The sequence below is a fragment of the Glandiceps talaboti genome, chromosome 4 (genome assembly GCF_964340395.1).
Source record: "Glandiceps talaboti chromosome 4, keGlaTala1.1, whole genome shotgun sequence".
Classification (NCBI taxonomy): domain Eukaryota; kingdom Metazoa; phylum Hemichordata; class Enteropneusta; family Spengelidae; genus Glandiceps; species Glandiceps talaboti.
Genome location: NC_135552.1, coordinates 24108813 through 24252991, shown reverse-complemented (window position 1 = coordinate 24252991; position 144179 = coordinate 24108813). Strand labels below are relative to the sequence as shown.

At 35.6% G+C, this 144179-nt stretch overlaps 9 protein-coding genes across 14 annotated transcripts; 5 read left to right on the top strand and 4 right to left on the bottom strand.

The window, feature by feature from the left end:
• Window positions 1–2323: 2323 nt before the first annotated feature.
• LOC144434594 (inositol polyphosphate 1-phosphatase-like) lies at window positions 2324–9611 on the bottom strand. Its single transcript, XM_078123065.1, has 5 exons — window positions 9490–9611; window positions 6787–6994; window positions 6101–6365; window positions 3996–4170; window positions 2324–3423 (listed from the first exon to the last, which is right to left on the bottom strand). Exons 2-5 carry the CDS (start codon window positions 6988–6990, stop codon window positions 2916–2918), a joined length of 1152 nt encoding a protein of 383 aa, XP_077979191.1. The 5' UTR covers window positions 6991–6994; window positions 9490–9611; the 3' UTR covers window positions 2324–2915.
• A 155-nt stretch (window positions 9612–9766) lies between these two features.
• LOC144433829 (uncharacterized) lies at window positions 9767–15374 on the top strand. 2 transcript variants are annotated; one of them, XM_078122204.1, is made up of 3 exons: window positions 9767–9953; window positions 11144–11363; window positions 12209–15374. In XM_078122204.1, the coding sequence occupies exons 1-3, from the start codon at window positions 9883–9885 to the stop codon at window positions 12326–12328; spliced, it is 411 nt and encodes a 136-aa protein (XP_077978330.1). In that variant the 5' UTR covers window positions 9767–9882; the 3' UTR covers window positions 12329–15374. The 2 variants fall into 2 exon arrangements, with proteins under 2 accessions (XP_077978330.1, XP_077978329.1); XM_078122203.1 differs by having other exon boundaries at window positions 12206–15374.
• Window positions 15375–23357: 7983 nt separating this feature from the next.
• Window positions 23358–40664, bottom strand: LOC144433756 (uncharacterized). Its single transcript, XM_078122117.1, has 9 exons — window positions 40040–40664; window positions 38971–39894; window positions 36301–37127; window positions 35352–35522; window positions 31788–31978; window positions 30909–31069; window positions 29935–30129; window positions 28438–28569; window positions 23358–27996 (listed from the first exon to the last, which is right to left on the bottom strand). The coding sequence occupies exons 2-9, from the start codon at window positions 39888–39890 to the stop codon at window positions 26493–26495; spliced, it is 4101 nt and encodes a 1366-aa protein (XP_077978243.1). The 5' UTR covers window positions 39891–39894; window positions 40040–40664; the 3' UTR covers window positions 23358–26492.
• An 80-nt stretch (window positions 40665–40744) lies between these two features.
• LOC144433879 (GATOR2 complex protein WDR24-like) lies at window positions 40745–55493 on the top strand. Of its 2 annotated transcripts, none has more exons than XM_078122272.1 (18): window positions 40745–40884; window positions 42323–42427; window positions 42986–43099; window positions 43773–43957; window positions 45446–45568; window positions 46077–46208; window positions 47074–47278; window positions 48028–48131; window positions 48566–48775; window positions 49442–49552; window positions 50242–50359; window positions 50959–51265; window positions 51570–51617; window positions 52440–52599; window positions 53150–53252; window positions 53688–53773; window positions 54184–54290; window positions 54726–55493. In XM_078122272.1, exons 1-18 carry the CDS (start codon window positions 40842–40844, stop codon window positions 54859–54861), a joined length of 2397 nt encoding a protein of 798 aa, XP_077978398.1. In that variant the 5' UTR covers window positions 40745–40841; the 3' UTR covers window positions 54862–55493. The 2 variants fall into 2 exon arrangements, with proteins under 2 accessions (XP_077978398.1, XP_077978397.1); XM_078122271.1 differs by lacking the exon at window positions 40745–40884 and adding an exon at window positions 41496–41576.
• An 8560-nt stretch (window positions 55494–64053) lies between these two features.
• On the bottom strand, window positions 64054–87386 carry LOC144433812 (recombining binding protein suppressor of hairless-like). Of its 3 annotated transcripts, none has more exons than XM_078122178.1 (13): window positions 86938–87386; window positions 85678–85801; window positions 81198–81507; window positions 74162–74372; window positions 73285–73407; window positions 72805–72970; window positions 70424–70598; window positions 69702–69839; window positions 68239–68351; window positions 66998–67138; window positions 66456–66715; window positions 66076–66275; window positions 64054–65450 (listed from the first exon to the last, which is right to left on the bottom strand). In XM_078122178.1, the coding sequence occupies exons 2-13, from the start codon at window positions 85705–85707 to the stop codon at window positions 65425–65427; spliced, it is 1893 nt and encodes a 630-aa protein (XP_077978304.1). In that variant the 5' UTR covers window positions 85708–85801; window positions 86938–87386; the 3' UTR covers window positions 64054–65424. The 3 variants fall into 3 exon arrangements, with proteins under 3 accessions (XP_077978304.1, XP_077978305.1, XP_077978306.1); XM_078122179.1 differs by having other exon boundaries at window positions 66088–66275; XM_078122180.1 differs by lacking the exons at window positions 81198–81507; window positions 85678–85801; window positions 86938–87386 and adding an exon at window positions 78744–78789.
• A 346-nt stretch (window positions 87387–87732) lies between these two features.
• LOC144433556 (ubiquitin carboxyl-terminal hydrolase MINDY-2-like) lies at window positions 87733–98478 on the top strand. Its single transcript, XM_078121876.1, has 9 exons — window positions 87733–88248; window positions 90690–90994; window positions 91891–91997; window positions 92296–92486; window positions 93555–93697; window positions 94130–94311; window positions 94860–94961; window positions 95243–95441; window positions 95778–98478. Exons 1-9 carry the CDS (start codon window positions 87903–87905, stop codon window positions 95799–95801), a joined length of 1599 nt encoding a protein of 532 aa, XP_077978002.1. The 5' UTR covers window positions 87733–87902; the 3' UTR covers window positions 95802–98478.
• A 3152-nt stretch (window positions 98479–101630) lies between these two features.
• On the bottom strand, window positions 101631–110077 carry LOC144433934 (serine/threonine-protein kinase PLK1-like). The gene is made up of 12 exons (XM_078122344.1): window positions 109970–110077; window positions 108670–108777; window positions 108183–108299; window positions 107274–107491; window positions 106315–106410; window positions 105410–105723; window positions 104527–104649; window positions 104100–104195; window positions 103494–103647; window positions 103035–103164; window positions 102422–102538; window positions 101631–101852 (listed from the first exon to the last, which is right to left on the bottom strand). The coding sequence occupies exons 1-12, from the start codon at window positions 110075–110077 to the stop codon at window positions 101631–101633; spliced, it is 1803 nt and encodes a 600-aa protein (XP_077978470.1).
• Window positions 110078–110409: 332 nt separating this feature from the next.
• On the top strand, window positions 110410–113882 carry LOC144434473 (uncharacterized). The gene is made up of 5 exons (XM_078122926.1): window positions 110410–110501; window positions 111043–111165; window positions 111440–111632; window positions 112158–112299; window positions 113138–113882. Exons 1-5 carry the CDS (start codon window positions 110429–110431, stop codon window positions 113822–113824), a joined length of 1218 nt encoding a protein of 405 aa, XP_077979052.1. The 5' UTR covers window positions 110410–110428; the 3' UTR covers window positions 113825–113882.
• A 5734-nt stretch (window positions 113883–119616) lies between these two features.
• Window positions 119617–141556, top strand: LOC144433784 (transcriptional repressor NF-X1-like). 2 transcript variants are annotated; one of them, XM_078122148.1, is made up of 21 exons: window positions 119617–119737; window positions 127407–128528; window positions 129330–129491; window positions 129881–130067; window positions 130399–130470; window positions 130981–131120; window positions 131871–131979; window positions 132627–132841; window positions 133213–133427; window positions 133691–133799; window positions 134276–134475; window positions 135143–135247; window positions 135916–136035; window positions 136422–136513; window positions 137058–137162; window positions 137611–137652; window positions 138224–138313; window positions 138930–138996; window positions 139438–139583; window positions 139753–139863; window positions 140677–141556. In XM_078122148.1, exons 2-21 carry the CDS (start codon window positions 127421–127423, stop codon window positions 140768–140770), a joined length of 3489 nt encoding a protein of 1162 aa, XP_077978274.1. In that variant the 5' UTR covers window positions 119617–119737; window positions 127407–127420; the 3' UTR covers window positions 140771–141556. The 2 variants fall into 2 exon arrangements, with proteins under 2 accessions (XP_077978274.1, XP_077978273.1); XM_078122147.1 differs by lacking the exon at window positions 119617–119737 and adding an exon at window positions 119854–119997.
• Window positions 141557–144179: the final 2623 nt, after the last annotated feature.

Here is a 144179-nt window from a genome sequence, read left to right as displayed (position 1 = left end):
TATTGTACATAGTATAAGTAGTCATAGCAACAGTAGCCATAGCAACAACTGTGCTTTACTATATTGTGCTTTAGTATATAGCTAATGAGAGGTATAAAATGTAGATTTTTTTCAGATGGTTTGTAAATGTAAAGGTTTATTTCAAGTACAGAAAGTGATAAAATCACTATCACCTTGACAAGTTTATTGATAAGAAGTGAAATTATAACATATTTAGTGTGTTGGTGTTTCTATAGTCCATGGTATATATGATATAAATAAATTATAACTTACTAGTATTGCTGTCTCTGATGTATTCAACCCCCCCCCCCTCCCCCCAATATAATACTTGGTTGCACCTGGTATGTATTGACATAATTGTACACCTGGACACACTTCCACATACTTGGGGGGGGGGGGAGGGGTTCTGGTCTTTTTGGATGTTCCTGATGTTTTATACACCTGGTAAATTTGGGAAACCTAGTATGTTTATAGCATCTGGATGGTTGATACACTCTGTATGTGTGTTGTACCTATTTTACAATTTTACATTTAGCACACCTGGCAAGTTTGATGCACCTGTATCCTGCATGATGTGATGTGAGGACAATGGTTTACCCCTTACTAATTAGTACTATAAGCTACATTGACAAGCTTTATAGGACAAGTGCGATCTGTTAACATAGATTTATGTACAAAATTAAAAGAAAATATAAAACATGCACTATTAAAATGTGGCCTAATTACCAAAAATCGTTATTTATGCAAATAGTCATTAATATTCACAGGATGTTTACCTAAGAACCTAATCAGATCATACCCCAAAGAATCATCCATGTGTACCAAATTTTGTTACAATTTAGCCATCTGTTTGTGAGTAAACAGTGACAGACACACACATGCACACACACACACACATCACTAAACCTTAACCTTTGGTTAAAAGGTTCAAAACAAAGCACATAAACTGTACAGTTGTGCGATTGCCATTTTTTTTATTTTCAAGCATTCTGGTTTTCAGGAGATTGTATAAAACTGTTTACATACATTTTCATACAATGATATTCTGTGTCATTCTCGCACACCAAAGCGGTTATTTCTTCTGCGATACTGCGAAATCACCTACTGACGGCACATTTTGGACAGTGGAGTAAAAGAGGCGGTGGTTTACGACGATGTTCTGTATATTCCCCAGAGGATGGTAGGCAAGGTTTTATTATTCCGGGTTTGCACTATTTTGCTTTACACAAGACTATTCAATTTATAAGTTAATTTTTGGGGGATGAATATATAATGTATTTCACAACCACACACACCCTTTACTAATACTCATAGGCTACTATAGACCCTACAGTGTACACATGACAACATATTTCTTTGAGATAGATATGGTATTTTCTGCAACCTGTCAATATGAAAAGTGAAACCTGTCATGCCAGAAATACTGTAAATCTAGAAATGTTCACTGAAGACTTATGTTCGCTAATTTTGCTCGAAAACAAAAACGCAAAAATAAGAAGTGGTGACTAAAATGCCTTCTTGTACACAATGTACCAGTTTATTAATTAGTAAAAATTAGTCTTTGAGAACTAGCTGAAGACTAAAATCGCAAAATTTTGTAGCAATGAAAATATCTAGGTTTACAGTAGTTAGCCTTTAGCATTACATAATATTAAAAACAAAACACACACCATAAGTACACAGTATAATCTATACAGGATTTATTAACTATACTTTAATACACAGTACATATTAATATATTTATACATTTACACATATATTTATGTATATTTTTACAAGATAAAATACTAAAGGAACATGCTCCATTACATTGTCATAGATTCTATGTGTGTGTCTGTGTGTGTGTATGTGTGTGTGTGTGTCATTGTCTGTGTGTGTGTGTATTAGACTTAGTGTGTGTGTCATTGTCTGTGTGTAGAAGTTACACATCAACAAAGACTAAAATACATGTACATATATATGTAATTCACTTAAATCTTTCTTTTTATTACTTGGATGAATCAATTTTGTTGATGTTATGGATTACACGATACATAATAATTAACACTAAAAGAACAATGACTTTAAAATGCAAGGTTTTATAAATGTGTAAATCTTGGAATCTGTAAATTGTTATTTTTGTTATTGTTTATTTTGTATATTGACTTTAGCCATATAAGGGTATATTTTGTATATTGACTTTAGCCAAATATGGGTATATTTTGTATATTGACTTTAGCCTAATAAGGGTATATTTTGTATATTGACTTTAGCCATATATGGGTATATTTTGTATATTGACTTTAGCCAAATATGGGTATGTTTTGTATATTGACTTTAGCCAAATATGGGTATATTTTGTATATTGACTTTAGCCAAACATGGGTATATTATATATTGACTAGCCTAAAATGGGTATATTTTGTATATTGACTTTAGCAAACATGGGTATATTATATATTGACTAGCCTAATATGGGTATATTTTGTATATTGACTTTAGCCAAACATGGGTATATTATATATTGACTAGCCTAATATGGCTATATTTTGTATATTGACTTTAGCGTAATAAGGGTATATTTTGTGTATTGACTTCAGCCAAATATGGATATATTTTGTATATTGACCTCCTGTTATCAGATACCACATTTGGCATTGATTGTTTGAATTGAACTTTTCAAAGAGTGTAATTGTTTATATACAGAGGTCTTATCAATTGAGTTTATCTTGAAAATCACAGTTATGTCTATTCCTTTCATGCTGGTCATGTGAATTTCATTGTAGATATTACATACATAAACTGTTATCAAACTGTTAGATTGGAATAACACAAGCATACATAATAAATACATAAAAATATAGATATCAATTTCAAAAATGAATCCAACTTGAACTCAATACACAGCTGTTATGAATCAGCTGTCCGATGTTGTCTTACTTTTGTATTTGATCAGTTTCAGCTTTCAGAAATGTGTTGAGAGAGTCCAAAGTCCAGTAAGCAATAACACCACCACTATTGGACCACTGCTGGCCAGGTTCCCACACGCTATTATCTGGCTTGTCATACAATATCTCTGCAGTGCCAATATCCTCTCCCTCTGCAACCTTCAAAGCTTTCTGTAGGTCTAACATACCACCACCCATAGAGTTCAAAATCGCATGAGGGGCACAGCAATCCCATTTGAAAGTGCTACCCCTTGATAAGACGTAGACATCGGCTAGTTTGTCACAAACACATAATGCTTTGTAGCCGGCACCACTGCCATATTGGTATTTACTCTGATTTATTGATGATATTGTTGACTTGATATGCTCTTTCTCACTTGGACTTAACACAGCAAGAAAGTTATTAGCTTTGGCCTGTGTTTCACTCTGACACTCGGAGTATGAGTTGGCCCTTACCCCATTACATGCAACTCCCCAGATATATCGCCCTGACCACCTTAAAAAGAAGACAAAGAAACAGTCAGTAAGTTTAACAGTTACTTTTCTATCGATGTTTTAAAAATCACACAGATATAACTACTCCATTTATTTGATATCAATGATATCAGAGTTTGTGTTTTAAAATATATTTTACTGAGTTCTGCAGTATTTATTCAAAAGTATAATTTAATAGATATTCACAAAATGTAACATAAATCTTTTAAGCTCACGTTAAAATATTTGTCAGATCTGACAACAATTAAAGTGCCTGTGATTCTGCTATTCTGGACTGAGAACATGCCTTCTTGGCAATTAGAAGGCAGGCAGTAATGTCCTGTATGAGTGGTTATTCCTTTACCAACTAAAATCACTGATTAACATCATCAGTCTATTGAACCAATCGTCACCCAGGCTTTAGTATCATCATCATTGCAAACCTAAGTACAAACTTACAGAAGTAACAATTTGATAACTTTTGAAAGCTGAAACCATCAAAATAAAAAAATAATGATATATGATTTAAACATCAGCATAATCTTCACCAACATCTTGTAAGTTAGACAAGATTTAGAAAAGTGTGTAACTTACTTTGAGGTAGCTGGGTCAAGATGTTGAAATGGTTGATTAACAACACCAATAACAGATTTACCAGATTGTCTATCATAAGCACCAATAAGGACAGTTGCACATTGTAAGCCTACTGAATAGATACCCCCATCTGGCTTGGCATCAGATATACCTTTGATATACTCAGCAGTAGAATCTATAACAAAATAGATGAGATATTCAAATGTGACAGTGACCAACACTAGGGTACTACTCAGTGCACGGCGACCATTCATCAATGAATTTCTGAATTCCTTTAGATGAATTAAGATTACAGTGACTTATATACAAGCAACGCAACATGGTTCATTATCATACAATTTTTCTGGTACTGTAATTCCTGACATATCATCTGATTGGTGGTCACTGCCACTAGATGGTGCTACATTCATACAACCTCAGGTCCAGTCTGTGCATACATCTCCGTCACTTCCCCAAATATTAAAAAATCACTGTGCAGAAATAGTCTGATTACTTGTTTACAGTAAACCTAGATATTTTCACAACAAGAAAGTATTGCAATTCTAAGTAGTTCACAGAGACTAATTTTTTCACAGTATCGAGTCCAATACATTATATTACTGTACAGACGACATTTTATAGCCATTATATATTTTTACATTTTTCATTCTTAGAGAAATAACTGTTATGAAAATTTGCTGTGTGTGTGTTGTATCTCTCTCTGTGTTACATGTTATTGTTAGTCTAGAGTTGAACTGTATGTATCTTTGTATTAAAACCATAATGTCCCATGAGTATAACACCAAGGCAACGTCATTTCTCTGTAAATAAATCCCAAATGACCTAATAATGGAGATAGCAAATTAATAGGATTTTACACAGTTATATCATCTAATGCAGTACAAGCAATGTCACCATGGTGATGGTAAATCAATTAGAAATTAACATGTATTATAAAACCTACTATGTTGCCATGGAGACCATTTTACCTACTCTGTTGTGAGAAGATACATTTTCTATAAATGATTATATCATTAATGAAAGATGTTATAAACTGAGAGATATTCCATGATGAAATTGCTAGTACACGATTTACGTCAATTTCCACAAAATAATTTATGGTTAACATATGACTTACATAGAGAAGATAGAATGGCATGACTTTTGATAAATTTGGATAGTCATCACTTTTTTATGAGAAAATTGTGTTGGGAATGAAAACAACAGTTGAAATTTGAGATATACTTTGAATTTGAAACACAGGTTATACACAAGGTGCTGTTAAGAAAAATAAACTCACATTGTTGTTGACATGACTACTTACTAGTGTGTCATGTGATCTCTACCGCATGGCATAGTTATTTGTAGCACAGAATCTATACTGTCCTATTCTACAAAGCAGTGTGTCTGTTTCAGCTATGGCATAGAACTGATACTATAAAAAAATACAGCTCTGAATAGTGGAATCCACACTGTCCTATTCTACAGTATAGCATGGCTATTTGTAGCTTGGAATCCATACTGTCCTGTTCTACAGTATAGCATGGCTATTTGTAGCCTGGAATCCATACTGTCCTGTTCTACAGTATAGCATGGCTATTTGTAGCCTGGAATCCATACTGTCCTGTTCTACAGTATAGCATGGTTATTTGTAGCCTGGAATCCACACTGTCCTGTTCTCCAGTATAGCATGGCTATTTGTAGCCTGGAATCCATACTGTCCTGTTCTACAGTATAGCATGGTTATTTGTAGCCTGGAATCCACACTGTCCTGTTCTCCAGTATAGCATGGCTATTTGTAGCCTGGAATCCATACTGTCCTGTTCTACAGTATAGCATGGCTATTTGTAGCCTAGAATCCATACTGTCCTGTTCTACAGTATAGCATGGCTATTTGTAGCCTGGAATCCATACTGTCCTGTTCTACAGTATAGCATGGCTATTTGTAGCCTGGAATCCATACTGTCCTGTTCTACAGTATAGCATGGCTATTTGTAGCATGGATGTCTCAATGCTCTACAGTATCACATGGCTATTTGTAACAAGACTGTCCTGTTCTACAGAAATCAGAAATGTCCTGTACCGGGTAGTAATATTGGCAATGGTACTAGTCTATTTAATCTCACCTATTGGGTCAATCCACACAGCCAGTGAGTTGATATCAACTTCCAATGTTAGCTGTGATAGTGCCTCATCTTGCGGTATGTCTACTTCTTGATGTAGAACCTTGGCTAGTATATCGGCAGCTATGTCATTACCATCCAATACTCTACTAAGTAACTGTGATGTATCAGTAACTGTAGACTGCACTGCTACTGTAATGCTATCACCTAATGTGTTAGTGAACTCATTACTTTCTTCACCAAAAATGTGATCTTTCATTTCTGGAAACTGAAACAAAAATTACTATATTTTAATTATTGTTTTAAAAATTAAGCTTTAGTCATTTGTTAAAGGTGTACAGTCTGTAACTGTGTGACTTTTGGTAGCTACTTTGATTAGTTTTCAAATACTCCCAGCTATTTTCAATACCTTGAGCAATGTCTCATAACTTGAATAGCTCTTACTAGGTATTCACATATATTTATGACATAAATTTTTGATACCAAAAAATTTTCAAATACCCCAGTTTGGTTACCAAAATGCATTTGTGCATACTTAAGCAAGCCCCTTTCTTATACTATAGTGACCCTGATCTAATCCTGTATCATTCATTTTATGTATGTGACAGAATGTTGGAAATAGTAACCTCAGTTACAGACTATGCCACAACCAAAATATCAAACTAAACTGTGAATTTTACAAATGATACCTGGGCTAAGAGATCATGTTTAACCATTTCTTGTATCAGGACATCCCCCAGAGTCTTGAAGTCTTGTACAAATCTCTTGTTCTTGGCATCACCAGTTTTCTCTTGTACCAGTAATTCAAACAGAGCATGCTCAGATCGTATTGCCCTGGCTAGGTTAGCTGCCTTGTTAGACACACCAATCAGTGATTTCAGAAATTGTGCCATTTCCCTTAGACAAATTAGAGATGGACAGACAATCATTAGTTTTATTATACAGATATTCATTGTACATGTACAATGTTTTTGCTATGGACGCCCCTGGTAATGTTCTCCCCCAGAAATTAATGAGAGACTCATAGGAAATTTACATGTCAAAAGAATACATTGTTATGTAAATTATGCAAAATTATTTTCCACTGTTCTCAAAAAATAACAGAGTGGAATCAGCTACTCTATAAAGGCCTAGGGAAAACCCAGGGTGACTATCAGTAACCTGAGTAAGTAAAAATTACAGGAGTTCCATCGAGCTCACCACAGGTTTCCCACAAATATTACACTGGTACTAAGGTTAGAAATCTAGGGAATTTTTTTCAAAAATTACCCTTGTCTACTGAGGTTCTCTGTAAGGTTCACTGTGATGGGGCACCCTCACACATTGGTCAGCTGACAGTGAGGGTGGAACGACATGACATACCTTACAGTTTACTGAGGTTCCTAATCCTTAGAATATATACCAATGTACATGTATGCAGCAACCTATGTAAACAAGTACTACTAACGTATCCACTCTGAGTGACTGTAACAGTACTTTCTGATTCACCAACATAAGATTTATTCTAAAAATAAATCACAGAATATAACAACATGAATGAAGCTAATTTTTCAAGTGTGTGGAAAACCACTTTGGCAAAGAGCAGGTAGATATACAATGTATATACATGTACTGTACAAATCAAAGTAAAATTAACACATAAGTTTAATACTGATAAAATGTTAAAAGGTGGAAAAAAGTAGGTGGCCAAATTTGCCAGCTATCATATCTTATCGACAGCCAGTAAAATTTAATATTTTACAAACACGTAACTATGACGATTGTAATTAGTAGTCCATCATATTATGTCTTCACTTTTATGCAATTTTTTGATGTCAATTAATCCAAATGAATTGATCGACTATACATTTTAAAAGGAACTTTACAACAGCATAATTATATCTTTTCACCTAGTCTGGCAATCTCACTGATTAAATTTTAAGTGTGTCTAAATTTAGCAAATCCTCATACAACTGTACCATACATACAATTCTAGATCTGCTTGCTACTTACTTATCAAAGAAGACTATCCCTTTACAAATATGTTTCCTAATTTCATCTCATAACAAAGACTTAGAAAATTTTCAGAATCAAACACCCTAAACGAACAAAGGTCATTTATTGAGCTTGTGTAACATAATTTGATCATCCCTTATGCAGACATTCTTATTATATTTCCGAGATGAAAACTTTTGAAACGTTCAGAATGATGAATCATGCTATATGTATGCTACAAAGACACTTATTTGTCCATGTTGGTACATACAGTATGTATAGTCTAGATTGGTTATAAATATTATTTGAAATGTATTCTGACAACTTCCATTACCGGTATATGTTTCAATGGGAAATGTACAGATATGAATTTTTTTCAATGTACACATGTACATTTTAATGAGAATTTTCTACATTTGGGCTGTAAATTTATGTTTCATCAACTTAAACTCTAGAATGGAATTTTGTGATCAATCATTGTTAAAGTCCTACAGATATCAAGAAATGTATCTGGCGTTGAAAGATGTGACAGTCACATTTCATTGCCTCAAGTGACGCAAGTTCTCCCATTACCAAACAACATTGTAGAAGATTCCACACGATGAACAATAGATTAATAATTTACATAACAACACATTAATATTTCCCATGACTGTACCATTATTTTCTAGGGGTGACACCACAGCTAACACTGAATAAATTAAAAGGGCTGTTGCAAAATATGGAAGCAATAAAGCGAATGCTAAAATTGCTGAAAATGGCTGCATAAATGTGGATCGCGGGAAAGTAAACTTGTGAACCGTATCACTAGCAAATATTGTGAGGGTGTACGATAAAAATAAATAAAGACTACATGGTAAAATAATAATAATAATAATAATAATAATAATAATAATAATTTATTGTTTAAAGACCACTACACAAACATGTCTCAGCGGTCTGAACATTACAAAATGAGAAAGACTAGCAAAAGAGCAACAACAATAAAAATCAAGCATAAGAACACAATGAATAGTTTAAAAGCGTCTCTGCTGAAAAAAAAGATAATTATTGCGAAAAAGTCACAGTTCCAAGTATTGCAGGTTGATGCATGGATACATCACAGTCCCTCCCTCTTTCGTATCACGACTGTGAATATTCATAACGATAACATTTACAAACATAGTCTCATTGCAGTTATGATTTGGACTTTCGATATGTTTGGTTATGGTCCCGCTGTGATAGAGATTAGAGTGACTGACAGTGGTCTTCCGGGTAGGATTTTACAACAAACCGTGATGTCAGACTTGTTGGTTGCAGATTGACGCACCCTTGACAGAGGAGTTAGTGCCCATGGATGTATTACTGAGACGTTACGTAAAAGTATGTGATTGTAACAAGCTGTGTGTGTTTACAAATTACATTCAGTGCACAATTACCTGTGATTTGGTGGGATTGTCTCTTCCCGAACGCTGGCTGTATACGTTTTTTTACCTTTTTTCGTTGGAACTTCGACGATCTGTGCCGAGATCTCTATCTTGACTGGTCTGCTATCTTGAAGTCATTGGATTATCACTTGTGTAATGATGGGCTTTCGATGACACCGGTAATGAATGAACGCATGAATATTTAAATTATGGCACGAAAGACCTCAATGCACCTGCGTACTACGTCATCGAAATATGCTTTGAATATGTAACCGGAAGTTGATGCTTTTGCTAGCTGATTGCGGGTTGTTTGAGTGTGTTCTTTGTAGTAGTGTACATGTTTTAACCACGAACGTTGCGTTTGGTTTGAATATCTACGGTACTCTATAACACCACTGCATAAATATGTACCATGGAAACCAATATCAACACCCTGACAGGTTTCAGAGACCCCCATCATCGACATCGTTCTACGAGTAAGTAGTGCTTGTGTGTTGTAATATAACTCTGGATGTGTATACACTACGAGGCGAAGTTCGATACGGCGTCTTCCGTGTCGAACATCGTAGCATATACATCCAGAGCTAGCTTTGATTGTACGTTGTAGTGTACTTGTGTGTAAGTGATATTACAATGTAAATTTTTTCTGAATCAAAGACGATTCGATTTACGATTACAAATAATTACATACGAGTACTGGCATGACCGACCACATGTGTTTTGCAATAAAATGGTGAGATGAACTTGTCATGATCCCTCTAAACAGCTACACATGTAAAGATCTTCGCACTAAACGAATGCCAGGTAAACTGACGATTCGTCAACTTATCGATTTCTTTAGGGTCTATGATTTAATGATATATCTAGTTTGTAAATGTCTCCCATGTTCACATCCAAATTATGAAAATGCCATTCAGCACTTGGCTGAGTGTGAGCAGTTGTTAGTAGAACTTAAGGCTACACATTACGTGACAGTACCATACAATGATCCATGTCACAAGCGTCGTTTGTATAGCTACATATTCATCAAGTCATTTACATTAATAGACCCTCCACCATAGACTCACCGCTGAGGGTCTATGTCGGTGAAGGGTCTACTCTGTGTCTTTTTAGTGGTCTTAGTCTGTGTTTACACTAACCATGGATCTATTAGTGAGATGATAGATCCATGCACTAAACCCAATGCAATCTGCTAAGTTCATGGCCATGATGGGGTGTTATGAAATCAAGTGAAATGTACTGGTAGCTAGATGATAAAATGGCAGTCTTATTAAAAACTCCGGGAAGACAATGAAATGTAGCAAAGTTAGAAGGATTTTTGTAGAGTCAGATCATGGCTGTAATTGTGTTACATGTAAGGGAGATGCTCTGCTGTGGGGTTTACAAAAGTTTGTAATTTGGGTCCCGGTGGATGACCTTAAAGGGCCAAGAGTTCTTCAGAATCCCATCTTGTGAACTTTGGTAGATTGTTTCCATTCTTTCAGAAATATCAGAAGATACAAACACACACAGCCCAAAAACTTGGCTTCACAATGCTGTTTGGCCCAGAATATTCTCAATTTCTGGGCAGAATTGTCAAATCTGATAGCCAAGTTCCTAGGCTAAAAATTAATGAAATGCATCGTATTATTGATTCAGGAAAATTTAATATTGTCTTTCATTCTAGTCAATTTCATCAGCATCACCAACGAGGTGGGGCTGGACCACCACCCAGGGGCTTTCCACCACATATGCACCGACAACAGCTACCACATCCACAGTTTTCTATGGGTATGAGAGGAGGTCCTGGTCAATCACATTCCAACAGATTTCATTCTCCCAACTACAGAGGGCAGCATTCTAGACCATACAGAGGTGGGCACAGAGGAGGAAGATCACAACCATGGGTAAGAATGACGTATTTGACGAACCTATATAAGAAATGATCAAACTGTCATCAAGTTACTGGTACAATGTCAAATAACAACTCATAGGAGATAGATCTATTGTTATATTCATGGTATAACACACATAGATTAAGACAGTGATGTACTACATGTATACCTAGTAAAAGTGACTCAAAACAGGGTTATTTTTATTATTTCCAAATGATACTTCTTCTACATGACGTCACATGCAGTTAGAACTGCACAATATGCTTCACAAAACAATGCCAGCAGAGCTGTCTTTATCATGTGTCAAATCCAGTAGTTGAGTGAGTATTTGCATAGCTTTTGATAGGTCTAAAATGAAAAGAGTATAGTGTTTTGAAGTAGTTAGCCTATGATGGCGCCACCATGAACAAAGAATAGTACATATTTTGTTAATATTTCAATGTATTGTTATACATGTAATTATGAACTATTTCATTGGACTTCTAGGTAAGTTTGAGTTTCCATCAGTGATCACTGTGACAAAGAGCAGGCTCAATTAGTTGCCAAGCAACTAATTTTCATCGCCCTTTTCCACAAAGAGTCATTTATCAGAATATCTTCAAATGTTGGAATGAAGTATTTTATTTAATTAAAGGTGATATGTATCGTATAAATACTAGTATACCACTTTTAAAGACAGTAACTGTATTCTACAAGTCCACTAATTACCCCATGGGTGAATTCACAGTTCAAGTTTGCTACAAGTGCTTCAACTACACTTATATAAAATCTCCTATAACGTATGCTGAACTGTCTGTACCTTCCTCAATAATTTCCCAGACTGCTAATTGTAATGTCTAATTCTTGACTTTTAGCAGGGCAAGGGCAGAGATCAGCCTCACACAGAAAATGACATTGCAAGACTGTACTACAAACATTCTATGGTGGAAGATCCATGGGCTGGGATGGAAGCTGTCAGTACTGAAAGTCACAGGTAGCATTGTGTTAGATTTTCATACAGACTTGTTGGACAGTGGATCGGTATCGTAGCAGTGCAGTCAAAGATGAGAGTGTAGCACTGATGGAATTGCACCATCCACAGCCAGTATGAAGCCGTGTCTCTAGAAGTGCTAGTATCACTCAAAAGTCAGTCAGTCTGTCTGGCAGATGCCAATTTTCTAATGGAACAAGGAATCCCATCTACATGTATTATGGTATTATTAGATGACTTACCATACTGGCAGATGCCAATTTTCTAATGGAACAAGGAACCACATCTACATGTATTATGGTATTATTAGATGACTTACCATACTGGCAGATGCCAATTTCCTAATGGAACAAGGAACCCCATCTACTTGAATATGGTATTATTAGATGAGTTACCATACTGGCAGATGCCAATTTTCTAATGGAACAAGGAATACTATCTACATGTATTATGGTATTATTAGACGACTTACCATACTGCTTGATTCCAGTATTTGTAATGGAACCTCATGGTAAACATCATCTACATATATGTAATGGTATTATGGATAACTTACCATACTTCCTGATGGCAGTATTTTCAAATGAACGAGAAACCTTGTCTGTTAGAAACCAAGAATAGAAAACGAGATTTCAAGTTTATTCATAAAACATTGTAAATGTGCATCATGTCTTTGTCTAACACAAGTATACATGTACAAGACAAGTCAATGTGCACAATGTCTCATATTGGGTAATATCATTGGCAACATAGAATTATTGCACCATCATTTCATTTTTATTTGAATATTTTATCATTACGAAATTATCAGTGTCATAATTTATGTTTCATTTTAATATTTCAACATTATTTTAGCATTATTTGCATTTTTAATCATTGTGACAACATTTTTTACCATACTTCAGCAGATCTGTAAAGTTTAACCAACAATGTATTCAGTAACTGGTATGGGGGGGGGACACATACATAAATGTACATCTGATGTAGTACCACATGTTATGAGAATAATGTATATTGATACACTATCAGGTTAACTTGGTTGTTATCAACCATCATTATTGTAATTATTTCCAGCTTCAACCTTATGAACTTAGTTACTCACACATGCAACAGATTTGCATTATGTTTTGTATCAAATTGTTTAATACGGTCTAGGTCTACTATTACAACCTTTATAGAACTTACAACTCTGGTAATCGAGCCTTCGGTTTACTAAGATAGATGCAAACTAAATCTATTGTTCTTCAATGTGGTAGATTACACAAGTGGGTGATAAAGATCAAGATAGTATTAACATTGGCAGTACTAAAACAGTACACTGCAAGTTCATGTAAATCTGTCAATAAAACTCTGGACACCTCCCTACTGAGACTATAATTAAACCAACTTACATTCAATAGCTTATCACTGTTGTGTCAACAACAGTGTTAGTTTGTGTCTATCTTAGAAAACTGAAGGCTCAATCAAAAGAGTAATATCTAGCATTTGCTTTTATCTAGACCACTGTTTTACAGTGCTGGACATTTTGAAATATTCTATGATGGTGCCAACAAGTCTACATGATATCATTCAAGAAATATCTGCTTTGTTGTGATGACACATTGTATCACTTTTTTCACAGAGGCAACTACATTGCAGCAAACATGACACCATGTATTAGTACTTGATTTTTTGTGTGTACTGGTAATTTATTTTATGCTGTGGACTTGTCGGCACCAAAATCTATGTCACCTGAAACAGTTGTCTAGCACAACAAAGAGCTTACTATATTGTTACATTTTCTTTGTATGATATACTATTGTCTTAACACATTGTCATCAATCATTCACAGTGCAACCTGCTAAGATAATGATACCACCTGCAAAGAAAATGTAGCAACATCAGTTTGTCAAACAAGACAATGTAGCCATGTTAGACTTCTGTTGATCTAGATGTTTCAGGCACCGTGGTTTTAATTGTATTTTTAAAATTCCCATCACAGTTATCATCTAGACAAGGTAATGCCAGATACAATGGCTGCATTTTGCTTAACCTAATTAACTTCATGTTGCTTATTCAATACATGAATTTCAATCATGCTGTAAACTTTGTTAGAGCTATTTGACTTGTCAACTAGGGAAACATATCATATACTAATACTAAGACTCATTGTGGGTAGAAAGAACTATTTTTATATTTCATCAATTACAATTTTCATAATTTTGTACTCATCAACTGGAATTGAAAATTAATGCGGCCATCTTGAATATCAGGTGAAAGGTCAAATTTTGAAAAGGGTGTTGTCATGGAAATGGCACACTCCTTTGAAGTTTTTTTTAATTGCAATATTTGCATTAATGTTTTTTTTTTGTAAATTGTGCCACTTTTTATCTTTTGACTTGAAAAGGGATATCTAAGATGGCTGACAACATTTTAACTTTACTTAAATTCAACTTTTTTTAATGAATTTTAAAATTTTAGATGTACATGTATCGGATATTCACGAATTGACACATTTTGTTGTCACACTCGTAATATGAAATGAATTTCATAAAACCATTTCAATACTCCTCTGTATTCAATTTTCAATGTGTGGTGAATGTATGCACATGCAAGTTTTCATGTAGAAAGAAAGTAATACTGCTCACTTTTCATTTATAACTGTATCATAATAAGAATGACTGGTCCTAAACTGGTCAGTTTAATTGTCTGTGTTTCTATCATATATTACAATAAATTGGCCACATTCTAAGTCTTTAATAGATATTAGAATGCAAGGCATAGCCATTTTGCACACCAAACGGGGACTGATTTTTTTTTATTTTTTTTTTGCCACAATTGCAGGCCAATATCTTATTGAGTTAATCCATCCCACCCAGCATCATAAGAACAGAATGTAGAAAACAACCATTATAAAAATAGACCAGCCAATTTATTGTATGGATTATATACCCTGGTCATTCTTTGTCATGACAAAACATGTCTACATCACTAGTTCTGTGGTGTTTGAAATTTGAGTCAGAGTATTCCAAATTGCCATCATTTTTCAAGATTTTTCATAGATTATGCATCCTGGAGAAGTATTATTATATATTCCCCCAATATTTTTCTTCATTGTCAGAAAATACTTGTGACATAAGGGTTTGTTGCTACTCTTCTAGCAACTCTGAGTGACAAGGCCCCTGAGGTCACTTGTATTTTCCATGTCTGAATGAACAAAGATTTGTGAGAATAATATCCAAGTATTATAAATTATGAAAATGTTTACTTTCAGTCATTCATCATGACCCCTCTATAGTAGAAGCAGCATCGTTCAGACACGCCACACAAAACATACATCAATAGTGCACTGAAATGTATGACACACGTTGTATTGGCCAAATTCCTTTTTATGTATATCTGTAGTAAAATTGACACTTTGGCAGTGTAATTGACAGAGTATAGTTTGTTTGACCATGTATAGAATTGTAGTTGTGTGGTGTGGTGTGGTGTAAGTAAACTGATTTATTGGGGGCAAAGAAGGGATATGTATGGTGTTTTATATTTTGTATCTTGTATTTATTAAAGGGGCACAAGCTGCGTTTATACAGTTTTGTTTGTGTTGTAAAAAAAATTGTTGTTGTTGTTATTGGGGGGGGGGGGGTGTTACTTTTTGAGGCATATTAAAATTTTTCTGTAGAACTCCCATCACTGAAGTATATTATTTAGCCATGACTTGCTATTGGCAGAACTCAAATCGTTGTATTTAGGTGTAATGCATATTCAGTGATGTAATTTAGTACACAACCCTTGTCATTACCTAAACTAAGAACGACAGAAGGCCATGCTTGCATTAATATCATTACAGTAGACTAGTTTATTCAAGGTTTTATGCAAGTATTTTCACCCAAGTTACAGATGAGTATCCTCAGCTTATGCCACTTTAATGTTTGTTGTTTTTAAGTCCAAAGTCCTTGACAATTTTCTGTAGATGTCTTTTCAAAATGTAAGACTTTCTCTAAAGCCAGGCTGAAAAACAGCCATTAGATGTTTCATTGTCATTTTATTTTTATTGTCATTTACACGAATACCCTATTAAGAATCAAAAGGACAACCATAAATAAAGACAAAGAACTTAAATTATGTCAGTTCATCTGATAACTATTATGGGACAGAATCTTTTGAACATTATGTGTGCTGGGGTGTAGAAATGCAATTGTTACAAGCATCACAGTGATCTCCCTAAACAAGGTAATGGTGACCAGGCCTTCTTTTGCTTTGTTGTGGGATTAATGTTGGTCTGATTTATAGAGGTATACCAGTAGATAGATGACCTCTGACCTCAAATTGTCTGATTTAAACTTAAAGGCAAAATACATTGTAGACAACATTGTGTGTTCAAAATGGTAAGATTATTGCAAAGTTTACTTTGTTAATAATTTAATTGACTTAATGACAATTAAATTCACTGATATAGAGAAATTCTTCTAAGTTTACACTACACTTTAGAGGTGTTTCTTCATTGTCTCTGGTCAAAGAGTTAACTTGTTCATGTAATTATAAACTGTGCAAGTAGATTCTGCTTTACTGGTATAGTACTTTACGGTTTACCAAGTGCTAGGGAGTCATATCATACAATAGGACCCTAATATTTGACCTAGTGCTAGGGAGTCAAATCATAGAATATGACCCTAACATTTGACTTGGAGCTAGGGAGTCAAATCATAGAATACAACCCTATCACACCAGACCGAGTGCTAGGTAGTCAAATAGAATATTTGATGTAGTGCTAGGGAGTCAAATCATAGCATATGACCTTAATATTTGACCTAGTGCTAGGGAGTCAAATCATAGAATATGACCCTAGTAGTTGGGACTTAAATCATAGAACGAACCCTGTCTAATATTTGACCTAGTACTAAGGTGTCAAATCATAGAAATCCTATCTAATAACTGACCTAGTGCTAGGGAGTCAACTCATAGGAAAAGAGTGCACTGTGGGTAAAAAATTAACAATTTCCACTGTACTACATAAGGGATTATGATTTACTGTTGGTGCTAATGTCAACTATTCTACATTAACTATACCATGCCTTCTACATGATTATTGTCCAAAGTTTCCTCTTATCATCCTGTATATTGTCAAAGTGCAGTTGGGGACCTGTTCTTTTGGCACCCTCAAAAACTTTTCTAATCACTTTAACAAACTACACTCAACAAACTACGAGACTGACAGCACACACATCCACACACGCACACACACATGCACGCACGCACGCACGCACACACACACACACACACACACACACACACACACACACACAGTGTCAGTGTTGCCCCAAAGATTTCTCATTACATATCGGCTAATTTGCATGTACATACAGAACATTTTATTATATTACTTTCCATTGCTTTGCTGAATTAATGAAGGATAGGCTCGTACCCTATAAATTGGGAGGGGGAGGGGGGTACTGCATATACATATAAAGTGAAACATTGAGTTTTGCTATGAACTTTTGAAACCATTTTATAATTGGTAAAGGGCAGATATGATGTGTTGACGGGGAGATGTAGTGTATAGTTAAATTTGTTTTATCTTCATGTAGTCAGTGTCTGTACTTTGTGATGGGAATTGTACTGACCTGTTCTACAGTATATACCAGACGTCCTTTATTACTATTATTATTGACTTTATTTATCCTCAATAAATTGTTGAGCCATAGGTTTATCTTACACAATGTCTAGAAATACAGTAACTTCCTGTGTAAGAGTTTAAAACATAGACTAGCATAGACTAGGTGAAACAAGGGACTATATTATTTGTATAACTGAGACTAGAATGCAAACAATACACCATCACATTTTTATTGAACATATTGATTTCAACACAAAACTTTACCCTGAGGTACAAAATCATGAGGAATTCCATTAGATGTCTTTATGCCTGTATATACAATAATTATTTTGTATTCTGGACCAGGGCTTATGATTGGTTTATTGCAATTCATAGATGGACTCATGTATATAGCATTTAGAAGAAGAGTTAGACTTGGCTGATAAGCAAGTCCTAGAAATCTACATTAGTGGCTTACCCATCATGCAGTGCTCTCTCAAGTACTTGTCATGGAACTCTCTACAAGACTCATTGCTACTTGTGTCCAGTAAGGCTTATTTCTGCCATTACTACATGCTATCAATTCAAAGATTGTGGTAAATGTAATGTCATTTCCTTCAAGTCCCACCAACCATCTGACCCACAATGCATTGCATACTACCATTTGTTATTTGATCAGGAACTCCCACCAACAATGCAGTGCATACTACCATTCAATTTTTTTTATCAGGAAGTTCCACCAACTATTTGACCCATAATGCAGTGCATACTATCATTCACTTTTTATCAGGAAGTCCCAATATCTGACCCATAATGCACTTTATATTACCATTCAATTTTTATCAGGATGTCCAACCAACTGTTTGACCCATAATGCATTGCATACTACCATTCAATTTTTAATCAGGAAGTCCCACCAACCATCTGACCATAATGCATTGCATACCACCATTCATTTTTTTATCAGGAAGTCCCACCAACTATTTGACCCATAATGCACTGCATAGTACCATTCCCACCATCCAATTCATAGGAAGTCCAACCACACTAGTGAGCTACAAGTTAATCCTAATCTGTTAAATGGCATGAAATAATGCCTATCTGAGGTTATCAGAGGTTCTACAATTAACTTTCAACAACTATTCCCAAACCACCTTCATTTAATGATGCATCCCATGGTGCACTGCTTTACGAACTCCTAGTCTCTTCATTAGTGAGGACCCACAATTCATTGTAAATAATGGTACTTGTTGATGTCTGGCCAACATTCACATACTGTCCAGATCCCTACCACTTAGCAGCAGAACCCATAATGCAATGGGGCCCAAGCCAAACCTTATCCCAATACAGCGTGTTATAGGTTAGCGTTCACTGGTTCTGTTTGATACAACCACATAGAAACCACTCAGAAACTGTATATTCTACACCAAGATAGCAAGATTGAATGAACACAGTTTCTAGCAACATTTTGTCTAATAAAGGAAATGAACTAACATACCACCATACAGACATCAATACGTTGGCATCTATGAGTCTGCATCTAGCTGCAGTATGTTTATATAGAATATTTCATTAAATAGACAAAATTTGGCAAGAAATAAAAATCTTGCCATCTTTGTGTAGAACATGCAGTTTCTTATTGGTTTTTGCATGGTTGTATCAAACAGAGCCAGTGAATTGGAACCTACAACACACTGTGTACCGGTATCTATTGTAACGTGGATCACCTCAACTACCCCATATATAATTTGCTTATCAGTTTATTGTACAAGTTGCCACAAGTAAATATTAGTGCAAGCCTGGAGAGGGCTCTGGTAGAACCGCAGATAGTAGATTATTGAGAATGAATGTTCATGGATTCTGGGTTCATAATATAGATTGAAAATTTCTACTCGAAAATAACAATTTTCAGGAAGTGATTCCCAGATTTTCACTAACATGCTGTCAACATCATCAGGGGTATACTTCAATGGGCTGTTATTAATTACAAAGAGTTTAGTGACAGCCTGGAGAGGGCTCTGGCTGAAGATGAATCCCATTTAATGACTTTTCGACAATCTGAAACAGTGACCATGCCATTCCATCATTGCAAGCACTTTCACTAACACCTATTCCAGTCCCTCACCAAAAATGTGAGAATAATTCAAACTTCTAAATCCAGTGTAATTTCCCCCCTTTAACTCATGACTTGATTATAGTATGCATGAATACATAAATACATGTACATTTTAATTACTGCAGGACTGTTAAAAGTATATGCCCCCAACTACTACCATGTTTCTGACTAGTGTAATTTTCAAAATGGTCTCAAGAGGGCGCCCTTCACACAGCTGGCTTTCTCATTCACCATGTACTACAGCAGCCTAGGGCAGACTAATCACACTTTATTTCCAACCAGATATTTTCATAAAAGTACTAAATCAATCTATTATCCTAGACAACTATTCTACATGAATACTGAGATTGATTGGAAAGTCTACTTAAAAATGCTATTTATTAGACCAACTTATGAGGATCTTCCCTACAGGTCATGTCTTCTTTGAGACAATTTTTGAAGATTTTTTAAAAATCAAATCAGACGTCAATCGTTTCCCTAAAATTTTGGTTTGGCATATTTATTGCAATGATTAATAGTTTAAGTGCTCTAAATTTAAACATTTACTATGAACAACTGTAGAAGCTGATTCAAACTATGGGGCACACATACACCTGTAATGCAATGGCAGTAGTGTTCAAGGTCAGGAATTATTTACTCAATAATAAACTGATGTCAAGGATATATCACTATGATTAATAGCTTATATGTTTGTAGTAGCCTCACTTGTTTGTTAATTTAGCCATGGCAACATATGACTAAAGAAAGGGCTTTCAAATAGTCTCCTGGTCAATTGTTCATTTTGTAATCTTCATACTGAGCAAAAGTCTCCCTCCCTCCCTCACTGGTTCAATATACCAATTATTGGTTTCCTCAGCCGTAAACTTAGAACTTGACCTTGCTGTATGTTTGATCTCTGACCTCATCATCGATGTACCTTTCTCAGTCTATCTCAGGTACCAGTATACTCTCAACTGTAGGGTAACCATGACAAGGTTTATAGGAGTATATTTGTACATTAACTTCAGCAGCCTGGTTAGTATTCAATATTTTGCTTCACAACATTCTTTATTTTTCTTTGCAAGTCAACCTGGCATTTATTTCATTCATACTATTAGCCTACTCACTGAAGACTAGAATACCTGTAATCTGATAACTGTTTAAAGTATCTATTCAAGATAAATTCCATCAAGTTAGGTGGTTTGTCCAAACTTAACCCCCTAGCTTTTTCACAATGACTTAGATCTGTGTATTCAGATAACAGTAGTTTCCATTCAGGATTGCTACAATTACATCTAAGTTAGGTGGTCTTGCCCAAACTTAACCCCCTAGCATGATTAAATATATGTATGCATAATGCAACCAATGCACTTTTCCCTTCATGGTGATATGTTACACTTATATTAGCGATGAAACCAGGTTATCACAGCTAAAACTGTCACCAATGGCTACAGCCTAGTTTAGAATAAGATAACCAGTTATTGTTCAGTCAGTCATAATGCTAGCCAAAATGGTCAAATAGTGTACTTTCTCTATATTGTAATCCTATTCCAGTTTCTTCATGACATAAAATATTGTGATTGTTATTTCTGTGGGTCGTATTTGTAAGCAATACCACTGGGGTAATCTAGTAACACTACACTAATTCTTCCATGAGAGCTTATGTTTGTTTTAATCTTCCACTGTAGAGAGGTTAGACTCAATAGATGTATGTACAGAGGTAAGGTTTTAGGTCTACCCCTATTTACCACCCTATATATAAATATATGGTCACAGGCTATATCACAAACAATCTAGGAGAGATTTTGTCTTTGTATGGGGTGGGTCAATATACTCATGTAGGTATATCTCAAATTAGTCAACAATTTGGCCAGTTTCACACAAAAATGGGATCTGATTGGTCGACGCACAGAGATTCTAAAGGTTTTCGGTGTGTTCAGATTAATTGAAAGATTTGATGGTATAATCAAATCATAACTACAAATTCAGGGAATGCAGCTACTCTGATGTGAACTAAAATTTGCAATGTTGTCTAACATCATTTCTGAGAACCCAAAAATAGAAATGGTGCTATGAATTTGATTGAAATCTTGTAGAGCATTTTCGTCACTGCAGTAGTATCAGTAATCACGTATACATGTGACCTAATTCCTCTGTTGATATGCAACTGTAATCAAACTAATCCCCACACCATAACTCCACTATCTGGTATGGCTTCAGTATTAATGTCATCTCCCCTACCCTAACCCCCCCCCCCCCCCCCCCCAACATAGCAATATCAGAAAGACTACCTAGCTACATCTGAAATTCATACAGGCCCACGGAGTATTGATGTGACATTTTTCAACTAGTATATCCAAGTAAGTGGTTTGGGCATATTTTGCCTTTAAGGACCGTTAAGAAATTGATGAGATATTCATGCTTACTGGGTCAAAGAAAGATCATGATAATCCAAGCAAAAAATCAAGAATTCTCTCCTCTCCAGAAAGGTAAGGTACTTGAGTGAATGAATGAATGCATGAATGACAATGCTTATGCCTTTATGCTATTTAAGTATATTTTTGATAAATTGTGTTTCTTAACAAATTTGCTTTTTACATGTATTGTTTGAAATCTGTTTAAAACAATACATATTTGGAAGATCTAATTGTTACCAGTAAATTTTGACAGAATTATGTAATAAAATCGGAAACTCAGTTTAGGAGAATTTAAGAATTTCAGCCTTGGCTTATACACGTTTTTCTTTAGACCACTTCACCATTTGTGTGACAAATGTGATTATATATTACTTTAATGATTTGAGGTGGGGGATGGTTAGACTTGTTATCTTAGGACTTTTGAGGTCTCCTGCTCATAACAGAAAATCAACCAGAGTGTGGGGAATATGTGATGTTGTGTTTCATTTCATGACAATGTAGCTTACATTGTAGCATCACTTACCGTGTTTTCACCCCACATATAACAGCTGTAAAAGTCTGGTCAACTACTGCATACAAATGATCTGCACACCGGCACTCAAATCTTTTTATTTCACCTTTCCTTCAACTGCAAAATCCTCGGCAAATACATTTTTATTTCTCCTCAGAACTGACGATGTAATCCTGCAAGCTGCACACAATATTGAAATTCCAGCTGATAACTGAACCCCGTGTGTACACAAGAACAGATAGGTGAAGGGGGACACTGTGCAGGTATTTTCTCTTTTTTTCTGCTGGCTCCTCACACGGGGGGATGAGTATTTGAGAGACGTGCGCTCCACTAGAAGGATATAAATGACACTCTCATCATGCATGCCACAAGGTGTTTGACAAAACACACCAATTTCAGAGATACAATGGTTTACTTTAAAAGCAAGATTAACAATAGCAGAAGCAATTAAATGAGGGAAAAAAACAGTCACTCCATTATCTTTGAAAATGTATGGAAAGTTGACAGTAGAAAGTACGGTGCCATGTCAAAGGTTAAACATCACATATCAAACGTCTCTATACATTACAAATCTCTGACAGTTCGGTATTGAGTCTTCAACACATACACAATGGCTATATGAAATATCTATATATTCCCCAATCACAAACCTACATGTCAAACTCAAAACATCAATTTACATCAAAGTCAAGAAATAAAACATTGTGATATTCACCAATTTATGGAGTCTTAAAACAAAAAATTTCTTGGACTCTGAGCTCAGAGAAAGCTAAGGATGATATTAGCACTATTTGCTTGTAAGACCAAACTGTGCATGAAGCTCTACGGACAAGGAGAATTTTCAAAGAAAATACGATGGCACAAACGTTTTTATTTTATTTCTGGTATACACGAAAAGAATTTAATTTTGTAAATTTATATAATGATGGTAGTAATTTCTTTTCAGGCATCCTTCATGTATATACTGCCGAGTTGCTTCATTTTATTCAGAATTTCACATTTTGTGAGATATTATGTCATATTCAACAGCATCTCAGATCTTGACATATTGCAGATGTGGTGAAGACTCAAAACCATTTCTCTGTAGTAACATGTCCTTGTCATGGCTTCGTCATCAGATCGTCACCAAGTTTTACTGATTCTTGCACTTTTATGTTTTCATTGTCATGAATCATGAATTTCATTTTTATCCTTTTCTTTAACGGAACCTGTCCAGTCACACTTGTTTCTGTCTTTAGTACACTTGTATTGATTACCACTATCAACCTACACATGATTTGCGCTTGGTAAATAGCACCTCGGTAACTTACCAACCTTTGGAATTTTGGAAAGAAACCCTACTGTACTTGACATGTGTTTAACCATTTTTTGGATTTCCTGCAAGGGTTTATGGGAAAAACCTGCCGTGTTCACCCATGGGGGTGGAGTGGGGATTTCCTGCAAGGGTTTATGGGAAAGCCTCTGGTAATGACACCACATTTACCACAATCACTTTGTCTTGACAAATACGATGAGCATCACGACAGATATTGTAGAAATGTGATGTCATCAACAAAGGTTTTCCCATAAACCCTTGATGGATATCCCCAAAATGAGCAAAAATATGCAAAGTGCAGTATGGCTTCTTTACAAGATTTCAAAGTTGAATAAGTTACCAAGGTACTATTTTTGTCACTCAATATGAATGCAGGTTGGTCGCAACAATCAATAACAGTGTGCGCTAAAGGCAGAAATAAGTCTGACTGGACTTTTCCTTTAACAGACAACTAACTCTGAGATGAGTGTCTGTCAGCTCACTTCTGTTACAAAGATAAAAAACTTAAAATACATCTTGAAACGACTGGTCAAACACAAGCAACGAGGATACTGGTAACTGTAAATGGTGGACTTTGCAAACTGAGGATATCACCACTTCAAAATAGTTGGATATGTTTTTATCAAAATAATTTTTTTTTTAAAAAGGTACTTTCCTTGTCATAGTAGCACACAAGAAATACACTGAAAACAAAAGTGCAACAACCATCAACAATTTCTCTCATTTTGGCAGCAATATTTACAAAGAAAGATCACAAATGCAGTTCAAATTTTTTACATTGCAGAAATTTTGGAATCACAATATCTGAACAATAAAAAGAAACATGACAACATTAGATATTCCCGATACAGTATTTCATTTTTATGCAGTAGCAAAATAATCTTGATGCACTTCTATTACATAACTAAACATAACACTTGGACTAGTTTTAATGACACCTCTTCCCTAAGACAGCAAAAGAACTCTTTCCGTCCGAATCATTAATCAAGAGTAATCTAAAGGACTGATCTGTTTATTACAAGGTTTCAGTTTGCAGATGATAGCATTTCAATGTGTATGTTTGGCTATCTTATTATATTCTTGTTATTCATTGTTAATTATTCTACCACTAAACCTAAATATTGTATATCTTTCATTTTAATATTTCCATATCTGATCATTCTATTTATTATTTTTATTATGCACATCTTGGTTCAAATAGCAAATGTGGCGAAAATGGAGACTCCCGTTGTTCAAAAAATCTCCTTATGACCGATTTGCTCCTATCTACAATTTTATTTATCAGTTTGAAATGATCGCCATCCAGCTGTTCAAATATTCACTGAAAATAGATTTTGTTTCAATGCCCGTCACTCCATTAATGTATATAAAAACAAGAGTGACTTTCTTGTTGTCTTCTACTGGCAGGCTGTCCTATATATGCACAGTGGTCTCCCCTAGAATTGTTTTCGAAAGAACCAGTGATCACCTAAAGCTGATACTGGTTAGAGGCCTGGAATGGTGTGTCACCTTCCTGAGTGTGGAGAACTTGATGTATACAAATCATATTGCTAAATCTGGTGACTCTTGTGATATTTTGTTGTGAAATAAAGTGGTCTAAAAATCACTTCATAAAATAAGGCCCTCAAGTAACAAATCTACATTCATATTGCCTTGTAGTGAGAGACAACCGTGTACTTCTTCAAAAAGTGCATCTGTTAAACAAACAATACCAAAATACCAATGTTGGACGACATCTTTCAGTTTCTATTTTTTGCCTGATACAGGTTATCGATACAATCCATTGACATCATCAACAAAGCAGTACTTCTAATGCTGAACATTTCAAAAAATAGTTTCAACTTTGACCTCCTACTACAAAGTGGCCTGGTTACATGCGAGTCACTAATGCCCTTAATAAAATAAACGTTATGCAAAACAAGTGGCTTCTTTCATTATTTACAATATCTGTAGCAATAAAAAACTGACTTCTACTGTTTAAGCACCAATGGTGTACATATGTGGGCACTTTTAAGATTATTCACTAAGTTTGTGTTTAAAACTAGTTAATGGATTTTAGGCAAAGTATAATATTCAATAAGCCGGCCATTGGTCAGATTCGGAAACACAATGTTTTGATAATCAAAATGATAACTTTTATCAAGCAGTCCATTTGGATAATAATGGTTTTGTAATGAAGTGAGATATTAAAGTCACTTGGTCCTTTCATCAAAAAAAAAATACTTTGCCGGGCTCAATTCAGTAATTTAAGTTTTGGATTCTCAAAAATGCCCACGACCCCCTTGAAAACCATACCCTCTACCTCCATGTCTGCCACCCCTGGGCATATGCTGACCCCTCCCACCCCTTCCTCTTCCGTGAAAGCCTTGTCCCCTTCCTCGATGTGGGTTATGTGCAACCGGGTGTTGGGCGTCTGGTTTGTACTGGTTAAAGTAATTTTGTACTTTACTTCTTAAAGACACTGGTGTTGATCTATCAGCTGATGGGTCACCACCATTTAAGCTGTTGTCTGAACCTCCACCATCTTGTGTATCTTCACATGGGTAGTTGATATGACTGAAATTTTCCTCTTTCTGTGCAACCTCACCACTCACACTGGAATCTTTGATCACTTCATCACCACCACTACCAGGCTGTTCTTTGTTGCTGACACTAGCATCTTGAACATTTTGTGGGTCGTATGTTGGCTCAGGTGGATTGTCTATTTTCACTGCCTGCTCTGGTAAGTTTTGGTGAGTGTATGCCGTTGGCTCTGGTGGTGTGTTGATGGTTGATTGACGGGCTTGTTGCGCTATCATTTGTGCCAGAGCTGCTTTTACCCCTTCCCTGCTGTACAAATGCTGTTCCTGGTCAACACTCCCACTGTGTTGAGAGTCTGGGGTAGGATCTAACTCTAAGCTACTCTGTTGAGAAAAACTTCTAGCATAACTAATATCAGTAGCCTGTGTGTCTGACATGACTGTGGTGATAGTAGGAGGGGTGCTGATCTGTTGTGACGGTACATTACCTGAGTGCACTCCCTCAAGACTAGTGGATGATGCAGATGTGTAAGTACTTGCATTAGCACTAGGAAACAAGGCAGAACTTACTACAGCAGTGTTATAGGAAGGCATGTTTGAACCACTAGCTACAACATTACCATCACCTGTCTGATTTAACTCAGCACTTCCCTGGGAATCTTTAGACACGACTTGTTCCTGACCCTTACTTTCACTTTGACTTTGACTTTGACTCTGACTCTGGACCAATGCTGATGCTGATAAAGCAGTGGTCTTTGTTAAAACTGCTAACAATGCTGCATTAAGTGCAGTCTGGGTGGTCACAAAATCAATGTTACCCTCCCCCTCTTTTTGAGCCTGCGCCTGGGCAGCTGCTGCAGCTAACAACAACTGCATATTGAGATTCTCCAACAACTTAGTTGTGGAGGCATCTTCTTTGACATTTAAGAGTTGGGCCAACTGATTAGTATTCAAACCTGGCTGAGACTGCAACAGTGCAATCAGATTATGCAACTGTGTCGCCTCAGTTTTGGAACTTGAAGCTCCTGTCTTGCGATCTTTACCACTCCTGCCAGCACTTCCCCCATCAGACTGCCCTGATTGGTCACCTACAGCAACAGCTCCCTCTGTTGGTGGCTTGGACACAACACCACTTCCATCTGTGGTATGGATTTTAGCTGGGGCTCGTACTGCATCCTCGTTGACTCCCTGTTTTCGTCTTCTCTTCTTGCTCCACAGCTCATGGCAGTCTTGCCACGTTGGAAGACTACAATTGAGGAAAAAACTGTTGATGAAACTGATGCAAAATGACAAGTCCTGAAACTAGTCCACTTCATACATATCACTTTGATGCTGTTACAAGCTTAGTTGTGCTTGTTTGTGAGTTTTGTTGAAAGCATAGTTAATTACCTTAATACATTGATCTAGTTTGTCATTTTTCATACTATCAACTGTTGTTTGTCACTCCTACAACAAGTAGAATATATTCAGTAGCAAGATGCTGTTGCAAAGGTTAACTACAGTGCATATATATGTTTGCCCAATTTCAAACCCAATTTTTTTACTCCTGAGAATGGTCAGATGATCACACATATATGATCAGATCAGTCTGTTACAACAAAATCTCATGAAATTCAATTCTTAAGATTTCAGCAAACTACCCTAGTAATGATAATTATATCTGACTTGACGTTTTGACCAAACTTACCTTGGGGTAGGCATTCTGTTGTGGTCAAACTCTCTAAGCCATGGACAGTCTAGTGCTTTATCTGCAGAGATTCTCTTGGATGGATCTAGAGTTAACATCTCATCCATCAAGTCCAAGGCTGACCCTGGTAAACTGAGATACAAAACATAAACAGAATGGTTACTACGGTAACATCACATTGGATATACAGACTGAGCTAAGTCATGTCTCTCTGCCTTCAACAGCCCTGCTGTCTATGACTGTGCTGATCTGAGGTACTGGGACGGCTAGATCAGAAGATTTAGGCCCTGCCCTGAGCTGGTTATTAGAAGTTCAACTAGAGGTCATTATGTCCATTAGAAACCAAATAAACATAACACTAGTAATCAGACCCATTGTGGTCATGGTGAAAATTCATGTTTATACTTGATATAATACCAGATTAGGTGGACACTTATGTCTGTCTGTCATGTAATGTTATAGTACACTGCCTTAAATTAGACTTACAAAAGTCTGACATCATTGCAATACCTTATATCATATAACTATATTTGATTGGCTGAAATCAGAATTGGTTACAGACACCTAGGAAAGGCTCCATTTGATGTAGATGTGAATGGGGTTGGTCAATGTGTAAGGGCACTGTGACATGGCATACCTAAAAGACTTTATGATATATAGAGATGTGTCCTTGTATGTTAACAGAAAGACTGGCTGACACCAAATGTTACATCTTGTTAGGAGGTAAATTGTAAAATCTTTTGTCCTATTGTCTCTTCTGTTTGATTACCCAGGCTATCAAATATCAGAAATCTGGTTGCAGAAAGCTAAATTTTAATGACAGTTCAGATGTGTTTTTAATATTTTGAAGGCAAAGCTAAGCTTTCTAAATCTTTATAAGGGTTCTGCAAAGTTTGCCTTTTCAAAAAAAAGCGGTAAGTTTTGTTGTGGGTCAAAATGATAAAAGGGTAGTTTCCATATGAGTCATCATATTGTAATGGACAGTGGATCATCAAATTTTGGCACACCAACTGTACATCAGTGGTGAGTCAAATTTGCTTAGAGGTTACATTGGTTCTCTATCAATGGTACCATGTAGGGGTACGCAGTACAAATTTATCAGGTTCCTCTCTCCAACATCTGTAAACATTTCAGTCATTATTACTTGGTTAGTCAGTGAGGTACATGTCGTGACACCCTATCAGCTAGCATTCACTGTTGAGGATGAAATGACACTATGTACCTGTTTAGTCTATGAGGCAAATGTCCTGACACTCTATCAGCCAGCACTCACTGTTAAGAGCGGAATGACAATGTAACTGGTTAGTCTGTGAGGTAGATGTCATGCCACCCTGTCAGCCAGCACTAACTGTTTAGAGTGAAACGACGATGTAACTGGTTAGTCTGTGAGGTAGATAGCATGCCATCCTGTCAGCCAGCACTCACTGTTGAGGACAGAATGACATAATATACCTTACTGTACTGTCTACTGTTTGGTGTGAACAAGATTGTACTCACAAGTGGAATTCTTCACGTAATCTTCTCCTGTATTGTTTCTTAGGTTTGATGGTATGGAAGTAAGGTAACTTGATAACATCAGGCCAAACTGCTGGACATGGAGTACCACATGTACGACTAATAAGCTCCAACTGGGCAGCTTCTTGATTAGCTTGGAATATTGGTTTCTTGGTGAAAAGTTCACCTAGGATACACCTACAATACAATGGGAGAAATACATTTATATTACAGTCTGTTCAATATACAATAATTATTTTAATGCTGAGACAATATTTAAGTCACAACCCCCATCCTCACCTATTCATTTGGGAATACTTTAGACAAAACTGCCATCTCTCACAGAGAAAACGCTAAATTTCAACAGTTGACAAAACTAGTGAAATAACAGAAAACAATATGTGCATCATTGATTAATTGCCACTGTGTAATGTGTTTCTGTACTTCAATTTTGGATACATTTTTTATCTGCAATATTTAGGGCCTTATTTGTATCAATACACACACAGCCACATAAGATGTATCTGATTTTCATACAATGTATTCATTCATTCATTCATTCATTCATTCATTCATTCATTCATTCATTACTCTTCAGTTCAGAATGCTGGTTGATACAACATTTCAGATCTTACAGAATACAACTGATAACGTCAAAGTGAAGTGTTTTCTGTTTGTACCACAATCATTTACCATCATCCATATCAAGTGTAAAAGTATACCGTTTCATTTGAAAGGCCACATGCTAGGCTTGTAAATAAACCAATTGAAACAATATACTTTTACTTTTGTTATGAATGCTGTAAACGAGTGTAGCAAATACAGAAAGTCCTTTACTTACTCGTTGTCACATTCCTGTGGTCTACTGTCTACAGTATTGACTACCAGACACAATCTGTATCTGTAGAATACTGTGAACACATCCCGAAACGGGTTATTACATACAGTTATAAATACACTATGCCAGTATCACTTACCCAAAGCTCCATATATCTATAGCAGGGCCATATCTCTCCTCTCCAAGTAGTAACTCTGGTGGTCTGTACCACAGAGTTATCACCTTGTTGGTGTAAGGCCTACTCTTGTCTTCAGCATGGTAAAGACGAGCTAGACCAAAGTCAGCCAGCTTTATTTGACCCTATCATTCAAAGTACAAACAAGGACCTATCAGTATTGTAATGATTATTATATCTGGTGCAAGCCAAGTTGAATGTGACATGCCGCCACGAACAAGGACGAAAACATTCAGTCCACTGAAGAAGTCAATCAAGTCTAGACGAAATGTTTGGACAAGGTAACATTTCCTGCTTGTGATAAAATAACCTTTATATATATATATATATATATATATATATATATATATATATATATATATATATATATATATATATATATATATATATATATATATATATATATATATATATATATATATATACATATATATATATATATATATATATATATATATGTATATATATATATATATATATATATATATATACATATATATATATATATATATATATATATATATATATATATATATATATGTATATATATATATATATATATATATATATATATATATATATATATACATATATATATATCATGAAACCAAGCTGATGCATCTCTGGATCCAAGTTGAATGTATTTGAACAAGAAATATGGAATTTACAACTGGTTAATCTACATTAAGAGAATGTATATTGTCATAATTTGTTCTGCAGTGCTAAAACTTTGAGTCATAACTTTCCAAGTCGCCATTTCTCTTCAATCTCTGTCAGGATCTAGTACTCTTTTACTTTTCTACTGCCTTTCACTAAAGCATAGGAGTAGTCCACACATCTTACCTTGTTATTCAAGAGAATATTTGAACACTTGATGTCCCTATGGAGGAAGTCTTTCTTATGGCAGTAGGCAAGGCCGTCAAGTAATTGTTTCATAAAGCACCGTATATCATCTTCACTAAAGTTAACTAATCCTGACTCTAGCAAACCCATCAAGTCATGGTCCATGTATTCAAATACCAAGTAAAAAGCACCTGAAAAAAACAGTTATGAGATTTTGTCATTACTTACACATGGACACGTAGCATAAAGTGACCAATCTTAAGAAATTCCAAGATAGATTTTTGGGTTTTTTGGAGGTTTTTGTTATGGAATATTCAAAAGTAAACAAGTGACAATCTTCAGAATTACTGAGATTTTTTCATGTGGAATATTCAAAGGTGTTTCTTTTCAGCAAACTGTCCATAGACACAAAGATGTATCACACTATGGCAAAACTAAATGAAATTTAAGATACAATAAACATGACTCATTGTGTAAACAATGTTTGTTTCCATCATTATAAACAACCTCTCTCGTCAATTTTTGTGGTGTTTTCTAAATTGATGTGGGATGAAGTGAAAAGATTTTACAATTTAGAAGCCAGTTGACCTGAACAGACAAAGTGTTACTCATAATCACAACCTTTGGTTATGTAAAGAACTATTTATTACATGTGTTATTGACTCGATGAACATATCTATGAATTTTAGAATGTTTTTTGTGTTATTGCATCTCAAAGTTGAGGCTATTATACAGTAACCACGAACACTGAATACAATTTTATATTGCATCGGATTCAGAGAGTAGATACATGTGTGGTCAATGAATGCACAACTGCAAAACTCCCTTCTCTAACCCATTCCCATGATGTTTGGTCAATGAATGCACAATTTGTTTATTTACAATAACTCAACATGTCTCAGTAACATGAAAATAAAATATCAAAGCAATATGAACAGGTGCCAGCATTTGCAATAGCAACTGCAGTAAAGTCAAAATACTTGTATGTCTACAGAGTGCATGCTTTATGGTATCAAATGACACACTAAGTGCTCACTACTATCAGGCATACATTTCATGCAATTCATTCAATCTGTTCCATCTCCCATGATACATGTACAGTATTTTCTTGTATACTTAGATTATCCAAGCAACAGTCCCATTGAAATCAGTCTGTCTACACTGCTTGATCTGTGACTATGCTAGTTCTCGTCAGCTATCCAATGTGCTAGTATCAGTGTCAACCCATTAAGTTAGCCACGTCCCAATGGCCATTATCAGCATCATTATGTTTGTAGAAATTTACATAATTTTAGCCTGTATGATAATTATGTCAATGTTAACCCTTGGTTCATCTGAGTAACAAGTGTACATTTACATAATTACTATTTATTTGCATAATCAAGTTGTCTGACATAGTGTTATCCCTCCCCACTGCATCCAATCACCTTCAGTGCATATTTTCTACTTTCAATAATGGGTTTACACTGATACTTGTACAAGCAGATAATAGACAGTCAGTATAGTAATAGATAGGATACAGTGAAGTGGTAGACCCAAAACTCGATAGCTAAACCAACGCTTGGAAACATTTTCACATCTAATTCATTTCTCAAGAAAGGATGGAAACTAACACCTTGTACAAATACTAAACTTATCAAAAATACTGTCTTCTGAAGAATGTTATATGTGGCTGCATCAAATGTTCATGACAGTAGTCATTGTTTAGGAAAGACTTACTTTATGTAATGAACATGTTCTACTGAAACATTTTAATAAAACAATTGTACATTGTACACACCCATATTTATCTAGGATAATAGTGTAATTAGAGGCTGGATCTTTCTACCAGCAAGTAACAAAAATAAGATGCTAATGACCACCACCACCACCACCACCACCACTACCCCCAATACCCTATTTCAAGTCTCTGACCACCCTTATCTAACACTGTACAGGAAAAGCCTGATAGGCTGCCATCAAAACCTTAGAAGAACTTTCCATACCGGAGGACAGGCTAGCTGATTTATATCGTCAATGTTAATTATTTTTGCCTTTCAACATAAATACTACTAGTGGTATGTCACCTTGAGAGTATCCACATTATCATGTTGCTTTCACAATCATTTTCATGATTAGTCAAACAGACCGTAGACTAAAAAATACAGTGATAACCTAGTGTGTGTTGCACCACACAGGACTGTATGTATTGTAAAGTGTACACTGACCACTGCAATATAGAAGTGTGTGTGTTGCACCACACAGAACTGTATTTTAAAGTGTAAACTGACCACTGCAATATAGAAGTGTGTGTGCTGCACAACACAGGACTGTATTGTCAAGTGTAAAATGACCACTGCAATATAGAAGTGTGTGTGTTGCACCACACAGAACTGTATTTTAAAGTGTAAACTGACCACTGCAATATAGAAGTGTGTGTGTTGCACCACACAGGACTGTATTGTCAAGTGTAAACTGACCACTGCAATATAGAAGTGTGTGTGCTGCACCACACAGGACTGTATTGTAAAGTGTAAACTGACCACTGCAATATAGAAGTGTGTGTGTTGCACCACACAGGACTGTATTTTAAAGTGTAAACTGACCACTGCAATATAGAAGTGTGTGTGTTGCACCACACAGGACTGTATTGTAAAGTGTAAACTGACCACTGCAATATAGAAGTGTGTGTGTTGCACCACACAGGACTGTATTGTAAAGTGTAAACTGACCACTGCAATATAGAAGTGTGTGTGCTGCACCACACAGGACTGTATTGTCAAGTGTAAACTGACCACTGCAATATAGAAGTGTGTGTGCTGCACAACACAGGACTGTATTGTAGAGTGTAAAATGACCACTGCAATATAGAAGTGTGTGTGTTGCACCACACAGGACTGTATTGTAAAGTGTACACTGACCACTGCAATATAGAAGTGTGTGTGTTGCACCACACAGGACTGTATTGTAAAGTGTAAACTGACCACTGCAATATAGAAGTGTGTGTGCTGCACCACACAGGACTGTATTGTAAAGTGTAAACTGACCACTGCAATATAGAAGTGTGTGTGTTGCACCACACAGAACTGTATTGTAAAGTGTACACTGACCACTGCAATATAGAAGAGTGTGTGTTGCACCACACAGGACTGTATTGTAAAGTGTAAACTGACCACTGCAATATAGAATTGCGTGTGTTGCACCACACAGGACTGTATTGTAAAGTGTAAACTGACCACTGCAATATAGAAGTGTGTGTGTTGCACCACACAGGACTAAATTTGTACAATCTAAACTGACCAAAATACTTTGCGAATTAGTGCCAATATCAGAATGTACTGCACCATCCAGCACTTGGATGTAAAAATGTTAGAAAATGCAATGTAGCAAAGAATGAGTGAATCTCAGCCCACTATTGCAAAACAGATATGTGACACAGTGTGTCCCCTTGGTTCATAACCAACTTACTGGTGGACTCCTGAATAAGCCAGGATACATCGTAAGTCATATATCTGGGTTCTTTCTTAATGGTCTGAGACCCAACACTGATCCTTTATACTACAGTTTTGAATGTACAATACCTACCTTTATCTTTCCTGAAATCCATAGCATCCTGCTTATCAGTCACAATTTCCTTCAAGCAGACAATGTTGGCATGATCCAATTGCCGGAGAATTTTGATCTCTCGAACAGCTGTAATCGGGAATCCTTCTTTCTCATTGTCTGTACGGACTTTCTTTAATGCCACAAGCTCTCCTGAATTAAAAAAAAAAAAAAAAAAAAAACCACTTGTAAGCATTCAACGACTCTATTGTTTTGTGACATAGTGGCCTGTAACATTTATATATACATATATAACACAGAATTTAAACTTATACTGACAAATATTGTTTTGTATTATTCCTATTTTATCTGATGAACACCATATAAATGGTTGTGTCACTGATATATACTATATGAAGGAAGTTAGGTCACGCTTTTCAACTCAAGTGGTAGTAAGTAAATCAACAAATTTCAAATGAAATATAAACTAATGATTAACATTTTTGTTTTAAACTATGGTACAATGGAATTTGAGATTTTACTTTTCCAGAGAAATAGAAGAGTACAGATAAATTGTGAACTACATCTTTGTGGTACAGGCTTTAACCCCTCTAGTTGCTAACACATGCTGGTGAGTGTTTGTGCAAGCCCTGTGTTAGCAGGAAACTATATAGCCTGGTGTTAACATATGGCTGGTACACTTCAGTGGCCAACACATGCTTGCAAGGTCTTAGATGTTAGTACCAGCCTTGCATTAGCGCCAAGCTAGCTAGCCCAGTTGGAGGGTGATTCTTAAGGAACTACTAATTAAAGTTTATCTACCATGTACTATGTAGTCATTTTTATTGTGTCATGGATAAGATTATATCTCAAGTGCTTGACAGTTTCTTGTTGACCAACTGTAGCTGTTATGATATGCAGATTTCCCAGTACATTACATTCATGTTATCCAATACCATTTGCTTTGTTATTAGTTCAGAACACTACCTACCTGTCAGTTTATCTTTTGCCTTGTACACTTGTCCATATGTTCCCTCTCCTATCTGACTCAAGATATCAAAGACATCAACACATCGTTCTCCCCATGGTGATTCATTTGACGTAGCCCATGGGAGTCTTGGCCTTTTCTTTTTGGTCAGTTTAGGAGTTGAGTGTGGAGTTGTTATTGTTGGTGTCAGACCTCCTCCAGGTAAGGGTGGCATTGGTAAATCTTGGAGACTCCTGTACTCTTCCTTGACTGTTGGTGTTGGAGTAGTTTTCTTCTTCTTGCGTGGTGGAGTGTAAATGTCTTCTTCTTCTTCATCATCATCATCATCATCATCTGTCGGTCCGAGGGGTGGCAATGGTAGGGGTGGCAATGTTGGAATAGGTGGTAGAGGGGGCTTCTCTGGTGGTGGTGGCAATGGAGGTGCAGGTGCAGGTGCTGGAACAGGTGCTGGAACTGGAGGTTCTGATTTGATCACTGGAATTTTTTCACCTATTTGTTGAGGTGGCAGTGGCGGGGGTGCTGGAACTTCTTTACGTTTCTGTTCTACTTTTACAGGCACTTTCTCTTCTTTCACTGTTTTCACTACTGGCTTACTAGGACTACTGGTACTGGTTGGTTTTTGCTTCAACTTTGATCTTTTGACATCTTTCGGACTATCCACTTTCCTCTTGGCACGTTTACTAATTTCAGCAGCTAGACTTGTTGTAAGTAGTGTTGTTTTACGTGGTGACATGTTCGGACTGCGCTGCATTGGACTCTCTGAAGGTGATCTCCTGGGACGCCCATAAGGACTTCGGCTACGACTACGTGAATATCTTGATCTCCGATGCCTAGAAAGTAAGAGATACAAAAGGTTATCTTATTTTTACAAGCATGACAAAACTGGTTCATTGCTGATTGTCACCGAATTTGCCAAATGTGAAATTTACACCCTGGTCATTCTCTGTTATGACAACCCACATATATCATATGTTCTGCTGTGCTCAAAATACGAGTCAAAACATACAAAGTTGTCAGTACTATTCTCAACTTTTCATAAAGCATGCTTGTATAGTTGTTATTCACAACATTTGTATTGATTTAGCCAGAAATTACTCATAAACTAAGGGTTTGTCATAGCTCGACTTCGACTCATAATGACATGATCCCTTAGGTCACTCATATTAATTTGGCTGCACAAAGAAAAATATGTGGAATAATATGTGAGTGTACATATGTTAGGTAAATCAGTCATCATTTCTTTATATGGTAAACACGTATGCATATGTAGGATGGTCACTGATAATCAATGTGCCCCTCTATGCCAATTTAACACACTACTTATACCGGGGGTACACCGAAATTTCAAACTTTGCTGTTCCATAATTGTTTACTATAGGAGAATTATATAAAGCAAACCACGTTTAGGCTAAGGAAATTAATTTGTTCATTAGAAGGCACACTACTGACAATTCCTTTTTGTTGGTGCTAAATCACAACACATTTCCTGGACAGATAAAAATATCACACTTCCTGTTTCAAATCTGTAAATAATTCATCTTATACATGTGACTAGAATATTGAATGAAAAGTGTTGGGCATCCCGTAAAAAAACAATGAAAGTGATGGCAATTGTGTAAACTTTGTAATTTATCACGCAATATCCTGTAGCCCATACTATTACCAGCATATTTTCAAAGGTTTTTAAAATATCATATTCCATATCCTTTGTTGGCTCAACATTTTCTCTTTGAGTTGTATACATGTAGTGAAACAGAACACCAAGTATTACTTAACTTATATGCTGCACTAACAATGGTGGCCTTGCCTGGGGTACTATACTTAATTTTTACCAGAGAAAAACTTGTACTTTTACAGTCATATTAGTACACAGCAAATAAATTTAGAATCTTAGCAGTACAAACTAACAATGAATATCATATAATAGACACTAGTACCATACTGTTTTTTAAGCTTTCTGAATTTGTGTACTTAATATCATTTTCTTTATTTGATATATTTAAACCTGAAAAAAAATTACCCTGATGTAAAATTTGTCATTTTTCAAGTCTGGGTTGTTGTTTTTTAAATCAATGCATGTCCTACATTTTGTACCTTTCCTACAACCCTAGTCATTAAATTTGCACATCATGAATATTCAGTAATTACTACTTGAAAACACTACCGGTCACATTTTTCACGAGGAAGTACATGTATTCTGAAATTTCCAAATAAACCAAACTGATTTTTCAGAAATTTATTAATGGACAGATGGTACACAGCAGTCTCCTACTTTTTGTATAATTTGGGGCAATTTTTTTCTTCTATTTTTAGGTAACAGCAGTTATCTATGCTATTTACTTACTATTATTTATCTATTTTTTATTTATTTATTTGTTTATTTATTTATGCATTTATTGGAGCCAGTTATTTGGGGGTATCCAAGCAAAAGACATGGAAACCCTAGTACTAGGTTTCACAGTCCACCAATGACAAGGGGATTTCATATAGATCGAACATTTTTTTTTCTGAATCTACCTTTAGGTAATATTGGCCAGATGGTATCCTTTCTATATGGAACCCTGATAGATTTTACCCAAAATAACAATATTTGGTAGATTTTATCTGAGACAACAAGGGTTTTTCTGTTGTCTTAGATTTTACCTCCCAAACAAAATTACCACATGCTCTCACCTGTAATTAGGACTTCTGCTAGGTGATCTACCCCTTCTGTATGGGCTGTGTGATCGTCCATATGGTGATGGTGACCGGCTACGTCGATACCTTGGTGGAGTTGGAGATCTCATATAGTGTGGACTTGGACTCCGCCTGTACCTTGGACTTGGGCTTCTCCTATACCTTGGACTTGGTGAATGCCTGTATCTTGGACTAGGAGTTCGTCTGTAAATTGGTGACCTTCGCTTTGGACTCGGTGACCGACGTCTTCGTGGTGGTGCTGGAGCTTGTTGCCTTGAAGGTGGAGACCTTTGTCGATATGCTTTTGGAGGTTCTGGTGTTGAACTTCTGTTCTTTCCTGATCTGCTTGTTCTCACTTGTGGAGAGGGTTCTTGTTTTAGTTTGATTTGAGGAGAATTTCTCCTTGTTTCAATCAATTTCTCTTTGCGGTAAATTTGAATGGCAGTTGCAGGAGACACATCACGACTACTGTGTCTTTTATCAGATTCTGGAGTCACTCTACTTGCTATTGGAGATGAACTGCTATCATCAATCGGTGAATAAACTTCTGACTCGCTACTAATACTTTCATAATCGTACTCAACTAAAGGTTTAGCAAGTTTTGGTTCCTTCTTTTTCTCCTCCTGTTCTTTTGAACGTTTATGTTTTTGACCTCGTTTATGCCTAGCTGCTTTCTTGTGTTTTCTGTGACTACGTTCATGCTTGCTGCGTTCTTTACTTTTCTGTTCATGCTTGGCTCTCTGTTCATGTTTTGAGCTTGTACTTGCTTGTGATTGTCCTGATGCACGTTCTTTTCGTTCTCTATGTTCTCGCTTTTCTTTTTGTTCTTTACCATGTTTGTTGTGGCTGCTGCTACTACTACGCCTTGAGCCCCCTGGACTCCTGCTTCTTCTCCTCTTAGAACCTGAACTTGGCATCTTGCTAGAATATCCAACATTCAGATTTAACTATAAAACATTACTCTACAGCGCTGCAAACAAACACTACACAATGTACAAACACAAAATATATATTATATGCACCAAATCATAAAATATAGAAGTCTCTCAAAAGCAGCATTACTCACGTATTCGATGCAGAGCTATGATGTATTCAGTTGCATGCATATAACTTGAAGACGACGATTGCCAGGTGCAAATCAATTTGGTTTTGAATGTTTCCAGCTACTGGCGGAACATAGCAACACCAGTCCTTCTCACTTTACTGTCTGCCCGAGATTGTGCTTTTCGTATCACTGACGTTGCAGAGTTTCGCATCTCTTTTGCCGTCCACCTCAAAGCATTCACCTAGTAATAATGTTGTACTTTACGCAAGACTGGTGGAGTGAACTAGAGAGAATAGTATCGTGGTGAAACTTTACTTGCAAACTCGGGGCCCTGACACGTGTTGCACGTAGAATGATAGACACGGAAGGCAGTGGTTATGGGCTCCACAAATAATGCCGGACCTACGTCAGCACACTTGCTAACTCTACGGCCATTTTGTTCAAAAGGAAAAGGTGTCCACGAAAATTATACAATTTCACACTTTTCTATGCCCAATGAACAAAAGAAGAACCACTTATTGAAAATTTAAGATTTCTGTCCTAAAGATAAGGTAAATTTTAGTACTGATTTTAAGTTTTGAACGTTGATGTTCGTGGATAAATGTTTCAAATGAGTGAGCCTAGCATTCGACCTCAATCGACATTTATGCGATGTGCATTGTGGGATATCTACACAAAAACTGGTGACGTTTAGGGTCACTCCACAAGGTCACTTTAGTTCACATGTATGTTATCATAATGAGCTGGACTTTGAATTGTAAGACGTGACCGAACTTTCACCGCTTTGCCTTTCGTGAAAGAAAATCTGTAATCGAATACACAAATGCAACCTCCAGCACTATCAAAAGCGGCTCATGCCGAATGGGGTGAGCCTACTTTCATTTCTCTATTCCTAAATTACATCAGTTTCAAGGCGTGATTGAAATGAGAGTTGAGACTTTTGCATATTTTGAATAGCACATTTTCTTTTAACAGCTATATTATTATAGTTTTATGTGAAGGTAGGTGCATATGTTCTAGCCCGTGAATCGTAAACAGTGAACAAGGCGTGCTTGAGTAGAAACATGACAAACGTCGCCCGCCCTTGACAACAGTAGCTGTCGGTTTACTGTATTGCACACGAGGAGAAAAATTCCAACCAATGGAAATGCAGAAACCTGCATATGGTTGACACCATTTTTGTTGCGTTTAATTGGAGGATGGTAAAACATCCTGAAACCTAGATACAAGGAAATTAAATAAAACGATTGTGATCACAGTGATGAGCTGAAAGATTCATTCTAGCACGTCCGAATTTTACAAGTACGGGTAAACAGAGGTGGGCACCGAGGTAATATGACAAAGGTTACAGCATTTGAAATCCAGTAATATAACTGTATCATTAAGTACACTGTAGACAGTCGTTTGTATGCAAGGAGGCATGTCAACCTCTGACTTTTCACTGGAAAATCTCCACCATTTCCTGTATAACTGTGATCTGTAGAAACAGAAACCATGTTTTCATCGGATTGGGATCCTAATGTTAGTCCCATCGACAACAAAAAGATATATATGCGCTGTGAGTTTGTCAATTAATTATTTGGGTGTGTTTGGGATAGGAATTGTATGTTTATGATTTTGTGTACAGTTTAACTGTCATTTTTTCTATTTATTTTGACCTGATATGTCTATGCATATATTTTCATAGCCCAAAGACTTATCTTGGTGTTGGTGTATCGATATAGTACCACCCAGATAAGTCTCTTGATTCTCTATATGCCCACAAAATTTCAGGTTGATCGGAATGTGACTTGCTTTCACGTAGAAGGTTTGTGGCAAACATTACCTTTGATAATGAGTTTATGGTTTAGAGAATATGTATATATTAAATAGCATTGTTCAGTTTGTTGAGTCAGCCATGGTACAGTTTTAAATATTGTAATCATTATTCAGTTCTGATCACATTACTGTGAAGTTGATTCATTGTTGTATTTGCAAATCTAAATGTGATACAAAAATAATGTGAAACTGAAACTATGGGTGTGATTTTCCGAAAAATAAATATTTGCATGAAACTTCAACCCTCACTAGTATTTGTAAGGTTTAGGACCCTAGTAATTAGAAAGTAAAAAGCTGGTAAAAATGTATATAGTTTTACTGGCCAGGAGTTCATGGATGTATGTATGAATGGATTGGAAACCCTGGTACATAAATCTCTGGAATTCAGCCAGATTAGAGCTACATTGTACAATCCGTGACAGCTGACACTGTTTTGTTAGTTTCAAATCCTCACTTGATAATTTAATACTTTTCTTTGTGCTTCAGTCACCAGCAGCATGGGTCGTACTATGCATGCAACAGTGGATGCCACTATCACAGCACTAAGTATACGTAGAGATGCCTCACAGGTAGTGGTAGTAGGACGAAATTGTAAGTATCCATATAATGTCCATATCTCTATTTACCCTTTCTTTATTTTTTCCAGACTGACAAGCATATTTAGATACGAGTTTTCAATTAGTTCTTGTACCATGACCATGGGCTCTCATTACTTACAAGTAACATTTCACCTGTCAATCCAACAGGCTGAATGTTACTTGTAGGTAATTAGAATAGAACCCTTGTTTATGGTACAAAATTAATGTGTTTTACAGACCTGATGAATATATTTAATGCGTTGAAATTATTTGTATTATTTGATCAAATGACCTTGATTAGATGTGTCAAAACCCAAAAATTCTCTGAGTCTGAATATGTACAGGATAGGGAATTTTGAAGCATTTGACCAACATTTGAAAGGACATGGCTACCACATATGCTGTGTCTGTATTTATGGAAGTGAGCATTCTACAATGATCAATAATTGATCCTGGCAGAGACAATTTTGAAATGTGAAAACATTCTCACTTGGATATCTAAAAAAAAAAAAAACTTCACAAAACTACTACATGAGAATTAAGTTGGTAATATGTGTTCTTTCATTTCCAGTATTCAAAATCTATTCCATTGAAGATGAAGAATTTGTTGAGAAAGCTAATCTGAGGGTTGGAAGAATTAATCTCAACTATAGCAGTGCTGATGTTGTATGGCATCCTGTGGATGGTATGTACACCATACATACATGCATCAGTTTACTTGTATGTATCACACATACATCAGCAAACACATACATGCATACTCAACTATAGTAGCGTGGCATAATTCCTGTAGATGGTATATACACTTTACTTACATGTATATACACATGCACAAATGCACATTCATGCACACACACACACACACACACACACACACACACACACACACACACACACACACACACACACACACACACACACACACGCACTGTCACAGACACACACACACACACACAGAAACATACACATACACACACACACACACACACACACACACACACACACACACACACACACACACACACACACACACACACACACACACACATGCCAATTACAGACTTTTTTGTATCCTGTGGATGGCATGTACACCTACATACATGTACATTGACATACTCAGCATAGACATAATACAGCAACATACACTGGAACATGTATGTACAAATCTTCAGTGATAGCAATTATATAATAGAGAATATCAGGTTCTCCTCTTTGCTTGAGTTTAAAACAGGTCGCAGGTTGCAGTAATCAACAGAATATATTGGACCTTGTGTTCTTCAACCTTGCCAAATATTGAATACTTTTATAATTATATATACAGATATGTTATTGTTTGTTTGACATGTTTTTCAATTCAGATAACCTACTGGCTACTGCAGCTACAAATGGTGCTGTCATTACATGGGATCTAGCCAAGGAATCACGGTCCAAACAAGATATGATATTCCATGATCACAAAAGAACTGTCAATAAAGTGTGCTTTCATCCTTCTGAAACTAATGTACTTCTCAGTGGATCCCAAGATGGCTCCATGAAATCATTTGTAAGTTAAGATGAAAAGTTACTGATACAGAAGTTATGATGGATGTTAAGATAGAAATGTATTTGATGAATAAATAAATAAATAAATAAATAAATAAATAAATAGATAAATAAATAAACTATACAGCATTAGACTTGATCAACTTAGATGCATTTTTTACACAGATATTACGGTAGCCAAAAAATGGGTCCTAAGTTACAGATTGTGCCACTTTATAAAGTAGAATTGCACCTCAAGGACCAATTTCCCTCAAACATGGGGGGGGGGGGGGGCATTCACTGTCTTTTTTCAAAGAAATTGGCAACCTTTTATTTTCCCTTGGACTTAACACAGTAGTTGGCGGCCATATTGGATTCTACTTAATTTTGATACCATTTTGGCCTCTATTTAAAAAATTGTGTGTGATCCCTGATTTTTTCCCTTGATTTGAACTGAGAATAGGGTTGTGTTTTTGTGACTTAAGTAAAAGAAAAAGTTTAAACAGTTTATTTCCGAGGTGCGTTCTAAGTATGGTCTGTTTGCTAGTTTGATGAACTCCTATAAACACTACAGTGAAATCAGTAAGATAGATCCAAAGTTTAATGTACTTCATAATATGTGAATTAAAACATGATATTTCATATTTCATAAAAATGTCAATAAGTATATGTATTTTACAAACATAGACTATAATGAGAATTACAAATATGTAATGAGGAAGTAATTTGATCCATAAATAGTAGTGAGTGTGATTTATTGCAGACATTTGAAATTTAATACTGAGAGTTAAAGCATCTTCTATGACAGTTAGATTGGTTGGGTAAATATATATATTGCTACACAATCTGATTACAAGACAACTGTATTCCATTTATACTTTATAGACCACATTTTACATCTTCTGTATTTGCACTTTGCTCCGAGGGACAGGTAAATACAGATGTAAACTTTCAAATAGGATTATCCTAGGCTGTCATGTTCCTAAATAATGCAATGATCAGCTGTGTGCAATTGTAATTCAGTATTTACATTTTGGAGTCTGTAACTTTATCATTTTTACTGGCTGCTTTTGTTTCATATATAAATATTCTATAATTATATTATTCCATTGAATCATCTCAAACAGCTTGTAGGGAACCGTCTCTAGGTATTCAGGTTCAATAAACCTTCATAACATACTAGTGATTTTTTGGTCACCAAAAAATACAAAACTCACCTTAATCAAAGTTAACCATCCTTGATGTGCATTTTTAACTTTTTTGTGTTGATGTAACTTGTACCATGCATTATATATATATATATATATATCATATCATAAAGAGAAAAGATTATAATGTTTGGCCACTGAGGGCAGCATTCAAGAGCAGACTTTAGCAGTATCTAGAATATAGACTATTACAGGCAGTGCCACTTTAATTCTTTTCTTTTACTGTCAGATTTGAACATCATAACCAAAAAAATTGCAGGAACGCAAACCAATAACCTTTTTATTTCATTTACTCTTTGCAGGATTTACGAAAGAAAGAATTGGCTAGTACATTCTATGGGAAATCTGAGAGTGTCCGAGATATCCAATTCTCTCCCGTCCAGTACTTTGTGTTTGCAGCAGCATTTGAAAATGGTAGTGTACAGGTATGTTTTAAAAAAGTCATAACTAATGTATGACACACTTTAGAATTAACAACAAGCTAAGGCTAACACCATAAAAATGATGGATCGGTTGGTCCAGTGGTCAGTTAATTAAAAGGGAAAAAAATGTGTACATTTTGCTGAATCTGCATTTTCGGTGCATAATCATAAATTTAATAGCCTGTTCAATAAATTTGGCCTTCACAGTCAGTGCAGTGCACCCTGAAGGATTCGTGTATATTTCTTGTCATTGTATTAATGTAGAAGTTACTATCCAATTTGAATCATTAGGTGTTGCCATGGTGATATTTGAATTATATATGGTAATTGCATTTGATCAACCTTTGACACAGACATATCCACGTCATGACCTTCAGTATAGTGTTTTGATAAATTTCAGTTTGTGAAAATTCCTATCAAATGAGACAAATATTAAGAAGAAGTGAAGTCAACAACTATTGAATTCTGAAACCCCATTATCTGATGGCTGTGTGTTAATTTGTCTTTGCAGCTTTGGGATATTAGGAGAACTGATAAATACTACCAACAATTTACAGCCCATAGTGGTCCTACATTTAGCTTAGATTGGCACACCGAGGAAAGGAACTGGTTAGCTACTGCAGGAAGAGATAAGACAATCAAAGTAAGTATAGGCCAACCTAGACTATTACTCCATATCCTACACCAACACCCCCCCCCCCCCACACTCCTCCCACCCCCATCTTACTGGCATTTTGAAGCCCATAATAGTCCTATGTTTAGTTTAGATTGGTATACCGAGGAAAGGAACTGTTTAGCTACTACAGGAGGAGATATAACACAGCATATTAGCTATTGACTATAATCCAATTTCCAACCCTACACCCCCATTTTACCCCTAATAGTAACAGAAAATTATAGCCCATAGGAATAAGGTACTATATTTAGTCACAGTCTAGACTGGTATACTCGGGAAAGGAAGTGTTCAGCTACTGCAGGAAGAGATAAGACAATCAAAGTATTAGCTGTTGGTTCAATGAAATGCCATTTCCTCCTCCACCCCCCACCCTCCATACCACACCTCATACTACCAGAAATTTGTAACCCACAGGGGTCCTATATTTAGTCAGGCTAGATTGCTACTCTGAGAAAAAGAATTGGTCAGCTACTGCCAGAAGAGATAGAACACAAAGTAAGTATGAGATGAACCAGCCTTGACAAAAATCCCAATACATCCATAACCACAGTCTAACATAGCCGGCCTGTCTTAAATACATACTGTAAAAAGGAACTAGATTATTACTGCAGGAAGAGATAAGATAGACATTGTGCAAATGAAATTTTCTGAGTGGTTTATTTGAGAGCAGTAAAGTAGGGTATCTGTATGTATAGGCCTTGCATCACTCTCGACGATATCTTTTTATGCATCATTTTAAAACCCTGTATTGCTATATATATATTATGGTGTGTAGACAGACATAAAATTTCACAACTTTCATTTGAATTTTTGTTGGTTTTTTTTGTCACAGATTTGGACAGATCTTGCCTTAAAACCAACTTTGCAGAACACAGTCCAGACTATTGCATCGGTTGCTAGGATAAAATGGCGCCCTCAACGGCGGTATCACATAGCCAGCTGTTCATTACTAGTAGATCATAGTGTCAACATCTGGGACATTAGAAGACCTTATATTCCATTTGCAACTTTTGAAGAACACAAAGATGTAGCCACAGGTATGAAGAAGATAAAAATTGATAGAATTAAAATTAGATTGAAACTTGTGGTTCAACAAAATGGTCAAAATTTAAAATGAAATTAATAATTGATATATCTATGTGATTGCATTTATCCATGTTTATCCAGTGTTCCCCCTCAACCTATAGGGAATAGATTCCACCCTATGTAGAAATTATAGGCCTTGATTGTGATGATAATATGTTCCAGTGTTGTGCAAGTTTTCTGTGTCTTTAACAGATCAAATTAAAGGCACTCAGTAGAGTTCATTCTGTTTCTGTTTCTGTTTCTGTTGTTATATGAAAACATAACCTCTGGTCATACCTACAAAAGCCAAAGCAGGGTGCCCTCAATGGTTGGCACTCGGCTATAGATGCTAATAATGTCATTGCTTGACTAAAATCAGATCCAGAATTAGAACTCCACCAAACTGTAATAAATTAATGTGTGTGTTGTTGACAATTTTCCTCTAACTTTAAACGCCAAAACAAAACATTCTCGTTAATAAACAGACAGGTGAAAATATAATTTCCACCACAATAACAACATGAGGCATACAAACAAGTGTATGTTCATAAAGTTGAATATTTGTTCAATGCATGTGTACTGACACTCTAATCACTACAGACACTAGGTTGTTGTTGTTGTTGTTGTTGTTGTTGTTGTTGTTGTTGTTGTTGTTATTCTTATTATTATTATACAACATATGATGTAGGTATAGTAACAGTAAATATTGTTGTCTTTTCAGGTATTGTATGGAGACATGATCCACACATTTTTCTCTCAGGATCTAAAGATTTAACGTTATATCAACATGTCTTCAGAGATGCCAAGAGACCAGCAGAAACAGCTGTAAGTTTCAGCTGTACTATGTTAATGTAAAGAATGTATGATAATGTCACCAAAGGTAGACTAAGTCAGTTTTACTTTAAGAACATCAATTGATACATGCAAGTAAAATCCACTTTTGACTTTATATATAATGTCTTTAGAGTGACTCAAAGAAGTTTAGAAATCTCTTTAGCCTATGTAAAAGAAAAGTCCAGTTTATATGCTTATTTCTGCCTTTAGTGCATTTGTATTGATTACTTCTATCAACTTACATATGATTTTGTGTATAGTATCTCCATATCTTGTTCAACATTGAAGGAAAGCATTAGCTAAGAAACTCTACTGCACTTGACATGTATTCAGCCATTGGGAAATTTCCTGCAAGGGATTATGGGAAAAAACTTATTTACTCTAATTTCTTGTTGAGACAAATGCTTATATTTATTGCTGTTCAGAATCCAGTTGGTGTGGACATCAACATCTTTGGTGACGTTTGCCATGCGGCTAGTGATATTTTAGGTGGTGGTAATAATAACAGAGGTACTTCCACTGCCAGCTACTCATCAACCAAGTTACCTGCATTCTTTAGAAAGAACCCCGAACCAGAGGAACAAACCAGGGCAGTGTGTAGTACAGTTAATATGTTCAAGAATCAAGACTTAAAGGTATGTTTTCATGTTAGAAAGTTTTAAGTACTTGAAATGGTCTGACTAGTAGAACAGAAATGATACAAGACTTACACTACTGTAAGGAAATGTAAACTGACATTATTAAAGATAAAACTGAAAAAGAGCTTTTGTGTAGATGATAACAAGTGAAAGGTATTTTCAGCTACTTGTATTAGTTTTGTTGTTCATCATTTTCCATGTGCATGAAAAGAAACCTTTGTGTCATACCAGTTATATATGCATGAATATGTGATCTGTGTGTGTCTGTTTCTGTCTGTCTGTCTGTCTGTTTCTGTGCCTCTCTCTCTCTCTCTCTCTCTCTCTCTCTCTCTCTCTCTCTCTCTCTCTCTCTCTCTCTCTCTCTCTCTCTCTCTCTCTCTCTCTCTCTCTCTCTCTCTCTCTCTCTCTCTCTCTCTCTCTCTCTCTCTCTCTCTCTCTCTCTCTCTCTCTCTCTCTCTCTCTCTCTCTCTCTCTGTCATGTCTAGACAGCAAGATCTGTTCCATTAATATCAGACAGTAAGCTACAAAACCAAATTTTAATTTGATTTCATAGTTAAGTATTAAACTATAGAAAGATCTAAACATTGATGTGGTTAGGTTGGTTTTGATTACATAAAAAAAATATATACGCTTGATAATAAACACCACATGGACTTGCTTCAGTTTTCAGATGGATTTTGTAAAAGTGCATTGAACTATCAGCTTACAGGCAGACCATTCACTGAACTGTGTGATCACAATGCCAAGATAGCTCAGGACTTAGACAGACATCAGGTATGTATATGTGTGACCTAGCCTCACAGCAATACAGATACAAATGTATCAGTTTGCATATAGCACTTAACCGAACTGTGCTCAAACTGTATTTTACAATTATTACCCCTCATACAGACCTGTGGCAGCATGACAAAATGTACTTTCATGCAATCCATTGCAGCCTCGGTGACCATATAGGATCGAAGCATTCTCATAACAACAACCGCTATCCTACCAGGTCCCAGCAGTGAGGCTCAAACCTGCAACCTGCAACCTGCAGATTCTAAGCTGGCAACTCAAACATAAACATTCGACTATCATGACTGCACACGTGTACATATCTAGTTTAGAATACTAAGTATAAGTTTTAGGCATTGAACGTCACAAAGACATGATATGGTACTGTAATCTCATCAAATAAACAATAAATCATCTAAACTCAGTAGTAGATGGTATACAAGGAAGCTGAAGGAATCCAAATCAACTTGCAGTCATCATCTTGAAAGTTTACAATTACTGTAAGTAGTCAAATATGATAAAAAAAAAGGAATTTTCAGAAAATTCTGTGGTCAATGGTATACTCTATTACAAGAGGAAGATGTTCAGTAATATCATAGTTTCCAGCTTGCTAGCCCTCATACGCTCCTTATGGACAGTTCTGGAAAAGTTCACTCATTTTGTGAATTCATGTGTGTTTTTGTTTGTAGATTGCTCAGAGCTGGAAGATGTTAAAGTTACTATACAGAGAAACGGTACCATCTACAGCAGCTAGTTTTAGTAGAACTGTGTCTAATACATCAGACAAACAAGATAAAGATGACAAAGGTAATTACAATCAGTGTGTAAGACTTGTAAGACTTCATCACAATTATCAGAAATCATTTTAACATCATATCTGTAGAGATATAAGTGTGTTCTTAAAACACTGCAGCTGTTATCACAAGCAGTCAAGGTGATCACCTAATGTGGCTGATAACCTTTCTCTCTTCTTTTCATCCATACACTCATTTTAGTAGTAGTTCTGTATTTGTTTATTTATTCATTCATTCATTCATTCATTCACCCACCCATGGTTTCCTTCATTGATTCATTCATATATTCTTGAAGTAGAAGGATCTTCTTTGAAAATGAAACATTACCAACAGAAAGGCTTTCTTGAGGAGAGAAAATGGCAGACCTCAATACACATGCACGCGCATCCACACACACACGCGTGTACACACACACACACACACATACATACACACACATATATATATACACACACACACACACACATATACACACACATACACACTTGCATAGTACAGTGTAGACTGATACACAAGCAGACACAAACACACTATCATACCACAATCACAGAAAGCGCCACATAGGAAATGTTATACAAAGTATAAAAACAATTTGTTTATTTTGTTGATAAGGTCGAGGTGAGTCCATCAACCCAAACACTGACATACCAAAGAAAAGTGAGTCCAGGATGGAAGCAAACATTCCTCTAGGTGATTCAACTGGTGTCACTAGTGAAAATGATGAATCAGAGAGTGACTTAGAACATGACAGAGCTCTGACAACATTAGCCAGTGGCTTAACTCAGATGCATGGAGACTTCTTCTTTGGAGATGGTGAAGTAGAAGTATTTGATTATGATAACTATTCTGGAACCGAACCAGGAGATGACTGGACGCTGCCAACTGAAGCCTTCCAGCCAAGGCATGAAATCACTGATAGGTATGTCATTGAGTGTCATAGAGCAAAACAATGTTTTTGGATTTTGGCACTATATAAACTTTGCTGATTGATTGATTGATTGATTGATGTCAAATCCATCTTTACATACATAGCTCAATGCCATCTACCAGCTAGTAAATATCTCACCTCAAGTGTTTACTTTACTCAATCATATGCCATCACCATAAATCTTGACAAGAAAGGAGTGAACCATAGAAAGTGAAAAGGCGTTGATTCATTTTCTGTCAAATTTAGTAAATTTTTAGTTGTTATTCATGCACAATATGGTTTCTCACTTTGTTAGGGCGCCCTCACCTGGTGACCTTCAAGAACGACCAGAATCACCATCAAGGTATGTGCATAATATTGTCTCTCATAAATACAGAATATGTTCCCTTTGTAAATGCCTTCTGTTACTTAATTGCTATGTATGATTGTTACCATAGTAATAAAAATCTTAATTTTTTGCTGTGCCTATATTTTAGAAAACTTAAACCAATTTTCAGTTAAAATTAAGGAAAAAATGGTCACTGAATATAGTGTTAACTCTCTTACATGTAATATGATTGATTTGTACCTGCCCAAACATAGGGGAAAATGGCAATTCTCACATGTGTAACATTTTAGTCATATTTAATAATAATGTTGGGTTCTTATATAGCGCTTTCCCACACCGTGCTCAAAGCGCTTTACAATTTATTACCCCTGGCTCGGATCAGAACGGCACAACGGCCCTTTAGTCTTCCTCAACTCCCCAGGGAGCATACAATCCATTGCAGCCATTTCAGCGCATAGGATTAAAGCCTTCACATTGCAACCTACATCCTACCAGGTCCCCAATTATACAGCTGGGTTAACTGAGGCACAGTCGTGGTTCAAACCTTGCCCAAGGACTTTAGCCACTCAGAAACAAACAGCAGGCATCGACAGGGCTCGAACCTGCAACCTGTAGATTCCAAGCCGGTCACGCTACCCATTCACCCATCATGACTCCACACTCCATTTGGATCATTGCAGGACATATGTAGACGTGCATTGTCATGGCATAGAACAGCTAGAGTCTATGATCTATATTTTCTGTTCAAATGCTTACAACTTGACTTGTGCGTGGTATAACACAGTGTGATTATCAGAAGAGGCTAAATTAGGAAATCTTTGTCCATTTTTCTTACAGTGCCAATGAGTCAGAAACTCTTAGTATAAGTAATCAGTTCCTGTCAGTACCATCAGCTGATCTCAATCCTATAGCTATATCAGCAGTGTTATCTACATCACTACCACCTTGGCAGTTCACACCAAGTGTTGTTGACATGCTGCATTTCTATGCTGAACAGGTGAGGGCAGATAAAGTCTAGGCTCTTTTGGATATGTATTTGAGAAAGAAAAGATGCTACACACTCTTCATGTATATCTTTGCTTCCTAGATGATAGTATGATCAAGGTTTTCATGCAGCTTGAAAGTCCTTGAGTGTTCTGGGATATCAATTTCCTGAAATAAACTTATGTTACCACTCATATTGATACAACCATTTATTTACGATAATAGCATTGTTAGTGGCCAAATATTGAATAGCAGATTGATTGATTGACATGTGATAAGAATATTGATTGACTAATTGATTGATTCATAGGTTTGTTGATTAGTTGGTGGATGGGTGGGCTGGTTAGGGGTTGGTTTGTTGGGCGCGTTGGTGGTAAGATTGGTTGGTTTGGTGGGCAGGGTGCGGGTATGGTGAATGGCTGGCTGGGGGAGTGGTTAGTTGGCTGGTCGATTGGGTTGGTTAAACTGACTCTAGCTGACAATGCAATCTTGTGAATCCATACATCGTAAGTTTATTTCATTTACTCTAATTCTGTACAATTGATATGATTTTCTGTTGCCAGGGTGATGTACAAACAACAGTAACAGCATTAGTAGTTCTCGGAGATCGTATTCGTAGTCATGTCGATGAAACAACGCAAGAAGTTTGGTTTATGGCCTATATTGGTAAGTCACTTGACATGTTTACATCTAGTGCACAATGCAAGACTTCATTTGTATTCATTTATGCTAATTAAATGTGTACTGTATAGATTCTATGACAGTGCTCCATGTGGGTGCAAATATAACATCCTGGGTATTTGGATGATTTCACCATGTTCTCTGCACTGAATGCAATGCAATGGAATGGTTATTATTTGAATTGGTGCACACACATACTACACAGTGTATGGATTTTACAATGAGCACAGAAATGTTCCATGTACACAAAATTATGTGAACACGCTTATATTTGTACAAAAATTGATATTTTGGATAACCATGCATAACTTTATGGAATAGTGATTCTGCATGAGCCAATATTGCAGAGAACATATCTCAACCTGTCGGATGTCTATCCTATCAAAAATAGTAATTGCAATATATATTTTCCCTTTTCAGAATTACTGTGCAGGTTTCAGTTGTGGACAGTGGCAAATGAAATAATTAAACTAAGTAATCATCACACTGTTGGTGCACTGAATCAGGTAAGACACACATATATTACTTTCCATCATGCCAGCAAGCTAGGGAGTCTTCTGTACCATACGCCTACAAAAGATTCCTTTACAATGGAAATATGAGACTAAGCACACAAAGATTCACACAAAGATTCCCTATGTCAGTGTACAAATGCAAAGAGCCTGATCAATGCTGACAGATATGAAACTTATTTATTGGGCCAATATTTTCAGACTTTGGCATTATAAGCATGTAATTTTCTACCCTTTCTATACGAATAACTTGAGAGCAATGCATCAGATAAAAGAAATGGACAACAGATTTGGAAAGAGCAAAAAAAAAAGCCAGATATCTCTCCTGACAAGACATTGCATGGGTAATTTTAACAATCCAAACACATATTTACTGATTGTGTGTTGATTCTTACTTCTTCTAGGCTTCCACTACAATCCATACAAATTGTAATAAGTGTTGTAAAGCATTACCAAGCAGTGGATGGATGTGTAGACGATGTCGTAGTATAACTAATACTTGCACCATATGGTAAGTAAAATCGCTAATACGTCTTTGTATGGTAAGTAGACCCACCAACATTTGTTCTATTTGGTAAGTAAAATCACAAAAAACTTGTGCTACTTAATAAGTTAAATCACAACCATCTGTCTGTGTCTGCGTGTGTGTGTGTGTGTGTGTGTGTGTGTGTGTATTCAAAAACACAAGTTTTACTCTGTCTCAAAACAAATTTACAAAATGTGGAAATGATGATAGGGTTTAGAAGTATCCAGTCATTTGAATCTCCTGTGTGAATGTGTAACCCACAAAATTTAGATTAATGGGCATGATGCTAGGGTCCTTATTGTGTCATGTAATCTTTGTGTTCTCTTCCAGCCACCACATAGTCAAAAGCTTGTATGTATGGTACCAGGGCTGTAGCCATGGTGGGCATTTTTATAACATAAACTTTATGTTCTCTTCCAGCCACCACGTAGTGAAAGGCTTGTATGTATGGTGCCAGGGCTGTAGTCATGGTGGACACTTAAACCACATAGAAGAATGGTTAAAGGTCAGTCCATGGTGTCCAGCTGGATGTGGTCATCGTTGTGAATACAGCTAATGGAGAAACCTAAATGATATTAGACAATGTAAATACTTGTAAATACTGTACAGAGAATAGACTATTGAGTGCTGGGTGTTATTTTTATAGTCAATCTGAAAGATGATGGAGGATGGAAAGTTTTATTCAAAATCTTGGATCAGATATTTAAAATATAAATATGAGTATCATGAGAATCCAAAGTACTTAGTTTGGACAAAATGATACAAAGTTGAGGACAGTACATGTAGCTGAAATATGTGGCACAAATGTAGATATATTGCTTACAGAATAAATCGTGATTGTCTTTATGTAGAAAAAAATACATGTTGGTTTGTAGAAAAAAGGAGGAGAAAAGTTGGTCAGGTCTAGGACTTGAACCCAAGACCCTCCAATTACATTGTACAACTACTCAACCAGCTTTCACCATCAAATATTTTCAAGTTAGTTAATTCTTGAAATTTTAAGAAAACTTGTTCTTATTTTTATCAGCATTTACACTAAACATGATAATAAAACTTAATTTTCTCGACAAACAAGCAATTATAATACAAGTTGTTAGACCAATATGGCACAGTCTGCTTGGATTTTTGTACATAAAGAATGTACTAGTCGATAACAGGTGCTAGAGAAGAGTTTCTGATTTTTTCATAACTGCCATATTCTGCTTTGTATATTTGAAATATTGCTGTTTCGTTCATAAATGTATCCTTTTTTTGAAACAATACAAAGTGTATTTGAAACTAATAAAAGATTTCACATGTATACAAATGTTGTAAAGATGAGTTTGTAATACTACAGTATATCACAATATATATGTGCACTTAGCCAAACCAAATATTCCCTCCATGTATTTTTGCAGCAACTAACACCAAACACATAGTATAGGACAAAAAGGAAGCTTTTAATACAAATACCATGCATTCCATACTAGCAGTGAAAATAAGATGAGAACAACAGTTTAATATCATGTGATCTTTATTGCAGATGTTGATCATGACAATATGAGAAAACAGACGATCGTTGCCTCGATGAGAATTGTCCGAAAACTGAGACCGTTATTGTGTGGATAATCAAATACTTGGCGGGGCCATGGGGGTGGGGGTATATGGAAGCTGAATACTAGTAAATGAGCCATGTTTACGCATGTGTCCCATACTAAGTATGAAACATATTAAATCATAATATTTTAGCGAATCTTGGTATGCTCCATCACACCATAACACAGAATGTTAGACCATATATATATATATATATATTACGCTCTGCCACTGCGGTATAGAGCACTGTCTTAGCAGATTGATACTCACCGAGTTATTTATATATATATATATATATATATATATATATATATATATATATATATATATATATATAGTAAATAGTATCAAACTCGTAGAATAGAGTGCTCGATGCTTGGGTAAGCAGGGCGGGAATAATCAAAGTAGGTTGGTTGGAACTTGAGGTGCTTGGTTGTAACTCCGAGTTTCACGCTCAATGCGTTCATCAGACAACAGTTGATAGACAGTTGTCTGATGAACGCATTGAGCGTGAAACTCGGAGTTACAACCAAGCACCTCAAGTTCCAACCAACCAAGTTCCAACCAACCTACTTTGATTATATATATATATATATATATATATATATATATATATATATATATATATATATATATATATATATATATATATATATATATATATATATATATATATATATATATATATATATATATATATATATATACAAAAATGTATATATATTTTAGAAGCACTTCATCAGATACTGATGTCCCCTCAATTCGGTCAGAATTGTATCCTGAATATTAATCTTTATATATATGCATAAGTCTGATCGTTCTTTACATATCTTCTGGCTATTAATTCTGGATAATGCAAACTAGCTACTGCCAGATGGTTACCAAACATATCCTCGCTCTTGTGCACTTGACAGACTATGCTAATAGTTTGACATCATTGTTGAACATGTCGGTGACAACAACAGTTGTTTTGTTGTTGTTTTCAGAGATAGCAATACAGCAGGGATTCACAACTCCAAGCTCATGGTCACCAATTTGACAGATAAATCTCCCCCACTTATCAAATTTCTGAATGCGACTGTTCCCAGAATCACACACGTAAATGCTATCATCTCTGTCTGTGGCAATCCCATAGGGGCAATATAACTGTCCTTCTTTCTGTCCCATGCTTCCAAAACTGAATTTGAACCCGCCATCCCATGTGAACACCTGAATTCGGTGATTACCATATTCTGAAACAATTACATCACCCTTGCTGTTGATAGTTACATATCCCGGATAACTAAACTGACCAATCCCGTTCCCCCTTGTGCCAAAGGATTTTACATGCTTTAAACTATCCATATCAAGTATATGGATACATCCTGCTTGGAAATCAGTAACATATAACAATGACCTCACACTATTACGACCAATTCCACATGGTGCCTGAAATAAATCTTTCCCAACAATGTCAAGAAAATTTCCCATGGTGTCACATTTTACAACTCTGTTGTTGCCACCTTTCAAAAGGGTGTCTGTTGCTGTATCCCATAGTCCCCCATCTGTAAAGTAAAATATGCCGTCCTGATCATGAGACATGGTAATATCTATGGGAAATATGGGTCTCCGAAGGAATGGCGCTCGGATCGATTTCTTATGTTGGCCCTTTGTGCTAACGATTTGTAGGCGACAGTTATCAAAATCTGCCACTATTAGGTCATTGTCTTTGTTAACAATTATCCCGAATGGACTCTTGAAGTACCCTGGCTTAGTACCCGGTCCCCCAAATGATCTGGATAATTTCAATGACGCACGGACATGAAGAGGGCATGGTGAACCCTGGACATGAAGACCATTAGTCGTCACAGATAAACTATGTCGACCTTCTACGCAAGGTTCAAGTTTTACTACATAACATTCGTGTTGTAATTTGTCTGTGGACACGGTCTTTATAACATCAAGTATTTGTGTGTGATCATTTGGAAGTCTAAGTTCTGCCTTTAGCCCATTGCAGAAACATAATGCCCCAGTATTTGTACTATTGGTATGTAGTGGGATGAGGAGCCTTTCACCAAGTCGAACCGACGATGGTATGTCCTCCCTAATCACAGATGGTTCATTATGACATCTTGCAGCCGCAGCTGAAAATAAATTCAAAGAATCATTTCAATATCTTATAAAATGATAAAATAGTTTAATGTTACTTGTAAAGAATAGTATAAGTTGAGTGACAAGACATCGACAAGGACGACCCTTTGTGAATTGTGGAACTGAGATATCACGTGATTTTAGTTCACATGATCTCTAGTTTTACAACGTAAGAGGTTCTTTGCGATTATATAAAAAAAATGGTATGTAAAAGCTTTTTTTATACACGAATGTACCGAGTGGGAAATACTCTATTTTACTCACTGATTGGATTTGACTTGATACATAAGACCAATATTCCCGCCCACACATGTAATGTTCAAAATATAACAAACATTGAAAACTAATCTGATATATAACCAAAAGATTATCTCAAAGGAACAGTGACCTTCGTAAACGTCTCAATTAGCAGTAATAACTCATGGTGTTTTGAAATTGGGATATATATCGAGGCATACACGTCTTATGGACGTACTTTGTCAGGAACCAAACATTACTTACAAGCAAGGTTGCGGATCATATATTGATGTTGTGTTACTATCCCCATCACGGTATCCATTTTAGTAACGAGATGGGACATCTTTTCATCAATGTAATCTCTAAGGCTCGTTGTATTTTCCTCTGTCATCTTTTGCATTTCCTGCATCATCTCCATTTTTGTTGTTTCTATGGTGACAGCACTACTTGCAACCAAATCACCCACTTCTCCGAGAGTTCCATCAACGTCAGCAAGTTTCTGATTATAATTATCGAGTTTAGCATCAACCCCTTCAAGTAGTGTTTTGAGTTCAATATCAGCTTGTGCCCACTCTTTCAATTCCAGAACACATCTTTGTTCCAAGTCACTGTCAGTGGTGTCTTGTTTGAATTTCTCGATATCATCCCTGTCAGCGCCGAGACGAACTAACACCTCGCTGATCGCCTTCCAGTAGTTTTCGTATTTACCGTCTTCAATATTTAGGTTATGACTATGATAAAGTTTATTTCGATACCACTTTATCCTTACAATGTCAGCTTCTACAGAATAGTCATTCTGGTGAGGTAAAGTATCCCAACCAGCAGCTGGGCGGTTTAAACTGCAAATATTTCGTAAGAGAATAACTAGCAATGTAATGTCGAAATTCATACATGACACTAAGTTGGTTGGTATCGGATAGATCATATTCCAGCATTTATGAGTTATTGTTTTCTTTGTCAAGAGGTTTTGCAATTTTTGTTTAATAACTGGTTGTGCCAGGATATTTGGCAGGACATAAGGTGGATGAATATTGTTGAAAACATATCGTAGTGCCCTCGTACCCCCTCCTACAAGAAGTCGACAAAGACGGACATAGTTTGTTCTTCCATGCGTTGTTTGAAGTTCAGCCGACAGTCCAAAATTTGATGCCATCTTGAAGACTGCGAAAAAAGGGGAAAAGGGAGAAATGTTATATTTTTGTACTGTTATTTTGGGTACGTACTCACGTGATACACAAAGATATGTTTAATTGTGATGTTCGAAGGAATATCTAACTTAATAATTACATCAATTATGACAAACAGACAGACACAGACAGTGTTGTCTTCATTATTCATGTCTCCATTGTTACAACATATTTACATACAACTGATCCGTGTACTTTGCCTAAACACACAAACGTATACGACCATAAAACCACCTGTTGACGTACGAAGAAACTTTGCTGTTATGGGAACAAATGTATTGTTATCATATTTGGTCTAATGAAGTACATATAATACAAAAATCAACTAAATTATCAACAGTAAAAAAATAGGGCTGGCCGCCGAAGAGAGTAAACGCCCTGATTTTATACGTATTCTATTCTCTACAGTATACAGTATACAAAGCCTGCAAGGGGAATCCCCTCCAACGTCTGTTAGACTGGTACTGTTTCCCCTACAGTACCAGCAGTCTCTTATCTCGACAAAGTGACTGTTAAGAAAAAAAAACCCGACAGATTTAACATCCAAAAAGTAATCAGTAACTAGTTCGACAACCAAAGTTTAAGTACTTGAGGATAATATTGAAATGTTACCTGGTAAATTGTAGTCACCAGTGGATACCCATAGACCATTACCACTGCAGTGAATGTGTATTTAGTCTGTGATTAAAGCCTTGGAATAAAGGTGACATCATACTTCTTTGTTGTAAAAATGCATCATGGGATACTTGCTGATAAGCGCCTGAGTGACAAACAGCTATCACGCGGTCTTAAACTATTGTACATGCATGTATAGACACACACTTTCATATATCAAAAAAAAAAAAAACGTGTGTGTGTGTGTGTGCGTGCGTGTGTCTGTTGCGTGTGTACGTACACAAACACGTCATTCTTGTGAATGGCATCATACATTACTTTCACAATTTCATAATTACTGAATTCATAGTTACCAATATGTAGTTTCTGTAACTCGGTCACACACACACACACACACACACACACACACACACACACACACACACACACACACACACACTTCTCGATTATAGCACTACTGACCTCAGTTCAGTTGAGCTAAAAAATCATTTTGGATAGCAGAATAGTGTAGTACTAGTAGCGTTAGTCCTTCAAGTCTACAGATATAGGCTATAAATGTAGAAATGGTGGGCCGTAGTAACTTGTGTATTGTCAGTATTCTGATCATTAATGATAGCACTTTCTTCAGAAAGTGACAATTGTGTCGATTACATGTAATATTAGTGACTCCTTCACAACTCCATGACACAATATGCAATAATGTGCTAGTTATTTCCCCCCCCCCCCCCGACATGAAGTTCAGTTTGTTTAATCAGATGTCTCAGATTCACCAGTATAAAGGACTACTACTACCGTATGTCAATGAACTTTCAATGGTTAGTTATTACATGTAATCAAGTACAGATTTGGTTGTTTTCTTGTTGGTTTATTATTTCAGTTAATACTTGTTGTTTACCTCTCATATTTACAAAATGTTTGTATAGTTACACTTGGTAGTCTTTTGTTCTACTCTACATCATCAGTCATTAAATGAAACACTGAAACATTCTATCAATCTACCCAGCCACATGACTACATGAAGGGCTAGCCACATGATCAATCTACTCAGCCACATGACTAAATACATGAAGGGTTACCCACATGATCAATCTACTCAGCCACATGACTAAATACATGAAGGGTTACCCACATGATCAATCTACCCAGCCACATGACTAAATACATGAAGGGCTTAGCCACATGATCAATCTACTCAGCCACATGACTAAATACATGAAGGGCTTAGCAACATGATCAATCTACTCTGCCACATGACTAAATACATGAAGGGCTAGCCACATGATCAATCTACCCAGCCACATGACTAAATACATGAAGGGCTTAGCCACATGATCAATCTACTCAGCCACATGACTAAATACATGAAGGGCTTAGCAACATGATCAATCTACTCAGCCACATGACTAAATACATGAAGGGCTATCCACATGATCAATCTACCCAGCCACATGACTAAATACATGAAGGGCTAGCCACATGATCAATCTACCCAGCCACATGACTAAATACATGAAGGGCTAGCCACATGATCAATCTACCCAGCCACATGACTAAATACATGAAGGGCTAGCCACATGATCAATCTACCCAGCCACATGATCAATCTACCCAGCCACATGACTAAATACATGAAGGGCGAGCCACATGATCTATCTACTCAGCCACATGACTAAATACATGAAGGGCTAGCCACATGATCAATCTACTCAGCCACATGACTAAATACATGAAGGGCTAGCCACATGATCAATCTACCCAGCCACATGACTAAATACATGAAGGGCTAGCCACATGATCAATCTACTCAACCACATGACTAAATACATGAAGGGCTAGCCACATGATCAATCTACTCAGCCACATGACTAAATACATGAAGGGCTAGCCACATGATCAATCTACCCAGCCACATGACTAAATACATGAAGGGCTAGCCACATGATCAATCTACTCAACCACATGACTAAATACATGAAGGGCTAGCCACATGATCAATCTACTCAGCCACATGACTAAATACATGAAGGGCTAGCCACATGATCAATCTACTCAACCACATGACAAAATACATGACGGGTTAGCCACATGGTGTGAACTAGGCACAACATGTAATATATATGTAGGGCTATACCCACATTGTGCAAAAATATGGCTAGCCACATGGCATGTAAAATACATGAAGGACTAGCCACATGATGTAAATTACATGTATGGCTAGCAACGTGAAGATCGTGTGTCAAGCTACATAAAATATGTGAGATACATGTATGGCTAGCAACATGTGAAAGATCGTGTATGTCAAGCTACATAAATATGTGCGATACATGTATGGCTAGCAACATGTGAAAGATCGTGTATGTCAAGCTACATAAAATATGTGAGGTACATGTATGGCTAGCAACATGTGAAGATCGTGTGTCACGCTACATAAAATATGTGAGATACATATATGGCTAGCACCATGTGAAGATCGTGTGTCATGCTACATAAAATATGTGAGATAAATGTATGGCTAGCAACATGTGAAGATCGTGTGTCACGCTACATAAAATATGTGAGATACATGTATGGCTATATTGCACAAAAATGCAGGAGTTTAATAGTTAAACAGCAAAACTTACATGGCCCATGACTAAGAAATTATCATCCTTATATTATATTACAAAGTTAACAAAAACTTAAACAGTGCAGGTAATATCATCAATGATTCGTCACAATTCTAACAAAATTTGATGACATTCCATTTTAAGTATTAACAATTTGTTTTTTCGTCATCTCTATAAAAGGGCACGGCATTTGTCACACACGGCTTAAGTCAAGTGTTTGTCATTTATTAATACAATCTGCCACATCCTATCTCAACTGTTTGTCACTTTGTTTACAGCCCAGACACACTCTATATGTATGTCACCTGCTGGATGTATGTTGTTTTTTATACTAGTCCAAGTGTCTGTCAAATGTGATATCACTGTTTCATTACTTTCTAAATTATCATATTCACGGAGTTGACTATCACCATGAAATTACTTTTCAAATAACATAAAAACATCAAAATACAGAGACACGTTAAAAACAAATGGACATTACTGTACCAATAATTAAAACATTACTGATAAAAAGACAATACACAGGAGAATGAAATTCAAGTGTTGGGGGTTTTGTTCTTGGACATTTGGCTGAAATTAAATCTGTTTTTGTTGTGGGTTGTTTGAGAAAGATGCTCGTGATGCAGTTATTTGAAATGTTGTGAACAGGGAAAATGGCACCTGTTTTTGTTTTTGTTTTGTACCCAGCACAATAGGGTAATAAAAGACTTTATAGTTACCAAGACAACAGTTTGTCATTTTGTCCATTGTGTTAATATCCGACTTTGATGACTACAATGACAATACTATCAAATGAAATGGGTTTTTAAAAAATCATTAGCCCAGGATCACATTATCATTGATTAGAGCTTTGCAAATCACAAATGTTTGATGAGAGAAAACAATAGATCACAATTACGTGTTTGTTTTTGTAGTTAAGAACTGGAAGTATAACTCTAGTAGTGTTTGTAAGATATACTGTATCCTTCTATGTTACTTTTTAAGAGGTATCTGTTTTTATAGATAACTAATACTTAAATGGTTTATAAATAATACTTTTGAAAGACAAATTACAAGCAAGTAACTCAATGAGTCCAGTCAACTCTCTCTCTCTCTCTCTCTCTCTCTCTCTCTCTCTCTCTCTCTCTCTCTCTCTCTCTCTCTCTCTCTCTCTCTCTCTCTCTCTCTCTCTCTCTCTCTCTCTCTCTCTCTCTCTCTCTCTCTCTCTCTCTCTCTCTCTCTCTCTCTCTCTCTCTCTCTCTCTCTCTCTCTCTCTCTCTCTCTCTCTCTCTCTCTCTCTCTCTCTCTCTCTCTCTCTCTCTCTCTCTCTCTCTCTCTCTCTCTCTCTTTCTCGTTCATTCACCCATTTATTCCATATTTCTTTTGAACACTATCCATGTTCATGCTCTTTTTTTGCTTGCATGTTCTCACTATGTTCTTTCTCTCACTTCCTTTCTTGTTCCCTCATTCTCTCTTGTATTTACTCTTATTCAGTCTCACACACCGTCCTCTCCTTCCAAATTTTACACATTATATTTCACACATAATCTATTTCATAACTACATGCTGAGTGTATTAAGTTTCGATCCATTGAATACATCGTAGCATGTGGTGGTTGTAATTCTGTCACGTTAAAGGCATGGTTCACATTCACTGTCTAATAAATAAACACAGTGTAAATAGTGTTCATGGTCGTATTGTAGTACAATGTACCTCTGTTGGCTGATAAGTGTGGACTGTACAAGGCATGGGAAAATATACTGTCATATAAAATTAATAAACAAATCGAGTGAATGTTGAAATTTGCATACAGTGCTATGTCATACCCTATGTTATTTACTCACAAACATTTTATACGGTTTTATAATTCCTTTACTTTTTAATTTTGAAGAATATTCTGTTGACATAGGAAAATAACTGAAAAAACATTTGCACTTGTACTTGGGCAAACAATTGAGGTTCCTTACCTAAATAATAACATACCTATAAAAAATAACAACAAAAACAATACTGACTCTCTCTACTTTGATGGTTTATGGTATATAAATAAAGATGTTTTTTTCAAATTTTGTCAATTGATTTTCAGAAATGTTCACACAAAAGTTCCCTTGTTGAGTTTAGTAGAGTTCTACTGTATGACATATTCACTGTGGACAGACTGTTTGGTAGATTTCTTCCATACCAATTGTACCTTATGGACAGAAAGTTGGGTAGATTTTCCACACTATGTTCATTACTACGTGATAATTTATCTATTAGATTCCTGAATTTACAGACAGTTTTGATGGATGTGTACACAGAATGTTCATTGCAGAAACTGAATTGTAGACTTCCACACAGAATGTTGACTGCCGACTCTGTTCTGTAGATTTGCACATGTAGGTTTGCTTGATTTCCAGACATCTTTTGACCATCAGACATTCTGATATTCTGGTAGACTTCCACACATAATATGCATTGTCAAATGTCACTTTAGTAGATTTCCACACAGAATGTTTTTGTTGACTGTTTGTGATTGGTAAACTTCCTTGCAGAACATTCCTTGTTGACATACACATTTCCACTCAGTTTGTAGTCAATTAACAATCTGGTTGCTCTATGTAGACCGTTTTGTGTTTATAGATGATTCAGCAAATATCCACACAGAATGTACATTGCTGACAAACTGTACAGTGACTATGCACAGAATGTCCATTGTTGACTAACAGTATAGTGGATATCCGCACAGAATGTCCATTGCTATTTGAGAGCTGGCCATTTCCATGTAGCAATTTATTTGTATGTTTCTCGTTAGAATGGCTTCATTGTCATTTCATCTGTAACATAAAAATTAACAAGAATCTAGTTATGGTAAATATAGTCAGGGTTTCACAGGTTTTGACAGGGTAATGTTTATTTCAAATATTTGTAATGGTATAAAGTCTTTAATGATGACTTTAGGATTGCCATCCCTGATAAAATGAGCATAATTATTTAAAATTTAGTGTCTATTCAATGGATTATTATCACTTATAATTACCACTTAGCCACATGAAACAACATATGGATAATTGGAAGTGACATATATCAAAGTCAACAATCCATCAATTAATGCCAATGTCAGAAAACTTCACATGCTAGCAATCTACCATGACATTATCACAGAAGGTGGACAGTTAGCTGTACATAACTCACAAGTACTTTCACACCTGAATTTACATATGGAAGCTAATCTTTTCACAACTCCAGGTTGTCCATGACCTCTCGGTATTTTATGACTATGATCATACTCTCAGATCTAGGGAGGACACCAAAGAAGGACATGTGATTTGTTTGAAATATGTGTCTTTTCATATGGAAGAAGGGAACTTGATTATTAATAAATATAGTAAGGTTGTAAAACAATATAACACACATGTGCTCTATCCAAGAAGTGTTTGACATTCATTTAATTAAACGCACCTCTCAAAATACCTTCAGTAGTACTGCAATGCTGTCTGGGACCAGGTTCTGGTGTATATGTAAATGTTAATCCAGTTGGATAGATTATTCCATCATTCCTCACTAAACTGACTGGAACTTGAGTTGGCTGTCGGACCCATCTCCAACCACCACGAAAGGCTGAAATGTCAGGTACCACACAAATGATACTTTCTGCACATCTGTTTTAAAGAGAAGACTTCATTTACTGTTGGCTATAGTTCAATCAAGTTTGTACCAACTAACACGCACACACACACAAATCACACACATAGACAGAAAATTTGCCATAGTTTCAGTTTTACTGAAGAGGATCTTGTGTGACATTAACATTCCTGCAAATACCACTACATAATCCTTACCTAAACATTGTTTCAGCCTCAACGTCACCAAACCAGACTCTGAGATTGGGGCAGAGATTTTCTCCCGTCAACTCTAACATTGCGACGTCACCACCACCATTCAACTGTAGACTATGCACAACAGGTACTGGTGTGACCGGTGCTTTGACTGGCCCCATTCCTTCATAAAATGTGTATTCAGCTTTGTCTGTACTGATAATTGTCCACGAGGCACCGTCATTTATCATTTCTTTGTGTGGTTCTTTAGGACAAGGTGTAGCCTGCAATTTTAAATTATAATCATTAGAGGCCAAGTTCAGATTAGAAAGGTGCAGCCTGCAATGTCAAGTTGTAATCATTAGAGGCCAAGTTCAAATTAGAATTAAAATCTAGGTGTGAAAAATGCTAAAAGACATACAAGATCAGTCGGGTTGTTGATATTTACTTCAGTAATAAAGTATCAAGCTTAAAGTTGCCATTTTTAGTAAACAGAAGTACAATATCCTGGAATAGCTCTTCTTACATATTTATGATAAGAATGTAAGAATGGAAGAGGATTTTACCTGAAACTGAATGATTCTTTCTTGAGATAGGCACAGATACATTCTCTCTGTATCTTTCATATAGAAGGCACACTTATGTAACTGTGAGACAGGATCATCAGCATCCAACAACGCAGTCTGTTTATCGACTTTACGAATTATCTGAAACACAAAATAATACATTTATAATCATTGTTCTTTGATGAAATAAAACAATGATAAAATTCGCTAACCCTTACTAAGTTACTGATTTTGTATGGATTTGAATCGCCTTGGACTCAGCTTTGGTCAAATGTACATCATTTCTGTCATTGTGTAGGTAGAGTAAGTTTAACTAAAGTTTGACCTACACTATCTATCAGATTTGTAAATTAAGTTAAAACACAAGCAGTTCAACTTAGTCAGACACCATTGAGCTTTTTGATCTGTCCTGGGTGAGAATTCTCTGACAATCAACTACATTATAAACTGCCACCAAAGTTCAGCTCTAACTAGGGAATCCACCATTATGATGATAAATCAGGAATGATTGAACGCTCAATGGTTCTCTACTAAGTTATAAACCTTGCATGTCATAATTCTGTAATAGGCCTTTAGAAAATTTACCATGGTGGCGCTCTACTTCCTGTCTGTGAGTACCTTGGGGGTATACATGGTATAGGTTACTTAGTTAATCATAATGACTGCTGCTGTCCTTGATGTCTGAACAATGAAAACGTCCCTGATTTATACTTCATTGAGCAAAAGAAAGAGCACTATATTCTCAATTTCCTGATTGCAGTCTGGAATGGCCTATTCATTGAGTGAGAATTTTGTATAACATGGGAATTTGATTTCATATTTTAATTTTATAAAGTGAGGCAATCTCAACCATGATGTTATCTACAGTAATTGCTTACAGCCATGAAAGAGTAAAACTAGAATCTGATGTCTGGTGCTTGAATACCACCACCACAGATCTGACAGAGGTCACTTTCACTTAAACTTGACAACCACACGTCTAGTGATTGTTTTGTAAATTACTGTAAACATTCATATTTTCATTTCATTTCGAACTTTTACTATTATACAGTCTTCAACTAGTCCCAAAAGACTAATTTTGACAAATTACTAAGCTTTGTGTTTATGTACATTAAGAAATTTTAGTAACTGCATATTTTTGTGCTGTTGTTTTCTAGCGAAATAAGCTAAAATTTCCATGTTTAGAATACTTGGTGCAAATAAAATGAAGAACAAATAAATAAGAAATGTAGATATCCTACCAGTCTTGGAAGTGCCATTCCAGTAACTGAACAGACTAGCTTTATTGTTGAACCATAGTGAATGTAGCCATCACGTACTGTAAACTCCTCAGATTCCGACTCATCATCATCTACTGTAAAGACATAGTAAAACAATGTGTAACTATCAGGTAAGGAACTCATGTCAACTATCTGATTGCTCCCTTGAGAAGAATCTAACTGCAAAACGTATCTCATTTACAAATTAGGTCAATCTAAGTACAACAAAAATGTAGCTGAAATAACTACTGCTTTGTATCATTGTTTTACATGGAGAACGACTGAAGTTAAAAACAAATTCAAGCACAAATTATGCTTCAATCAGATCATCACATTTCATGTGACAAGTATTAAATATTAAATTTCCATGTGAATAATATATATTATTGCCTTGATATTGGATTATATGTCCAAGGTGCAAGGATATGATCAGCTTGATGCATAGCGGAGTGCTGATCGAATCCTTGCACCGAGGGCATATAATCCAATATCAAGGCTATAATATTTCTATTATATGTCACCTGGGAATTCATTTTCATACAAGGAATTTCATGTCAGGAACTTTAAAGATGAATAAAACTGAATTTTGTACTAGAACTGTGACTTTTCAAGATTTTACATTTAGTGTTAAAAATAGCATTGGTATATTTGTAAGCATTGTTGCATGGTCAATTCATTTGCATGTTTTAAAACAAAGTCGCATGTCAATCATTTAGGTCACCATCATTGTGTTCAGGATAACTTCAGAATGCCAGATTCTCATATTACACATGTTACGTGTACAAAATAGCAGCGCTGCCATCAAAATCTATTGTGTGATGTTGTATGTCAAGTGACGTGTTCACCATGGGATCAGTTATTTTGAAAAGCTTGCCATTCTTCCAAAAATCATGTGCTGCAAACAGCGTGAACTGTTGCAGAGTGCGACAACCCCAGCAATGATGACATTACAAAGTTTATACGAACTGACATTGTTGCAAAGTAGTATTCCGATGCAATTTTAGTAGCATGAGTGTGTTTTACGGCAGAATTTCTATTTATAAATGCATATTTTGCACAAATAATGTTGATTTTGATGTACAGAAATGTTCGTTTTGTTTCTGCATGTCCAAATAGTCCCAGGTTGATTTCAGTCAATATGAAAAAAGAGTTCCGGGTTGATTTTGGTCAGTACTGTAATATACGGACCGCTACGTCATCGTCACTTTCTCCATTGAAAACAATACATAGCGGGGTGGTCAATATACATTACATATAATAAAATATGAACAACCACAAAAAAAGGTAAGTTTGAATGACTATTTTGATGATAACCTTACTCATGAAAGCAGTGAATTGCTAATCTTGTTAATTAGTAACATGAACAGTTTAGACTATGCAGTGAACTGAATTCACCATCTTATGGATTTTGGATCAATATGGATTTCTGACATCACACTACTTACACAGGTGTATTGTAAATGCTCCCCACTGCTGTGAACTTGCATGGAAATTTCCATTGTCTACATGGAGATATCTTGTACTCACAGTTTGGGATCTCAGACGATTAAATAGTGCTACAGTAGAACCTGATTGAATACATACTGATGGAGAGAATGACAGAAATTTAAGTTATACATGAATACATGCATACATACATACATACATGCATGCATGCATGCATGCATGCATGCACGCACGCACGCACGCACTCACTCACGCACGCACACACACACACACACACACACACACACACACACACACGCACGCACGCACGCACACATACATACATACATACATACATACACACACACACACATACATACATACATACATACACAAACACACACACACACACATACACATAAACAAACAAGAACACTCAAAAGACAAAGACACACTACATATACGGTACACAAAAGAAAACTTCAATGTTAAGGAACCATTTGATGTGATAATTATTAAACTTGTCAAATTCCTGACATCATAATTGGATTTCTTTGTTCAAAAGTAATTTATTGTAGTTTTCCACAAGGTAGAGATATAATTTAAGAGAAATTCAGGGAACAATAAAAAAAAAAGTCACATATTCTGACAATAAAACACTGAATGTGTTGATAACTGGCATGCCATAGACTTATCACAATATCATCATTTCACTTTTAAAACTAGCAGCCTTACTACTTACAGTCAGCATTTTTCAGAGATTGTTTCTTCTTGGATGGTTTTGAAATGACTTTAATTCTTTTACTATTAAAAACACCAATGTCTTCACCATTGCCATAGAACATTTTGACTGACAAGAAGAAATGTTTCCTTTTATCTGAATCTGATATGTATAAAGTCTTTGCAGCACAATAATTCTGTTGAGAGATTGAACAAAATAATATTTGGGAAGTCCTTAAATAAGTTCACCAGATTAGTATATAATAGTTATAAATAGTGCTTGTTACTCAGCTATGAATTCAAATAATGCATGAGAAAGGCCCAAAAAAAAAAGAATTGTTTCTGGTCAGCACACGCATGACTTATATACCCCCGCGTTGGTCTATTTTTGTGTGTGTTTGTCCAGCCCATGCAGTCTGCAGATCCATGGGAAAACACAAAAAGAACCCTCCCTACTACAGTGAAGTCAACTGCAGAGCCAATCATGAACAAGCAAATGACATCTGCCCCACATACACACTTGCTCTAAAGTACTACATAAAACGAAGAGTAACTGCCATAAATAGTAGATTGAGTGACAGGTTTGTTGAGAATTTAAAAACATTGCACATCATCGCACCATTTTAGACAAACTGTCCTGACCAGAAACAATTCTTTTTTTCTCTTGGCCTAAATGTTCAGACAGGATTTGTCACACTGGGGCTTTGCTGGCTTCACCACAAGGTGGCATTCAACTATATGACCGATGTTATTACCACTATGTCACACTATGAACAATTTGATAACCTGTTGATCTATTGACTTATGTTATTCATAAGTGATTAAAATCATTGGTTGTGTAACAAAAACTGTTTTTTTTACAACATTCTGAAATGTTTACTTGCAAATAAGAAGAGAGAGAAATTGATGAACTCTAGGAACATACATGTACATAACATAGGGTACAGATACAGATAGGACATTAATTAAATTTTGTAATTTGTCAATATGTCGTCATACGTGAGTTAACATTCCAATACGTGTGTAATAATACTAGCTATATGTATATAATCAGTAAACTGTAACTGTCAACTAACTAGCTTGTAGTTACTAAATTGCCCAGATGCCTATAAGTGTCTGCTATGCACATGACATGTGACAACACCAAGTACACCACATGCTGATGTTATGGGCTGAAATGGCCAATTTTGTGAGAATTAACTCCATAGGCACAGAAATCCATGTGTTATCCCATGTGTTGTAAAACTTGTATATTCTGGCTTCTGTAAAAAACACATATTTCCTGGCCTTATTCAAATAATAATGAAATTTCTATTCTTTATCACTCTCTTTTGACCATCCATGATCCAAAAAATCCCTCAACTTCTAATTCTGTTGACAATTTCAGGCTACCACAACAGTATGAGTTCATCACATAATCTGACTATCGACTTGTTTACAATGTTAGTATGGGTTCATCACATAATCTGACTATATACTTGTTTACAATGTTAGTATGGGTCCATCACATAATCTGACTATATACTTGTTTACAATGTTAGTATGGGTTCATCACATAATCTGACTATCGACTTGTTTACAATGTTAGTATGAGTTCATCACATAATCTGACTATCGACTTGTTTACAATGTTAGTATGGGTCCATCACATAATCTGACTATATACTTGTTTACAATGTTAGTATGAGTTCATCACATAATCTGACTATCGACTTGTTTACAATGTTAGTATGGGTTCATCACATAATCTGACTATCGACTTGTTTACAATGTTAGTATGAGTTCATCACATAATCTGACTATCTACTTGTTTACAATGTTAGTATGGGTTCATCACATAATCTGACTATCGACTTGTTTACAATGTTAGTATGAGTTCATCACATAATCTGACTATCTACTTGTTTACAATGTTAGTATGGGTTCATCACATAATCTGACTATCTACTTGTTTACAATGTTAGTATGAGTTCATCACATAATCTGACTATCTACTTGTTTACAATGTTAGTATGGGTTCATCACATAATCTGACTATCTACTTGTTTACAATGTTAGTATGGGTTCATCACATAATCTGACTATCTACTTGTTTACAATGTTAGTATGAGTTCATCACATAATCTGACTATCTACTTGTTTACAATGTTAGTATGGGTTCATCACATAATCTGACTATCGACTTGTTTACAATGTTAGTATGAGTTCATCACATAATCTGACTATCTACTTGTTTACAATGTTAGTATGGGTTCATCACATAATCTGACTATCTACTTGTTTACAATGTTAGTATGAGTTCATCACATAATCTGACTATCTACATGTTTACAATGTTAGTATGGGTTCATCACATAATCTGACTATCTTTTCTTTCCACAAAATACAAAACCTCTACTTTACCTTTCCCTCCAGATTTAACTGTTGCATGTCTTGATCACTATTGCCTATTCCCATAAATGCACACACTTGAGATCCTGTTTCGTTTTCACCTTCTTGTTCCATTAGTTCCTTCTTAGCTTTCCATCCTGGTCCCAGCAGATATATACAAGGTGGGGGACAGAAAAACCTACCAATACAAAATGATATTTCAAAGTATTCAAATTATCTCATTTTTTTGTAATGAACAGAATATCGCTTTATAATACTGAGCTAGCGTGACATTTTTTAGACAATTTCTACCTATAACTGTTCTCATATGTATTTCATGAGTTTGACTAAATCTAATGTTGAACAGAACAATTAATATGGTGTTTGTATGCTCCCATCAGTGTGAAATGATGCAAGATATCTTGAACTGGACATGTTAAATGCTTACGAACAGTGTTATCAAAACTACTATACTGTAGTGTGGTCTGAAAAGACATCTGTCAGAACACTTACCTTTTTTCATTTCCGTATGATTTTTGGGCTACTTTTGCATGTAGAATGACCAATGTCATATCTTGTCTATCCCGAAGATAATTTCTCATTGCGTCTTTGCTAAGTCTTTTGTCATTAATACGTCTGACAATGAAATAAATGTAACATGTAAGTCTAGCATGTCAGCAAGCTGTCTTTTTTTTTTGTAACTGGAGAAATTTAAGTGAGATAAGACGTAACTGGTATGCAAAGCTAGCTTAGATTTCATAATTGGAGAAGTAATGTTAGATAGACGTCTAGGAATCATAGATTGAATCCTTTGAATATCAAGGAGATTACAGGAGTTTTGGGGATCAATTACAATGACATTTGCCAGGATTATTGGATTAATTCTAACGATATTGTACACAATTTTTTTAGGTCATTTAAAGTGACATTTCCAGGAGTCTGTCGTAGAAAATCTAATCAACAGATCATCTTTTGCCCTGTTATTGTTAGGAAAACTTCAACAACCATTTTCATGATAATATAGCTGATCATCTCAAACATTTAGTTGCAGGAATTAATGAAATTTGTGAATGCCTTGACGTCCAGGAACACATGAACCCAGGTTATTGATTCAGTGTTTTCATATAAAATAACCATTGCCAGCAGTTGATTTTCTGTTTACAAACTATAGTCCCTCAGTCATGGCAACAGGCATTATTTTTATTGTACATTCACTTTTAACAAGTCCATTCCTGGGGTTCTACCTTGGTGATAAAATGCTTCAAAGAGTAAATACACTTTGTCATAAGATGCAACATGAATCTCGAGGTACAATATTTAGAAGGCTTGGTCCATCATGTAATACCAGGGTAAGTCAAAAGACACTTAAAATAAGAATATAATTAACTACCTTGTACGAAGCAGCCCATTTTCTTCTGGTCTTTGAGGTGAAATAGCTGCAGTTGGAGGTGATGGTGTTGGTACAGGACTTGGAGGTGTATGAACTGATGTTGCCATCGTATTAATGCTTAACGGGCTGGTTGTTGCCATGGTGACCATATCACTGCCGATAACCTTATTTGGAGGTGTTAGAGCTCCTGATAACATGTGAGTCGTTGGATCTTTAAAATGAAAAATAGAGACAATGGCACTGAAGCTCAACTGATGTAAACTGAAAAGCTTGCTACTTGCAAGCAGGGATAGAACATGGAATGAATTATGAAGGTAAAGCATGCCAGCAACATTAGCAGGTTCAAATTTAGCAGTGGCCTGTGGTATTTTGGACTAGTGTTTGCATTTAGCTTTTAAGCTTTTTAGCCATGTTTTGCTCAACTTGTAACTTACTGTTTGTGTACAAACACTTACCCCCCCCCCCCCCTACACAGAGAGGAATAGTGTCTATCAACTGGCAAATACTGACTAGACTTGTAGATCTCTTCACCAGAAATTAATGAGATTTCTTTCACTTCTACACTTAAAACAAAAGTCTTTCTGGAAGTACATATGTTGATGTGATGAAAAAAGAAATTACAGCCATCATTTAAAAAGAATTAATTTATTTGAGGTTCAATTATTTCCTTACTATGTAAAACCAAACAAAATTGAACTAGATAAGCAGTTCTCAAAAGTAATTACATTTGGCTTAAAAACTTGCTGTCTCTTTGTCTAGAATGATATCTTGCAAACATATCAACTTAAAAAGTGAGCTTCTACACATATAGTCACAATATTCATAGCAAGAATTATGATATTCCTGTTTCACAAATATACTGTTACATTGTATACATTTTCATACATTTACAAAAAACTCACTGTTTTTTTATATTTTCTGAGATTGTGACATTTTATCAGCTTATGTATGAATTTTCTTTGTATTTTGGGGCGTTGGCCATTAAATACAATAAAGTGACCATGATAGCTTAACAACATACTACAACTTTGAGATAATTATCATATTTTAATGATTGTATTAACTGTTGAAAGCTTTAGTCATCCAGAATTCTGTGTCCAAATAGGTTTCTACTCCTTCACACCGATATATCAATGTAGCATTTCACAATTTTTACATTTTTTCTTATATTGGTGACCAGATCATACTGACCTTCACAAAAAACTTTCAAGACACATACACCTTCAAATATTGTGCATGTATATATCCTTATCATGTGCTATGTCACAATGGCTCAAAAGTCTTTGAACACACACACACACACACACACACACACACACACACACACACACACACATGTACACTAAAACATGTCAACAATGCTAACATAAACAAACACATAAATACACACACACAAACAAACAAACAAACAAACACACATGCATAGACACACACACACACACACACACACACACACACAAACAAACACACACACACACACACACACACACACACACACACACACACACATGCATAGACACACATACACACTCTTACAAGAAGGGCTTACAACACAAATTATTGAGAAAGCAACAGAGGAAATGACTTCCATTCATATAAAAATTTCTCTACAACATTAATTCATCAGATGATATGTACATACTCATACCAAAAACTTCAACATAATTTTGAGAACAACTCTAGAACAAAATCCCACATTATGACCACTGGCACCTCTATACAAACTAATTCACACATTTAAGCATAGAATCTGCCAGAAAGGGATAGGTTCACTCGGAAATCAATGGGGAATAAAGAGATTCAATAAGTGTGGGGAAATAGTAGGAAATTTTCACTAGGGAATTGAACATCATGTGGGAAAACAACATATAATATAGACCCAATACATTTAGTCACTAACTCGTCAATCATTAGCAGTGACTGCGTTTTCCTCCGAATGCATACATCAAATGCAGATATTTGTAATTCTTTAAGACCCAATGAATTGATTTAGCTTGCATCATAGACTGCCTGTCTTTAGTTCAATTACATCAAAGTCACAGACTGCCTTAAAACATAGACAGTTCAATATGTACCAGCCGTGCTGATTTTCAGAAAAATACAAAAGCCTTAGCCCTTTACCTTCTCCAAGATATGGTACAGAATAGTCCTCCAAGGTGAACTCTAAATTTGGATGCGCCATGGTGGGCTTTGTGCGTCCAAATTTCATAAAAATTTCCAAATTTTCACTGTAGCTCTTGACAGACACAATATTGTGAGAGCTTTTATAATGGTTAAGAAATATAATGTACAATCATACACCTGTTCTTCCTAACTTTTCTCCCATGCAACAAACTTAAATCTATTCATGTTCCAGGTTATGCATGCAGAATGCATGGTACATGAGGTAGGCCCTGAAACTAGTATACTGACAATAGAGTATGAGTTGAATGAAGCCTTAACAATTTTATATTGATTTTTATCTCGAAGGCTGGCTAAGTTGGTTGATGAATAGGGGCCTGTAGTTTATTTATGCATCAGTAAACATAGTCAGCTGGTTTGTTTCATGTTCTTTCTTTTCAATATTCATGTATCTTCTTCCTAATTGGTTGATTTCTAAGTGTATTCTTATTTCCCTAGATTTTATTGATTGCACTCATCTACAATAGTGTACAGTGCTATCACCCTTAACCTACTGTTTTTGTTAAGGGCAGGACATAAGGTAAAATCTACTTGAGTTCCCCCAGTTCTTTTACCTTCCAAAATTGTGAAATAACATATCAATTTTGTAGTATTTCTAACCTTTGAATTCTACTAGGGTTCTAAAACCTTTGTTAATTAAACACACCACATAGGGATAACATACATTTTGTTTATCAGAATTGCCTTCTCTAGTTCTACAATTTTAAAATCTCAGTAAAACACAGCAACATATGTGAGTAGGAAAAGTTTTAATTTTGCCACTTTTTTTTGGAAAAACATAGGTTTTTTTGGTTTTTTTGCAAGATTTCTTTTTTTTTAAATATAAAATCAGACCCATGATTCTCATATAAAACCTCAGTAAAACACATTATTATCAGGAAAATGTAACTATTACCAGAATCATCAACCTAACTACACAATATGTATTACAGTAACATGAGAATTTGTAATGAAACCAAGACACACAACAGAATTTGATAGGCTGAGAACACAGTAACATGTCATCTTATATCATTCTATGAAATGCCATTTCACCAGGCTTCCTGATTTTCTAAAACCCTGGTAAAAACAACAAGATGTAGAACTGTAAAATCCCCTCATTATGTAGACTAACTGATAGAAGAATCAACAGTCTAGCTGTCCAAGCTGACACTTTCACATGTGTATTAGACTAACACTACAGTGCTATATCTATTGCCAACAATACACTTGCCAATAGAAGCCACATACCATAGAGTCTTTGGTGTCCTACATACATAAGAATAAAGTTCTTACTAGATCAGAGACAATAGTACACATTGTCTAGGACTTAAGCGCAGTGGCATCAATTCAGAATTTTACCGTAGGTCTTGGCTTACTGGTATAAGTATTCACTTTACATGTGTTATCACCTATCTCTTTCAATGAGATAAGTGTAAATCTACTGTTTTCACCTTGACCTTTCTCAAGTTTAGGAGTATGCAAATCAGTTGTACATGTAACTGGACCAAACTTCCATATGAGAACAAGGGGCCACTTGAGTATCACGTTTGAACAACTCAAAGAGGAAAAAGATACATTTAAATATATCCCTGATACTGTATAGTAGCTGTAATATCAGGGGACAGTCACCACACCAAAGGACTTTCACTTCAGGTACATTCATCAACTTCCATTTATCTTCCAAATTTTACTTTCATGTGAGAAAGGAAAACATGAACATTCAGTTGTAAACAACAGTTTTACAAATACTATTAATACAATGCAGATTATGCAGTGCACTCAATATTATGCAAACTTTAGTTTCTGGGAACCAGCTGCACACCAAATATTTGCAGAATTTTGACTAGAGTACATAGATTTGTCTCCATCATTTTAAAATAGCACTTTACCATTCTATTAACAAATGGTAGTTTTATAATTTCGACTATCATTGTGACAAAAATTGTACAAGTAATATTTTACCTCCTAAATCTTCATTTCTAATAACACTTGAGAATTCTGGTTAATGTACTTTAGTTTTTTTTCAGTGAGTAGTAATAACTCAAGTAGCTTCCATACAAAATAAAGATAATTTAACTTTATGATCGCCTTTATAGAAAGGTAGCCTTTATGAGATGAGATTTTTCAATTAATCCATCATAAATGATTAACCAGGATGTCTTTATCCTAGCCATACACTAATTATATATACTTGTGAGGTGAAAATCAATGAAAATTTCACCAAGTTGAGAGGCTAAGATATCTTTCACCACAGATTCACATCCACAGATAACCTCTAGACTACCAAGTTGCATATGTGGTGAATTGAAAGTAACAAACGACAACTAAAGTACCGGTACATTTCCTTTGAAAAATGTATATTTGGTTGTTAGCAATTTCAATTTTCTGTTAAGGACAACAAACCCGTCAATTTACTCACCAGACATTTATAAAGCTTTGGCATTAAAGTCAACATACAGAACAAGTCATTCCATTTTCATTCACCATTAGAGGGGGACTAGGTTTCTAAAACTCAGCCAGATTTTACCCTGCAGAAGACTGCCTGTGTGAGGTCAAAATGTTGGTAATGCATCCCTTTTGTAGTGGGGCAGTGTTGGCTGTCGGCACTTTTTTATAATAAACTCCTACACAGCATTCAATACCAAAAGATACAGGTACTATCCCTTTCATAAACCATATTGCATCTACCTACTCCTTAGCCATTTTGGGAGAGAAGTATGTGGTATACATTTCATGAATGTGCCCCAAAAATGAGAAAACAACAGCTACAATTCATAAAAGCATATCACATTACAATATGTACATTAATCAACAAAACTATGAAAAAAAGATCTAAACTTAGTCTATCATCAAACATGAAAAAAAGGAGGACTTAGAACTAGCTACCTTTGACCTGCAAATACTGAGACAAGAGGGGCATTCTGAGTTTAATACTGAAAAAGATCATGACACGATGAGTTGAACAGGAACAGATCACAATAATTAACATTGACAAAGTAACACAGCAAAGCTACAATCAATAATCATAAATGTACTTTTGATGTGAAAACAAGAATTTTACGACATCTCACTATTGTTTATGGTTTTCACTAGTGAAAGGCAAAATATATGGCTGACAACAGTTTTTCAGCTATATAATAACTCAGATGTAAGCACTCAAATTTGTATGTGTTAAAAATGAAAACATGTGGGACATGAGCCAGTCACAAAACTTGTATGTTTCCATGGTTTTACTAAAATCATTATTGTGACAGAATAATCATTGTTCATGGGAAATTGGCGATGTTCCTACAATCTACAGTCCACATATCTATTGGCGCATAGGACTAAATAAGTGTCACTTATCAGGGCTCAAACTTAATTTCTATACTTGGTACCGGTACTCAGATTTATCCAAATGAACTGTTTCAGCTGCAATTTTCCATTGATTTCCATTGATCTAACAGACTACCACCATATAAATTGATAGACTGGATATGATGTATAAATAGTCCATGTGCCCTTGATTTCTGATAATTTCAATCCCTGCCTACATGATGTATCTTACAGTACATGGAATGAAATGAAGAGTGAGCAAAAAATATACATACATACATATTCTTCTGCTTTTACACTATAGTACTTGACTATTCTGGCCCTGACTTCCAGTCAAATTGACTATTCTGGCCCTAACCAATGCAATCAAAATACTGCTTCCAACTATATGGCATAATGCAGATACAATATTTTACCTTTCTGACTATCTGAATAGCATTTTTCCAATAATTTGGGAAAATAGCCAGTGGTCACTAATAGTACAATTACATTGTATACACATCTACAGTAAAACTTAAAGATTTTGTTGAATTAGGAGAGAATAACAGCATAAATAAGTGAAATTACCCAATAATAAAGATTTTGAAAATGTACAGCTAATGAAGGCAATTCTAAAACAAAGAAGTACATTTCACAGCAAGTGTCCTTCATGCTACATTATTAATACCAAATCATCAACTTATAATTGTAACATTGTCATTGATTCATATCTGCTGTCAATCACTTTCAAACCATTCACAATAGCATCATGTATAATTAAGGATTTTGTGGTGCAATGTGTTTGCAGTACAGCATTGACATCTAACCTCCAACTGGACCATTGCCTAGAATCCATGAAGGCCTGTCATTGTACTTCAAGTACTATAAATAGCTACCCCAACAGCACTCACTTATGTACTTGTATACACTCTTTAAACTCAGTAACAAATACATATACACATGTTCATGCACACATTTACACAAACACTTCCACTCAAACTCAAACACTTTCCAGCTCTCACATACACGAACTCTCACTCATTCATTCATTCATTCACTCACTTATTTTCACACACCTGCAGATACTGACACAATTATCATACTTGTGATGAAGTAGTTGTAGCTAGCTACCCTTTGCACAGGTGAGCATTACAATATATATACACTTACAAGTTTCCCACTGGAAACTTGTTTGGATACTTGAACTTTGTGATAAGCAGTTTGGTGTTGAATAGATGTTGACCCTCACTCATCACAGTTAATGACATATATTTAAACAAGTATTCATTTATCATAGTGATACAAGGAGTGCCCCCACTGGCAAAAAAGGACAAGGACCTTTTTAAACCCTGATGTTTGAATTCCATGATCTTGGATTACTACTATCTTATCAGTAGAACTACAGGGATCAAATAGGATCATTCTTTTGTTCAGGACCAATTTTTTCTATAGCTCTGCCAGACATCTGTTTTTCACACCCAAATATTACAGTAATCATTTTTCAACACTGGTCTTTAACATTCTTAAATTAGGTCAGTTACAAAATACAACTATCTCTGTACTGTAGATAGATACTTACTTCGAGCGTTAGAAGTTTCAGCTGAATTCAACTCCCTTATTCCATTAGATGTTGGTGTATTCATATAGGTATTCCTACTGCTGTGGTAATCTGATGAAGAGGGTCCATTTAAAGTTCTATTTCTTTGGCAACCATTAGATTGTCCAGAGTTAGTTGCATCACCTGTCACATCATTCATTTTGTGTATACTGTCATTCACATAATGAATTTCAGCAGAGACTGAACTGATGCCTTTGTTTGTAGACACTGGATTCTGTGATACACATGTAGGTACTAGTAAACCATGATAAGTGCTATCTTCACTGCCTACCTGTAAATCAATCACAATAAATATCATTACTAAAAATGAAAATTTCTACTCTACAAGTCAAAAAATTTCTCAAAAGTGAATCAGAAATGTTTGCTAACATCTCGTAAGCATCTTTAGTTAGGGGTGTATTACTGACAATGCACTATTGTCTCAGAGTCCATTTTGAACCCAGAGTCCATGAAAATTCATTCTTGCAATAAATATCATTACTGTCACAACAGGGTTCTCTAATAAAAATGCAAGCATTTTTTTCTATTGGTCAAAATGATAAAATATGGGATTCACAACATATATTGTTCTCCCCACTACTGATAGAGAAAGCATTGTGTTAACACCATCCTTGCCATCTAGGGTCATGCTTGGCAGCTTTCTGCTCTGCTGTGTTCTCCCCCCACAATACATGTAGAGGGATGTAGAGAGAGCACAGTTTAACACAATCATTGCCACCTAGGTTGCCATGCTTGACAGGTTTCTACTGTGCTTCTAAAGTGTTCTACCAGCCTTGAGTTTTAGTAATATTTGAATGACAATGTCATAATAACACTTTCACATGAAGAGAGATGGAAATTTAAATATGAACATGTCATAGTATGTTCCAGTCTTCAAGACAATCGCATATTATATGCTGATTATTATGCAAATCATCATGCAAATTACGATGTTATTGGACAGGGGTATGTAAATTGCTATTCAAATTAGCCATCATCCTTGCAATGTGTCCTGGCGAGAACACTGACATAGTATAGGTGGACATTAAATTTTGGTGCATCACATAAGTGTTGTTCATTACTGGCATGTCAAATCAACTGACAGGGCACATTGATGCACAGTTGCAGTTTGCTAACATCTGAACAATAATTTTAATGTAGATGCTTGTGTATCTAACAGATACTAGTAATAGTGAGGACAGGAAAGTATATATATTTGAAATAACATACTCCCAAACTGCAGTATCAACGTTATTATCTGTGTTATCAATGATAATTACTCACCATACTTTATAACAGTGTATCTATTAGCATTAATCAACGGATATTCTGTTTTTGCCAAGGATTGACTTTTATAGAGAAATTCAGTAAAAATTGCAGGGATTCTAATACCTACTATGGTATTACCACAATTTTGGTAGTGACTCTGAAAAAATACCTACAACAGTCAGATTATTAGAATTACAATAACTTTCAATCTGTATTTATACTGTACTTTTACATTAGTTCTACCATAGAACCTACCGGTACATGAAACAGGGTCTATGGTTCTACTGTACACTACTGTACATAATTGGACTTGTTTTATTTCCAAGAACTTCTCACAGTTCTATGTATAGTACATGTATATCTTTCTTTTTTATTAGTGAAGTTCCTTCCATTCTGTTTCTTCTATCGAGAAATTACAATTTACTTTATTGTACAAACAGTATCAAAATGTACTCATTCAACCACAACTTGCTTACAGTCAATGCAGTATTCGTTTACATCTCCAAGCTATATCTGCCAGTATGGTTTTAAAAATAGAATTTCTCTTTTTATATAGTCTAAAATATGTGATGATTAATTTCATAAAACACCAGGAGTTGTAGCTTGCATGGAACTATAAAAACAACACAATTACTCTCGATATCAAGAATCAATATATCAGGTTTGAAGATACCAATCTTTTTTATGACTTAGTTTTGATATTAATAGTGACTGTTTTCATCTTTAGCATACCACTATCTTCTCCAATTTCACTTAATAAGATATGAAATACATATTTCTCAAAGGATATTTATATATAAAGTACTAGTTATACATGATAAAACTATTACAGTACAAATATTTATATTTGGAACTTAAGTGACATGCCTTACACACGCTTTAACTAACAGATAGGTTTCAACTACATGTACACATCATAATGTCTGCAGCACTTACACTCCGAGTTCCTATTAGTATAATATTTGCCACCATAAGCTTCATATTATCTGTATTTGTATAAATTATAGGGTGAATAACCACATAACTAGTAGAACGACCACATTACTGGTTTTATATGATCAACAGAGTTATGGACCTGTGTAATGCAATTATGGTCACAGCTAGCTATGTAAAATTATTTATATTGGGGTTCTTGTGGTGCAAATATGGGTTTGCTGAACAGTAACCAAGTTATACAGCACATACTGATAGTATTTGCAACACAACTAAAGTGTGTAAATCCTACATTATTCAGTTTTACTATAAAGTTAGCACTGATATCGTTATGATTCACTACTTTCAAAAAGGATATGTTACAGTTCAAGGCATGCATTATTTCATCAACTTATGTTAACTACAACATACCTACAAGTTTCACATTGAACTGTGCGATATAAATTATTCTACAGCAAGTATACTCATTGTGAAACCAAAGCTGAGCAATTTTATTCTGAAACTGAATCCATTTCTAGGCATTTCAATTACTATACCTATGTACTCACTGTGTTTGAATACATACACAGAATAGTCACATTGCTGACAGCAATAATCCTCTTATCTCGAGTTTTTCCAATGTTTTAACCTTTGGTCAATGAGGGGAAATATACAACATATACACACAGTTCCTTATAAATTACATCAAAAATTTAACATAGGAAATTACGTCAGTGAAGTTGACTAGATTTGACTCATTCATTTCCATGATTACAAAGAGGTGTCTCATATATACTTTTGTGGATATAATTAATCTAAATCTGATCAACAAATTGCAATGATATTCAAGTCTCATTATCTGATTAAGTGTAAGTATAGGCAGGTTGTGTTTAGGCACTTAACCTATTGGACATGTGCATGGTGACTGCAAACATCACAATAGGACTGCATCCTAACACACCTGCCTTTTGTCTTATCACTGGATCTCTTTTGGCTAGCATATGAACAATGTTTGAACAGGTTGGATCATACATACCAAATGGAATTAAAATGGAAACATAATCTTTCTCAATGGAAATGTTAAATTTTCACAAATCAGATGGTATTGTCCGACTTCTGTAGACCAAATGCAATTGCTAATCCAGGCCCCCATGTTAGTTAAAAGACTTTTGAACATAGCTAGCAAAAATGTAACATAATAGCATAAACTTCAACTTTATGATATATATATATATATATATATATATATATATATATATATATATATATATATATATATATATATATATATATATATATATATATATATATATATATATATATATATATATATATATATATATATATATATATATATATATATATATATATATATATATATATATATCATAAACCATACAGTTCTGACCCAAATATTTTGAAGAGACTGAGCTCCTCTTCATTGGTGGGTCTCCAGTTCTGTTAAAGAAATCTGTACATTGAGGTATATTTGGGTAAGAACTGTATGGTTTACGATATTATTTATACATAGAACCTCAATGTAAAGTTGTGTATATATATTATACATTATACATAATAAATGTATGTGTGTGACTGTGTGTATGTGACAGTATGCATGCATGTGCATGTGGTGGGGATACCATTCATCCATCTATAATACAAACATATATCCACGAATAGTGGAAGACACTGGTAAACCACATACAAGGACAAGAGAGAAGCTATCATTCAAATAGTCATAAAAAGTAAACCCAGTCACAACATATATATTAATACAAATATGAAAGATGAAATAATAATCACATTTGTTGAAATGAAAGAGTACACAGTAAGGAAGTTGTAATCCTTTGCTACATGTTGATAGATAGGAGTCCTTTGTAGGAGTATCAACTTAGGAACAAAGAAAGACACAATGAGAACATGTCAGCAGATCCCCAAACATTACAACCATCACTGCATGGGTTCAAATCAATGGGATCTATTCACATCTATCCCAGCATGTCTAACCTATGTTAAAATTTTGACATTTCCTTCACACAGGCCTCTTTGCCCACATTTTCATCCCCATTCTTTTATCGACTGGTAAAGTTATCACACCTACATCCTCAGTATTTAAAAATGGTGGACCGCCTACGTGTTCAAGCTCAATTTGTCTCATTTGTGAACGAGGCATAAAGTTATCCCCCTAGGCATTTATCAAGGAATCTATGAAGGAAGCGTTGATCAATTATCCCACTAGTTTAAATACAAAGTTCATGCTAAGTAGTGTGAGTCAGTTTACCTGGGTGTATCGCCTCAATAATTCGTTCATTGTTTAAATTGACAATGAACATTCGTTGCTCCTTCCACTTGCTTCACAATTCCACGGCTTGAATTAACCATCTAAGAATCACCAAATTGTATCGCTGAGAGGTAAGAATATAACTAAATTGATCATGCACCGGGACTTGATTTTGCTATTAATGTGCGGATTCAAAGTTTCCCCTGTTATAGAAGCAAGGAAACGTGCTATTAGTAGTTCGACGTCCGTGTATATACAAAGAACCGTGGGAAAATTGCATATGCGTTTTCACATGCCAGTTGCTGTTCCGTCCTGTGTTTTCATCCCTGGATTTATGTTGTTTAAGTTTGGCGTACGACGCGTTATATTTATTATTATTGGTTAGATGAAAACTACGAATATATTTTACTTTTAAATGTTTTGAATGATATTTGAATACACATGCAAGTTCAGTTACATGATTTGGTAAACTCGTTTAGAACGAACAAATAAAATGGGAAGCTTGTTCATGACGAGACGTACGAGTGCGCTTCTCTGTGGAGGCCACGCAAATGATGGAACAGCTGTTTTCAGGCGCGACAGAAATGCATGGGAAAAATCTGATGGACTTTCCGGATTGTATTATTTCCGTTGAGAGGGGTGACAGGTTGGTCACATCGCCTACATTCAGTTATGAGATATGGTCAAAACTAAGAAATGGTGATTCTGGTTAAAAAATTAAAAGTACATCATTCGTCACAATCAATTCGTGTTTTGCAGGCCTGGAAGATAGAATTGTGGTACCTGGAAGCTGTATAGAAAAAAGTGCAACGACCGAGTGAGGCGATGCAAGTATGTGAAATCGACGACGACCAACATAGACCAGTTCGTTCACCTTCATATAAAAAAGTTTGCGCCCAACCCAATTTAGTTTACACTTCCACCTGGCTAGTTATGTATTCACCAATATAATATGCTTCTCAAGACAAAACAAAACAAAAAAGTGACCACATCTAACATAGTTAAAAAGTGTAAATACCGTGTTGCATAAGACTATGAATAGGACGACAGACGATAATCGGCAGACTGTCAGACACAAAAACACACGACGTTCAAATACCAGTCTTTCCTGGGCTAATTACTAGATTATAACTTCTTTTCGGTGTAAAAATCTCATGTACTTTCACTTGATTCAAATTCCTGATCAAATACTTACAGAAGTCAGTACACGTATAAAGCAAAAAATCTCGAAAAAGGGGGAAAGTGTAAATAAACGCTTACCACACGGTGGTTCTATAAAACTTCCAAGACACTTCCGTTCTATCTATCATCAAGAAGTCGCAGTGGACAACCCGTCTCAATCAAATACCGTACAAATATATTCGTACCGTTACAATAAAGTGGCGTTTCGAGAGCGTTACTTTAAATGCGGTGACCTAAATATTTTTCGAGAAACCATAGGAGTGTCCAGCAAATAGTGTTGTTTGAATGTCAAGCAAAATAGCGATGCCTCGTCAAAAAAATGTCCAATACAAACATCACGGATCAATTGCGACAAGAGACTGCACACTGGTAGCGTTACTAGTTGGCCTGCTGACCGGTCCACTCTATGTTCATCACGTCACTTTAGTAGGTCGGAACTGAAAATCGTTCAATGATACAACGCAAATATGGTGTATGACGAATAGTCTGAAACGTCACCCAAAGAAGCAGCACAACAAAGTTTCTAACAAAGATTATGAAGACGAATTCAAAATGGTAGAAATGCCTATCGTCTGCGCATGTGCACACTTTAAAGTGTTATTTGCGACTGTCCCATGCATATGTCCAAGTACACAAAACTCCACCTAGGAGGTAAGCACACATAAATGTGACTTGCATCGCATATCTTTCACTTCGTCTTTTAGCAAGATTACTTCAGTGAAGTATTTATTTATTTATTTTGTTTGAGTTCCAAACTTTTTACTTAGTCGATGAACTATCATAGCCACTATTGAATTCCAAGTGGATGACTACTCCATACAGGATGCATAGCTCCCTGTCTAAACATAGGATATTCCAATGATGTCATCACAAAATGGCGAACGACTGTGGTTTTCAGATCACGAAAACAGACTGTAAATTAAGCCTGACTTTCGATAAAAAGAATAGCAGCAAGGACCCACGAAAGAGAAAACATTTAAACTAGAGAGGAGCACATTTGAGGGCATTTTTTTCACTTACGGGTTCATTACAAAGCCATAAGAATGGGTGATAAAGATGGAAACGTTAGCGGTGCGAATACACGGGATAACGTTACCAGCACAACGAATAACGAAATCGAGCCAGCAGTAAGTTCTACAATCTTATCTCCAAAAAGCAATAGCCACCCACCGTCTAATGAATCGGACAATGGAAAGTGTTTAAATAATGACGGTGACCAACCACCGGACGGATCCATGGATAGTGGAAATGAAGAAAAAATGGACATTAGAGGTAGCCTTCGGGTTACAGATGATGACGATGCTATGCTTGTTGAAAATCAACAAACGAATAGAGACACTGTGCAACAAAATGACAAGATAGGTACAGAAAATCAACAGAAAGACATCGGTAAGTAAAAATTCAATAAGTACCATTATTACGATTCTCCTAAAATAAGCTAGCGAGGGCGACAAAAATGCTCTTAAATATTGCTGACCACCACAGACAAGGAAGTGTCCTTGTCAGATGTCTATTGATAACCCATGTTAGGAAAATAATATTACATTTCAAAACAAAAGACCCAGTAGCAAATGCACAGTGGTGTGTGTGTGTGTGGGGGGGGGGGGTTCACTACCAGTGCCTGACAGAGACCACAGTTGAGTTCTTGAGTGGAAGCCTTTGAAAGAACACTACACAGATTATGCAGGTGATTAGTTTCATCATTGATGTATTCTCAGCAGTGCATCCATATTTACAAATGTGTGTGTGTGTGTGTGTGTGTGTGTGGCGGGGGGGGGGGGGTTCACTGCCAGTGCCTGACAGAGACCACAGTTGAGTTCTTGAGTGGAAGCCTTTGAAAGAACACTACACAGATTATGCAGGTGATTAGTTTCATCATTGATGTATTCTCAGCAGTGCATCCATATTTACAAATATTGAAAGGGTGACCAGAGCTTTATCAGTGTATGAGTATACAAAAAGTATGTCATGTAACACTAACAGTAATACAGAGTTACTTATTGAGGTGATTCAGTGTGCTGGCATAATAAATGTAAACTACTATTATACACACACCTTCATCAAATCTTCCAGATCTCTCTTACAGACCACATATTGGCATCCTGACTAGCATACATGTAGCTATAGAAAACCTGGTCCTGAACAAAAGAATAATTCTGTGTACAAATTTTCCTTATACATGGCTCTGCTGATAGACAGCATTTATGCAGGAACCTGGTATTGAAACCCAGGTCTTTAATTAAACAACAACACAAATATGCATTTGTAAATTATAGATCAGTTGGTATATAGAACAAATTGTCAGCCAATGTGGTATTACCACGGTATCATCAACTGTATGGATGTTTGAAAGTCATCTAGATAAACTGTGGGAAAACCAACCCTTGTATTGTGATTATGAGGAAAAAACTATTCTATACCTCTCTATGTAGACTAGTACACAGGAACCTCATGACTAAGTTAGCACAGAGCTGACAGTAGAGGCCAGATAGGCCTTAAGTCAGAATGAATCTATGCATCTATGAATGTATGAAAATATTAGCGAGGGCAGTTCAATATCACAAATTATATTATACCAGCATATTTATGGCACAAATTGAGAGATCTGATTGGTCTAGACATCATTCTAACTGTATAAAATGGTGATATATGAACAGTTTGCAAGCGTCCAGTTTAAGATGTTTAATTGTAAGTTGTAGTTCACTTTGTTGTCTACTCCAAACATGGTAGTGGTAGTGAACGCTGTTAATTGTCAGAGGAAGATTTTCAATGTACAAAGACAGCAGTTTATGAGAAATTATGAAGGAAATTTCAAAGACACTCAAGTTATCGCATGTTTGTACAAATGCACAGTACTCGACTAGGCTGTAATCGAAACATGTCCTACTATTAAAATGAAGCAAGTCTAAGAACTTACACTAGCAGACTTACCATTAATCAAAATAGAAAGTTGTCTTTGATCCTGTCCTACAGTATCAGTTGTCAATCCAAGTGGGAAGGCCCCAGACCTGAAAGTCTGCTGACGTATGTAGTAACTCTCTGTAATACACTGTCACATAATCAATGAGCCACCATGTCTACCTTCTCACTTCAATGATTTGCAAAGCATGCCATATCGTATGATGAAAGCTCATCTGTGCAAAAGTTCAGTCTCACCAAAGCTTTCGGCAGGTATCCACCATGGCTCCATCAGTGTTTTCTGAAGTCACGACGCATGCACGACTTCAGACAATTGAATTGTCCCAAATTCTCAGCCATAAATTCATGCCATATCACTCTTTCATATGTTTTGTTCACTGGTCAAAACTGGTATACCATCCCCAGGAGGTGGTTTATGTACTGCCTGCCTGAGGGCTGGCACCCTTTACCAAAATTTTGATGTCCAAGCAAGAGATGAGGGCATCATCAAATTTTGGTCAAGTGCTAGCCCAACAGCTGAAGTGTAAAATTTTGATGTCCAAGCCAGAGATGAGGGCATCGTCAAATTTTGGTCAAGTGCTAGCCAAACAGCTGAAGTGTAATAAAGGTCATCAATTCAGTTGTACTTTTCTTGCAATTAATGTTATCTTAGGGCCATTCTTTTTACCCAGTTCTACTTTTTCTGTATCCCTGCCAGGCAACTGTTTTTCTTACCTAGATTTTAATCCTAATCTGACATGGGCCTTTAATACGGCCTTTATTATGGTATAATACCATCTCAAATGACCTAAAAAACATGTTTTTACTTTTAGGAGCACCACTCCAACACTCCAATCATTTCGTGTGTGTACATAGCACTATAGTGTCATTTCTCTAATTTTCCTTTCTTTTTTGAATTATAAATGAATTAGGTGATACCAAGGTTCAATCTGATAACTGTGAACTTGGCGAGAGAGGTGAAGGCAACAGAGACAAGTCTGAGAAAGCTATTAGTAGTGATTCATCACAATCAGTGTATCATATAAAATGGATAAAATTCAAAGGAAGGAGCACACCAATTGTTACACAGAATGAGAATGGACCATGTCCACTACTTTCAATTGTCAATGTTCTAATTTTGAAAGGACAGGTAGTCCTACCAGACATGGTAGAAATGATCACATCGGGACAACTGATGGAATATCTTGGAGATTATATGTTAGCACAGACACCCAAAGTAAGTAGTAGTATATGGTGAATGTATGGTGATATTTTACAATTTATTTGGCAACATTCCACTTGTCTTTCATTGCCATTTTCAATTTGACAAGTAATTATTATAGTTAGATAGCAGTGTACAGGTGTGTAATTGATGTCTGCACTTTCAAAAATTTAGAAAACGTAAATTTTGGAGATGTAAAAAACAGTGTTGCCTAATCAAATATGTGGAGTGATCTCATATTTGTAGTGTGATGTACTTGTAGTCAAGTAGATGATCAAAATATTGTGTGTGTGTGTTTTGTGTGTGTGTGTGTGTGTGTGTGTGTGTTAATGTATGTGTGTATGCATATGTATGTGAGTTTGTGTTTATACTATTTAGTATGTGTTAGTGTGTATGTATGTGAGTATACAATATTCATGTGTGTATTTTGGATATATCAAAGTATTTGAAGTGATGTTTGCTTCAAATGGTGAAATGTGCCTTTTGAATGTGTGTTTATTTATTTATCTCATTGTGAGATAACATGTCACTCAATGTGTATACAGTATGTCATGTAACTCATGTTCTGTCTTCCCATAGATCTCTACATGTTATTCTTTTCCTGCTTCTTTTTAATTTTTATCTCCATCTAGATATCTGTGTGCATATTATTGTTATGTTATCATTTGTTTATCAATCTGTATGTCACTCTGAATTTCCTGAGTATGCCAGTGTGACAAAGACACTCAGCACAATCAATACAGTAATATAACACCCCGACCCTGACCCCAATAAGTATCAGCCCTCAATAAGTCACAGTTTTTGTTTGAACCTCTTTACCTGCAACTTAGCAATGGTGTACTTTCAAGTTTTACATAAATCAACAGAAATATAGTAAACTTGAATTCTCTTATCTTTTCTTTGTTATTCAGAACATATCGGAAGGTGCCCAGCTCAATTATGAGCAGAATATGCATGATGCAATGGCTGTATTTCCAAAACTACAGACTGGATTAGATGTCAATGTTAAGTTCACAGGGTGAGAACAAATTTAGTTTCAACAAGTCACCGCAATTATTTTGAAACATATAAGTGAATAAAGAATTATTCAGTAGCTCATATCAAAGTGATTGTCATTAGTACCCAAGCTGGCAATACCCTCCCCCACCACTTTCTTGAAGTAAATGTATTAACTCACTCATGGGTGTGAGAATGGGTATTGCCTTTACTTTCTACTACTTCCTGTAAACAACAATGTTTGATATTAAAAGATATGTATATCAGAACTAACTTTGTGATAACATATGCCAAGCTTGTAATCATGACTATTTTCACAGTGTTGCAGATTTTGAATACACCTCTGAGCTGACAGTATTTGATTTGTTGAACATTGGACTCATCCATGGTTGGTTGGTGGATCCACAGAACGAGGAACATGTAAAAGTGATAAACAACTGCAGTTATAATCAACTAGTTGAGAAGATTATATCATGTAAAAGTGCCAAAGAACCTAGTAGTATTCATGAAGGTAAGTTCTTACAATCTATGTAATGTATTACCCAGTGTAGTAAATTTCCCACATTGTGGCATAACTTCAATAGAGGCCAAATTTCATGTTCAAGATAAGTCGCCATAACTCCATACAGTAGCCCTATCACGACTCTGCACCTCTTCAAAATTTGGCAGGTCAATATAACCCATGGCCTTCATTAGGATTTTATGCATTACTGTGAGAAAAGTTTGTACCATTATTATAAAATATCTTTATATCAGGTTTAACTCAAGTGTCACAAACAATGCATGGCATTGAAGGGCCGACTTCTTTCTATTGATGCCCCCAAATGTCGACAATCACATAAAAATCACATACAAACTGAATAGATACATCAGATAATATAAATATGAAAAACATACATTATGACAATATACAATAATACTGTATTGTCTTCTCTGACAGCTATGACTTCAATGTGGCACATGCACATTTTGCATGTCACGTTCATGTGACAACCAAATTCTGAAAAGAATAATATGTACCATAGTTTTGTCTTACAAATTTGAACTTTTTGCTTTGATATTTCTATTTTGAACCAAAAAAAATAATGTTTTGTCCTATAAAAGAAAATTTTTATCCTTGTACTAAATATTTTGCTCTCGACAAATTAATTATTTCTTCCACAAATGTATTGTTCCTATGTCACCTGTGGGCCACCGTAGAGATACTTCTTTGGGCCAATATATTCGCATGTTGTACTCCTTTATTTAAGCACCCAGCTATCATCAGCATTGTACTATATTGCCTTCAGTCAGGTAACCAGCTGTTGATGTCATCTGACAACAGACTGTGGTAGATAGCAGGAAAGTTGTAGGAGTGGATAGTGCTACATCCTTGAATACGATTGATTCTCAGATTTTTGAATCCAGTTGGCATGTTCAGTATCATATCTGGCCAATTATATATTGTTTCTTTGAATAATTTTATCACACCATGCAAATCATCTCCTTTAACGCATACCTAACCAGTCTTTTATCATGTACTCTGTTTGATAATCTTTTATAACATTACCACTCATAACCCATCTTTTATCATATCCAGGTTTAGTTGCAGAGGCATTTTTAGAGTCTTCAGCTGCTCAGTTGACTTACCATGGCCTGTGTGAACTTAATGTAACAGTCAAGGAAGATCAGCTCTGTGTCTTTTTCAGGAATAATCATTTTAGTACACTATACAAACACAAGGTAACTGATAGCTAGTTTGTTTTGACATATTGTTCTAACATTCGTAACAGCTTATTTTTCTATTTTTTTATTATCAATATTACAGAAACAGTGTTCTTGCTAAGGTTTTAGAACCCTGGTAACAGAGGGTGAAATCTGATAGTACTTGCATAGATTCCCAAACCCTGGACCATAGTTTTGGTGGGAAACTCTGGTAAATACTTGGGGAGCTCCACTAAAAAATGTCAACTTTTCATTGTTTTCACCCAATCTTACACAAACCATTTCTATGCATGTGTACTTTTATACTTTGATTTCCAAGTCAGTTTGTATATTATGAAGTAGCATTTGTCTACATGTTTGTGTCACAGAATAAGCCATTTCTGCATGTAGTGACGGACCAATTTTTTTTTTTTTTTTTTTTTACAAATAATATGGTCATTTCTGTTGCAGAATGAGCTGTTCCTACTTGTAACGGATCAAGGGTTTTTAACAGAAAATAATGTAGTTTGGGAAACATTAGCAAATACTGAAGGGGACAGCTACTTTGTTGATGGAGATTTCCATACAAGGCCACCATGTGATACCACACCTCCCATCAAGGATATTTCTACAGAGCAACAAATCAACCAAGAGTAAGTACCCTATCCTGTCCTGGAATTTTCCAAAATCGACCACCTTATTGTACCAATAGAGTTCAAACAGATAGTCTTGCATAATAAAAACATCTTTCTACTACACTAAATTTAACTTTGTTTTCTTATCCAACATCCAGTAGAGGGACAGTAACTGCCACCAATCATGGTCAATTGTATTTTTAGATTTGATCATCTTTACACCAAATATCTCAAAATAAATTAAATACCTGTGCAATTGTTTGCCAAAAGTTCCATGTAAAATATTATATAGACTTTAAAATATTATGTAGCACAGATAACTGAAATACCACAATGTATTTGACAGTCTAAATATGATTTGTCCATCATCAGAAACTGTTACAGTCAGTGGAATAGCAAGCGTAAGTCCTTCATAGAGATCTTGAGTAGTAAGTATACAATATGTAATACTTTGGAAGTATTGGTTTTGACCATAGATGTGAAATACAAAGAATTTGTGTGAATCAGATAGTGATACCAAGTATATTACTTCATTGTAATATTAAAGCTGTACTTGTAATTTTTAGTTATCTGGTAGCATTAACCCTACAAGAAGAACAAGTAGATGGTAGAGATGCAGCACCTCCAAGTGTGGAACCACAACCACCTATAGAAGCACCATTATCAGAGTAAGTCAACCTTTCTGTGTGATTTCTTATACTTTCTTTGCTTTCCTGTATACTGCCACAGTGTCTGTCTGTCTGTCTGTCTGTCTGTCTGTGTCTGTCTGTCTCTGTGTCTCTGTGTCTCTGTGTCATGTATATGTTATATAGATAGATAGATGGATAGGTGTGTGTGTGTGTGTGTGTGTACTTAACTCCATTGAAAAAAAATAGTGTTCTTTTGTCTAATACATAAAATTTATGATAGAAATGTTTGACCAGCTTGATGATGTTTCTTTATTTTGTAGTCATGAGTTAGCCATGCGTTTACAAGAAGAAGAGAACCTTAGAGCAGCACAGGCCAGACAAGGAGCAGTGCAACAACAACAACAACAACAGGATCAAGTACATCAACAACAACAACAACCACCACCTCAACACCAACAACATCAACAAAACAGACAAAGGAGACAACAAGTTCAGCACTCACAACCTCAACAACAAGAAGTAAGTATCAACAAGTAATCTAAAAGTTGTAATGCAGACTATCTACCTTGTTAATCAAATAAAATACAAAACTGATAACTATATCAAGTTGAAGGAATAAAAAAAAAGTTCGAGGAGGTTTTGCTTTTGCACAATGCCGAGGACTGACCAAGTTTGATTGATAATATTAAAGTCATCACAAAATCATTATAGAAAGATGCAGTAAAAGTAGTGTAGCCATATTCTACATCAAGGGTTCATATCATAACTTGTATATGTTGTGACAAAGGCTTGTTAAGTCATACATGATTTTTAAATTGATGTTCTGCTTATTTTTTTTATTTTTTTTTTGAATAGGAAAAAACCTGCACCCTCCTGTAAATGAAGGATCAATTACTGTCACCAGTTTTTTATATCTATGACTATTGCATGGAATCACTATATATTGGACTTGAAAGGAGATACACATTGAGTTCTTATACATCGGATTCTGGAAGACCATGTACTTACAATACTTAACCCGAGTTATCTGTAACATGACACTAGAGTTGCGTAATACATTGGACTTCTGAAGAGCGTTCATCTACGACATGTAGCCAGAGTCATTACATTTAAACTTCACATACATCGAGTCACACTGGTATATACATATATGACACTGAAAAAACATACATGTATGACACTTATCTCATGGTTAACAACACCTATTGAGTCATCTTATGTGAACTCATGTAGAACGTGTATCTACGGCATTTATGCCAAGTCCATGCTATATATGTGACACTGACTCAAGGCATCATACATAGCACTCTGTAGTAACATAGATCTACAACACTAGCTCTAAGTCATTTTATACATGACATTGGAGATACATGCACAGACATCATATGTATCAAATTATCATATGTAGAACTCTGAAATGATATGCATGTTCTATGTTTGCTTTGAGTCATATTGTACATTATTCCTGGATAAACTTGCATCAATGTCATATGAATCAAGTCATTCTATATATGGAACTCCAAACGAATGTTTATCTATGACAGAGTCATAGTATGCAAGACTCTGAAATAATGTATGGCTCTGAGTAATGACATACATGTATATGATGCAAATATTATGTCATGTTGGAGTGTGGGAGAGGAGATACATGGGATATTTGCCTTGAGACGTTACATATGGGACTTGCATCTTGCCAAGTAGGGATTATCTCCTATAGGCAATATCTTTAAGTAACAAAACTGAGAAGCTATTGGAGGAGACAACAAATAATACTGTGTCTTTTGGTGTACCGATAACAAGCTATGGTGACATGTTGAGTGTGTGTGTGTGTGCAGTGTCATTTTGATTTTTTATAAAACGAGGGAAAGACTGTTGAGTAACTGTGATAACTTATATGAAAGACGCTTGATATGTGCTTTCTGTGTATCATTTATTGTGATGCACATAGTTTTTGTGTGATAAACTGTCCCTACTTTGTCAGGGACATATTTGAGTTTAAAATGCCAAGTTGTGAGTAATAGCAATATATATTAGACATAGAGGTACTGTATACCATTTGTAGGATAGCTACTTAATTCATTTAAACAAGTCAGGTCACTTCATATTTGAATATATATTATGTACAGTAGTGAGGGTCAGCAATGAAAAGGATGGGGGATAAAGGGTTCCAATACTTATTTCATTTTTGCCATTTTGTATTTTATGCATTTCTGCCAAATTCTTTCCCCCACTTCAACTGTAATCTAGAATAAAATGCCCAGGAGTAGTTGGACCCTAGCTTTACCAGTGTACGTGTGTTTGTATAACTATAAGGCATTGTTTAAACTACTGTATTAATCTGCAGCAGAGGAAAATTCATTGTTTACCATTCAATTTATATGTGTACTAGGCAGTCCCATAGCCATACATTGTGTGTGATCACCAGGCAGTCCTATCACGACACACTATGCATGGTCACTTGGCAGTCCTATAACCACACATAATATAATGAGTGTATGGTCACTATACACAGTCTTGCATCATACTTTTATGTTTCGTACATATGATTTATTTAGATAGCGAAAATAAAGTCATATTGCAGAGTCACTTCATAACATTAACAAAGATGTATGCCGAGGACAGCATTGATGTCATTACATTTACAATATCCCCTGTACCTTAGCACTACCACTTGATATGTTGTCCTTTGCCAGTGCATGAAAAATAAAACAATTCTGAATTATAAAAGGGATGCATGCATTTTTTTAAGCACAAGATTTCTCAATATTAATGAAAAGGGAAAGATATGTGTGCATAATGACAATGTATACTTATCGAGTAATGGAAAGGCCAGTATGTAGCTAGTATTTGGACACCTAAAGTTTCATGACTTTAGATTTATGTAACAGTAAAATAAGAGAGTTTACTAGTGTGAAGTTGTTGGGAAAAGTAGCATTTAACAGACTCTAAGAGAGACAGTTATTAGTTGCCAATGTACTTTGATAGTCAGATCAAAGTCTTGGTTGATGTACAGAACACTACGAACAGGGTCACGGTATGAATACTCATACAAAACCAGTTACTCATGCAGAATCAATTTCTTGGTGGAAACAGACCATTTTGGATGGAGTATTTTTTATGTATGTTTAAATGAAATGAGGTAATTATAACAACAGACAAATATTCCGACGGGAGGGGGAATACAAAGAACCCTAATGCTAATTTATAGGTACTGTTGCCCATATGTGTAGTTATGTACTTGTTGCCAATTGTTAACAACATTGTAATGTAAAATAACACTTTGGTTGTAAAGAAGCCTTGGTGCCTTTGATAGGTATGGAATTTTAAATGTTTGTGAGAGGAAATAGCACAGACATGCTTTTAAAAGTTGGGAATTTAAAATTGTGAAATGAAGTAGAGAAGTACTTGATACTGTTGTTACTTTGTGAATTTAACCATGCTTTTAAGCCTTTGTCAATATATTATCTATTGTACTACTAAAAAAAAATCATTTAGATATTATCTAACTCCCAATCTTGCATGTAAAGGTCTATTGGTGTTCTTCAGTTATCCATAATAAGAGGAAAGAGAAATAAAATCAATACTCCAATTACTTGTGTCAGGTGTAGATTTTTTTTAGCCCAACCAACCTTTGGTTCAGTTGTGCTATAGGTATGGCAAAGAGATAATGTGCCTGAGTGTGTGTGTGTGTGTGTGTGTGCATACATAAGTGTGGCAAAAGTGCTTGGCTTATAACCTTTACCAAGATAGTTCAAGTCTTGGTAGGAACTTTCCTTTGAGCAGCTAGTTTGGTGCATTGCAGCAAATGGTTTGGTGCTTTGAGTCCTTGAATTTTGGTCAAAATGGCTTTCAGCTCAACACCTGTCTTTTTCTGTGTATTCGATATTTCATCATGAAAATTCACTATTTAATTATGCCTCAGTATCATCGACACCATTTTTGGTTCACCAATATTTTGCAACTCAATGAAAATGCTTACAGTTCAGGTCACACATGCACTTAACTTATTCAAAAGGTAAACCAGACATTCTGCAAAAACACAGTTTGTTGATATCTATTCTGTCCTGATCTCAATATTGTAGAACATGCTGGAACTGAAAATGTGACCATCTGGCCCATTACTGGGTATAGAACTGTTATCTTTTGTGGTGATAGCTGAGCAATATGTCAGACAGCTTTTGTACTGTAAGCATAATGTATACCATAATAAGATGTAGCCTGGTGTAAAACACAGATTTAGTGGATTATTTACATTTGTGTAGTAGTACCCCTTAACTTGCAATAGTTACATCTGTATAGTGTACCCCATAACTTGCAACAGTTGTATCTGTATAATGTATTCCTTTACTGGCAACAGTTGTTTTATCATGGAAATTGTTAAAGCATACAAGAATTACAAATAAAAATTTAACTGTGTTCTTGTGTGTACACATGAAAAGAGATGAATTTGCACCATTTTGCCTCTCTTTTTTTTTCTTGGCGATTCAGAGCAACAAACACAAATTCATTAGGTAGTTTGCTCATCATGTCATCAGCTTGCAAGGCATCACTGAAAACTCATATTTGCACCTACCTTAGTAGGTGTGTTTTATAACTTTATAAATCCAATGATGGTAAATTCACTCTCACAATGGAAGAAAGAAGTCATGGACAGCTGTTCTGTGAAATACTAATATATTTATTGAATTCGTAATTTGTACAGATGTAACTTCACACACAAACTACAATGACACAAAGAAAGAAAGATGAAAATAAATTCTAAAAAAATGACAAACATATATTTCTCACATACATCTGTATACTGTGAAAGAAGACAGACAAATATATTTACATATTAGTAGCAAGTCTGCTGGAAACCATGACTACAACATATGTGTCTTTCCACCCTCAATGGCTTAACTCCCCAGGGTTGGCTGGTGCGTGAGGGAGCCCCAACACAGCATCTATGGTTACAGACTTCTTGGAACCAGGACTTTGCTACTGTGACATACTATACACACGAATCGTCAACATATATACTTATATGTATCCTGCTTGTAGATATGTTAAACTGAGTATAACCAGGGACGTCCCTGGTATAACACATCTAGTGAGAAGAAAGAGAATACTAGTATGTTCTGTAGAACTCCCCACATCTGTAAACAGGATAACAACTGAGAAACAAAAGATGACAATAAAGATAAATTTATCCAGTCAACAACAAAAGTGAATACGTATCAGCAGAATAAACCATATCAGCTTTCTTGACAATACAGATTTCCACAATGCATGGTTGTCAATGAACTGTAATAGGCTGTACAAAAAGTTGCTGTGATTTCAATTCAGATCTAAAAACTATACAATATCAGCAAGGCAACTACATTTCATCACAGTGGTACTATTCTTTTCTACTCAAGACTTTACTTAGCTTTGCCGTGGCTATCAACTAACTTTCAAGTCAAGCAGGGAAAATGTCAAAATGTCAAAACAGTTGATGAAAAATTCCTTTATTAGTGTACTTGATTAGATATGAATTTGACTTGGAAGCAAGTAAGCAAAGAAACAGTCCATTATTTACCCTAATCCTTTGTCCTCACTCAAGTGAACATCTGGTCCAAAAATTACATACATCGATTGTTAGAATAATGTTGTCAGAAATATTTAAACAGTAAATGCATTTTAAACTAAACAGTATTACCTTAGTATACTGGTTAATAATTCAAAAAAGAACCCTTTTCTCCTTAACAGTGCCATAGTAAAATATTATTGATAGCTTCATTACATGTTTTGATTTTGTGTGAAATTTGGGCTACAGGGTGATATGACAGAAGCGTGCCAAATATCATAATCGCTTTCAAAACTTCAAATAATACAGATTTGGTCAAATACCGTTACACAAATATGACCATATGTAATCATGGTGACATTTAACTACACAAAAATAAGACTGAAGGAAATGCGGCAAGTCCAAAATAATGCACATTTAAACACAAAATTTCATGATAGTTTGATACGTATAAAATATGTAAGATACAAAACAAAAACTTGACACAAAGATATTACGATTTCAATATTGCTAACAGCTGCATACATATTATAACTTAGTCGTTTATGAACTATGAAAGACAAGTTACACTGACTAGTAAAGTTTGTTGCAGCAGTCCTGATACAAAAAGATCTGATTTGATTGAAAACTGTACACTTGTGTCCTGGGTCTGCATTGTACAAGAAAAGGACACTGTTTGCTTAATTTTTTATTATTCTTAAACTTCCAATACTAAAGAGAACAATGTCAGATAAAAGAGCTAAGATGTCTACAGTTACACAGGTGACCCGACCTTAAACAATGTCACTGGTAAAAGGTCAAAGTTTGGGTCTATCAAGAAGTAGATCAAACATACAGACCTTCATATGTATGATACTCAAAGAAGACCACAGTAACAAGTAGTTTAGTATCAAAACTTTGATGAGGTTACAATGGGTTTCATTATCTAGATCTAGATGACAAAATCCACAGCAAAACTCACCAAAGCTTAGATACTATGCATAAGTAACATGCTGACCATTTTGAATGGCATTATTATTTATACACACAGGGCAAACAGAATCTGCCTGCAGACTTTGTAAATATGCAGTCTTAAAATGAGTCTGAAATCAAATCAGCCTGCAATCAAGCCCTTAAAGTCACTGCAGGGTACTAAAGTTGTAATGACTTCAAACCTTTCTAATTTATGATGCTGATTTGATTCTTGAAGATGCTGATTTTGGCGACATAAGTCGTTCAACCATGACCCGGGCATAGTCCAGTCGATTTGATAGTACTTTGGAACAACCAAACTTCTCTATAAGTGGAAGTCTAAATGTGCGGAAGTTCTTTGCTTCATCAATGTAAGTGACAGCCGACATTAGAGGACAAATTATGATTTTCGTATGGTCCTGGAAAAAGTTCACCTGTGAAGAAATAAACACATGAAATGAGTCAATAAAAGCTCACTGTTACATGGTTATCTATGGCTGGATGCCACTGAACATAATTTGGACAATCTTGAGAATTGCAAGAGTACTAAAACTGTGACAAATACACACAACATAATTTGGTAAGCTGAGAGCTTTCGACTGCAAACTGTCAGTCTTGTTTACTCTATGATAGAGGGAGGGCGCTGTTTATGATTTAGTATAATATAGTATTCCCAATGAGTCTACCACAATGGTTGAACTTAAAAATTCAATTTTTCAGGCTAGGAAAAAGTTTGTCATATTATAAAAGAATATTAGCAGGATTAATTTAAAACTTTTTCTACTAGTAAATTTCAGGTCAGTGTTGTCCCAATTTTGTCGATGTAGCCATCATGTGCCAAAAGTTGACCACATACAGGTGAGATTACTAGTGCAGTATATCAGTTACATCATTGTCACATCAATGAACTTTACCTATTGGCTTTGACATTGGTAACCTAGTTCAATGTAGGACACATAATACAATGTTGAATATGCAATTGATATGTTATAGTTGTACTAACCTGTATTGTACCATTACTGAGATGGAGGACAATAGCACTACGTGTACGGAACCATGCATTCAAGAAAGGAAGACGGATCATATCATCACCATCACGTGGAGTCATTTGAGCACCAGCCTATCAGTCACAACAAAGAGATATTCAATTAGATGTTGTGTTTTTACAGTTTACAATATCAACCTGTTTTCTTTTATACATTTTTACTTTCACAGTTATATGAACAATTTATCAAAAATAGCAGGTTTCAAAATTAAGACCATTATGGAAAAATTCTGAGCAATATAACATATAGTCTGCAAGATACCATGTCTCATGCCACCCAATCTGATAGCGTCACTTCATTAGGGGTGAACAACACAATGTATATTGTACAGTTTACACATACTTTGCAAAGTCTCATCTGGCACATGCTAGTCTAGAAATAGGCACTGGGGAAGGTTTGACATGTCTGTAAGGTACGCTGTGACGGGGCGCCCTCACACATCGGAGGAGGCCAGAACGACATGACATATCTTACAGTCTAGGTTGACACGTCTGACGCATTTGATTTTAGTCCATTACAAGTTCTAATTACATATGTTCACCAACTACTAGTACTAGTGTATCAACTCACCTTTGACAGATTTTCATTCATGTAATTCCTAAAGTATTTGAGAAGAGTCATCTTCTTGGTCAGATATTCGGGAAATTCCTTTAATTTATGGAAAGTCTCATTGCCATCTTTGTCAATATACTGTAGAGTTCTAGAAAATAAAGATAATAATTTGTTACAGTTGTCAAAAAAATAAAATAATTTGACCCAACATTTATTGTTAGATATATCAGTAAATGGTACCCTCATTTTAAGTTTGATTCTTGATGTTCTAAAATCAGATGTCATCTTGTGATCAGATTTGGTTAATTTTTATAGCTAGAACAACTTTGGCTTGAAGCTAATACACATGATACTGGGCCTCAACGATCAGTGTCATGTAGGGCATGAATGAAAGCATACTTTTGGACACTGTTAAATTTAATACAAATGCACAGCCCTTGATTCAAGTTTGTAAATACAACTTAAAGTACAACTTACTCTCCATTGGCGTATAGTAAAAGCCTAGTTGAATCATTGTATCGAACTCCTACACTGTCATCACTCAACATATAACCAAGACCATACTTGTCAGAATAATCCACCCATTTACTGACCCAGTAGACAGGCACTGCAGCAGGGTCCTCAGCTTCATCTGTCAATCAAAAACAAATAAGCATTACTTGTGTTATTTCTGATAAAATATGAAAGTTTACATCCATGTACCCATTGAATATAACTCAAAGTGAAGGAGACACATATAATTTTTAGATTTTACCTTATGCTAGGGGGTCAAAATAGAACAAGATGGTAGACCTATAGAAATGCAAGTGTAGCATGTGGCATGGAAATCGTAGTAGTGTTGATCAAGAAATTGAATGATTGTTATTTTATGACATGCCTAGGTGGCAAAATGCTATTTCAAGTAACAAGAAGTACCACTAGGTATTATGACATGATGGAATTATGATATTGAAAGGACATGGGTTTGTAAAGTCAACATGTGTGCTGTCTCCTCCTATTGGTTGCTACTACCATCCAAAGCAGTGGTTCATGTCAAACCAACGATGCACTTTTAGTCTTTGTGATAAGAGATAGAACGCTTACCTTGTTCTATCACTGCTTTGAGTGCTGGGTTACAACGAACCACTGAATTCAGTTGTGTTAATAGATCAGTTAGATTGTTTTCAACTTGTTCACCACCTGTCAATACAAAACAAGTCAAACATTATCAAACTATTACGAAAGTCTCAGAACACTGACACAAATTCATTCTGATTACCTTCTGATTTTGCTTCAATAGTTTTTTGTAATACATGCTATGTTTTTGTCTTCAGTGCTGCACCATACCAAGACAAAAATGTCAATATGTAATACAAATGTACAATTATTCCAGCAAAAATAAAGATTCATTCCATCATCTGATGAACTCACATTACGACAAAACACTTTGGAAATCAGAGATCACATTAAAAGGAAATCAAAGTCCAATTAATTTGATCAATTCTGTTACATTAATTTATCATATACTCACCATCTTCAGATTTCAGGGTACATACTCTAGCTTCCCCTCCTTTCATATTCTCTGACTGTTTCCCTCCAGAACTAGTACCTCGCTTTATTGCTTCAGTCTCTTTTTTCACACTGTTACTTCCATCTAAATCATGCCAAAAATAGATAGTGGATATGATCAGTATTATAACTAGGAATGTCATGTTGTTGTACCTAAAGGAATCTTTTTCCAAAATTGTGTTTATTTTGTCAAATACCATCATACTACATGGTAACATCTGTAGCACAGTCAATATTAGAATTATAAAATTATAGCCACATTCTTGTGAGCTATGGACATATTCCCAAACATAGCAGTTTTCAATCACCTTGATCTATATGGGTTACAAAAATCCAAAACATTAAATGTTTTAGCTGTCCTATTCCCGTCCCATCCCTGGTGGGACCATTGCTTATTTGTGAAATTATAAATTTGATGGTACTCTAATCTGATGTAATGAAATTTACGTGATTTCTTCATTTAATTTACTTTTATTGTTGGTTGTTCTTTTTTGTTCTGTGAGTGTTTTGTACCTACATCTGACACAATATCTCAATTCCAGCTGAGCTAATGTGTCAACAAATACATCTCATGCATTATCCTGATGTGTATCTCTCCTTATGACAGGTGATGATGCTGTCTTTGTTGCAATATAATACATTGTATGTCAAGTTTTCAAGTGTTCTGTTCCCAATCAAACGTATGCATAAGAACCCAACTTCCCAAGTCATCAACGTTTAACCTTCCAACCTAACAATCAAACTCATTCATTGGATCCCTGCCAACAAGTTGCCAATTTATGACTTTCCAATCAGACATCCTAGTTACACCTGTGAACAGATACTTTACTTTCAATGAAACATACCATCTTTTCCATTTTTCTCTAACAATGGTTTCCTTATTGCTGACATTGATGTTGCTACACTGAACCTAGGAGCTGTTGTCAGACATGAGGTGGGTAAACGGCTTGGTAGTGGTCCACACTTGAAGAACTCATCATCCAAGACACCCTTAATTGTAGGCCGTTCTGTGGGATCACTACGTAACAATTTCTGTATGAGGGCTCTCGCCTGTGGTGATATTCTTGAGGGGATGTAATATTCATTCTTTTTGATACGTGCATAGGTGTCCTTCAGACAAGTTGTTTCAAATGGAGGCTTGCCTATAAGTAAAGTGTACCTGCAAACAAAAGTGAACATATTACCATAAAAATTAATCTAAATTGAAGCACATTATGTCAACATATATTTCTTCTACAACTATGTTACTGGTTCAGAGATCTGGGCTGGACAACAAACCTGATGGTCCAATATTATTACCAGTATATCCGATTAGTAAATTTGTGTGTTTGTTTGTTTGTTTGTTTGTTGGGAGTGTAATTTCAATGGATTTGGTTCTTTTTCTCATATGTTTATCTCAGGAGAAGTAGACTAATACTATATCAATATTTGAATTTGGCCTTCTGACCAAGTCAGTTAACAAATCACAAAATACATATGATAATGATGATATGATCCAGAAATCATTACTTTCTCAGTCACCACTCTATTCCTTTTTCCACTGGAACACTATCTGTACGTGCTTTCTGATTTGACAAAATTCATTTTTACTGTAAGACGTACACATAAAAATTCACCATGATTTTATTTTGAGAGGATTGGACATTGACAATAGAAGAAAAAAGGGAGACTTTGACAACATTTTCATATTTTGATTGAAATCAAATTGACAATTCTAAGTTCCTATAAAGAATAAGAATAATAAACTTACATAATGCATCCAATAGACCAGGTATCTACTTCATAACTATGCCCTCTCTTGTATAGAACTTCAGGTGCAATATAGTTAGGAGTACCACACAATGTTCTATAATACAATAATATTATTACATGAGTCATTCTTTGAATACAAGCAACAATGCATTATATTCTGGTTACCAACGGTTAGCCATTTTTTTTAAAGAAGTGCACACTGAGACACTCCAGATTTGGGAAAATGGGTGTGAAAGTTTCCATCAAATTTGCTAAACACATAGATATCAGGACAAGAAATTGTCAACAAAATGGAAGCAAACAAACTTCATATTTCCTAGAGTTGAAAATTAAAAGAAAAGCAGAAGTATGACTGTTAAAGATATTTTGCCATGAAATGTTGGGAAACTTGGGAAAGGATGGTTTTTAGAGCCAGCTACACCGGGAAGCTACACAGTATTGGACTAAAAAATTGTTGTTGTCAAATAGCACTCCTAGTGGCCAAACTAATAAATCTTTTCTCTTTCTGGTAACCAGAACACAGAGGGCATTCACCATTCTGATTTGTGAAAGAAAATCCAATGAATGGGTTTGTAAATGTAAAATTACAACTTTATTCAGATTTTTGGCCAGTAGCCAATAATTCAAAGTGTTTAGCTCAATCACATTCTTGCAAGCCAGAGTTATTATTTCTAAAAAAAGGGAGGCTCGTTAAGAACGGTGTCGTAAAACAGGCAGTGGTTTGCGACAATGCTCAATCACAGCAATTCAGTCTTGTCTTCTTACATGAAACAAATGCTAGTACAATCTAATCTAATTTCATTTGAAATCTTTCCAATGTCTGCATTATATTAATCAAACTTAATCATCTTTCTCCAAAGGGGTATTTGTTCATACACAGCCAAATGTTGGGAGAAAGAGGATTAACTACTGAGAATTGTAAATATACATGCCTATCAATTTATAATGTCTACTTACTTTTTACGTTCACCCTCATATTCTAAAGTTGTAGCGAGGCCAAAGTCACCAATTTTTACTTCCATAACATCATTCAAAAACAGATTGCCAAGTTTTAAATCCCTGTGAATAACTTTCTGTTTGTGGATATAGGTTGTAGCCAGTAGAATCTGTCGCATCAAGTAGCGAGTTTCAGGCTCTGTCACAGCCTTCCTTCTTTTGTGTAATTCCATTAGAGACTGTCGACAGAGAAATACATGTAGATAATGAACACTACAACTTATACAAGCCGCCTAGCCTACATTGAGATCAACAAAATTATATTTGTCCTGCTGCTTAAGTCCAGAAACAAGTTCAAAATGTGAAAAGGTGAAATGAGAACTGTATCATCAAATACATTGCACAAAATAATCTGTAAGATACAACATGTCATGCCATCCTATCAGCCAGCACTCATTGTGATATGAGAAGTCTGATAGGGCTGTGAATGACACAATGTAACTTATCCACAACATTGATGTATCTAAATCTTACATCATCATACAATCCTTAACTAAAACTGGTTATTCCTTTTGTCAACCCCCTACATTTATTGCAATAAATGCTCTGAACAAAGTTTAAATAGATATTAACACATATTAGAGAAGTGTCAAGCAACGAACAATAACACTACCCACACTACATGTATCAACGCATCATGCATTGACAGTGCTATAATATCACAGAATAACAAACACACAATTACATTACACAACATATCATAGTAGAGCACACACACACAAATCACCACCATATGCTTTCTGTGCTATTAAAATTCTCTTCCACTTGATCTACCAAAATTCATTGACCATACAGCTCAATGAACACTTTGTTCAACTACACACTGTCATATAATCCTACAGGTGGTTGATACTAATATTACTAACTTACCCTTCTACGACACAACTCCAAGAGAACATATACAAAATCTTTGTCTTCAAAAAATCCTTGGAATCCAACAATGTTGGGGTGAGATAGACTACGGTGTATGGCAATTTCCATGCTCATCTACAAAATAACAAAATAGTAACAGAATTACTGACAATACTTTTACATGTACTACTTTAACTTATCATAAGGTCAACAGATGTCTTTTGTGTATTCAAATGATTCAGTAACTGACAACTTGTGCCAATCAAGATTTCAAAGAGAGTTGCCATTATTGGGGGGAAAATCTCAAAAATAAAGATTATCGATAATTTTCCACATTACAAATCTACAAGGAATACTGATATCTAAGCTACTAACATTTTCTTGAAATATTCTAAATATTTTATTTTCTCTATTTCCTCACCAGTAGAATGATTCGTTTGTTACATGTAGATGTCAGATGATAAAGCTAATCAAACTTGGATACATTCCAAAATATGTGTTTTACCTTGTCTTTCTGGTGGGGTTTGATCAGTAAACCCTTTGGAACAATTTTGCCAGCATAAATCTGCTGTGTGTCCACATCTGTCATCTCGTAACATTTTGCAAAACCACCCTGCAAGATAAATTAAATTGTAATATGATAATTAGTTGAAGATCATGATCTGAAAATTCCAACAGTAGTTAGTTCATAAAGTGGCAAATGTTACTTTTGCCATTTTTTGTTCAACGTCACCACAAACATTCAAAAATAGTTATAATGAATTACTAAGATTAGAAACTTTTATCCAATTTGACTGTTAAGCAAAGAAATATTTGTGAAATCAGATGCTGATACAGATATATTTTCAGATTGCAGGAAAATCTTCCTACAATTTTTTAAACCTAAATTGTAAGTATATCAAAATGTTGTTGGTGGCCAGGTGATATTCTTGCATTTTGATTTGTGAATTTGTTAGTGTTTATTTTCACAAACTGATAAACATTTATATCATTTTCTGATCAAATTTCAGAGCCTCTCTTCACTTTTAAACATTAAATAAACAATGTGATCATTCACTTGAGGAGCTGTTCAGTTGGCCAATATGGTTAACATACACGAAACTATGAAAGTATGACAATTAAATAGTCTCAAATATCATCATACAACAAATAAAGTACAGTTTTATCCATCTGTAAGTGTAAAGGTAATTGTAAGTGTATGGCGGTGAAACTTTGTAACTCAGACACAACCGACCTCATCAAGAAACCGTTATTGCAGCCAACAAAGAGAGTGCTAACATATGCTATGGCAACATTTGTTATTTTCAGAATTGACAAATGCATTTCACTGTTTAATTTGTTACCAGTGATGCACCCAAAAGAGAGAATCGTTACATTTTAAAAACTCTAGGCGGCATATGCTTACATGTAACTTAAACTAAGTTTCGTTGCTTTCTGTTCACCAAAAAAACGTTACTAACGTTTTACGATTCAACGGTTTTCCTTTAAAGTTTATACATTCATATTTGTGGCATAGTTTCGTATTTATATTCACAAAAATAATGAAAGAGAAGTGAAAAAGTGGGTTTAGATAAACTATAAACTGAAAGAGTGCATACTACGCCGGAATTTTACGGCATTTTAAATTGAATAGTAAACAAAAAGGTCTCAGTCATGACTGGACATGTACGCCGGGATTACCGAATACATTTCTTTGATGACATCGTCTGTGCATCATATGTTTTCATTTTTGTTCATAAAATATTTCGACAATCGTTACAATATTTACATCAAAAGAAAGTGTAAAATGTGGATTTTGTTTTTACCTTTCCAAGGAATCGTCCTTTCATGTATCGTTTGTTGTTCTTCGTGTCGATTACAACATCAGGAATTTCCTTCAATCGTGGGTCGTCTGGTCTGTGTCTGCTCGACATTTTCCTACCGCAAGTGCAATTTCAACAATGAAATATTACAAAATTGCAAGTGCCACTGTTTCTACGAACAAATTTCCGTCGATCGTGAAACTCGGTTGAAAAATGTAATCAAATGTCGAACTAGTGTACACTACGACGTCGTGTTCATTTACAAGATGAATGGCGTTTGAAATAAGCGGTTCGACTACGACCGAAAGCCGATTGGTCAGAGGTGGAACAATGCAGTGATTTGATTGGTTGAAATCGGGATTTTTAAATCGTAAATTCCAATGACGATAACTCCACATCTCGCGAGATGCGTGATTTAAAAAATTAAAGGGACAAAGGTCAAAATCGCACACGAGGTTCATCATGGCGATGCTCGCAGATGGTAAACGACGTAATAAATGGTCCTCAGACCCAAGAAATACACTTTGGGCGAATGGTAAGTCGTAGAATCTGATCCCTGTAACATTTTGAATAGACAAATGACTTGACACACCCATATAATGTAGTACTTGATGCTGGCCAATCCATCGCCGGTCCCTACGGCATACATGATATCACAGGGGCGTGTAATATTTCATAGATGGTCCGTTCATAGATTGTTGCTTAGAATGTCGTTTTCTTAGGAAAATATCGTACGAATCTTGCTGCTACAAATGTATCAATCTCTATGCTACGTCTCTTCCCCTTACATTTGGGAATATATAGTAATCAAAAGGTTGTTATATTTAGTCTGTAGACCTGGAAAACAACAATCTATGAAATATTACACGCCCCTGTGTACATGATCAGGATGTACAGCGATCTCCGGTAACTTTACATACATCTGTAAGGGGGTGGGGCCGGGGGAGGGGGTACTCCAACCGTCTTTGATATATCTGGTCATCAAAAGTGTAAAACAATTCTCACGATGTCATTTTACGTCCTATGTATTGTGCAAATCGTTTACCCTTCAGATTTCATCACTTTTGTATTTACAGATTCTGATAAGTTCGGACAACGTATGCTGCAAAAGATGGGATGGAAGCCAGGTAGTGGCCTAGGTGCCAAAGAACATGGCATAACAGACCACATCAGAGTTACTAAGAATAGAGATAATATAGGTGAGATGTAATTATTGAAAGCAGAAAATATTTGCCCACCAACCACATGTGTATGGTCATTTATATAAAATGTATATACAAATATTCAAATTCAAGAGTTTCAAGAAAAAATAACTGTTTCTTTTGGTAAATAAAGTTTTTATTGTTTTCTTTTCTTTCTATCTTTCTTACTTTCTTTTCTTTCGTGTTGTAACTTGCAAATTCATAAATTGGTTAGTGGGGAAAAGTGTGCATGCATACAAAACTATGGTTTGACAGATTTCCTGCATTTCAGGTCTTGGCGCAAATCACAAAACTGAAGAGAGATGGATGGCACATCAAGATGAGTTTGAATCACTGCTTACAGACCTGAACCAACATTATGGAAATAGTAAAACTGAGGACAGTAAAACACAAGATGACGATTCACCATCTACTACCTGTACAGATTTAGAACAAACATCAAAGAAATCTAAGAAAAGGGTGCAGTAAGTGTGGTATTGATTATTCTCTTTTGGCTGAAAAGTAGGAGTCTTTCACTCCATGCTTGTACCTGCTTGCAGTGAGGTCCCTGACAAGGGTGATTGTAAAGCAGTCTAGTACACAAATGAGCCTCACAAGTCTGGTGCAGTTCATAATCATTTCTTTCCAATCCCAATTACCTGATTAATAACTGCCCCAAATCTTAACATGTCATGCCATCACAAACAGCTTTGCAATAATTCAGTATAGAGGTAGTAGTGAACAGATTTTAAAAGTGCTGTACCATGCATTGTATGATTACAAGTAAATGTGGTGTGAATTCACAGTATAGGGCTAACTACCAGTAACACATGTATTCTGAATAGGACCAACAGATTGCTATTCTAGCTACATCTACCTGTTAATGTGTAAAAAGTTCCTGTGATGTGAAGGACATAGTAGACTGAAACAGTACCATAAAACATTTTAGACAAGAATGGGTGATTATATCCTTTCCTCACATTAATGTTGTTTGTTGTTTTTTGTTTCAGTTACATGAAATTTACAAGGGGTAAAAATCTTAGTTTGTACAGTAAAAAGGACTTGGCATGCATTATTGGAAAGAAAAGCAATGAAAATACACCTTCATCCAGTCCAAAACGAGAAGAGAGTGTATCTCAACAATCATCTGAGGTGAGTTAACAGTTGTGTATTGTGATTAGCAGTCTATGAAATGTACATATATGACTTTGATGGAGGAGTGATTTCCTCAGAATTGCAAAAAGAACAGGATAAAACTAAAATTTCATACTTTTCTCAACTAGACACATGCTTTAATAATGAATGAAATAATGAAAATTACAGAAGAATAAAATACTGAAATGTTTTCAGAAAAGTTTCATCGTAATAATCTATTCTCAGTTTATCATGAGGGCAAGTGAGTTAAAGGCCCATGTCAGATTAGGAGTAAAATTAGAGTGTGAATAACATTCATTGGTAGAGCTGTAGAAAAAGTTGTCAGTACAAAGGAATAATCTTGTGGCTTCCTAATAAGCTCATTAATGCAAAAGTGTAGGATTGAATCATGGGCCTTTAAAGAACGATCTTCAAGTTCATTATGAGATTTGATGGATTGGTAACCTGCTTTCTTGCCTCTTCAAATTTATTTCATGTGGAGACAGCAGAATATTGATTATTTAAAGAGTTACTTTTATTGAGCCTTTTTTCATCCTATTCAAGCACCACGAAGTATAAGTGAAAACATATGTTTACCCCTTACTTTGAAGGTGCTGTTCCAAAAAGAAACCAAATTCTTTGATAAATAATTCTCACCAAGATGTTATTATATCTGTGATGAATTGCAATGTCATATGTAAATTATTACCCATAAGTAATTACATGCAAATTGTTATTCAAATATAATATGCAAAATATTATACATCTGTTTACCAAGGCATTATACATGGATGGTTTGGTGCATTTTACTTCAGATAATCAACAGTGTCCAAACCTTGTCTGTCTTTGTTCTTAGGAGATAGCTGAACGTAGTTCACCAGAAACAGACCAAAGCACATCACATGGCATTGTTACTGTCACCAGCACACAGAGTCTACAGGACTATTTCTCAGCCAAGATGGAGAAGCTGAAAAACAAGCAAGGGAATTTCACTCCTCAACAGTCTAGAGAACACAGTGGTGCTGAAAGTGATTCTTCAGAAAACAGGATATCATTTAAAGTTGAGAAAAAGGACAAGAAAAAGAAAAAGAAAAAGAGCAAAAAATGTGATAGCCTAGATGATCAAGTTAGTAATAGTGTAGATGTAGACAGGGAAAGTCATCACGATGATGATAAGAAACAGGAAAACTGTGAAGTAACTGGGAAAAAACAAAAGTCGAAGAAAAAGAAACGTCTCACACATTTGATAGAAACCCAACAAGAAATGATTGTAGATAGCAAAACTGATAACAAAGAAGAGGAAAAAGATGTAGTTGAAGTTGTCAGAAAGAGAAAGAAATCAAAGAAAAGGAAACACTGTGATGATGATGATGAATCTAAGGAGTTGGAGGTTGTGGCCATGGTAACCAATACTACAGACAAGGAGCAGGTGAAGAAAAAGAAAAAGCAGAAAATTACAGAATCTTCAACTGACTGTACTGAGGTCATTCCAAGTAAAAAATCAAAAAAGAAAAAGAAGAAGAAACAGAAGGATATAGAATAAATCAATTTATGGCAGGGAACACACAATATCACTTCTGTTGTATGCCTAAAATTTACAATTTGGATGGATTTCAATAAATGTGCATTTTAGTCAGTTGAAAGTGTTTTTTTTAAAGAAGTGTGTATGATCAATGACCAAACACGAAGTGTGATTTTCAAATGGAAATTCATCTGTGTTGGTAAACCATAGTATTCAATTTGAACTTTTGTTCCAAACACAACTAGAAAATTTACCTGAAATTTTCGACTGTACACTTCAGTCTTTGTCAACAGTCAACTTCCAGGCACCTTTGACCCCTTATTAGGCTCACGTGTCCTGTAAGGTCACGTGTGCTGAATAGTGGGTCAATCTGTTGACAAAGACTGAAGTGTACAGTCGAAAATTTCAGGTAAATTTTCTAGTTGTGTTTGGAACAAAAGTTCAAATTGAATACTACGAAGTGTGATTGTTTGTGTGTGTGTGTGTGCACATGCACGTGTGCGCATGGGCACATAGGAGAGAGGGGGACAGTGGACTATCAATCAATCAATCAATCAAACAATTTATATAGCGCCTGAATCCATTACTCAGAATGTTCAAAGGCACTTTACATGACACTAAAAAGAGTTCTTATCAAAATGCTTTCAAAAAAAGATGAGTCTTAATGTCTTTCCTGAACTTGTCCAGAGTTGGTGATTGACGCAGAGCAACCGGAAGACTATCATAATTGCAGGGCAGCAGGTGAAAAAGCATGTTCACCATAGGATTTAAGTTTGCAGGGTGGGATGTGTAATAGACCTTTGTTGTTGGAGCGAAGTACACGTGGAGCATGCTTTATATAACTGATCAGATCCGATATGTAACTAGGTGCAGCATTGTTGAGAGCTTTGTAGGTCATCAAGAGTATTTTGTAGTGTATTCTGTAGTAGACTGGTGGCCAATGTAGATCCTTGAGAACTGGGGAGATATGGTCTGATTTCTTGCAGCGTGAAACAATTCTGGCTGCTGTGTTTTGAGCGTGTTGTAGATGAGTAATGTCTTTAGATGCTAAACCATATAAGAGTCCATTACAGTAATCCAGTTTGCATGAGACAAGAGCATGGACTAGATTTTCCCACGTGCTTCACTTGTCAGATAGCGACGGATGCGACCAATTTTTCGAAGATTGTAATAGATCGAATTGCATGTTATGGTAATGTGCTTCCTAAGAGTGTGCTTATCATCGAAAGTTACACCAATATTGCGTGCATAGTTAACCAAGTGAACAGAACATGATCCAATGTTTATACTGTCAATGGGACGGGGTATGCGCATAAACTGAGACCTAATGAGTAGTACCTCAGTTTTACCATCATTTAGTTGAAGTTTGTTTTGTGTCATGCATGATTTTATGTCCAGTACTGCAGTTTCCATCTTGGCAACAGTGGTGGATGTGTCAGCCAAAGCAAATCCTTCATATAGTTGATTATCATCAGCATATTGTATAAAATTCAAATCATGACGTCTTTTAATAATAGGGTGGCAAATGGAGAAATGTAGATGCAAAAGAGCAGTGGGCCTAGCACAGAGCCCTGGGGTACGCCATATTGTAGATGTTGTGCTTTGGAGGTATTGCCTGATATTAATACTGATTGATGTCGGTTCTGCAGGTATGATTTAAACCATTGCAGTGGGATGCCGGTAATGCCAAGGTTTGATAATTTTGAAATGAGTATGTTGTGGTCTATTGTATCGAAAGCAGCTGACAAATCTAGAAGAAGAACAAGTAGTACACATTGTTCTCTGTCAAGTGCTATACAGATGTCGTTGTTTACTTTGATGAGTGCTGTCTCTGTGCTGTGATGTTTCCTGTAGGCAGATTGTAGTGGCTCTAGTAATGAATTAGCTGTAAGGTATGCAGTTAGTTGGGCTGCAACAATTTTCTCCATTATTTTAGAAACGAATGGTAGATTGGAGACAGGTCTGTAGTTCTTGAATACATTGGCATCAAGTAAGGATTTCTTGAGAATTGGTTTAACGACGGCAGACTTGAGTGATTCTGGAACATTACCACGAGTAAGAGATGAGTTAATGATGAAAGACAGAATGGTCCACAAGTGTTCTTGGCACTGTTTCAGAAGCGGTGTGGGGATAGGATCGAGGGAACAGGTTTTAGACGGCGTGCTGTTAATAATTTTGCTGATATCATCTGCATTCACTGGGTTAAAGACAGACAGAGAAGATGAAGTATGGGTTTCCAGGGAGTCAAATGCAGGTGTTGGTTGTGAATTATAAAAGTTTAGGCGGATATTTCTTATTTTGTCAATAAAATATTGACTGAATTTCTCAGTGATATCGTTGACTGAAGTGTGATCTGGTAGGTCATCTTTTTGAGAGTTACTGGACAGAGTGGAAAATATCTGAAATAGACTAGAAGCTACACGTTATCTGTGATACTTTGAAAGAGGGGATAAACAGAAACAATGTAGCTACTCCATAGACAAACATTTCCCATTAGTGATGACAAATATTGGTATATGTAACCATAGACCCTCGTTGGTGGAGGGTCTATGATGTAACTGTTTTATAACTTGGGTAAATTCACTTGAACTCTTATCAGAATATGTGGATGGAATACCAGAGGAATATACTATGGAGTGTAACTTAAAAATAAGTCTTGGCTTCCTTGCACTTTATTAATGTGTAATATGAGGTGATATATTTATCATTTGGTGATTAATTTCGGGGATTCGTTGCTTGTTCAGACCTTTTTTCCGAAGATTTGATAAAGACCAGAAGGGTTCATAAGTACTTGATTTCTTTACTATCAGCTGTACATTTCATTACACGGCACGGTCAAGGTGGTAGGTCATAAATTTTACAGCTTCAAGTAATAGGCGTCTCATCCCATCTGATATCTCCTCCATCATGTTCGTTTCACTTTTTGACATTTGTTTGTCCGTACTTTTCATAATCCATCATTTTTAATTAAGCTTATGGAAGAACCATTTGATTTTGGGGGAGGGTTTTTTTTTCCTATCACTGTGACAGCAAATTGTTTTTCTATTGTCAGTCCTGTATCAAATTATGTTTTCCATTTGCAGGAGCAGTGCAATTTTTATTCTCGGTTACCAATTTTGTAGCACATCGCAACAATTTTTTTACTTCTATATTTTTTTATTCAGGCCATTACGGGACCATTTTTTTTCATCCTTCACCTGCCGATAATTTTTTCCTCTAAACCCCCCCCCCCCCGAAATCAAATGGTTCTCCCCTTATTTTTTTGAGTTTTTTTTTATAAAGAGTCAAGGGGATGATTGAGCAGGGTCTAACAGCATACCTCTCGGCGCAGGACACTCCTCCAGGCCGGGCACCTCCAGGCGCAGGCCGCATTGTTTGCGCATGTGCAGTTCAATGTAAACTTAAACATAGATGGCGTTCTCCGTGTGCGCAGGGAAGTACACCACATGCACTACAAGATCGAAGATGGATGTCGGTGTATGTCGTGAGCTTGACGAACTGGAGCAACAAGTTCGGCTTTGTAGGAGATGTTGCTCCAGCAGACCCAAGTTCATGTCTTTCCACTGCCCACTTTAAATGTGGTAAATGTTAATGTACTAGTCTAATATGCTATTGTGAGTAGCTCCAGCTTGGAGACTGTCTCGGTAAATGTTAATATACTAGTCTAATATGCTGTTGTAAGTAGCTCCAACTTGGGGACGGTCTCGGTAAATGTTAATATACTAGTCTAATATGCTGTTGTAAGTAGCTCCAACTTGGGGACGGTCTCGGTAAATGTTAATATACTAGTCTAATATGCTGTTGTAAGTAGCTCCAACTTGGGGACGGTCTCAATAAATGTTAATATACTAGTCTAATATGCTGTTGTAAGTAGCTCCAACTTGGGGACGGTCTCGGTAAATGTTAATATACTAGTCTAATATGCTGTTGTAAGTAGCTCCAACTTGGGGACGGTCTCGGTAAATGTTAATATACTAGTCTAATATGGTATTGATTTGATTTGATTTATTTCAGCACAATAAAATAAACATTCAGTATGCAGTTATAGAGAAAACAGTTACAACAAACAAAATAAACGTTATTGTGCTGGGATAACACTGAAAAGTTAAAAACTTATTTCCACTGTTGTCCCACATAGAACAGACAAAATCAATTTTACAAAAGTACAGATTAAACTCACAAGAGAATAAACAACAATCAGTAAAAAAGGAAGTCATCTTTTACACCGTACATCGGTCCATTAATTCATAAAAGTATCCTTTCAACCATTTCTTAAAAAGAGTACTAGAAGTTACGCTCTGAACATTACTTTGTACTTTGTTCCGTTGCACACTGGCTGTTTAAACAAAACTATTCTGAAAAACCGAGCCCCGCCTGGAATAAAAATAGAATGTTATTGTGCTAGTGTAATAACGTATTGTAAGTAGCTCCAGCTTGGGGACGGTTTCAGGAAATATTAATATACTAGTCTAGCATATGCTATTGTAAGTAGCGCCAGGTGGGGTCGGTCTCAGTCAATGTTAATGTACCAGTCTAATATCGTATTGTAAGAAGCTCATGGCTGGGTAAATGTAATTGTGCTAATGTAATATCATATTATAGGTATTTCAAGGCTGGAGACAGTCTTGGAAAATGTTCGTTCATTTAAATACATCTCAACTAGGCTATCCCAATACCAGGTCTTTGAATTATCATCTAACTCTGACACCTTAGTTTTTTTTTCACACGGTCTTTCACTCACTCCTATTTCAATAGGCTTGTGCGTTTCAAATTTACAGACAATGATTTAGCTTTCCGTAATATTGTCGAAACTGTGAGAATTTATAATTATGATCTTAGCAAGTATTTATGCATGTTTTCTAAATAAATTTGTAATCTATTTTAGTTTTATTTCATCACATTTTACTTTTAATTTCAATCAATCAATCAATCAAGTAAGAATGCTATGGAATACTCGTCTGGGACTTGATACCTGGTTATCGTAACAAAATAATGGCAACGTTATTGATCTGTTTCAATTTTATTCTGCATTGTACTTGTCAATTTTTTGTGTATACCCAGTGATGAAGCATAATAAATAAAAACATTAAACAATGGTGATATCATAGAGTGTAGCAATTAGTTAAATAAGTAGCCAGGAATTATTATTTTAGATGTATTCACAGTGTTCTTTTAGTCGTATTCAAGGGACCTCCTTGATGTTTATAAGAATATTAATCCTCCCCCCAGCCCCCCCCCCTTTACTAAACTTTTGGGTGGTTATGTACATAGTGTACTTATAAGCCCTCCACTTGGAAGCGTGGGCCTACTTCGAATGAGATCACATTACATGTCACATGTTTTATATTTTAATATGAGCTAATTTTCAGTTTGAAATGACACATAGCGGAATGGTGGCAATGTTGTGCACGTAAGGTTGTTTTCTACGGCTTTGTTTTGTGTTTTTACAAGCTTACATCGAGTGACATGTAATTATAATAAATTGTAATTTATTACTGTTATGTCAATGATCCATTAGGCATTTATTTATAGCTAGCTGTCAACAAAATAAAACAAGAAAAAGTGTACGAAATGCAATATATTTAAACACATACAGAGACACGTGATAAGGAAATTAAGAGTAAAAAGCAAAAAAATACAGTTTACAAGGACAACCTAATGATTTCAATTCCTACAAAGGGTAAACAAGAGTATCGATAAAAAGGCAGATGGACAGAACAACGATAAACGTACGCTTACAGTACCACTGCGAACGGTATCGTTACACAAAGAACACAAGGATAAACGAAAGCATGTTCCTAGGGGGCGTCTAGGGGGCGTCCTGGGCTTGGAGGTGCCCCGCCTGGAGGAGTGTCCTGCGCATGGAGGTATGCTGTTAGACCTGTATGGGATGATTTGATTGCTACGAGGCACTGATTCCCCAAGATGAAGCAGGTATGTATGGCTATGTCCCGAGTATTTCTAACCTTTGCTCTTAATACCACTACACATGCGCAGAAGAGATTTCGCAACTCTCGGCAACATGCACAACATGGCTGCGTTCGCATGGAGAGGGGTGTGCGTGACGAGAAGTGCATGATGACACGTTCAACACAAATTGGGCAATACTGTCCTCCCACATTCACTTCGATAATTCCCACTCATTTTCTGATTCAGATTTGTGAAGTACGAACGTGAAACAATGTCCAACGAAGGTAAGTTTATGAACAGGCTGCGTGTAAAGATCTGTAAACGCTGGCAGTTTCCTGCTAAAGAACAACATCTGACCAGAGTTCAAATGTTAGACGGTATGTTTACTCTCGAAGAGGTCTCGATTATGAGCTTTGGTCATGAATTTTTAGCCCCCAATTTGAGAATTGGGGGCTAGGCTATTCTTTGGAGAGCATAAGAATAAGGTGGTAAACGATAGAAAACAGTTAAAGTGTATTGCGTAGAATTACAATCCCGGTGATATCTAGGGATTGTGGCCCGGGGACGGACGTGACTGATGTGGTACACTAGCCCATCTAGACGTAGGTCATCCTACCTGAGGCAGTCCCAAGTCTTACCTGGGGTAGGATAGATTTGTGTCTACACGTAGGAAGGCTGTGGCGTAGATGTCGCGCGTTCTCTCCTGACTCCGTCCTGACAGTACATAGGACGAATCAGGAGGGTTTCAGGAAACCTCTGAAAGGTGTCCCAAGACAAGTCAGGACGGTTTCAGGACGCGTTTGCGTCTACACGGGTTTCAAACTATCCTGAATCCTACCTCAGATAGGATTTTTAGTGCAGTGTAGATGGGCTAATGACACTCTAAGATAAGACTCGAGCCTGAAAGACCCAGGCGCTCCTTCCACATAATGCACTGTCTGGGTTGTAGGAGTCAACCCTTCAAAATGACACTGAATGACCTGTCTCTTGTGTACCTAGAATTTCAGGAACAGTTTTGTCATAGAGAATGCATGAATGCCCCATTTTCCAAATTTCCTTTAAACTACCTGTAGCAAAGACACCACCTTTGATGATCTTTATAGTGGAAGTCTTTCCATGGCAATCACATCTCAATCTCAGTAATACCATTGACATTCATGTGACTTTGCTATGGCCAGTGGTACCATTGACATTCATGTGACTCTGCTATGGCCAGTGGTACCATTGACATTCATGTGACTCTGCTATGGCCAGTGGTATGTGAGCAACAGCTGTCAGAATCAAGTCAGAGACACAGCCATGCAAAATGGGCTAATAAATGTACTACCAAGGATAACACAAGAAAGCAAATAATATTCAATTCCATTGTGTTACATGCTTGAGACAGAATTCAAACTAATCGGGGGGGGGGGGGGGGTATTTCTGCTATGTATTACTGAATACTGTCTTCCTTTCATCTGTTGTATCCATCTTTTGGGTGACAAACTGTGTTACATTTCTACTCACATTACCAATCAAAAATCTGGAATTCACTAGCTAAAATGTTTCACAGGAGAAATTTTCAATAGTAACTGCAGAACTGTCAACCCAAAGTCTGTGACCATCCTCAGAGTAATTTATGTGTCTAACAGGGCTTACTATAAAGGGTACACTGAATTTGGCTGTTCCTGTCAATCACATGGCATGATAAGTCACCTACTTAACTACAGTTCCGCTATCTATGATATGTAGAGTAGAGAGACTGTGTTTCAACATACATACAAAACTCCCTTGAAAGAACTAAAAGGGTAACAGCTCACAATAACAACTATATGGGATGAGGACAAGCTGAAGATATGAGATAATCCATAGACCCTCCCACCCATGAGTAACACATCACAGCCAAAAATAGACTATAGTATGTAACTATAACATTAATAATATTAATTTGACTTTATTGCCATTTACATAAAAATGCATTTGAAATTGGCTTTCCACATGCACTCATCAAAAGAGGTGAATAAAATTGAAAACTAAAGATTGGAAAGAAAACACAAATTGACTAAAACATTGACATACATGACACTAAAAAAATATAAATGCAGAGACAAATAACATGAATTGAAACTAAACAAATGTTAAAAAATCCTAGGACTGGTTTAAAATGCAAATCACAGATGGATAAACGCTCTTCCTAAAATGTGATTTCATTTTGATACTCCTGTACTGCCTACCTGAGGGTAAAAATTCAAACAATGTATGTGATGGATGATTGGAATCCTTAATGATGGATGTAGCTTTGCAAATGGATCTGGAATGATAGATCAACTACAGTCTATCAACTACATAACCATCAGACAGTAGGCAGAGTTCCATATGTGTCCACATATCATAAAAGTTGTTTTTTTGTACTTTGCTAGTTCCATGTATATGTCTAATAAAATTTATCTAAGACAGTGTTCATTTGTGCTATGCAGACCATAAATAGTTTTAGATCATTAATTTATACCACAAATTTACTGTACGATATCATATTTCCATTTGGTAGCTGATTTGTGTCAATTGTAACGTTACAATAAATGCCAGTCTCCAAGCTTATAAACTCATATTTATGTCTTAATAAATGTCAGTTGTTCATCCTGTCATCTCTAAGCTATTCAGCTTTCAATGCTTGAATGAATATACAGTATGTTATCAAAATAAACTGTCGTATGGTGGCCTCATGCACATATGGTGACAAAATCAACTTTTAACGAAAGAGGCTTGAAAACAGAAAGAGGGAGAACACTGGGGACAGTGGGGAGCTTATAAAGATAAGAGGTAATGGGCATTTATCTGTCTGTCTCTCTGTCTAGTATGCCTGTCTGTCTCTCTGTCTGTCTCTATCATCAATATCTCAAGAACCCCTCGCTTGTTTGAAATGAAAATTTGTTATAGAGATTCTGATAGCCAATGTGGAGTACTGATTAGGTTTTGGTAAACAGCCTATGATTTTTAATGCTGCATTTGCATAAATAATCTTTGGTAAGTAGGCAATATGTTCAGAATGCAAACTTCTTATAATTGATTACACATGTTGATGATAACAAAACACATTATAAATTATGAAGCTTGATGTTCATGTACCTTGTAAATTTAATGAATAATATAGTCCCATACAGAAAACTACGATCACACCAACGAAAGCAGTCAAACAAAAAATAATACCATTGAGAATACAGGAAATGGTCTCCTAACACCCACTGTAAAACGTCACTTCTACAGACTTTAAATTTAGATTAAATCTTTCTAAACCACTGTGTTACAGATACATCATTGGAATAATAGTGGTTACCATAGTGTCAACAAACATTTGAACTTTGACCTGCAAAAGTCTTGATGACAAGCTTTTCTCTCCAACTTTTAGGTAATTTTTCCAATACAAGCCAAGACATGCCCTTTCCCATTAAGTGGGTGTGTAGTGAAGGTTGAACATTTCTTGTAGTCTCGGTGGTATTATTTTGTGTTTAACTGCTTTTTTTGGACGTCATCATGATTTTCTGTATATGAGACTATCTGATTCTGAGACCAGCTTTATATACATCATAAAAATTTACAGGTCTTTGATATGGATCACATGTTTATGAATTAGTTTAATGGGTACATTATTGTTGCTTAGTAACATGAAACATGGAACTGAAATTCTAGAATATGCCATTCATGAAAGACTTTAATATATTTAATGGACAGATAAGGGATGTTTTATTTCATAAACTTATTTTATTGCTCCAGATCCTCATCAAAAATTCCAAGGAAATGAAAAATAATAGTACCAAATAATTTTCTCTCTGCAAATCTTTTTTCTATTCCAGTCTGTCTAAGAAGTGTGTATTTTTTATTGAAGTAATTATTTTTAAAGTCAAAATTTATTTTTTGGACTTTGAAAATGATAGCTCCTCCATCTGAACTCAGTGAAATCTGAAAAATCGCCTAGAAAAACTGAGATATACAACTGTCAATTTAATGAGGTTTGTTGGAATATGATTGACCATACAGTTTATATATACATAGGATCATTCATTTACTGTAAACAAACTGTTCGCCAGATGTTTTTGACAGAGCACAAGATTTATGAATCAGTACATACTTTTTCTACCAAAGATGTGCTTTCAGTAGCATTATAAAGAGAAAATAATTGTGTGACTGTACTGTAGAGTACCGCATCATGCATGTATGAGCAAGATAAAATTAATATTCACATTTTGTATTCTACATTACTTATTTATTCATCACACACTAGTCTGGCTGTACTTCCATGACTTAATTCCAGCTATTGTTGCTTTATCTAAGACATGTAAACATCCATGTAAACATGTGTGATGGGCGAGATGAAATATTAATTCAACAAAAAAATTACAAAATAATCGATCTGCCCTTCAGAGTGTAACCACCTACTGGGAAATCAACCAGTATATGTCATGCTAAGTGTTTCAGGGCACAGTTTTGACCAAGAAATATCAGCTAAACCCTTAATTTGAATATTTCTTTCTTGATGACACATTTGCTCTTGATGGCTTTTGATGGGCGATCCCATCAATCAAATTCCTCAGTATTACCACAGACTTTTGCAGAGCTGTGATGAAACAACAACAGACAGAATAGACACCATTGACCTACTTTAGTGGTCATGGCCATGCGAACAGGGCTAAGTTTAAGATTCCTCAGTGAAAGCATCTACATTTACAAACTGAAGCTAAAAGACAAATATATGCCTTTTTTAACTGCGAGTATCTCCAGGCATAAATGACAACATTCAAACATGCATGGGTAGTGGCCAAACAACTTGATATCAACCAAACTGATCTCCCCCATGTGTTTTCTCTATCTACAATGAAAACAACATTCAGTGGTAGAAAACAAACTAAGTAAACAATATAAATAAGAAATAAAGTTATTGTCACTTGCTTGTCTTTTTTTCTTCTTCTTTTTATCGAGTCATGTCCATTTTGTAGGAACATTTGTGCGGTGTTTCTTGATATAGTGGGTAGTTCAGTAGAATTGGCTATTCTTCGTGTGCTAGCACATATTTCTTTACATATGAGATAATAACAAATAAGAATAACCACACTTCCAGGAGTAATACTTACGGCTACAGATATAAGCATTAGGTTCATGTTCTGTGGGCTAGTAGTCAGAGCACATATAACCATAAGAGAATTATACCCAAACTCTCCAAACCCAAAGAACGGAGAGACTGAAATGCCTGCTGGTAGAAGCCATGCACAGGCACACATTGCGACCATATTTCGTGTAGTGAAAATCATAGAATATAGTGTTGATGATTTGGTAATACCAATATATCTGTCTATAGCAATAATGATATGACTGAAGAAAGATGATATCATTGTAATTCGCAATATGAATGATTCCAGCTGACATGTGGTGTCACCAAAGGGCCATTTTTGGTGTACAATTGCGATGATTCTACCTGGCAGAACAATGGAACTAATCATGAAATCAGCCACAGCTAAATTTGCTATGAAGTAATTATGTACAGAGTGGAGTCTTGGTATTTTACATATGGCAATGATGGTTAATGAATTACCAATGATTCCAAAGACACAGCAGAGAGTGAAGTGTATGACGAGTAAAGTGACAATTGTAGGACTTAGTGCTTCAGTCCAAGGCTCGATTGGTTTGAATGGCTCATTACCGGTCCCTGTTACTGTTTGGAGAGACGGAATCAAATTGTTGATAGCTGAGCTGTTCTCCATGTGAATTGCTGTCTTCAATACTTCTTGGCAACTGTTTTAGTGTCTTCAATACTTCTTGGCAACTGTTTTAGCGTCTTCAATATTATGCATCATAGCTGACGCATTCTTGATTGCCTCTCAGTCTGTAACATACCAGTCAAAAATACTAAGGTAACTTAAAAAATGATAACAGATGATCAATTCTTATTTTTCAGTACATTAAGTAGTTATATGAACAGACTGACTTTCTTATACTTACCGCACAGCAGTAGTGAGGGTTTCGATCCATGCCCTGTATATGCGTGTGTTCATGATCACAGCAAACCAACTTTAAACGAAGAAGTAGGTCTTGTCACTAAATGTTTTTTGTTGTCATGCTAACTAATACAGAGTCGATGTTTGTTTTTCTTGTAAGCTCACATTATTGATAATATCATAGTTCGTTGCACATATGGTTACATTAGTGTCACTATTCCTATGGACCACAGCATAAATCTAATTATCTGTATCCGTACTTCCGTTTGCTGACACACTTTCTCCGAATTAATTTATCGTTGAAATCACATAGTAAAAACCAAGATAATAAATAGCAACCGTAGTTACCATAATATTTAGTAGAAGATTTTTTGTTGTATTGGTTCAGCCATTTTATTGGTACAAGGTAGTGTACTTAGATCAGGTGTATCATCCCTATGATCATATAATGGTTTGGTCCAGACAGATGCTGTCATATGTGTCATCTCTTTAAACTTGTACAATGGTTTGGTCCAGACAGATGCTGTCCTATGTGTCAATCTCTTTAAACTTGTACAATGGTGTGGTGCAGACAATTTTTTAATCATTCAAGTAATTGATCTAATAAAAAGTAATACGTTGATATGGTGTTGATTGGTTGAAATTTGAATGTTAGGAATATAAAATGGTTGTCTTGGGAGTTAATTTAATCGAAGATTATCCTTTGTTGCTATGTGACAGATACCTAGACTTGTTGCACTTGTGTATCATACAAATTCCAGCCATGTTGCACACATTTGAAAAGAATGTATGATTTATTTGTTCATCACTCCACATCACAACAGCAGGCATCTACATCATTGGTTCTACTGTGCTTAAACCCTGAGTGAAAACTTTCTAAATTGCCATTATTTTCATAGGCATTATGTAATACCGCTTAAGCTTGTCCAGATATATTAATATTTTCCTCAATACTGGGGATGTTTTTCTTCATTTAGCCAGAAAATGAGTGTGACATAGGATTTGTTATGAATCTTTGACCTGTTGTTAAAAGACCCCTTATGTTACCCACATTTCCTAAGCTGAATGAATAACCATTCCAAGCCAAGATGGTCTGAGCCTTGGTATGCAACTTTGGTCAGAAGGCTTGTACACAGAATACCTTGCAGTTCCTTTGGTTATATATTGATTAATAACCATACATACTAACACAGATGGGGTTTTACAAGTTCAAATTTCCCCCCCCCCCACCCACCCTCCTTAATTTTGAGATACATAAATGTAATTTTATATACTTTAGTTAGTATACCTGCCCTATCACACTAGAATTTGAATTGATTTATGTGATACTGTATGCTATATTTAACTATAGCCTTATGTATTGACACAGCTCGGATTTTACAAGTTCAAGTTGTCCCCTCCCTTCTCCCTCTCCCATAGAACTTTGAGATATGAACCTGTTTAATTTACTTTCGTATACCTGCCCCACCACACCACATTTTGAATATGTATTTGTTAAGGATGGGAACCATGGTAACAGAAAGAGGAAAGGGGTAAAAGTGGCACTGATTCCCATAAAACTTACAGTAATTTTGTCTGAGAGCCCTGTTAGATTTACATTGTACCTATTTAAGCCCTTAGTAAAAACACTGAAAATTTTACCTTATAGATGCAATGTATGTGGTATTGTATCTGCTGTGATATTTAACTATAGCTTGTTTTTCTTCTTTTTATATACTGATGAACAGATAGCAATCATGCTATGAATAGACAATGGAATGACCAGTCTATGAGTACACAACCTCTTTACAACACTCCCACTTACCACACCAACATGAATATTGATCCCAGTGCTGGATACACCGAATACTATGATCCTCAGTCTGGAGTGACCTGGTATAATACAGATCCATACAATAATCCTCCAAATACATTTGTAAATACAGGATATAATCCATACTACAACAACACCCCTCAAATGGCAGGTTTCTATCCACCAAGACACCAACCAAGATTTGACCAGCCAAACTATATGTATGGAGGGCAGCAAACATATATGACCACAGGGGGAAGTGGTTTTGGTGATGGTCAAAATACTGGTGCTAATGATTATAGAGATAATTTTCAAAGACCTGGTAATCAAGGTGGTAGACCTAGACAATATCATGGCTATGGAGGATATCGACAAACTGAGTCACAGAGTAGGAGACAACAAGGCAGCCAACAGAGTAGCCAATCATGGCGACATCATGGCAATGATAGATACGCTGGTTATGAATCTGGGCGAAAGAATGACTCTCACAGTAAAGTAACAGGCAATGCTGAAGGAATAGGAAACCCATCTGAGAATACAGAACGTAAAGTTGATCAAAACCCAACCAAGGCAAGGTCTGCGGGGCGTGGATCTAGCAGAAGAGAGTATCAAGACAGGAAATTCCCTGGAAATCAAGACATTGACACAAGCAGAAATCTACAGGCACAGAGGTTTTCCTCTGCAGAAGACAAAGAACATAGGTCAAGTGAAAGAGTAGAGCCCAAAAGTGATACACTTGATGCTATTAGTTCATTACTAGAGAAACAGAATGAAAGCAAATCAAAAACATCCAAAGGTGCTGGGGAAAATACTGATAGACAATTTGAAAATATTGATCATGCAAGAGCAATGAAGACTGTGAAAGAACAGTCAGGGAGGAGATTTAACAACTGGAGCAATAATAAAGCAGCTGATGGTGAGAAATATAACAAGAATAAAAACTCCAAAGATTTAGCAACACCTTGGTCTGCCAAATCATACCATTCTGATGGGATGCAGAGTAGAAGAAGGAATTTTATGATGAACAGAAGAGAACAAACTACGGAGAGTCAAACAGGTATGTAACAGAATTGTAGGATCTATCATAGAATCAGAAAGTGCATATAGTACAGTGTTGACTGGAAGTATGGATAGCAGATAGACCCCAGTACACAATGCAGTGTTCACTGGCCCTATGGTACGTAATGAAGATAGACCCCAGTACACAATGCAGTGTTCACTGGTCCTATGGTACATATTCAAGATAGTAGATAGACCCCAGTACACAATGCAGTGTTCACTGGTCCTATGGTACATATTCAAGATAGTAGATATACCCCAGTACACAATGCAGTGTTCACTGGCCCAATGGTACATAACACAGATAGTAGATAGACCCCAGTACACAATGCAGTGTTCACTGGCCATATGGTACATATTGCAGATAGCAGATAGACCCCAGTACACAATGCAGTGTTCACTGGCCCTATGGTACATAATGCAGATAGCAGATAGACCCCAGTACACATTAAAAGTGTTAGCTGAACCCTCAAGTTATTACAATATATCTGGTTCTTTGAACAAAGGCAGTTCTCCCAATTTGTAGTGCATTTTACATTGTAACTCAGTAATTCAATTTTTCATGGAGACTACTGAAATTGACTGAGTACAAGTGTCACATTAGCAAAGACTTCAATTTCACAAACCATAGAATTATGTTATTCTGTTGAGCTGTTCATGCTATATTGTTGAACGTTTATGCTGTATTAATGTATTTTCAATACTGAAAATAATGCCATAATCCATTAACATTTTAGAGCCATTACTTCAAGCAGGGATACAATATTTTGTAAAACCATGATTTTGCAATTTTTCACAGGTTCCATGATTGAATCTCTAAGCAATGGTACATATGAGTGTATGGTGTGTTTTGATGTCATCAGATGTCAGGTAGCTGTATGGAGTTGTCAGGCATGTTATACAGTCTTCCATTTACATTGTGTCAGAAAATGGGCCAGGTCGCCCATAGCAACCAGTGCAGGTATGTCTGTAACTCGCATTTCAGAACTTACTACTCCTTTCCTCACAAGCAGGTGAACTTTGATCAGAGGTCACTAAGGTCATCCAAGTCCATTTTTGATAACATTGCATTTTAGTCGTTTTAGTCAATAAAAGAAGAAAATAGATAAAAGTTTCTTCAACAAAAGTTGGTAATAAGGTATTCAAGCATAAGCCATCTAATCTGTAATGCAAGAAATTATTGTTTACAAAAAAAAAAATATATACATTTTATATTTGCAGTTCTATAACAGGAGTCCTAACAGTTTCAATTATATTTTACAAGACATGTTATAACCAATAACCCATCATTATTACATTGTATTATCTGTTGATCCCTTTCATCTGGTATATCTCATACATTTATTTCAGTGGAAAGTGCAGAGGGCTGGAGGTGCCCAGCTTGTCAAAATGTTTGCCATAAAGTGCCGTCAGTGTACAGGTGTTTTTGTGGTCAAGTTAGAGATCCAGAATGGCATCGGATGCAAACACCTCACAGCTGTGCTGAAATCTGTAGAAAAAGACGAACAGAAACATCATGTCCACACACTTGTAATCTGTAAGTATTGATAAATCACATTTTTCTGTGTTATATTTTGGTTCATTTGAAGAATTGCATGTGTTGTTCTCTATAACTTTAAATATAGTCAATACTCAATATGTAGGTAGTGGCTTGTAATTATCTGTGTCATCAAAATAACACTTGCCATTTCATGCCATATATGCAGTGTCCTGTCACTGGGTTAGGAAATACTAAATAGTAACAAATGGTATGTGTGGATCTAGGATAAGCAAATTATTTATGAATCCTGAATGTATGTCTTATTGTACACGCAAATATGTAAGTATTATTTTCTCAACCAGAGTTCTTTTTTTCCCATTCTTGACAGATTGTGTCATCCAGGACCTTGTCCCACCTGCCCAGTTACTGTTACAAAGAGTTGTGCCTGTGGAAGAACAAAGTATCCTTTGAAGTCAGCCATTGCCAGATAGTTTATGTTTACATGTAAATACTGAGCAGAGTAACTGTGTTTTATTGAAATATTGTAACCCTGGTAACAGAAGGGGGCCTAATCTATCGTGCCTAGATTTGAATAAGTTGTACCATAATTTTAATGGGGAACCCCAAAAGTACCTCTGGGAACTAAGCTTCCTACCTGAAACAAAAATACAGACCAAAATTAGCAAATAATTGTAGACCCTTACTGAAAACTCACACTGATTTTACTCTCTAGGAATGGGTCAAAATTTATGAGTTGACCCCTAGGAGTGGGTCAGATTTTATGATTTGACCCCCTACCATATACAATTGTATTTTCAAATAATGAGAAATTTCATGATCATTATTAGCTCATATCAATAAAAGTCACTCACTGAAAAATCATTCTTCAATAAACTATGTGGTAATTCGTATCAACCCGAATATTTCAAAGAAACGTTTTGTTATCATGTAATACTTAACTGTGCATCAGAAAATCAGTACGTTGTGGTACAGTATCTGAAATCCACTGTGATTTGACATGTGGGTGGAAACTAAATTGTGAGATACATAGCTGTGAAAGAATCTGTCATGCTGAAGAGTGTGGACAATGTCAGGTATTGGTAAACCAAGGTATTGTACCATTTCTATCTTGTCAAACAAATTTTGCATTGTGTGATTGTTTAAAATAAACTAACGATATATGTCACAGAATTTCTATGTTGTGTGATAGTTTAAAATAAACTACCGGGATATATGTCATAGCATTTCTATGTTGTCAAACAAGGTTTACATTATGTGATAATTTAAAATGAACTACCAGGATATATGTCACAGCATTTCTATGTTGTAAAACACATTTTGCATTGTGTGATAGTTTAAAATAAACAGTATGGTAACAGCATTTCTATGTTGTCAAACAAGGTTTACATTGTGTGATAGTTTAAAATAAACTAACGGTATATGTCATAGCATTTCTATGTTGTCAAACAAGTTTTACATTATGTGATAGTTTAAAATAAACTGTATGGTGACAGCATTTCTATGTTGTCAAGAACGTTTTATATTTTGTGCTAAAAAGAAACTAGTATGGTGACAAACATTGTCAAAGAGCAAGGACATTGGAAACTGTACAGTGGTAAATGTAGTGCAGTAATAAAGCCACTCAGTTGATGGTGTGGTGACAGAGACAGGAGTAGGGCTATGTAGTAATGGTACAGTTATGTACACTGTAGCACTGAACACAGTAATGATATTGTGATAGATGATGGTGTTAACTCAAGTTCCACTGTACATTTTGGGATTTGACAATTGTTGAAGCTAGGTTTAATATTCATTGCCATGTATAGTGTTAAAAGAATATTTTTATTTGTCTCCTAAAAGAATGCTATTGTGGACGGTGTAATAGAGATGTTTTATGTGGAGATGCTTCAACCATATGTACATCAGTTGAAGGCACAGGATTTTATGCCTGTGAACAGATTTGTGGCAGGTATGTATATGTAAGACAAGGAGTATGTGTTAAGATCTCATTATGATATATGATATTTCATGGTGGTGGTGGTGGTGATGATGATGATGGAGGGAGGTGGCAGCCACACAGACAGGTTATCTTGATAATGCAACCAAAAGACGGTGGCTGTTAAATTGAGAAACAACATCTAATCAACAAGTTGTTACAAGATTTGCCCATTGATAGGACTTGAATAGTAATGACGCAGGCTACAGTTTGATCAAAAAGTCGGTTTTCTTATCTTTCCCAATAATTGTTTAATTATTGAAATTTGTTCACCAATTTTGTACACAGAGAGTTGTCATGTGGTAACCATGTATGTTCTGTACAGAGTTGTCATGTGGTAAGCATGTGTGTATTTTCGTACACAGAGCAATGTCATGTGGTAACCATGTATGTATTTTTCTACACACAGAGTTGTCATGTGGTAACCATGTATGTATTTTTCTACACAGAGAGTTGTCATGTGGTAACCATGTGTGTATTTTAGTACACAGAGAGTTGTCATGTGGTAACCATGTATGTATTTTTCTACACACAGAGTTGTCATGTGGTAACCATGTATGTATTTTTCTACACAGTCGAGAGTTGTCATGTGGTAACCATGTATGTATTTTTCTACACAGAGAGTTGTCATGTGGTAATCATCCATGTCAGCAGCAGTGTCACCAAGGTCCCTGTCAGCCATGTCAACTCCTTCCATCTGTTGCAACTCATTGTCCATGTGGTCAGACTTCTATATCAACTCTTCTATCTGACGGTAAAACTAGGACATCCTGCACTGATCCATTACCTACTTGTCAACAGATATGTAACAAACGGCATTCATGTGGTAGTCAAGGTAACAGTTTTACTTGTGAGATAGTATTAGTTTGATATTGGACACCCTGTTGTGTGTGAATTTGTGTGTGTCTGCATGTGCATGCGTGGCTGTGTGACTGGATGTGTGTACGTATCCGTGTGTCACAAATAGATACCCATACACACTTGACTGCTGGTATTAGAAATTGCTGATGTAGTTGCTATCATGACACTGAGAACACTTTAAATATATCTAAACATTGTTATTTTGTTATGAGCAAAAGTTATTTATTACCAGCTGTTAATTGTAAAATGTTGAGAACAAAGCAGTGTCACTGTTTGGTAATAATTGCTATGGTAACACCACATGATTTATCAATATTACTTTTACAACTCTTTGCCTGTCTGTAGATGATCAGCATCTGTGTAAGTCCATATGTCACACTGGCGAGTGTGATCCATGTAGTGGTACATCCATAGTCAAATGTCGATGTGGTTATATGGACAAAGAGATTCCATGCATTGACATCGTAATTACAGCACCATCTCAACAACCAACCTGTGATAAAAGATGCAATAAAAAAAGACAGTGTGGCAGACATCGATGTATTCAAAGATGCTGTGTGGTAAGTTTGCAAATATGAATTCAGAGGTGCAATAGTTGTCATGGCAGCAGTTTAGAGATTGGTGTGTTTTATATGTTGTACATCCTGAAGTGTGTTTATTCTCTGTAGTCTTAGTAGGTAAACTTGTTTGTGTAACTGTTTAGATGGTTAGATGGTATACTGATGGGAAGGGGAAGGGGAAGGATAATTATACGTAAATGATTATTTCCTTTGTACCCGGAAGAAAAGAATTATATGATTGTCATAACTGATTATTGTTTTAGGATGAAGAACATAAATGTCCATTGGTGTGTAACAGGAAACTGAACTGTGGCTGGCATAAATGTGAAGAACCATGTCATGGCGGTAACTGTGAACAGTGTTGGCAGACAGGTAATTTACCTCTACCCTATATTGAAGTATATCTGATATCCACATTTGGTAGCATGACCGTAAATTCTACTACCAGATACAAGTCAGGTTGAACACATTCTAACCAAAATATGGGTTTTATACCCAGGTCATTCTGTGTCAAGACAACGTCGGTCTGTGTCATTGGTTCTGTGATGTTCAAAATGTGAAGAAAAAAAACATTCCAAATTATTTTTCCATATTTTCATAAATCATGTTAGAGGAGATATAATGATATTATTTCCCAGTTTTCAGTCAGAAAATGCTTGTGATCTGATGGTTTTGTCACTATTTTTGTAGCAACTCGTAGTGACAAAGCCCCTCAGGTCACTTGTATTTTCCTTGGCTTAACGAAACAAAATATTGTGGAATAATATTTACTGTTAATTGTCTGATATGACATGATAATCATGATATATTTGGACTAACGTAATAATTTTGTCTCAATTTCCTGATAGGTTTTGATGAGTTAACCTGTTATTGTGGGGCTGAGATTCTATTTCCACCCATTCCGTGTGGGACTAGACCTCCAGAATGTAGTCGTGCATGTACAAGACAACATGACTGTGATCATGCTATACAACACACATGTCATAGTGAAGAGAAATGTCCACCATGTACATTCCTTGTTGAAAGACAATGTATGGGACGACACGAGGTATAGCAAGATATTTCATTTCACTGCAGTCTTCTCACATTGTTTTCCTATTGTTTCTCATGCCTGATATCTCTGCCACTATTACATATAAAGGGGTTACTCTGCCCTTTGGTGTATTTTACCACCTTTTAACAATTCTTAGCACTTTGTTATTTATACTTTGTATCGTTCTATGACATCTAGAGAACTGTAGGATTAGGGACACTTTTTTATGCAAACAATATTTCTGGTATCTTGAAGGCCCAGTTTGGATTAGTAAAATTTGCATGAACAAAAGAGTTGTCTGTTAAAAGTATAGACAAATTTGGTCCAGAGCAAATGAATGATTATATGTATTAAATCCTTATGCTGCCACAGATAAGGTATACAGATGAGAGAACCTGGGATTAAAGGCCAATGTCGGCAGAGGATTAAAAATTGGGATGTCAAAATCAGGTTTTCGGCAGAGCTATAGAAACAGATGTTCCAACACAAAAGAATGATCCTTTGTAATACTTATTGCTTCACTAATAAGATAACACTAATGCAGGAACCTGGGATTGAAACCCTCCCCTTTATCCAAATGTATATAGTATACCTTACAACATTAGGAATTGTGAATATTGTGCCAAATTGCCATCAGCTATGCTATGTTGTGATAACCTTCAAATTTATCTTTCATTCACAGATGAGACGTAATATTCCCTGTCATATCAAGGATATCACATGTGGGAAGATTTGTGGGAATACGTTAACCTGCCAACAACATAGATGTCAAAAGATTTGTCATAAGGTGGGTGGCTGAACATCCAATCAAATAGCAGTAGGTGAGGTCATGAAGGGGTCAAGTGAAAATGACATGATATTTGTCAATATCAATGGTATACCTTGGTACCTGTAAACTAATCATCAGTGTTGCCTAGCAACATGAAACAGCATGTATTCTTGAATTACTGTAATCATTGGAACCAAGCATTTCTGTCTGCAACAGCATATAGTTATCCTAGAAGATATAGTTACCTTAGGCCTCACAACTACAATGTTACCTTTAATGAAGTGCATTCAGAATATTGTCCCAGACAGATGGCGGTAAAGTGTATTCTAGTTATTGTAAGAACATATCATGGACTGAAATCATTTCCATGCAGTGTCATTTCCACCTTCTGTATTTCAACACTTTACAAAACTCTTAAGGATTGTGAAAGGTTACACAACAAATACAGCTATCAACTTTAACTATTACTACTACAGGGACTGTTTTAATGTGTTATCACCAATCACTACAACAATTCCTAATACACATATATATATGTATGGAAACAAAGACGTTTTTGTTTTGTTTTTAAAAGCTAGATTCATTACTGAAATTATAATGTAAAACTGAAAATATATTGATAGATTAATGTTTATCTATTGACATTATGTATTTATGTTTTTCTATCTATCTATTTATTTATTTAGGAAGAGTGTGACGATGTGTGTAATCAGCCATGTGTCATTGCTAGACCAGAGTGTGGACATGCATGTAGTTCACCTTGTCATCCAGGTCAACCTTGTCCTAAACATCCATGTAAGAAAAAAGTAAGTCTCAGAGTTTTACCAATCCAATGTGATGTTAGTCTTCATTCAGTGATTTTATGGCAATCATTACCAGAACTTACATTTGACGTAATCATAGCATATGCAATGTGTTTTGTTAATATCTTCAAATTTGTATCACAGTTTAATGTAGATTGACATCATGTAGAAGACTTATGAAGCACAGATTTTGTGAGGGACTATAGTTAATTTGTCATTGGTTTAATAACCAATTATTTTTGTCTTTGTTTTGTAGAATATGTAATAAAACAATGTTTGAATTATACAAGCTGCCTGATCACCAAGATTGGAGACTGTCAATAAAAAAGACAGTTTTTCACTGAATCAGAAAATTTTAGATGAATGATGTATTTGTCTTATAATTCTAGATTAGTGTTACTTGTAAATGTGGTAATCGAAAAGAAGAAGGTGTTTGTCAGCAGGGTGGTGATTATGTTCAAATGGCGCAGTCTTTTCAGAGGTGAGAAATGCAAGCAGATATGAATGCTGAATGCAAACTTGTATCTTTCCTGGATTAAGTTGAATATTCCTGTTGTTTGAACTAAAACTACACATATTTACTGTCATTGAGGACAAGATTAGTGTGAATTGTTACTGTATCATGATTTGACACAAACCTAAACACCATTATGAAGGTCAGTTCACCTATGATGAAGAGACCTACTGGTCTACTGGTAGTTACTCTCCGTCACACTATAGCGTTAACAGTTTCAATGCTGTCTTTCTTGTGTATTGCATATGACATGGTTCAGTAACTACACTATTAACTGAATGTGTTTTTTGTTTTCATTGAGGACACGATTAGTGTGATTTGTCACTGTATTATGATTTGACACAAACCTAAAAACCATTATGAAGGTCAGTTCACCTATGATGAAGAGACCTACTGGTTGTAACTCTCCGTCACACTATAGTGTTAACAGTTTCAATGCTGTCTTTCTTGTGTATTGCATATGACAAGGTTCAGCAACTACACTATTAACTGAATGTGTTTTCTGTTTCAGACTGGCAACCTCACAACTGGCAAGTAAGATGTGTGACATTCAGTCAGGTCAGAGTGTAGACATCCGATATTTGACCCAAGTGAAGGAGGGACAAAACCCTAGACAGTAAGTTAACTAGAATAGGGGGCCAGGAGGAAGGATAAAACCCTAGATAGCAAGTGAACTAGAACTAGATTATGTGGGGCGGGGGTGCCACTCACGAAATTGTACTGTAATTATTTCTTTAAGGGCAAGGCAAATACACCAACCCAGCATTCTAGTAATTGTATCAAGAAGTGCTCCAAATCTCTACAACACTTGATTAGGCATGATTTATCAACAGCTACATCATTTTAATCATTTTAGTCCTTAATTATAAGCAAATATATATAAAAAAAAGTACTCTCAGCAATTCTGTGTTTTGCAAAAAAATCTCCTGTGACATACACAGATAACAGCGCTTATAGTGCCACCTTGCTGTATTTATCACAACACTCTAGTCTGCTAAGTCTTCCAGGTTGTTGAAGTTGTGGCATTTTCTCTCTAAGACATACCGTTATATATTTAATTGCAGATTGGAGTGTACTGAAGATTGTGCTATAATTGAGAGAAACAGGTATGTACAATATATTTGAAATAATGGTGTGAAATAAGTGAATGAAGTACTAGTTGTTGCTGTGAACAGGTGACTAAAATCAGAAAAACAGCCAACTAAACATGTAATCATGCAGAGATGATGTAGGTAGGGTTTTGCATAACTTTGGTGTGTTTTTGGCATAATTCACCATTTCAGATAAAACTGAATCCACACATATTATTGTCCGTCTACCTCGCTGTCAAAATCTTGAGAACAAAAATTTTATGTTTTAAGTAAGTCTTTTGACACATCTGAACTTTACAGCAGACTACTGGAATTATAGAAAAAACACTTTGTGAAGTGATGCTTCCCGCCAAAATTTTTGAAGGATACTTTTATTTTTCTGTAACTTGTTAATATATTTCAACTTTGTTTTAGACCAAAAGAGAAATAGTCCTCACAAATTTCTATCAGCATTTTTTGTTAAATGTAGTGTTCTTCCTGAACAAAGGAACAAGATGCCAAGCCATCTTGTAATTTCTGTCCAAAATTAGACACTACAGTATTTTTACAGTAACTGTGTATTTGCTGTTCCATAATTCTATTGCAGACGTGTTGCTGACGCCCTACAAATACAGAATCCTGATCTGTCTTCCAAACCTGGAGTTGCATATTGTCAGTTCTTAAAAGAACAAGCCAGGTGGGTGAATTCTTGTAATATGTAGCCACAAAGCTGTTTGTATGAGTGTGTGAAAGATAAAGTCAGGTGTGTACCTTCTGTAGAAGGTATATTTTTGTATATTTATATCTTAGATCAAGCAAGATATGTAAAATATGAAACTGACAAAAAGTTTATCAAATACTCTTTTAATCATCCTTTTTCACTGAAAAGTAAATACATGGATTACACATTCCAGTCATTGTCTTGACTGTGGAAAATTTGTTTGAATGCAAAGTTCACATTGGAAAAAAAAATCAGTTTTATGATTTGCAGTACCAGTTGTTTTAGAACTGAGGTTGATGACAACTGCAAACTGTAATGTTATTTATGAATGATATTGTGCAGAAGACAAATAAACATGTTGTGATGTACCATCCCTGTATGATACCATGCAGTTGTTTTAACCAAGGGTAGATAAGTAAGGCTTTACACGTGTGGGAATACAAGACAACTATTACATATATCGCGCTCTGTATGAGACAAGACTAATATTCGTATACTAGTATGAGGATCTGATGAGATCTTTGTCTCATATTTTGCATATAGCTATCAAAGTTTCAAACCCATACATGAATGTTGTTATTTACTTATTCAGGAAAAATGCAGAATTTGTATCTTCTGTGGAGAAAGAATTGGGGAACTTGGTTACATCAGTCCAACAAGTAAGTTATTTGGTTAAATAATAAATAATAAACAAACCCAAATTTGTTGATACCATAGAAACAGTTTGCTGAGGAGATGTTATCAAGTGGCGATGAGTTTATGATTGAATACAAAATATCTGAGTATATTCTGAAATCTTTCAAAATGCATCAGATACTAGTATATACTCATCACAAAGTAGTTTGTACATAGACAAGTCTTGAGTTTTAAAAAGTTAATTCCATTTTTAGAACTGTCAGTAAATGAAAGTATTGTCTTTATGTTGTTTCACAATGTGCATCTTTTTGAATCCTGACCTATTTCAGTTCATATTTGTATGTTTTGAGACTGGAAATTTGTTTGAACTATAAAGTGATTTCTGTCATGCATACCTGAGGTGAGGGGGTCATCAATTGTCTATTTTTGTGTCTAGAAATGTCTCTCTTGTCTTTAATTGTCAGTCTAAACACAAGAAAAGGAGCCATTCATTTGCCCCGGGGAATAGAGATCAGCGTCGTGTCATCCATGAATTGGCTGAGATGTACGGATGTGAGACTCAAAGTTATGATCAAGAACCAAAGAGAAATACAGTAGCCACAGCTATCAAGTAAGTTAACATGACTTCATTGATAGTAACATTACAAGAGTAACTCATGGAATATTGAAATAATGTATTCTGAAAACAAAACAAACGAGAAAACAAGGAATGTTATGCAAATAAGTTATTATAATTTGAACTTTACACAAATATAACCCCATATAACATTATTCCACAGAAATAAGTCTGAGATTCCAGCAGTGACTTTAACAAACTACACTCAAAGACAGCTTCATCCTAAAGCACCACCACCCATACCACATGGTGGTATTGCAGTCCAGGAAGTGAGGTAAGTTGTAATAGTTCTTTGGTAATTACCAATACTCTAGCGACAGGGTAATTACCAATACTCTAGCGACAGAAAGGGAGAATCTGATATAGCTTGCATAGTTTCTGTACACTGCACCATAATTTTGATTTGATGCTGTTGTAAAACTGGGAAACTAAGTAGATTTAATGGGACTTGCTCCCGTTAGTCTTCTATTAATAAATAAAAATAAATAAGTAGATTCTACCTAGAGATATTGCCCTGCATGTATGTTGTGTCAACATGTGCTGTAAATGGCATGCTATCTTTATGATGTACATTCCTCTAACTTTTTTTGGAGACTAAATGAGAGTCTACATTACAAAGTTGTTAGGGTATGGTTGGCAGAAACTCATCATTAAACTATTCCTACAAGTGACCAAAAATAAAATTTGAATAAAATAATGAAACACAAATTTGTATGATAGTAATTTTTTGAGAGATGATGTATGAAATTTGAATGAAAACTAAGAGCACATTGTTGGTCAGTCTCATCCATATCATGAACTAATATTATTGACAACTCTTTGTTGGTTGAAATTACTCATATTGTGTTTGTGTAAGAGTTGATATCTTTAAAAACACTTGACATCTCTTCTTTTTTTCCTGTCAAAAGTAGGAATATTCAAAGGATTGAATAAAAGTTAATGGATATGCATTGGTCTATAAAAATAAGTTTTGTTGTTGTTATTGTTGTTGTTGTTGTTGCTGTTGTTGTTGTTGTTGTTGTTGTTGTTGTTGTTGTTGTTACAGTTATATTATTAACATGAATAATTCTTTTTTCTTTTCTCCTAGGCAAACTGTATTGACATTAAGTAAAAGCACAGAGTCACAAGATGTAAACCCCAAGAAGGAATCACCAGTAGATTACTTTGATATGGTGCAGTAACTGTAAGATTATTTTGATACAGGGAAATAACTCCAGGACTTGTATCAACAAGATTATGTGATATGGCACAGTAACTCCAAGATTATTTTGATATTGTACAGTAACTCCAGGATTTGTATCAACATGATTATTTTGCTATATTGCAGACCAACAAGATTATGTTGCTATGGGCAGTAATTACCAAGATTTGCATTGACATTACTTTTTATTTGGTTCAAAACTTGCATTAACAAAAGTATTTACATGTGGTATAGTAATGGTTTGCATCAACAAGATTACTTTGATATTGTGCAGTAACTCCAAGACTTGCATCAACAGAATAACTTTGATATTGTGCAGTAACTCCAGGACATATATCAATATAATTACTTTGATATGGGCAGTAACTCCAAGACTTGCATCAACAGAATAACTTTGATATTGTGTAGTAACTCCAGGACATATATCAATATAATTACTTTGATATTGTGCAGTAACTCCAAGACATATATCAACATAATTACTTTGATATTGTGCAGTAACTCCAGGACGTATATCAACATAATTACTTTATTTTGTACGGTAATGCCAGGACATATAACAACATAATTACTTTGATATTGTACAGTAACTCCAGGACATATAACAACATAATTACTTTGATATTGTGCAGTAACTCCAGGACATATATTAATATAATTACTTTGATATTGTACAGTAACTCTAGGACATATAACAACATAATTACTTTGATATTGTGCAGTAACTCCATGACATATATTAATATTATTACTTTGATATTGTACAGTAACTCCAGGACATATAACAACATAATTACTTTGATATTGTGCAGTAACTCAAGGACATATATTAATATAATAACTTTGATATTGTGCAGTAACTCCAGGACATATATCAACATAATAACTTTGATATTGTGCAGTAACTCCAGGATGTATATCAACATAATTACTTTGATATTGTGCAGTAACTCAAGGACATATATTAATATAATTACTTTGATATTGTGCAGTAACTCCAGGACATATATCAACATAATTACTTTATTTTGTATGGTAATGCCAGGACATATAACAACATAATTAGTTTGATATTGTGTAGTAACTCCAGGACATATGTCAACATAATTACTTTGATATGGTGCAGTAACTCTTTTTTGGTATTTTTTTTTGGTATTTAGTACTTTTATTTGGTATTTAGTACTTTTATTTGGTATTTAGTACTTTTATTTGGTTTAATAAGTTGACTTACATTTATATCCTTCTGTCAACCATGTCATTTCTTTGAGAAGGCCAAAAGTTACGTCAGCAAGATTACAATTACAACTAAAACACTGATATGGTGATGTAACTGAAATAAATTCTTCCCCCAAAAAGTGTACTTTCTGTTGAATCCTAAACCAATGTCAAAATTGTTACACTGCAATATACTAGAGTGACTAAAATGATTTGTAATGATGCAGTCCGAGGTGTATACATTTCTACCTGTATTTGTATGCTAATTCTCATCAAAACCTAATCAGCAACTGGTTGGCAGTTTGAGAAAATGAAAAACTAAACAAAGATTGCTGCTAATTTCTTTTTGCATAGACAGATTCTATCCTATCTACTAAACAGACATTAATTATCTGAAATGTACAATGTGAGAGATGTAAATCTATTACTCAGTAAATATTTTTTTTATTGTGAAATTTCAGACTTTAGGATTTAGAGGTGGGGGGGGGGGGGCTGAAATTATACATTTGCTCTATATCTTGCAATATACTACCATGGAAAATAAGCTATCTGCTAATTAAGATAGCCACGAACTAAAGGTATTGTTGTCACATGGTAGATTACACAAGTGGGGGATAGCAGTGTCTTGTTATTTAGATATAAACACCCAGTTATCAAGATAGTGTAAATACTGAATAAGGTTATATATGTGGCTACTTGAAGAAAACTGCTATCAGAGATGTAACCCTTCTGTGGAGAAAACTGCTATCAGAGATGTCACCCTACAATGAGAGTAATTACATCTGTGTCTGTTGCTAGCCTACATCAACATGTTGCCAATAGTTTTAGTTTGTATCTATGTTAGCTCTCCAATAGTTGATTTGCCTACGTCATCTTTGTCCTATGTGTACACTAATTTGAGTTCAGGAAAAATTATTGCATTTATTTTATAAAGACAGAAATGCCTTAGGATTTGAAGTTTCTTACTTGTCTATGGTTGAATCTGTAAGGGACGATAGCTTTTTGCTCTGCTAGGTAAACACTTGCTCTAAAACAATCCTCTGTTTCTACTGGTTTGCTATGTTTTTGTGTACAACCATATATAATTATGTCTATGATGCAGTATGAAAAGTGATTTAAAATGTGCATTTTTTGAATAATTTACAGTGTAACTGTGTTACATGTGTAAGCATTATATTTTCATGGATGGTATGGAAATTATCAATATGATGAATTTATATGACAAATATTAAATATTTAGTGGTTATCTACACTAAAATATGAAACGTATTTGATTTCATTTCAGAATTGTATCCTTTCAGCATTGCGAACGTAACATCACAGAATTTTGTGTGATTGTCAAAGCTTCAAATTTCAGTAACAAAATAATGTGTCCGAAAATTAACCTATGACCTTTAACAATGGGGTCATAACCGTTAACCTTGCAGTGAGTTCATTCAATGTTTGATTTCAGAAAAATAATCAGAGTTTTGAGAAGATGAAACATCCTGAATTAATAATTTGAAAAGCTGCATATTAAATATCAGGAAACTGTTTATCAATGTATCATTTGATCTTATATCTCAATAAACAAAAAGGTTCAAAGCTTGATACTTTATACATAGCTGTGTGGTGTTTTAAAGACAGGTAGTATGCTACAGTTGGAATTCAGGTAGTATGTTACTGAAATAAGTATCCTCTCATTCTATCTGTTTGTTCAGCTTGATTTCCAACCAGAGGGAAAAAAATGAACAACATATTCTTCTTTATTTGTTTGTTTTGATAGACCAAGGCAAGCCAACAGAGAGAAATTAGATTCATTTTTAGCCCAATTGGACACCGTGGGGTGTGGGATACTATGTTGGGTGTCGTCTTTGTCCATCCACCATGTGTGTGTGTGTGTGTGTGTGTGTGTGTGTGTGTGCATGCCTGTGTGTGTGTGTGCATGCCTGCGTGCGTGCGTGTCCACCTACCTGTGTCTTCAAATGTTGGCCATAGTTGTCATAAAACATTCAGAATATGAATTTATAGTAAGTTGAAAACTGGACTATGCCTTCAATGAAGACTTGTAGTATATGCGTCAAGCAGACAGACCCAAGAACAATCCATCGTCGTAAACCACAGCCTCTTTTACGGCACCGTCCAAAAACGCGCTGTCAATATTTTTACAGATACAGATACAGATACTTTATTGC

What these genes read in the sequence shown, in the direction of transcription:
- LOC144434594 (XM_078123065.1), bottom strand. Translation starts at nt 6,990, where the DNA reads ATGGCACAATTTCTGAAATCACTGATTGGTGTGTCTAACAAGGCAGCT. An exon ending in AACATGATCTCTTAGCCCAG is followed by an intron (nt 6,366 to 6,786) that starts GTATCATTTGTA and finishes TTTTTGTTTCAG; the next exon opens with TTTCCAGAAATGAAAGATCA. An exon ending in CTTGACCCAGCTACCTCAAA is followed by an intron (nt 3,424 to 3,995) that starts GTAAGTTACACA and finishes CTTCTTTTTAAG; the next exon opens with GTGGTCAGGGCGATATATCT.
- LOC144433829 (XM_078122203.1), top strand. Translation starts at nt 9,883, where the DNA reads ATGTACCATGGAAACCAATATCAACACCCTGACAGGTTTCAGAGACCC. An exon ending in TCATCGACATCGTTCTACGA is followed by an intron (nt 9,954 to 11,143) that starts GTAAGTAGTGCT and finishes CTTTCATTCTAG; the next exon opens with TCAATTTCATCAGCATCACC. An exon ending in GAGGAAGATCACAACCATGG is followed by an intron (nt 11,364 to 12,205) that starts GTAAGAATGACG and finishes CTTGACTTTTAG; the next exon opens with CAGGGCAAGGGCAGAGATCA.
- LOC144433756 (XM_078122117.1), bottom strand. Translation starts at nt 39,890, where the DNA reads ATGCCAAGTTCAGGTTCTAAGAGGAGAAGAAGCAGGAGTCCAGGGGGC. An exon ending in GGATTTCAGGAAAGATAAAG is followed by an intron (nt 31,979 to 35,351) that starts GTAGGTATTGTA and finishes TGTTTTTTTCAG; the next exon opens with GTGCTTTTTACTTGGTATTT. An exon ending in ATATTCTCTTGAATAACAAG is followed by an intron (nt 31,070 to 31,787) that starts GTAAGATGTGTG and finishes TTTGAATGATAG; the next exon opens with GGTCAAATAAAGCTGGCTGA.
- LOC144433879 (XM_078122271.1), top strand. Translation starts at nt 41,513, where the DNA reads ATGTTTTCATCGGATTGGGATCCTAATGTTAGTCCCATCGACAACAAA. An exon ending in CGACCAGAATCACCATCAAG is followed by an intron (nt 51,618 to 52,439) that starts GTATGTGCATAA and finishes TTTTTCTTACAG; the next exon opens with TGCCAATGAGTCAGAAACTC. An exon ending in TGCATTTCTATGCTGAACAG is followed by an intron (nt 52,600 to 53,149) that starts GTGAGGGCAGAT and finishes TTCTGTTGCCAG; the next exon opens with GGTGATGTACAAACAACAGT.
- LOC144433812 (XM_078122178.1), bottom strand. Translation starts at nt 85,707, where the DNA reads ATGAACGAATTATTGAGGCGATACACCCAG. An exon ending in ATCTCTGAAAAATGCTGACT is followed by an intron (nt 69,840 to 70,423) that starts GTAAGTAGTAAG and finishes TCTCTCCATCAG; the next exon opens with TATGTATTCAATCAGGTTCT. An exon ending in AAAGAATCATTCAGTTTCAG is followed by an intron (nt 66,716 to 66,997) that starts GTAAAATCCTCT and finishes TTAAAATTGCAG; the next exon opens with GCTACACCTTGTCCTAAAGA.
- LOC144433556 (XM_078121876.1), top strand. Translation starts at nt 87,903, where the DNA reads ATGGGTGATAAAGATGGAAACGTTAGCGGTGCGAATACACGGGATAAC. An exon ending in TGTTAGCACAGACACCCAAA is followed by an intron (nt 90,995 to 91,890) that starts GTAAGTAGTAGT and finishes TTTGTTATTCAG; the next exon opens with AACATATCGGAAGGTGCCCA. An exon ending in GTCAATGTTAAGTTCACAGG is followed by an intron (nt 91,998 to 92,295) that starts GTGAGAACAAAT and finishes CTATTTTCACAG; the next exon opens with TGTTGCAGATTTTGAATACA.
- LOC144433934 (XM_078122344.1), bottom strand. Translation starts at nt 110,077, where the DNA reads ATGTCGAGCAGACACAGACCAGACGACCCACGATTGAAGGAAATTCCT. An exon ending in AAGGACGATTCCTTGGAAAG is followed by an intron (nt 108,778 to 109,969) that starts GTAAAAACAAAA and finishes TTTATCTTGCAG; the next exon opens with GGTGGTTTTGCAAAATGTTA. An exon ending in TGGTCTATTGGATGCATTAT is followed by an intron (nt 105,724 to 106,314) that starts GTAAGTTTATTA and finishes TTTTGTTTGCAG; the next exon opens with GTACACTTTACTTATAGGCA.
- LOC144434473 (XM_078122926.1), top strand. Translation starts at nt 110,429, where the DNA reads ATGGCGATGCTCGCAGATGGTAAACGACGTAATAAATGGTCCTCAGAC. An exon ending in AAATCTAAGAAAAGGGTGCA is followed by an intron (nt 111,633 to 112,157) that starts GTAAGTGTGGTA and finishes TTTTTGTTTCAG; the next exon opens with TTACATGAAATTTACAAGGG. An exon ending in TATCTCAACAATCATCTGAG is followed by an intron (nt 112,300 to 113,137) that starts GTGAGTTAACAG and finishes CTTTGTTCTTAG; the next exon opens with GAGATAGCTGAACGTAGTTC.
- LOC144433784 (XM_078122147.1), top strand. An exon ending in GTATTCAAAGATGCTGTGTG is followed by an intron (nt 133,428 to 133,690) that starts GTAAGTTTGCAA and finishes TTATTGTTTTAG; the next exon opens with GATGAAGAACATAAATGTCC. An exon ending in TGAACAGTGTTGGCAGACAG is followed by an intron (nt 133,800 to 134,275) that starts GTAATTTACCTC and finishes ATTTCCTGATAG; the next exon opens with GTTTTGATGAGTTAACCTGT.